Source organism: Protopterus annectens, chromosome 5.part0, assembly GCF_019279795.1.
Source record: "Protopterus annectens isolate FY-2018-M chromosome 5.part0, PAN1.0, whole genome shotgun sequence".
NCBI lineage: Eukaryota > Metazoa > Chordata > Ceratodontiformes > Protopteridae > Protopterus > Protopterus annectens.
Window position 1 is genome coordinate 1,888,530,625 of NC_056735.1, and position 144,179 is coordinate 1,888,674,803.

The window sequence follows — 144,179 nt, forward strand, 5'->3', positions numbered from 1 at the left end:
AGTTCAATAATTCTGAAATTCATATCTCAAAACTACAAATTAATAAAAACAAAAATGTAAACATTGTCTGTGTCTACATTCCCCCAGGGAGGCACACAGAAACCCTGGAAGACTTCTTATATTGGTTATCCAACAACTACCCCCAAGAAACAATTGTTCTTGGGGATTTCAACATTGACTGGAACATTTGCTCTTGTGAAACCCCCACATAAACCTCTATGGATTTACTCATATCATAAAATCATAACCTTCCCCACTAGGACAGGAAAACCCAATAGCAAGGAAAGTACCCTAGACTGGATACTTGTCAATACCCATCTTCAATCCTATAAATTAGGCACTTTGCCTGATGACCTAAGTGACCACAGTCTCACCTATGTAATCAAGCTCAAAGTAGACTGCTCCTACCAACCCATCTATAGAACATTACGAAACAACAAGAATTTTATTCTCACCCAGTTTTAAAATTAACTTAAGGCATGCAACTGATTAGTACTAAAAGGTCTCCCCCTAGATGAAGCAGTAGCATACTTTAAGATCAAATTCCTTGCTATTCCTAACTCCCATGCTCCCAGCCGCTCTATTAGAACCAAAGTTAATATTGCACCATGGCTTTTTAAAGATACCAAGACCAACATTTCACTCAGAAACAAAGCATGTGCCACCTACCAAAAAACAAAAGCCCCACTTGATCAACTAAGATTCAGACAGCTAAGGAATGACACCAAAAAATCCATAACCTTAGACAAAAAGAACTACTACTACCATCTACTGCAAAAACACCAAAACAAGCCTCAAAAGTTCTGGGCAGGAATAAACAAACTACTCCACCCTGGTCAAACCACCACTCTAACCCCTCATCTTCCCAACAAAAATCCCCAGTAGACATTGCTAATAATTTCAACAGCTTCTTCACAGAGACTATCCAGTCTCTAGCCAGTCAACTCTCTCCCAATGGCTCTAGTTCTAATACAGCCACACGCAGTACCCAAACATACTTTACCTTCCAACCTGTTCCTACTCAACTTAATCATGCCTTACTTAAGAAACTAAGACCCCCCCACCCTGGCTGCCGACCTCCTCCCAGCAAACTATATACAAAAGGCTGCTGACACCATAGCATACCCTATCTCAATCTTGATCACTAGAGCTATATTTGAAGCTACTGTACCCACTATATAGAAAATCTCCCCGTGTCATACCTCTCCATAATGGAGGCAGTTCCACTGAATTCTCAAACTTTAGACCCATAGCTATTCTGTCACATCTAGCTAAAATTATGGAGAAGTGTGTACACATACAGCTTAACACTACCTCAGAACAAGCTGTTGTCCAACTTCTGCCCTCCTCTCTTTCTCTAACATCATTAACCACAACCTCAATACTAACAAACTATCCTCAGCACTCTTTCTAAGTCTATCCAAGACATTTGACATGGTTGACCACAAAATGCTTATAAATACCTTGAAGGCCTTCTCATGTGCTCCAATGGTTTCAATCCTACCTGCAGGACAGGCAACAGACAGTCCTATGGCAGGACAAGCTATCATCTCGCCTGCCCATCACATTAGGAGTCCCCCAGGGCTCAATACTAGGACCCCTTCTTTTCTCCATCTTTATCAGCAACCTTCATTCAGTCATCCCAGATGCTACCTGCATTCAATATGCGGATGACTCCACCTTGATTTGTTCTGACGCCTCACCAGCTATTTTATTCACGTTAACCCAAAATACCTTTAATACAGTGGAAAATGGCTCTCCAATCAACATCTAATCCTAAACCCCAACAAAACTAAGCTGCTCCTCTTCTCCCCCACATGCAGGACCCCCCTGCCATCCTTCGACATAACCGCTAACAATGGCACTATCATCTCCCCAGAAACCCAAACTAAACTACTGGGTGTCATAGTTGATAACAACCTGTAGTTTGATGTGCATATCAATCAAACTATCAAAACCATTAATAAAAAACTTGTCTCTCTTTACAGAATCAAACCTTTCCTTACCCCACTTGCTAGAACTGCAATTGCCCATTCCCATCTACTATCAACTCTTCTCTATGCCTCACCTCTATTCTCCAACTTAAACAAAACAGATCTTAATAAACTATCATCCTGGTATAACCACATTGCCAGATTTGCTACTGGCACAGCCTACCACACACACCACTGTCACAACCTAAATCGCCTAGGATCGCTTGAACTGCCTAGCCTACTGCAGTTCAACCAGCTAATAGTGGCACATAAAGTCCTTTACCAACCAGAAAATACACCTGGACTAAAAAGTATTATCAGCCCCTACACCAGCACCCGGCCACTGCACTCATCCACTAAACTCCTAGTTCAAACATACAAATCCAACTACACAGCTGCGGACTCTGCCAACTCTGTTGGAAAAACATGGAACAGACTCTCAGCTGACTTGACCCTTGAACCCTGACTAACTCAATTCAAAAACAAACTCAAGAAATACTTCAAAACTCACTGGTTATGTCCTTGCACTAACCCCGACTAGTGACCTCTCTATTACTTAGGTGCCTTACCTTCAACTACTTCTAACTTTTTTCTACTACACCATTTCAGGAATGGTCAATTGTATAACTGCTGCTCAATGTGTCTTAAACCTGAATGTAATGTTATGTATCTATAACTTTGAAAATAATGTTATGCTTTGTAAAGTGTTTTATAATAAGTTAGTACTATATGTGCTAAATGCTGGTATTGCATATGACTGTAATCTGCTTGAAACTAGCATTTACTAAATGTTCAATGTGTATTATTATCTTGGAGCTTTTCTCCCTAGGCCTCTGCTGAAAATGGACATATATCCAGTCGGACTGTCCCAGTCAACAAATGTAAAATAAATAATAAATAAATAAATTAGCATGCTATTATCTATAGCACAAGGACTGAATTAAGAATACAGTTTGTTATGTGTAAAGGCAGGATATCTGTGTAACACATGCTTAAAAGGTATGGAGATATGAACAACACCCTGGAAAACTTATTCTGTCTTATTTGATTGCCTTGAAAGAGATGTCAGTTTGCAATGATGAGAAATCTTGTGCCAAACTCTAGTAGAGACTGCAGACATAAGCTGTATGACAGCAAGATATTTGTAGAAGACTGCAGGAGCATTGAAGGGCTAAGCAATTTTCAAACACACTAAAATTAACATTTTCATGCATCTTATAAAGATATCGGGTATGGTTAATCTAGGTTTGTGTGTTCAAACTCTGTTTTCCTTGGGCTTCACTGCAAGTCTTGTTGCATGTTTCGCTGATTACTGTGATAAAAGGCTTTCTAAAGTAAAAATAGACTACTCTTTTTATTGCACACATGGTTACTTATTGACAATACAACACTAGAACACAAAATATTGAAAAATAAGGTTGATTCTGAGAAATCTTTCACAAATACAATTAAAAGCTCCTTTCTACCACCACCTACCCCCACCACCCGACTTCTTTATATTTACTCACTCCAGAGTCATGCAGCCATGAAATCAATTAGAAGACTTCATTATCCCCACAGTACTATGGCCTCAAAAAAAAAAAAAAAAAGCTGCAGTATTCAAAAAACTCAGATTCATCTAGTTACTTTCCCAATGTAGTCTAAAATATAAAAAATTAGCAACCAATGAAACCCTTTCCACTTCCTTTCAGTCCTGGTGTACCACATTTTTTCTTTTTTTACTGGACCATTTTTCCATCTTTGTTAATTCCATTGACTAGGGTTTCTCTGGTTTACATCATCAGGTCTGTGCAGATAATTTGGTGGTTTACCAAGTTCCATCCCAGATAAACAATAGTAACCTCCTGAAATATGTGATCTGATGTTGCCTTTTTCATTCCAATTCAACCTTTGGGTTACCTTATCTGACCAGATCCAACCTTGGCAGATTTAAAAGCCGTGGATCCAGGGCTCTAACTCATATACTTATTTTTGACATATAGTTTACTAGTGTTAGTGCTTTTTGAATTTTGAATTTGACAGAACCATTTTGCATTGTCAATACTTTGCCATCTCCTTGGCAAACAATTCTCAGGAGTTCAAAAAATGCATGGCCCGTGGTCATAAAATCCCACCACAGGAACTGCACTCTCTTTGTGTATATTCCCTGGGGGCAGCTCATCTTGACACCGAATACAAAGTTTGTTCCTCTAGCCATTCAGGGTCATAGAGACAAATTAGTCTTGTAAAGTTTCATCCTTCAGCAAGTAGGACAATCCACCCAGGCTTCAACTTCTGCTCCTCCTTCGATATCCCCAGCTAAGACTGGGGAAAAATCAAGGCAAAAAGACAAAGACAAGTCCAAGGAGAAAGAAAGGGAGATATGATAAAAATGAAATATTTAAGAGTATGGGTTAAAATATCACTATTATGAAAGCTAAGGATATGTGGGAAGAGACTTAACAAACGATAATATAAAAACCGAGAAACCGGAAGATCTTGCCTATGGATATGGATAACAAGATACAAGAAGTAAAATATTTTTAGTCCCTTTAGTTTTATACACAGTTCAGGCATAGTTTTATCACTCAGAGGAGAAATTGTGGATGGTAATTAATAGAGTTAAAGGATTTTAACTGGGAGGGAAAGAGTGCAAGAGCAAGTAGGATAAGCTGATCCTTACAACAGAACATGGAGATTTAGGATTACTGATTTGAAAGGATATTTTAGAGCTACACAGTTAAGGCTGTTATACATAGCACAAGCAGAAAGCTACAATTCAAAGTGGAAAGGGATAATGATGAAGCTGGGAGGAAATTTAAGAAATGAAAGAGTGGGATTTTGGATGCAGATCATTAAGTAGAATAACAACAGATCTGAAGTAGGCAGACTTCATTCGTCTGCAACCTGTGGGTATCGGATCCGACCTCGGATCCGAGCCGGCAATTCAAAAGCTTAGGCTCCGAGCTCCTAGCTCCTCCCTCTTACCCATAACCCCTTGCCAAGCCCTGACTGACCTCAGATTTCGTTTGCCGCTTTTCAAGTAGCTACGGATTCCAGAGCTCCTGGCATTTGTTGAAGATAAGATAAGAATTTTTGACAGAAAAAGTTTTAAAAATCTCTATTTTTGTTGTTGATATAGTTAGTGTTGAGTGTGTTTAGGCTTTCCTCTCTCTTTTATTTAATAATTCTCGGGTTTTGCGTAGTTTGTGTGTGTGTTGTGTTAGGCCTTAGGGTTGTGATGTCTGAAGCCCATAAGGCTGTTTTCTCGAAATGCAGTGTGGCCATAAGCTGTCCCCAGCGGATGGCCACACTCGGTGCGTTAAATGCTTGGGGGTTGAACACCTGTCATCTGGTTGTACCATTTGTGCAGGGTTCAACCCCCGGGCTTTGAGGGAGCGGAGGTCGAAGCTGGTGCTGGCGGGTCTTTTACCTCCAGATACCGCTTCGGCCTCTGCCCCTTCCACTCAGCAACCTGTTGCTGTGGGTTCTCCCTCCGGCTGGGACTCAACCTCCCTCTAAGTTGCCGGAGGGGAAGGAATCCTCTAGGGAGAGAGAGAAGGAGAGGCACAGGGAGAGGCACCACAAGCGGAGAGCCGAAACTTCCAGTTCGGCTCCTCCATCTAAGCGGGCCTCCCCTGTGCCTTCTAGCTTTCCTCCTCCTCGGCTCCACTCCCCTCGGTTCTCTCCTGGACCCGAGGAGGAGGAGGCTAGCCCTTCTAGGAGGTCTCCGAGGCGGCTCTCTAGGTCCGCTTCGGTGGCCTCCACCAGGTCAACTTTTTCAATGAGTGAAGCTGATATGGACCGGATGAAGAGGAAATTCATCCAGGCCCAAATGCAAATGGGAGTGCTCCTAGCCCCCCCCCATCCGGGAGGGGCTTCGACCCCTTTTTCGCCCCCTTGGCTCCTTCTCCGACCCATACCACGGGTTCGGAGCTGTCGGCGCCGGGCAGATTTGGATCCGGGGGTGGGTCGGATCCGATGGTTCGGCGCACCTCGGATCCGTCCCATCCCTTGAGTGCTTCGGTGCCGGACCCGACCTCTCGGAGCCGAGGGCCGAGCCTCGGATCCAAGGGAGCTGGTGTGTCTTTGGCTCCGTCCAGGTTAGAGCGCACCGGTCTCTCGGATCCGACGGTTTCGGCTCCGACTCCGATCCGCAAGGCCGGATCCGAGTGGGGTCGGCTCGGGGCATAGAGAAGCTGGCTCCCCCTCGGCTTTCGACGTAGTGGAAAGGGCACTGTTGAGGACATCCGGACCCCCGGTCCCTGCCACGGCTCCATCCCGCACTCCCTTGCAGTTGGGCCAGGCCCCCACCAGCCGGTCCCAGGGACAGCCCGCCTCGATGTCCCAAGTGGTTCCCTTGGAACATCCAACTGCTGAAGAGTACTCCTCGGACAGCCCCCCCGATGAAGTACCTCGGAAGCGTAAGTGCAAAAGGAGGCACATGGACTCCCCCGAGTCCGTCACTGAAGACACAGACTTGGATGAAGGGGAAGGCTCCCCTAGGTCACCCCCTGAGGACGTCTCATTTGGAGACATCATGGAGATGTTAAGGATCAGGGGGGGGTGGTCTGCCCCCAAGGCTTCCTCGGACGAGTCTGTGTTCTTGGAGGCATTCGAGGTGGGCCCTTCTACCTCTTGGGTGTCCCCTCCTGCTGACCCCCTGGTGGATCTTATTTCCATCAGGGCGTGGAAGGATCCGGACACCATTGAGCCTATCCCTAAGCGCCCGGACCGCATTCTTTCCCCTCCGTCGGACCGCACCCACTGGAGTAAGGGCCCCCCAGTAGATGCCATGATGATGGCTGCAGCCATGAAGAGGGAATTGGCACAGGAGAGTCCCTCCATGCATCCTCCGGGCAAGGAGTCCCGCTCGATGGATCGCATTGGGAAGCAAGTTTTTAGTTCAGCAACCTTCTCCTTGAGAGCGCTGAACTACATGGCACATGTCATTAGGATGCAGCGGGATCTGATTAAAGAATACGCTGCATCTCCCCCGGAGTCCATGTCGAGTGAGGATAAACAGGTATACTCCACCCGAATGGCCACTCTCAGATCAGTTTCCAATACATCTATGCGGCTGCTTTCTCATGCTACTGAGGGAGCTAGAGCCAGCGGAGCAGGCCTAGTCATGAGGCGACAGGCCTGGCTCCGCCATTGTGATTTTGCAGAGCCCTTCAAGGCGACCTTCGCGAATGCCCCCTTCGATGGTTCTGCCTTGTTTGGCAAGACTGTTCGCGAGACATTAGTCCAGAGCGAAAAGGACGGGAAGACGCTGTCTGCCGTCGGAGTCCGCTTCTCAGCTCCCCAGAGGTCCTTCTCTAAGAACCAAAAGGAACAGAAGAAGATGTGGTTCCGGAAGTCGCAGCAGTCCCAACCTGCTCCGGATAACCAGTCCTTCCGTGGCAGAGGAGGACGGGGAGGTCGTCGTGCTAGAGGCAGGGGGGCTCCTGGCAACTTTGGGTCCAGAGAACCTTTCTCTGATAGACCCACGCAGCAGCCCTGAAGGGTTGCCCGGCTGTCCGTCTCTGGAGGCAGTCGGGGGGCGGTTTTCGAGGCACCTGACTTCTTGGGAGTCCATAACAACAGACAGTTGGGTGCTTCGTGTCATATCCAGAGGATATTCAATTCCCCTTTTCAAGGTTCCCAAATCTCGCAGCCTCCCAGATGTTCCACCCGACCAAAGGGAGGCGGCAGCTGTCGAAATCGAACAGCTGCTAGAAAAAAGAGCTATCCAGCTCGTCCCCCGAGATCAAACCGGATTAGGGTTTTACTCCAGGTTCTTTTTGGTGCCAAAGAAGACGGGGGACCTAAGACCAATCTTAGACCTTTCCCAGCTGAACCTGTCAGTAACCAAGCAAAAGTTCCGGATGGTCACCCTGCAATCTATACTTCCCTCTTGAGGGAGAACGACTGTATGTGCTCCATCGACCTCAAGGACGCCAGACTACCACATTCGGATGGACAGACGATCCAGGAGGTTTCTTCGCTTCGGCTGGGAGCCAGTCATTATCAGTTCAGGGTCCTCCCTTTGGTCTCACCTCAGCCCCCAGGGTGTTTACCAAGGTGCTAGCGGTGGTAGCGGCCCACCTGAGGCTCCAGGGATTACAGGTCTTTCCGCACCTGGACGCCTGGCTCCTGACGGCATCATCAAGGCATCTTCTGTGCTCAGCCAGGGATTACTTTCTTCAACTAGCACCAAGGCTGGGCATCACGATCAACTGGGAGAAATCTTTACTGAACCCCACACAAGTTATAGATTTCATAGGAGGAAGACTAAACACCAGATCAATGCGAGCCTTCCTCACCCCAGACCGTGTGCCAACCTGAAGTGTCATGTGACAGCGATCCTGCAACCATCTCCAACTGCAGCTTCGGTCCTGAGGGCCCTAGGTTCTATGGCGGCAGCTATTCCGCTTCTCATTCATGCTCGCACGCATGCGGGTTCTTCAATGGACCCTTCAGGTTCAGTGGTCCCCTCTTTGTTCCTCTCTAAACGCTCCGATTGCGGTCAGCAGGGCGTGCAGGGACTCCCTTCTTTGGTGGCTTCTTTCTCCGGAGCCCCTGGCAGGGAGACCTTTTTGCGCTGCATTTCCCGAGCCACAGTGACCACGGACGCTTCTTGCCTCGGGTGGGGGGGGCATTCTGCGGGAAAGATTGTCCAAGGCACGTGGAATCCCACAGAGACGTCATTGCATATAAATGTCCTGGAAATGAGGGCGGTGCTCCTAGCGTTGCAAGCACTTCACCACGTTCTTCCTTCAGGGACTATTGCGATTCAGACAGACAACATGTCGGTAGTCTGGTATATCAACAAACAGGGAGGAACCAGGTCTTACCCCCTTTGTCGAGAGGCCATGAGAGTCTGGGAATGGGCAATTTCCACCAAACACTTTCTGGTAGCAACGCACATTCTGGGAAAGTCCAACATTCTTGCGGACAAGCTCAGTCGCACCATCCTTTCTCCACACGAGTGGTCTCTCAATCCTCAAGTAGCGAAGAAGATTTTTGCCGTCTGGGGGCAACCCTGTTGCGATCTTTTTGCCTCTCCCTCAAACGCCAAATGCGACAATTTCTTCGCTCTGCTTCCCCCACCAGGGGAGTTCCCGAGAGATGCTCTGGTGCATGCTTGGCCTCCCGGTCTCCTTTATGCCTACCCTCCACTTCCTCTGATGCAGAGGCTTCTGCAGAAAGCCAACAGTTTGGGGAGCAGAATGATTCTCATTGCCCTGTTCTGGCCTCGACAACCTTGGTTCCCCTTCGTATGGTCTCACAAAATCAATCCACCCTGGATTCTGGATCCAATTTCGGATCTCATCTCCCACCCTCTGGGAATGTCGGTTCCCAATCTGCGGACCCTGAAGTTGACAGCTTGGCTGCTCCAGTTCCATCCTTAATTAGGACTCCCGGTATCTCATCACCGGTCAAGGCCATTTTAGTGGCAGCTCATAAACCTTCCACCAGGCAGGTTTATCGGAGTAAATGGAAGAGATTCTCTATTTGGGCAGTACAGAGAACTTTGGATCCTTTCTCGGCACCTATGTCAGCGGTGCTGGATTTTCTAACAGACCTCTTTCATCAAGGGGCTAGTTCTTCCACGATTAAGGTACAATTGGCAGCTATCTCGCATTATCACATTGGTCATGACACAGCTCCTTATGACGGCGAAATTATGCAAAACATTTCTCAAAGGAGTTTTTGTTGAGGCCTCCAGTCAAGGAGGTTGTACCACCTTGGGACTTGTCTTTAGTTCTGCAAGCCCTTACTGCTCCTCCCTTCGAGCCTGCAGCTTCTACTGATTTAAAGTACCTTTCCTGGAAGACTGCCTTCCTGGTAGCTATCACTTCAGCCAGAAGAGTGTCTGAGCTTCAGGCTCTATGCGTCAAGCCGCCTTACCTTTCTTTCTTCCCTGATAGGGTGTGCCTCAGGACCAATCCTTCTTTTCTTCCGAAGGTCTCTTCTGAATCCAATATTAACCAGTCAATTAATTTACCTGTGTTTTTTCCCAAGTACTCAAACAAAGGAGAATACAAATTGCATTCCTTGGATGTTCATAGACAATTACATTTTTATATTAACAGAACATCTGGTCACAGGAAATCAGATCAGCTGTTCGTCTCCTTTGCTAAATTTGCTCTGGGTAAAGCAGTATCTAAAGTCACACTATCTAAGTGGATTGCTAATTGTATTTTGCAGGCATATGACACTTCAGGTAGACCTGCTCCTCAGAGGGTTACGGCTCATTCTACTAGGGCAGTTTCCACGTCAGCCGCCTTTAAGTCCCGTGTATCATTGGATGATATCTGCTGCAGCTACTTGGGCCTCGCGTCATACTTTTATTTCTCATTATAAGGTGGATGTTGTTTCTAGAGGAACTGCATCCTTTGGCTCAGCGGTGCTCAAACATCCTTCCATGACGGCCCAAGATTCAGGTAGCTAGGGACTCTGTCCCACAGGTTGCAGACAATGAAGTCTGCCTACTTCAGATTTAGAAGTTATGTACTCACCATAACGTTCCATCTGAGTAGGTGACTTCATTCGGATGCAACCATCCCCCCCTCCATCCCCCTGACCTTTATAGAGCGAGTATTTATGCTGTTTTAGTGTACTGTTGTCAGTATTTTGAGGCAAACTCAATCTGAGGTCAGTCAGGGCTTGGCAAGGGGTTATGGATAAGAGGGAGGAGCTAGGAGCTCGGAGCCTAAGCTTTTGAATTGCCGGCTCGGATCCGAGGTCGGATCCGATACCCACAGGTTGCATCCGAATGAAGTCACCTACTCAGATGGAACGTTATGGTGAGTACATAACTTCTAATTATACAAAATATTATATTCATAAGACAACAGAAAGTATACTAATAACTAACCCAACACGGGAACGGAAAAAGGAGATTCTGCACATAGGGATGACTGCAATTAGGGGTGCAGAGAATAGGCAAGAGCGGGATGGAATTTACTGAAGGAAGCTGTCAAAGGAACCAAGGTATTGGGAACAAATGATTAGAGAGGGAAAACCATAGAATGGGAAGAGGCCAAGAAGACATTTGGACTGCAGGCTAGAGATTGCTTTCCCTATCAAGGACTGATATCAGAGTATCGACAAAAGGTGAATCTTAAGTGAAAGACCTGCACTGGTTGAATATTTAGTTGAATCTAGAATAGAATCTGCTGTTAAAAAAATGGATAATTAGTAGGGCATATAAAACATTAAGAGATAACTATAGGAATCAGAAGAGTTCAGAAAATATTGGAAGAGAGATTAGATAAGTAATTCACAAAGAAACAATGGGAGGACATGTGCATGGCTCTCAAAATACAACATAGTCTAGACAATTTAGGAATTTTGCTTGGAAGTGTTTACATAGGTACTTTTATACCCCAAGCAGACTCCAAAGAATTTTTCTTTGGGTAGATGTCAAATGTTGTAGATGTAATGGGGAAGAAAAAGGTATCTGGGAGCATATGTTTCTGGAGTGCAATCAGTTGGCAGACTTTAAAAATTTCCTGCAGAGTACTCTGTCAGGAGTACTGCATGAGCAAATTGGTGGTAACTAAGGGAATTATTTTTTTGAGCTGGGATATAGGATCTGAATTGTCTAGGCATAGTAAAGTCTTATTAAGATTAATTCTGGTGGCTTACAAAAAAGCAATTAATAGAAAATGGAAATCAGAATCTAAACAAACCATACTATACTTGAAGCAGAGAAATTGCAACTGAGGTAAAAGAAGAGGAAGTGAGATCTTTAGAAAAGAGTAGGGGTAAATTACAGAGAAAAATAGATGTTGTGGGAACAATACATGCAGAAAAATGTTTTAGAGGAGAAATTACATTTTAGAGAAGGCAGGAACTGAACAAGTTATGTAATGCATTGCTGTATAATGTACAGAAGATTTGATGTGATGTATAATGTTTGTAAATGTACTATTACTTTTATATAAATGTAAATTTGCCTTTGTCACAAGTAATAATTTTTCCAAAAAAAAAGAAAGAAAAAGGAGAAAGAAAAGGAGGAAGAAAAATCTTAAGAAAAGCTGTGATAATTCTAGGAAATGGTCTTTGGTCCCATCAGAACCCTTGGATCTGGCACAGAGAATTCCTAAACCAATGGATATGACTCCTCCTTGGATCCAGTCACTGACAACACATCCTCATTTTTTACTGGAGCCAGTGAGTCTTTGGCCCCATTCACCTTTTTTGCAGGAGAGGCAGTCATTAAGACCACCATCAGTGTCTTCATATTTCAGGTCCATTCGGTCATTGAGGAGCTTTACCAAACCTGATGTCAACAATATGATTCTGAGGTTCCTTTGAACACAAATTCACCTAGGGGTTCTTCTGGCTGCATCCACACAAGACATTCTGAAAATGGCTCCAACAACCCCTCCACTAATTTCTTCTGATCTATCCTTTTGATCCAAGACCCATGGATCCAACCGAAGCATTGGTGGCAGGGTTTGTGGTGTGGATTTGATACTGAAACTTTCAGAACCATCTAATTTGCTCTAGATAGCTCTGCTCTAATGTCAACTCCAAATCTGGGGCAGGTTAGATTGAGGAGACTCTTCCTTCATCTCACCCCAATGGTGTAGGAGTCTCTGCAGCCCCTTTCTCTGCCTTGGAATACAAGGCTTTTGAAAGGGTTTTAACAAGGCTAAGAGAACAGGTACTCTTGACATGCTCAGCTCCATCTTTACACCTTATGGACATTGTGTCTGACTGATCACATATATATCAAGTCTCTGAGCTGCTCACCATATGAGCTCCCTGCCTGACTCTGAACCATCTCTAGAAGTCCCATCAAGGCAGGATCCTAGGAAACAGACATGTAAGAAAAGACATTTAGATTCCTTTCTGGAATCAGTCACTGAAGACACAGACTTGAATGATGGGGATGGGTCCCCAAGATCCCTTGTAGAGGACATCCCCTTTGGTGACAATTTGGAACTGATGAAACAATGAGGGGGTTGGTCCTCTGATATGCCTTCCCCTGAGGAATCTATGTTCCTTGACTTTTGGAGTTGGCTCTTCTATCTCCTGAATGGTACCACCTACTGGTGCACTAATATAAGTGGTAGCAGATCTAATTCCTAAGAAGCCATATAAAAGTTTGGTTGCAGTTAAGGACAGAGCACACTGATGCAAGGGTTCCCCAATAGATGCCATGATTGTGGCAGTAGCCACTGAAAAAGAACTTTCTGAGGACAGTATGTCTGTCCAGCCTCTTAACAGGAAGTCAAGGGCATTGGACAGATTTGGGAAATGGATATATGTTTCAGTGAGGTTTCACACTTAGACCACTGAACTACCTGGCCCAAGTAAGGAGCTCACAAAGTCCCACTCAAGTAACCTACCAACGGACATCCAGAAAATAGTGGAGTCCCAGTTCTCTACTTTACAATGTCCAATGTATCAATGCATTTGATTTTTAACACAGCTGATGGTATGGCTAAAGCAGGTACCAGCATAGCCATCCACTGGCACACCTGGAAGAGATTGTGTGACTTTGTGGAAGGCTTCAAGACATCCTTCCTTAATGCCCCCTTTGGTGGACCTATGCTTTTTGGGCTAAAGGTTAAGGAAACTTTCACCAAGAGCAGGCTGGATGGTATGACCCTTTCTGCCACTGGAATCTGCTTCTCCACCCCTCAAACAAACTTTCCAGAAATCAAAGAGGTGGCAAGAAGATGTGGTTCGGGAAACCTCAAGGGTTCAACCAGGATGCTCCTCTAGACATGTCTTCCTGAGGCAGAGGAGTGTGAAATTTCAACAGATGTCACCATAGAGGCAATGGCAAACTGCAGAGTTAGGGATGTTGTGATCCCTTTTCTGAGAAATCCTTCCAGCACTCCTGAAGGATATGCCTGGCAGGCCATTACATCAGATACTTGTGTGCTGAGGATAGTCACCAAGGCTATATAATTCCCTTTGTTTACCTTCTCTTAAAGAAAAGAAGGACTCCCACAGTACCTCCCGATCAGATGGAATCTGCAATAGCAGAAAATTTAAAGCTGTTGGAAAAATAAGTCATCCAACACGTCCACCAAGACGAGTTAGAATCTGGAGTCTATTCCAGGTTCTTTTTTGTTCCAAAAAGACAGTGGACCTAGGGTCAGTTTTGGACCTCAGTCATCTTAATCAGTTTGTAAATGGACAAAGTTCCACATTGTCATGATTTAGTCCATTCTACCTCTTTTGAGGAAGGACAATTGGATGTGCTCTAAAGATCTTCAGGATGCCTACTACTATATCAAGGCAATCAAGGGGATATCTTCAGTTCCACTTGGGAGCCAATCACTTCCAAGTCAGGACACTACCCTTTGTTCTCACCACAGTCCCACAGATGTTCACCAATGCATGTCAGTTTTTGCAGCATATCTCAGACTGCTAGGGTTTTGGGTGTTCCCATTCTTAGACAACTGACTCCTCATCTCCCCAACCAGAAATTTCCTACTCCATTAATGGAACTTACAACTTCTCCAACATTTGCAGATCACAGTCAATCACACCAAAAGCAAATTGACACCCACACAACCAATTGAGTTTGTCAGGTACCACCAGAACAGAAGCAATTAGATTGCTACTATCCTAGAGTCCAGGAATGTATGTCTGTGTTAGACAGCCTTGCAAGTTCTTCAACACCACTCACCTCCTGCAAGACTTGAGAGTTCTGTAATGGGCCCTTTCTGTACAATGGTCCCAACTCTTTCATCTTTTTCATAATTGGATTTGTCTAATGCCCATTTGCAAGTCTCACATTACATGGTGGTTGACCTCTACAGCTCTTCTAGAAGGTTGCCCCTTTTCTCCACATCCCTGCATGCCATAGAAACCCCTTATGCTTCTGTCCTGGGGTGGGGGCATTTCAAATGGAAGACAGTTCAAGGTTCATCACTGAATATGGAGGCCAGTCTCCACATCAGTGTCCTGGAGATGAGGGTAGACACTCTCCACAGGGGTGTAATCTCCAGTTAGACAAGTTACATAGCAGCAGTCTGGTATATCAAAAAGCAGGGTAGAACCCATTCATAAACTTTATGCAGGGAGGCCTTGAAAGTGTGGCAATGGTCATTGTATTGCCATCTCTTTCTCATTGCAATGCATATTCTGGGGGCTTCTAATGTGTTAGAGGACAAACTGAGCAGCTCCATCCTCCTGCCTCATGAGTGGTCACTTAGTCAAGAAGTGGCAAATCAAATCTTCAGCCACTGAAGTCAACCATACTCAACCATTTTGCTTCATACCTAAACTACAAGTGCAGCAATTACTTACCCTAATCCCTCCACAGGTACCGTCAATGAGAGACAGTGTAGTCCACGGTTGACACCTGGGCCTCCTATATGCATTCCCTCCTTCTTCTAATAACAAAGTTAATTCAGAAAGCAAGAAGATGCAAGGCCAAAGTAATCTGCATTGCTCCTTTCTGGCCATGTCAGGTGTGGTTCCTCTTCATCTGGTCTCATCTACTATGTCCTCCGTGGACATTGGACTACCATCCAGATCTTCTGGCTCACCCATCCAGGCAACCTCACCTGGACCCAGAGACACTGATGCTAACTGCATGGTTCCTTCAATTTTAATGGTGGCCAGAGATGCCAAGCTTTCCACTCAAGTGAACCATATTTTGTTAGCATGTCAAAACTTGAGTACCAGAAAGGTTTACCTTAGAAAATGGAAGAGGCTTTATATCTGGGCAGTCTCTTAAGGGAGTGATCCATTTTTAGCTCTTCTTCCTTCCTTTCTAGACATATTGTCAGGTCTTTTCCAAAAAGGGTCTAGCTTTTCAACAATTGAAGTGTAATTAGCTGCTATTTCCAATTTCCATAATGGACACACTCAGATGGCTATAGCTTATTTAAAGTTTTCAAAGGGTTTTCTAAAGCAAATTTTCTTATTGAGACCTCCCATAAGGGATCCTACCCCCTCCCCCCTTAGAACCAGAAGCTTCAATAGACAAATTATTTTTCTTGAATGACCATTTTTCTTGTGGCCATCGCTTTGACTAAAAGGATTTCTAAGTTGCAAACACTTTCTTGTAAACCTCTTTATCTCATTTTCCATAAGGATAGGGCTTCTTTGAGAACAAATCTCATGTTCATCTCAAGGGTGACATCCAAAATGAACATTAATTAAACCATTAATATACCAATATTCTTGACAAAATTCTCTAATGAGTATATACTCTGCATCTATTAGATGCCTACAGACAGCTAAGATTTTATCTTAACAGAACTAAAGATTTTAGGAAATCTGATCAGCTGTTTATAGCCTTTTCTAGAGCCAAGTTACGGCAGAGTGTTTCTAAAGAAACACTTTCAAGGTGGCTGTCAGACTGTATAGCTTTTGTCTACAAAAAATTGGAACTGTCTTTAACCAAGATCAAGAACTCACTCAACAAGGTCTATTGTTACTTCAACTGCTTTTATGTGTAGAGTTCCTGCTGATGAAGTATGTGCTGCAGCAACTTGGTCAATAGTTCATACATTCATTTCCCATTACAAGCTGGATGTACAAGCAAGATACTTCTTTTGGCCCCTCCATTCTCAGGAGTATCCTTCCTTGATACCACCCATGTTTGTGCCAGCTACGTCTGTCCCAAAGGCTGATCTGAATGAAAAAAGACAACATTAGATATAAAAGATATGTACTTCATCATAACAATAGATCTGTGTTGTTTTCTTTTTGTCTGATTCAACATCCCTTTCTCCTTCCTCATTCCAAATTTCTCAACTGGTGCTTCTCTTTGATTATATTGACCTAACCAGGAACCTTGTTATTACATGACTTCACTTGGTTGGGTCTCTCCAAGTTATATTCTGGTATAGATTTTTAGGTGTTACTAAAATAACAGGAGGTGGAAAAAGATCGTAAAGCCAAAACCACAAATCCAAGAAAAACGATCATGTCAGCACACAAGGTTGAAAGTCCATAAGAAGTTTATTAAATAAATTCCACAAGCGCTTTCACCCTAACTCAATTGTAGGGCTTTTTCAAGTGTAAAAACAATGTAACTGTTCAGTCAACCATCTTTAAATAACTTCATTTGAAAAAAGGCACCAAAAGAAGCCATTCTGACTTAATTTAAAGTAAAAACACACATTTAAAACTGTCAAATTAAAAAACACAAATAATTCCACTTTATCACCACAAAAAAACAAAACTCAAACTAAATAAATGTCCGGACAAAATTCTAAAACAAAATGGTACACAATAACAGTTCCAACTAGAACCTACCAAATTTATGAACATTTATATAATATTAAAAAAAGGAAATATTAACAATGCATTAAGTAAGCATTTACAAACTGAGCCTAAACATACAGGCTTTTGTTTTGGGATTCTTGAAGAAGTACCTATTGATCCTAAAGGGGGAGACTGGGAGAATTGGCTATGCTGTAGGGAGATCTATTGGCAAATAAGACTGAATGCCACCCACCCCCCAGGATTAAACGAACATATTTCTATCAAGCCTTACTTAATCAAAAAAGTGGAAGATTTTTTTTAAAATAAACATTGAGAGATTTAGTAATACTACTGTCCTTGTTGTTTTTGTTGATCTTTTGAATAATTTAAAAGTATTTTAAGCCCATGACATCTTTTTCTAGTTGGAACTGTTATTGTGTACCATTTCGTTTTAGATTTTTTTCCGGACATTTATTTAGTTTGAATTTTGTTTGTTTGTGGTGATAAAGTGGAATTATTTGTGTTTTTTAATTTGACAGATTTAAATGTGTGTTTTTACTTTAAATTAAGTCAGAATGGCTTTTTTCAAATGAAGTTATTTAAAGATGGTTGACTGAACAGTTACATTGTTGTTACACTTGAAAAAGCCCTACAACTGAGTTAGGGTGAAAGCGCTTGTGGAATTTATTTAATAAACTTCTTATGGACTTTCAACCTTGTGTGCTGACACGATCGTTTTTCTTGGATTTGTGGTTTTAGGTGTTACTGTTTATGAGCTAATAAGAACTTTAGTTAACTGATAATGAGGCAAACTCAATCTGAGATATTTTGGAGGCAGGGAGGAATTTATAGGTAGTAGAGGAGTCAGAGCCCTGGATCCACAGCTTCAAAAGCCACTGACATTGGATCCAATAACCTAAAGGTTGAATGGATGAGAAAAAGGCAACACAGAGTTATCATTACAGTGAGTACAGCCCTTTCACTTAAACCATAAGAGTTGATCTGAGGGGAGGTAGCTGCTGCTGCATATGAAATACACCAGATTTATCTTGCCTGGCAATTGGCATACAAATGAGACTAGGATGATATGGTTTGAAGCTTCACCCATAGCAATGAAGTATCATTAAAACATGCTCAGAGTTTTAATACATGGATGCTTGGCCTGATCCTTTACTGATTATGGTAGTAAAGACTGATATGACAAAATGTCAAATTAATTAACTATCAGTTGTAATGTGATTGGTTGTTCTCGAAAGATATATATATATATATATATATATATATATATATATATATATATATATATATATATATATATATATATATATATATATATATGCACACATGGGTCCATTTCTTAAACTTGAAATACTGAAATTTAGAATTTCAGTATTTCGAGCCGAGAATGTCGAAAGTGCAATTTTTCGAAACTGCATTTTCTCATATCTCATTTTAATGAATTTTTAGTAGTTGTTATGTGGTGTGTGTTATGTAGTGTGCTGTCCCTTTAATCCTTTGTTGTTTCCAGGTTCTATGCGTGTCAGCCAATTTGTGTTTATTAAAGGAGATTCAGGTAAGTTTGTATGTTGTTAGGGTTTTGGATAGGATTTTGGTTTGATTTACTTTTTGGGTAAGTTTTAGGAGTTGGTTAGGGTAGGTAGGTTAGAGTGTGTGTGTGTGTGTGTGTGTGTGTGTGTGTGTGTGTGTGTGTGTGTGTGTGTGTGTGTGTTATCCGTGTTAGTGCGATCTCAGAGTTGGTATATATATATATATATATATATATATATATATAAGTAATGTGTGTGTGGGGGATGCAGGGGGGCTTGCCCCCCTTCTTAAATATAAGGTAGTGTTATGTAGGGGGAAATGTAAGGTAGTGTTATGTAGGGGGAGGTTTGGATGTTTGTTTCTTTTCTGGTTATTTTGGGTTTAGGTATTATGTGTTTTTGTGGGCTTTCGACATTCTGGAGTTGAAATACTGAAATTCGAGATTTCAGTACTTCGAGTTTAAGAAATGGACTTATATATATATATATATATATATATATATATATATATATATATATATATATGTATATGTGTGTCTGTGTGTCTGTGTCTTGAAGCCTGTGGTGCTATATTTAAGAGCTTCTCATGTTGTAATGTGAATACAACCCTCCTATTACTTATTATGTTTCAGGAAGAAGCATATATAACTTCCAGTAGGATTTACGGATTTATTTTGCCGATACTAAACAAGAGCATCATTGTGAGTCTCATAAAAGGGCAGACTGGCTTATGTTGAAAACAAAAGGTTGAGCACTTGCCTGTTCGTCCTATTTAAACTCCAGTTTCTGAGCCATTGCTCTCTTTTGGTTTGCTGGGTGGAAGATAGGGGGATCTTAATAGTGTTAGGAGCAGTTAATAAAAGCTTGTAAAGTATCTTTTTAACATCAGAAAGGTATTTAACAAGCTCATGTTTTTTTCCATTTTTGGAGTATAATCATGGCTCTTCATGTACCACATAAAAATTATTTCAGTATCACCACTGCACTAAAATAGGTTATTAGCACATATAGCTGTTACCATCAGTGCATCAGGTAGCAACAGCTTCTTGGATATTAATGCTATTTCTCAAAATAGTACAAATGATTACCTCGATGGTATATGATATGTAAAAAATAAACTAGTATCTGCAGACATGACACATATAATCCAGACTGACTACAATCATTATAAAAATGTCAACAAATCTGTCATTATAATATTCCCCAAAAACATACTACTGCTTTGAGTAACTCAAATAAGTATACTTATTTCTTGAATTAGAAGGGCACCCTTTCTGATTGAAGCCTGTGTGACACATAAAACTAAAGGCACGTTATAGATAAATATAATCTATGAAACATCACACTTGTATACCCAAGTCAATTAGTACAATACTGTCATAGTGCAGTAATGTCAAAATCCATGGTTTGGTGCAATATCTTTAACAATACTGTAGCATAAAAGCATCAAACAAAATGTGCATAATAATGAGGAAATAGACTTTGACAGGAACCAGGAAAAACAAGCTCAGCAAGATTGAAGTGGGCACCATGGATGTAAGAAGTTACAGGAAAGTAGGTAAAAGGGACATGTGAATATGATTTTTATTTACTGTCACTATAACTGTTAGGTATAGTTCAAAAACAATGCAAACAACTGTAAACCAGTACGTATCCCACCTCTCCACCTTCATAATCCTGTACCTTGCCATGAATTAAAGGTGACTGCTTTTCTAAGACAAAAATTACCAAAACTATCAATCTGCAGCTTAGCAGCAGAAGGCTACTGGCTAGTGATATCTTTGTGAAATAAATGCCTTGGATTTATACCATTTATTAAACAATCCATGCAAGCCGAAAGACAAACAACAACAACAATTAAACAATCCATGCAAGATATAGGCTATCTGACGTACAAATAAGAAAAAAAGTAAATAAAATGGTGCATCATAGGCACAGTGATAGTAACAGCCAAGTGACTGAGTCAATGAAAGGGATCATACTACTATTGTACCAATTCAGACACACTTCTTTCTTCCTAAAGTATTTATGATATTGTCTGCTGAGAAATAAGCAGAGGAAAAAAGGATAACACATAGGATGGGGCTGAGCTGACTATGTGCACAGAGGACTACATGGACAGTGTGATACAGTGCAGTGTAGTACAATACAGATGCAGGTCGACAGAGTTCAAGTCACCTGCAAAACAGTAACATTTACTTCTGTAATAAACATCTAAACCTTCTTAAAGGCAGATAGATTTTTACATTCTTTGGAATTCTTCAGTAAGGAATTCCCAGCTAGAGACAGCCCTTTTTGAAAACCAATTGATTGCTATATCTGGATCTTAATAACGTGAGTGATAATCTATCTTTCCTTTTTTTTGGAATCTCAGACACACAAAGTGCATGCCCTCCTATGTGTATAACTGATAATAGACATAGTAAAGGTAAATATTTTTCATAGTTGTTTCCATCAAATTCTTTTATCAGTTTTGTGATTTTTTTCTGGACATTCTCAAGTTTTGCTGATGTTCTTTAGTGAAGGTTGTTCTAAAGCAATTACCATATTCAAGTTTAAGTCTAATTACACTGCAAAAAAATCTCTTCAAAACTGCATGTTTTCTGGACCTTTTGTTTTCTGTAATGACATTAATGATGTGAGCTTTAAAGTTTAACTTTTAGTCTATAATTATACCAAAATGTTTATGTGTCTTTACATCTTCGGTTTCATAGTCTATATCGCAGTAGTTCACATTAACTGTGATTTTCACAAAAATATTTTCCTTGCTTAATAAGCATATTGTTTGATTCAGGCCAGTTCCTTTAGTTATCCAAATAGCTCTGCAGAATGTAATGACCCTATACACTAGTGACTACTTTTTCTGATTTTCAGTCATTGGCATACTGGGCAATATTTATATTCCTCAGGCACCGGCTAAAAATGTAGAGGGCAGGATTTATGAAGGCTTGCACAGAGTGTAAGAGACGTGCAACACTCCATGCAAGCCTTGCGATCCTGGAACAGCCCTAAGCTAAAATGTCTCTTACACGGACTGGGCGTGGACATGCTAAATACCTCACTTGCATCCGAAAGGTATGCAAATGAGGTATATTAGCGATCCACGAAGCAGAAACCAGTCCGTGTAGGAGACGTTTTAGCTGCAGAAATGTACTCAGCTGACAACTGAGTACATTCCTGCAAATTCCACAATGCAGCGATGTCAGCTGCAAAAAAAGGTTGCATATGACTCAGGCAGCATGCCACTGGCCAAATATGTGGCCATTGGCAAGATAACCTGATGCAAAAATATTAAAAATATAATTTTTTTTCGGCGAGCCCCGCGCAAACGGGCTGCGCTGTATAAAACCATAAAAAAGAAGGTTATAAACCCACAAATGTGGGTTTCATGCAATACATGGAATGACAATGCAGGGACCAGCAGACCAAAACCAACATGGCCACCGTGTAGTGGTTGCTAAGGGGGGGAGCTGAGTCTAAGACATGTAACTAAGCATTAGTAGGCAATCTCATGTAAATGAGGGTTCGGATACTGAATCTCACAGTCACATACCAAATGAGCACAGTCTGAGTAGTGTAAGAGATACAAAAGAGGGAGGAATAGAGTAGGAGATAGGTGGCATCACAGGGGGGAATGGTAGAAAGAAATGCAGTTCATTGGTGGCCAGTGTAACATGACAGATGACAGGCACAGATCATGGAAAGAGGTGTGCCACTAGATAAGTCATGGAAAGTCAAGAAATGGAAGGTGTACACTGTTACCTACACCAAAGTTTCTTGCTGGCCATGTATGCGCACGTGTGCGCGCCATGAAGCGCGAGTAGGACAGTGTGCGCGCATGTAAGGCAGTGTGAGCATGTGGGAGTGTGTTGGGAGATGTTTAACACTGTTTGCATGGGTGTGCGCGCGAGTAAGGCAGGCTGAGTATGTTGGAGGCTGTTGGCAGATGTGTAACAGTGTTTGCGTGGGTGTACGCATGTTTAAACCCGAATAAGTAGATTCTGAACCGTGTAAGCACGTGTGCGCGCGTGTAAGCCACTGTGAGCGTGTTTCAGATAGTATGCACATTGCTCCCCCCTGAGGAAACAGAGAGGAAAAAGGAAGCAACAGAATTAATAGGAAGCTAGCAGGGATAACTGCTGAAGCTAGCAGGTGAAAATAATTAAAAGCAGGCAATTACACAGGCAGAATAGTAGCCCAGCCCAGCACTTAAAACTCTGCAAACAGTAGTGCAGGATGTTTCCATTAAGAGACACTGCAAGACAGGAGTAAGCTAATAGAAGGGAAAACTGAAAAAGCTTCACTCAAAGCAGAAATGTTAGGGGCTGCCATAGCTGTTATAATGAGACATAGGCGACTTGCTGAGGGTGGTGACAATGCAGATGGTGCCAGACAACCCACAGTGAGGAGACGGAGAAGAGTGTACAGGCCCAGGGTCACCTACCACGGGTTACATGAGCTGGAGATAGTAGAGCGCAATAGAGTGGACAGAGAGCTCCTGCAGCAAATTGTTGAGCTGTGCAGGCCACGCCTCACACACAGAACCAGAGGGGAACCCATCCCAGTGGAAACCAAGGTATGTGTTGGCCTAAGAATACTAGCAACAGGTACCTTCCAGAGACCAACTGGTGATATGATGGGGATATCACAGGCATCAGCCTCCAGGGTACTGCACCAGTTCCTGGATGCCATGTCAGCACATGTCGGTGATCATGTATATTTCCCCAATGCCCGTGAGGTATTGGCCAGCAATATGCATCTCTTCCAGCAAATAGCGGAATACCCTGAGGTACTGGGTGCAATAGACTGCACGCACATACGCATCAAAGCACCAGCCGGTGAGCGAGGTAGGGCCTACATTAACCGCAAGGGCTTCCCCTCCATCAACTGCCAGGTCATGTGTGATGCCCAGGGCATAATAATGAATGTGTGTGCTGGCTGCCCTGGGAGTTACCATGATTCCCACATCTGGCATTTGACGCAGCTGTACCAGACATTTGCCAATGGGGACATCCCACACGGACACCTAGTGTGGGGTGCAGGTTATGCACTGGAGCCGTGGCTGATAACACCCATCAGAAACGCACACACACCTGAACAGGAACGCCATAATGAGGCACACGCACAAACACATAATGTAATAGAGTGTGTGTTTGGGCTGCTCAAGTCACGGTTCTGGTGTCTGGACACATCTGGTGGAGCCTTGCAGTACACACCAACTACATGTACCCAAATTGTCATGGTATGTGCTATGCTACATAATATGATCTTGCAAAAACAGCTGCTGCAGGACCAGCATAGGGCCGGGCCAAACAGCCCCCCACCATTGCCAAGGCCATCACAGGCAGAGCGTGACTCGGAGGAGGAGGAACCTGAGCCTGCCCCAGTAGGCAGAAGGAGGCATGCCCAGTATGCCCTGGCCTTGGCAAAGAGGCAACGCATAGCACATACACTGGCTCAGTAGGAACCCTGGGAATGATACCCCCTCTGACTCACTCAAATAATAACATGGATGCCTAAAATGACATGACCTGCTCACAAACATGTACAGGGAAGTGTAATATGTGCATCCGACAGAGGCAGCCCTGCAGCACCACCTGAGGCATGAATGCTATGTGTTAAGTAATGTAACACCATGTACTATATGCACACCTGAGCATCCTGACTAACATCCACCCTCACCAAGCATGAAGCCACAAAATGACGATGGGATGATCAAGTGCAATAACTGGCTGAAGTAATGCAGTCAGTCAAAGGGGAGCCAATGTGTTTCAGGCTGGGAAGACATGCGGAGCTTGATATGATGCACCACCTGCTAGGGGTGGCGTGCACCTATCATGCCATGCCCCATGGATACCGGCAAAGGCTGTCAGTACCCACAGCATGCCCTGAATAGGTAAGTCTCAAAACACAAAAACACCTTCATAGGTTCTACAAGGGATAGGAACCTAGATGTAATGCTACCCAATGACAGATGTATAAACAGCAAGATGTGTGCAGTGTAAACGCACACAGTATGGAGAATGTAGATACCAGTCCTGTAATAGAGAACTGGGCAAGACTCACATCAGCACCCTAACACTACCAGGTCACACCTCATACTGTGCTGTACAGCCTCAAAACATGGAACAAGCTACAAAAGGAGGGTGACTTGCAAGAAATGGCAAGGATAACCACACCCCCATGTTGGTACCACAACAAGAAGCAGCATGGAATAGCCATGGTCAAATACCAATGGCTAAAACTGCCTCGCAGTATATAGCCTGCTGCAGACTACTGTCCTAATACCAGGAACAGCACCTGGCCTATGTCGGAGTGCATGAATATATCAAGCCCCCCAAACCACATTATATTGCTTGACTGAAAATACCCAGACATACACCGGTAGCATTGTACTAGCACCAACACAGTAGGAGAAAATTACCCAGATTCCATAAACCAAAATGCCCAGGAACAATGTACCACTCCCACAAGAGGGGTAAGCATACTGGATGTGATAATCAGCAACATGTGTACTGGATGGCAAGATGAGAAGTGTACCCCTCACTGGTAAGACCAGACCATAGAGTAATCACACTGGATATACACATCCTGACCCCAGTCCCTGGCCAGAATACAACAGTAAAAAACGTGTGTAAAGTATAGGTTGCAGCCCTCAAAACCGATGTTGAATCCACAAAAGGCCCTGTGCAAGTGCAGAATATGGGACACACCACAGAACATGTTATACAGGCATTCCATGAACACAGCCAGGAATGCTTGGAGTATGCAATCACAAATAACAACAACACACAATGCCATACACGCAGGCATCTGGCATGCTGGCCTCCAGCCATTACCAAACCATGCAAGAGAATGAGGAAGCTACCACATGATAGAGCAAACATAAAAAGGGAAGTAATCACTGACCAGTAGTATGGCAACAACATATGTCCACACATACAATCCACTAAGTCCAGCCACAACAAGTAGAATCTGTGAATCCAGAGGCAATGTGACGCCAGTACCAAGTACACAGACAACCACAACACCCCCCAATAAATACAAATATATGTGATAGATGCATCCATGTATCCAAACCAGAGGTTGAGCTCCAACAACTCAGTACTGTCAAAACTAGTCAGGAGGAGAAGGTAACCACATACACCACAAACCCAGTCCCACATAGACCTACCACAACTGTAAACCAAACACATAAACACAGACAAATATTCCCGGAGGCCTTAATTACAAACACACCACACCAACAGAAGCCTCCAAAGTAGATCACAAGCAACCACAACCTTCAAACATAGCACATGCAATGAATAGTACACAAAGCTGGTGTGCCAAACAGTCACAGGCCAGAAGGAGAAACAACATGCCTGATACAGTCGTAATAGGTGTCTGTATGGGCAGACACACTGCTGTCCCACTCACCAGACTGAACAAGGGAAAGGGTAGAGTAAGCTGCTTGTAGGCTGCCACAAAATGCCACATAACACAAGTATGCAGGTCACCCCAAAGCAAGCAGAAACATGATGCACTCAATGTCCATGCTGGTGTGAATTACCTGAGATGTACCTCCCTGGTCAACATCAAAAGAGACATGGATGGTCCCTCTGAGTATGTACCCCAGGCGGGATGACACTGGCTGTGTGCAGCATCCAACCCTCACCAAGAATGATGCCACAGTACAAACACAGAATGCTCATGTTTAACAGCTGGCACAGTTACAGCTGTCAGTCCAAGAGGGTCTAATGTGTGTGCTTGAGATGTCAAGCATGACAAGCCATGCTGCTGTTCCAGGGATGGCTGTCAGCTGTTACCCATGTGCGTCTGGATACTGGATAAGGCCTTTGCCGCCTCCATAGAGCCGTATGTAGGCAAGGCCAAAAAGACTACCCACCACCCTAGAAAACATAAGTGGTAGGAAACATAAGGGTAATGCTGACCAATGCCAGATGTGTAAACTGCAATATGCATGCCCCTGAGGCACTTCCCATTATGGAGAACATTGATGTCTGTGCAGTGACAGAAGCCTGCTGCAAGCCTAGTGATAGCACACCAGCAGTACTAGGTTATACCACATATCAAGTGTTATGGCCCCAACACCTGCACCAAAACATCAAAGGAGGGGGAGTATCCATATGCAGCACAGACACCCATATTGCCAGGTAACTGACAATGCACAAAGCAGCGGACACCACCCATGTGCACATAACTGTAGTCAAAACTGCTGTACAGTCTGTAGCATGCGACAGACCACACTCTCACACACGAGAACTCCACCCAGACATCCGAAGACACTGGACAGTATGAATGTCCCACCAAATACCAGACAAGGTACACACAAATTACCACATAGGTGTCAAACCATTATGTATGCAAGGAGTAATCAGGGACCTAGGGACACAAGTCGACATTAATCTGTCATGTGACAGCCACAATGCCAATGTGGCTATGAAGACTGTTGATACTGGACACCGTATCATGAAAGGATTCACATCAACATCAACAGAGGTCACTGTGCCGCTGTACTGTTCCCTTATCAGACCCATAATCTAGTACAATGACTCATATGGGATGTACTGTATGTGACACCTGCAGCGGTTCGGAAGACCTCATAGTTACCCCACCAACAGGATAAAGGGTGTGAAATATATGTCATATGCTGCCTGGCTGTAGACACCCCAGCTGACTGCAGTCACACACTGCCTACAAAGAGGCATTGTATGTCTGTTGTACAAGGCCATGTCCAACACAGGAGTAATGGACATGTTCCATCACAGGAAATCAAAGCCATTAGAGCTGTGAGAGTCACAGATGTCAGTCTCAACACATAATGAAATAAGATGTGCTGGAGGGACAGATGCATAACCCATAGGCTCCCCACACCCAGAAACAGGATCCCAATCCATGGTAGGCAGAGCCCCTCACTGACACCCCTCAACAGGAATATTGCCAAGTGGATGGATGACCATACATGTATACTGGGGGTCCCCACTGTGTCACGACCAGACAGAGGCACAGTGAAGAACCTCATACATGGCCATAATTGAACATAGCAAGGGGTGGCGAAAGACACACACACTCTGGCTAGGCTTACTAATGGCCTAGGGTGTCATGCCTAGTATGAACCCATGAACCTATGAAGATACAAAACGTACAGGACGCTAAGGATAATCACAAGGCTTACCCAACTGATGGTAGGAACCATGTTGGGCATCCACAGATATGCTCCGAATCACACAGATATTACAAACAACATACTAAACACACACACACATATTGCTAACATACAACCTGTGAGGTGTAGTGCAAACACCCCCCCCCCGAGTGCAAAATACCTATCCCAGCAGACTGATGGTCCCCTGACATTGCAGATGCTGAGGTAACAGCCATCATCTGCAAAGCAGAACACACAGCAGCAAAGGTATTTGATGGTGTCCTGTACTGAGGCCAACATGGACTCCAAGAATAATGGAATGCCAAATCACACTACTGCCCAATGTCAGCCTTACCACAGGATATGTACCCAAAGAGCAGTGTACAACAACAGTGGTCCATCACAACAAAGGTGTTGCCTGAATGGATACTCCAAACTACCACCCCAGGATCCTGACAAGCTTGTTCTGCACAGCTATGGAAAGGATCAGTATGTACCGCAGACAGAAGGCTATTGTGGACCCTACACAGTGTGGCTGTCGTAACTGCAGAACCTGCCCCTAAACATGTCTGACCCATTTGAAGCAGTCATTAAGGTCATTGATGAGGGCAATGTGGTCCACACAGCGTAGCTGGACTGTGCACATGCTTCTAGACAATACCATACGAGTTCAGTATGGATATGTTCAGCAGCTTAAATATATACCCCTATGTCAGTAGAGGGGTTGCAAACCAGACCAAGGACAGAACTGACATGGTCAGACATGCCACATCCATGTCAGACTACAAAGCGGATATGAGTGGCATCCCACAAGGCCTGGTCTTGGCCCCCCCCACCCCTGGTCTGTATATATGTCCCATAGGTATATGCCAACATGGAAGGACTGTGACTGAACATGTATGCAGAGCAGTACAAACAGCCCACCATATCCGACCCCCAGCTGACACAAGCAACCCACAAAAGGGCCACCTACAAGCAGACAACTGTAGCCATAGCCATGTCAGCAAGCTAATTGCAGAACTGTGTATAGACAACCACCGTGGATATACAGTAAGTGCCCACAAATTACCACACAGGTGTTAACCCATGAGGTACCTAACATGTAATGTGAGATCTGGGTACAAAAGGTGATAGATATCCTGAACTAGACAAACATGTGGCTGTAGTGTTCGCAGAAACATGTACCATATACCCACCCAAACATGAAGGTTGGCAGATGTAGATAAGGGGAACTCACTGTGGCTCTGCAGCCATCCTCCATCAGCGTCACAACTGACTACAATAGCCCCTGTGGGATATACCACAGCAGACACCTCCATCAACTGTAAAGTCCACAACAGTACCCCACCAGGGGTAGCAAAGAGCATGAACAGATGCCATGTGTTGCGTGAGTAAACAAACTGCAGCCCCACACACCGCCATCCTTCCCAGCTACAGGAAAGCTGTGCCTGATGTATGAAGCCATGTCCAACCTGGAATGAATGAACATGTTGCACCTTGTACAATCTGAATGGCAGTGAGCTATGCACATGAGAGACCTGAACCCCAGCACTGACATACAAGCTGTACAGAATGATCCATAACACAGAAGGCACCCCCACTCTTCAGTAAACTCCTGGTACAGGTCAGCCAGAGAGTCACATATCGACACCCCTCAAGAGGAATCCTGATGAGTGTATGGGAGATGGTACGCTAACCCTGGGTATCACTGTTATGTCAGAGGTATACGGAGGCACAGTATACTAACCATGACATATGTCATGGCAAACTCCAGTTACAATGTGTGTCGAAGGACAAACACACCCTGTGACTAGCATCAGAAATGGCCTAGGGAACATCGCTAGTGCTTGCCAACGTCCACCCATGTTGTGGAATACACTAGCAATGTTGGACGAGCCTGGTGTAGGTAGTCCATATCTGAACATATTGCAACATGGTCATATGTGCACAACTGGCCCCTACACAGTCTGTTGTGCTCACTATGAAGATGTCAAGCAGTCATAGGACTAAAGCCCAGGATACTGTCCACCACAGTGAAAGTACTGAACCAGTACACTATATGGTACTACAGTGTTAGGTCATTATGAAAGTATGTTGAGAACTGTCTGCAAAGTATCCCATGCAATCCCTGCAGGCACAGTATAATCCCTGTTGTAGCAGACATGAAGCAGTTGGCCAGTTAGTACACAACATGACACCCAACACACAACCATAAACGTGAGATATTGTTGAAGTTCACACACACCCAAATATGTGGTGGACTTCAGAGTGCAGCATATGGAAAGCTCACACTGGGCATGCTCGCACACTTTGATAAATGAGGCATATGTCATACAACATGCCATGGAAAGGCTGAACTGGGCATGCTCGCACACTTAGGCCATATCTCCGTTTAGCAGTTGGCCACACATATCTGGTATTTGTACGTGTCATTCCAGGAACCAACCACAACACAGCAATCAGCCCAGTGCACACAGTAAATGACTGCAGAGACATAAGTGATATAGTGGATCGCCGTCATATGCAAACATCTTCCACAGATATACAAGTTGGTCATAGGAACAGGGAATGCTATGGCAATAAAGACCTGCAAACAGTAGAACAGCACAACAAATATTGTGCATCCGACAATTGAACATATGGGTGTAGAGGTCAATACTAGGCTTGTTGCCCTAGGGAATGACAGCTCAGCCAGAGTGTGCTTGGCATCTGCATCCCCAGGATAGTAGGCTACTGTGCCACTTTAAAGTAGGTCACAGAAGGCAACATGTGAGGCTAGTGAGCTGTGCCTCTGTCAAGCAGGGGCACTGTGGAGGTCCCAGGGATTGAATGTGCTAAGCCACAGCCATGTTATCGGTGTGTGCTGTGAGAGGGTTGCTGAGGATCTCTGACAGTAGGTGTCTGTCAATAACAGACTGAGGGGAGCCCTATCTGCATTCTCTGGACGATTCCACTGTCAACACTGTGTTGTAATGAGTATGTGTGAATGAAGTGCCGTGCCGGAACTGTTCACAGATGTCCTCCCTCTGTGGGCTACAGCTCTGCAATGTATTAGGTCACTCTGTCTGTTGTACGGCACATATATGGCTGGTGTACAGCTGACAGGTGTCTTGTTGTGGAGCAGTCATGGGTATATGTGGGATAGCATGACCAATGCAAACCATACACATGCTCATAGAATGCAATTGTCAAGGATTATGCTGAGTGGCCATTATAGTCCTCTGGCATGGGTCCTCTGAAGTCGTCCACCCCAGTCTACACAAGTGTAGAGTCTGCTTTTGCTAAATACAGTTTGTGTGCAGTGACAACCTTGCCTGGGGGTGGAGATGGGATATGGATGTCCAGGGAAAGGTGGGTATGGTCAGATATCAACAATGGTGGTCTACCTCTAGTGTGGAACAGTGAGTACCCACATTGCAGATGGACAGGTGCAGTATGTATCCCCCATGTGGCTGTGGTGTGTGGTTCTGCCATAGCACATGGACCCACAAATTGTAGTGGCTGTAGGGTAAAGTGGTAGAGGCCTGAGTAGTTCTCACACACAATATGCCTGTACCTGGTGTTAACAACTGGAATGGTGTATGTGAACACCTGCATATCCTGGCACTGTTCCCAGGGAATCTAAGTGTGTATCCTGGATGTGGGTGTGGTGTTCTGGACTGGTTGTGTTGTGTTACAGGTCCTGTAGTCCCAAAGCATGGTATAGAACATAACCTGCCAGTGCGATGTGCATATCTGACCCTGATGTAGGTGGCTGCAAATGCATATATATGCTATCCCCCACCTGACAGGTAGTACTACATGTACATACCTCTGTAGAAATAAAGATGTCAGCACCCTATAAATACTACAGGTGCAGAACAGATGCCCAGTAATTCGGATAGTGTGCTCTACTAATGCGTCTCCCTCAAGTGTCATAATATAATTAGGTAGGGGTTCGAATCCTGCAAATGCTCAGTGTGTGTGTGTGGGTGAGTGGGGTTTGTGTGTGTGAAAGGCTGTGAGAGGGAAATGTCCATTTTGGCAACTGGGAAAACACACTACAGGATGCACATTCCCCTTTCTAAACACTGATGATGTCAGCACCCTATAAGTACAGCAGGAGAAGGGAAACCTCCCAATAATGCGAATAGCGTACTTCGCTAATGCGACTGTCTCGAGTGTCATAACATAGTTAGGTAGGGGGTTGAATCCTGTACATGCTCAGTGGGTGTGGAGGGGGTTAGTGTATGTTCAACACTGTTTGAAAGAAGTATCCCTTTTGCCAACTAGGAGAATACACTACAGGATGCACATTCACCTTTGTAAACACTGATGATGTCAGCACCCTATAAGTACAGCAGGAGAAGAGAAACCACCCAGTAATGCGAATAGCATGCACCGCTAATGCGTCTGTCTTGAGTGTCATAGCATAGTTAGGTAGGGGTTTGAATCCTGTACATGCTCAGTGTGTGTGGAGGGGGTTAGTGTGTATTTAAGACTGTTTGAAAGAAGTATCCCTTTTGCCAAAAAGGAGAAAAAACTACAGGATGCACATTCCCCTTTCTAAACACTGATGATGTCAGCACCCTATAAGTACAGCAGGAGAAGAGAAGCCTCCCAGTAATGTGAATAGTGCGCTCCGCTAATGCGTCCATCTCAATTGTCATAACATAGGTAGGGGTTTGAATCCTGTACATGCTCAGTGTGTGTGGAGGGGGTTAGTGTGTATTTAAGACTGTTTGAAAGAAGTATCCCTTTTGCCAAAAAGGAGAAAAAACTACAGGATGCACATTCCCCTTTCTAAACACTGATGATGTCAGCACCCTATAAGTACAGCAGGAGAAGGGAAGCCTCCCAGTAATGCGAATAGCGCGCTCTGCTAATGCATCCGTCTCGTGTGTCATAACATAATTAGGTAGTGGTTTGAATCCTGCAAGTGTGTGTGTTTGGATGAGGGGGGTTAGTGTGTATGCAATTTTGTGTGAGGGAAATGTCCCTTTTGGCAACTGGGAGAACACACTACAGGATGCACACTCCCCTTTCTAAACACAGATGATGTCAGCACCCTATAAGTACAGCAGGAGAAGACAAGCTTCCCAGTAATGTGAATAGTGCGCTCTGCTAATGCGTCCGTCTCGAGTGTCATAACATAATTAGGTAGTGGTTTGAATCCTGCAAATGGCAAGTGTGTGTGTTTGGATGAGGGGGGTTAGTCTGTATGCGATTTTGTGTAAGGGAAATGTCCCTTTTGGCAACTGGGAGAGCACTACAGGATGCACACTCCCCTTTCTAAACACAGATGATGTCAGCACCCTATAAGTAGAGCAGGGGAAGGCAAGCCTCCCAATAATGCGAATAGCGCGCTCTGCTAATGCGTCCGTCTCGAGTGTCATAACATAATTAGGTAGTGGTGTGAATCCTGCAAATGACAAGTGTGTGTGTTTGGATGAGGGGGGTTAGTGTATATGCAATTTTGTGTGAGGGAAATGTCCGTTTTGGCAACTGGGAGAACACACTACAGGATGCACATTCCCCTTTCTAAACACAGATGATGTCAGCACCCTATAAGTACAGCAGGAGAAGAGAAGCCTCCCAGTAATGCGAATAGCGCACTCTGCTAATGCGTCTCTCCCGAGTGTCATAATGTAGTTAGGTAGGAGTTTAAAACCTGTAAATGGCATGTGTGTGTGTTTGGATGTGGGGAGTTTGTTTGTGTACATTTCCGTATGAAAAACATGTTAGTTTTGGCAATCAGGAGATCACACTACCTGATGCACATTACCCTTTCAAAATACTGATGTTGTCAGCACCCTATAAGTACAGCCAGAGAAGAGGAACTATCTAGTAATCCGAATAGTGCGCTTTGCTAATGCATCACTCTCACGTGTCGTGACTTAGTTAGATAGGGGAATGAATCCTGCAAATGGCAAGTGTGCGTGTGTGGGGGGGGTAGTAGGGTGTGTGTAAATGCAAGTGTGAGAGAACAGATCCTTTTGGCAAATACTACAATACACCAGATGCTGCATATTCCCCCAGTAAACACAGGGGATGTCACCACACTATCAGCACAGCCAAATAGGGCTAGTTGGCTAGTAATGCCAATAGTGCGCTCTGCTACTGTGTCTATTACCATTGTCAGAGTACAGATAGGTATGTTTTGGTAACCCACAACTGCCACGTGTGGTTGTGTCACACAGTATAACCTTGTGTGGGTCTTTGTACATAACAATGCATGCCATTGCCTAAACCAGCAATGACATTGCACACATGATGTATGTGTGTGACACATACACATAAATACCTGTGACCTGCAGTAGCTACCATGTCTGACACATGCCTCGAGTGGAGAAATGGTATTTGCAATGTATACCAATATGACTGTGTCTTACTGTGCAGGGTCCGCTCGTGGTATGTCTCTATACAGTGTGAGTGTATATGGTAAAATATCTACAGCAGGGGATACACATCTGGTCTGGGCCATATAGTGTACATGTAGTCGATGTACAGGTGCTGCATGTTCCCACCTGTTGTGGTAGTGGTAACATGTCATTCCACTGCAATTCAGTGACCACATGCTGTGAACCCTTCAACTAGTGTGTTGTAGCTACAGTAATGCTCACGCACAATGTTTGGCTGGATGCAGTCCAGCCATATAAACACAGTTCTTGAGACTGTCATATTGCCAGTGTTGTTATGGAGGATAGGTGGTCTTCCTGTGTATGGGAGGGTTGTGTGTGCCAGGCTATGAACCAGATGGCAGTCCGACACACTGTTAGATGCACATGATTAGGCCCTGATGCTTTCTGCTGTGCCAACAACCTGGAGGTCTGTGTATCTGTGGTACCTTGGGATACCACCCCCCTATCCATGTGTGTTACATGTGTAGGGGACGACAGGCGTGGTATGGGACATAACCTGTCAGTGATGGGTAACACCTGTGAGCCATAATTCAGGAATCTGGTACTGCACAGACATTGCAGTTCACCGTGCTGAGGACAGTGTCTGGTGCATGCATTTTCCGGTGTACACTGCTGTTGTTGTGTAGCAGCACTGTTAGTGTCCTAACCTGTGTGATACCCACGGAGGTGGCTATGTAAACCATGTCCTGCTGCATAAGGCAGTATGTGTGTACCAAGTAGCTTTGCCATTATACATCGGGCCATGGGTGTCACGTGCAAGATGACCCTTGCACATCATTGTGGCTTCCCTAGCATGTAAGCACACGTTGACAGCCAGCGGATACCCTATGAATGACAGTGGAGACTGAGCATAATGTAGACATACAACACCCTTCCCACATATAGTGGTAGCATACCTGGTGAGGGTATGTTGGCAACCAAGATCAGGCTCATACTGGCCTGTGCCACATGCTGAGAGATCCATTCTATGTTCCCTATCATGTAGTCCAGGGAGGTATGTCTCAGGCCAGCCATACTGGCATGGTCAATGAGTGAGTCATATGTGTCCATGCCTCTGACTGACCTTTATGCATGTGTTCTGTGGTGGACCATAGTGCCGCTGAGGCATATCACTGTGACCTTCACCAGATACAGCCTGTTGAGCGGGACCCCAGTGCAGCACCCAAGACAGGTACCTGACACGTCTGTAGCAGGTGTGTTGTGTAGCCCTACAGGCTGTGAGTGTGTGGCACAGGGGATGTGTGTGCCATGTGTGGCATGTGCTCTGTTCCGATGGAACATGTGCCTGTATGCCAGCTGCGGAGGTGTGTGATGCTCAGGCAGGATGCTATTCTGAGTCCCCACGTATGCCCCAGTGTGTTCAGCATGCTGTCAGTGCGTGTCAATGTCTGACTTGTATTGTAGTCACTGTAATATATTTTATTTATTTATTTATTTATCCTACATTTGTTGATCAGGATAGTCCGACTGGATGCATGTCCATTTCCAGGGGATGCCCGGGGAGAAAAGCTACAAGGGTAAGCAGATACAGCATTACATAATACCAGCGTTACATATTACAAACAGATTATTTACAGAGATTACATAAGTAAGCAAGTTAAACATGTTCCACAGGTTAATGTTAGTCCTGAGCACAAGTCAGGATTAAATTAAATTACACAGTAAACTGGTTCACAGATTTTACACATTCGAGTTAGCCAGGTTTGATACATTGACATAGCCAGTTAAGTGACAAATGTTGTTTGAGTCTAGTGTTAAATTGACCTAAGGTGTCTAAGGTGGAAAGTAAGGTAATATCAGCTGGAAGTGAGTTCCAGGATCTACTTACAGAGTTTGCAAAGAGAGAATCACCGGCTGTGTTATTAAATTTGCTAGTCTGAATTAGTAGTTTGTTAGAGGATCGAAGCGGTCTAGGATTGTTATAGGGGGTGATAATATTTGAAGTGCAGGAGTATTGTCTGGATTATAGAGGATTTTATAGGCCATAATCAGTTGGTTATACTGTATTAGGCTGGGTATTGCAAGCCAACCAAGCTGATTTAGATTGATGCAATGATGTGTCCTAAAAGGCAGCCCAGTGGCAAACCTGGCAATGTGGTTGTAGCAAATTGAGTGTTTGTTAAGGACAGTCTTGTTCATATTCGAGAGTAGAGGGGATGCATACAGAAGGGTTGAAAGAAGGTGTGAGCGAGCTATGGCACCTTTAGCTGGAGGGGCTAGGAAAGCTTTTATTCTGTAAAGTGACCCTAGATTTTTATTGATGGCTTTGATAATTTGGTTAACATGTAGGTCACATTTGAGATTATTGTCTATGATGACACCTAATAGTTTAGTAGATGGGTCAGGGGAGATTATTGTGCCATCAGTTGATGTCATGGTAAAGGTGAAAGCGGTAGACCTACGTGTTGGTGAAATAACAGCAGTTTAGTTTATTTGGGATTTAGGATCAGACGATGTTCAGAAAGCCAGTTTTCTATTGTATTAAAGGTGGTCTGGGTAGCTGACCATAACTCTACTGGAGATGTGGCTGAGCAGATCAGAGTAGAGTCTTCAGCATATTGGATACAGCTGACTTTTGGGATGACAGTATAAAGGTCGTTAATGAAGATGGAGAACAGCAAGGGCCCTAATATAGAGCCTTGTGGTACTCTGAGGGTGTTAGGTAGAAGGTTAGAGAGTTTGTTCTGCCAGAGGCCAGCCTGCTGTCGACCATGCAGGTAGGATTGAAACCATTGGAAGGCTCCAGTATCTAGACAGAATGTTTGCAGGGTGTGGATTACAAGTTGGTGATCAACCATATCGTATGCCTTGGAAAGATCCAAAAAGAGGGCTGAGGATATATAATTAGTGTTGCAAGTATGGTTTATGGTGTTAGTAAAGGCTAGGAGGCCTGAAGTAGTGCTGTGATGAGGACGGAAGCCATGCTTAGTGTCTGCCATAAGGCGAGTTTGGATTAGGTGGTGCATGAATTGTCTATGAATACATTTTTCCATAATCTTTGCAAGTGGAGAGAGTATAGCTATTAGCCTATAATTGGAGAATTCAGTAGAGCTGCCTCCTTTGTGAAGTGGGATTACATATGATATTTTCCAGATGGTGGGAAATTTAGATTCTACCATGGTTCGTTTGATTACTTTTGAGACGGGGTAAGCAAAGCATCATCTGATTTTGATAGGTACTCGGCAGGGAGTTGATCAGCAGAAAGTGTAGTGGGTTTCACTGTTTCAATCAAGGTACGGAGAAGTGAAGTGGTGACTGGTTGGCAGCTGAACGCAAGTAGGTTTCTAGGGGTGCTACTTTCAGGACCAGAGGAGCTAGGAGGTAGATGGCTAGCTAGGGCCTGAAATGTCTCAGTAAAGAATTGGTCAAAACTATCAGAAACATCTTCAGGGGCTTTATCAATAGTAGCAGCAGGGATTGGGGTTGAAGTTTGACCAGGATGTAGTATATATGACATGCCACCTGACAGGGTATGGCATTACTGTGTTCAGAGAGCCCAGTCCCCAGATTGGCTGTGTGGTGGCATCCCACACATGTGTTGTACATTCCTGGCCAAGGGTGATGGCTGACTGCATACATGTGGCAGCTTTGACATTACCACAATACTCACATAAACCACAACTGGACCATAGAGGTGATTCACAGGTTACCTTTGCACATGCTACCCTAGTAGTGTGATTGCCATGGTGAGTACCAATACATAGGGCCAGTGGGGAACAACATACTGAAGGTGTGTATGTGTGGGTGTACCGCTACTGTTTCATAGCACTGGCATATATGACTGCACACGTGGGTAAATGCCAGGTAAGACATGTGCAATGTGTCACAGGCAATGTACATGCGTACAGGACAGACAGTGACATTCTGTCATGTGTAAAGTTGACATACGTATCATACGCTATGCAGATGTCACTAGGAGTCTACAGAAGCACTGTAACTCTGCATTGCAGGTGTAAGCAGTGTTCCAGGGAACCCCAAGCGAACATGCATGCAAACAAAGCTACAGTAAACAGGGCTGGAAGTAGTGCATTGTACAACAAAGAAGGGGTAACAATAACAGTAAGTAACAATGCAAATATGTAGGCACTATCAACATGTACCCAGGAATACACAGCGCAGATGCCCATGGTAGAACTGATATTATGTCATAGTTATTTGTGATTTGGGTTACATTGGTACTGCACACATATCTACATGTGAACATCCACATTGCATAGTCGTTGTGGGCAACTTGACACCATTACTGTACATGTCCACCATTGCATATCACTACTTGCGTTAGCTTTCCCCCTGTGCTACCCATGTATGCGGCTATCTGTTGACAACCTTACCACCGGCATGCAATTATGTGCAGCTGTTACACTTTGGTATGTACTATGGGTGCAAATAACAATTCAGGACATTCATACAGTTACTGCAGCAGGCATGCTGGGATATACACACAGTCATAGCAGCACACTGTACTGTTACCAACATGATACTACTAATACACTTCTATGTAGTCACCCTGTGCATCAGCAACGTGTTTACCTGTTCCCGCAATGATGTTGGAGATTGCAGGAGGTGGCACAGTGTCATCATATGCACAGGGTGTGGATTAGGTATGCCTGAGTCAGCCACTGATACCACCAATTGACATGTGTGTGTATGTGTGTTGGTGAGGGGCAGCAGTACAGGGTGGGGCAGTGTTGGTGCAGTGTGTGTGTGTATGTGGTTGCCCTAGGTGTTAACATTTCGCATGTGTGTATGCACGCACACAGTTCCACCTCATGGCTGCCATATACAGGCATTTGTGGACAGCCACAGACTGCACCTGGCAGGCCATACAGATCAGTGTCTGTGTGCACGGACACGGTACCTGTGCCTGGCAGGGGTGCTACGGACCATATCCAGTACAAAGCCAGACTGGGTACTGTCATCAGAAGCGGGAGTTTGTTGACTGGACACAAGTCCCTGTTGGGACTGTCCAGAGCCACGTGCACGTGGTCTCCTGGGGTGTTCCGATGACAGCACAGACCCAGCATTGCTGGGGCTGCTGCTGGCACTATGGGGGCGTACGCGAGCCTATTGTCATCCGCGCCGACTGCCAGCTGCTGCTGCTGCTGGCATACGGCCACGTCGACGCCGCAAATGCCCACCATTGCCCTGGCTCATGGACATCTGGTTGTGGAACTGCTGTAATATGTCCCCACAATGTCTGTCTATGACATCGGTGAAGTTACGGATAGCATCCGCAATGTCACGCATACTGTCTGTCATGGCTGTGCGACATGCTCTCAGCTCCCTCAGACCCTGTCTGGTGTACCTTTCCATACGTGACTGTGCCTGCATGACAGTCCGAAACATAGCTGAGGTTGACAGACCTCTTTGGGCACGTCGGCCAGAGGCAGTACGCCCAAGGATGCTCCCACGAGAACCCATGGGCAATTGTCTGTGTGTTACCATCAGAGGACCCTGCCCATGGCTGCTGTGTGGGGACGCATGTGCCAAAAGGTACCACATTACTCTGGTCTATGCCCACTGTATCCTGTCCATCACCTAGGGACAATGGTAACAAAGGATGTACAGGCAGGATGACTGTGCGCAATGATGGGGTTGACAGCTGTGTACTGTCAATTGGCTGACCAATGGCAGACCCTGACACACCTTACTGTACCATTACACAAATATCATCATTACCAGTAGCCGTGGCACAGGATTCAGGTTCCCTGCTGCAGGTCACCAGAGCAGCCCCAGAACCTGTGGGAGGAAGACAGGAAACACAGTTTACAGTCTCCAGACATTGTTACCAGTGATGCACTTATACACACATGCACACATGGACACATGCACACATGCACACGTGGACACATGCACACAGGCACACATGCACACATGCAGACATGCACACGTGGACACATGCACACGTGGACAAATGCACACATGGACACATACACACATGCACACGTGGACACAGGCACACATGCACAGATGCACACGTGGACACAGGCACACCTGCACACACGCATACATGCACACATGGGCACAGGCACACCTGCACACATGCACACCCCGCAGTATACACACAGAGCACTACTGAGTTACACTACTGTTACTAGCATTATCAGGACTATTATAGGTTATGTTAAACACACTCACCAGCATGGATGGCCTGTCTTGCTGTAACCCTGGAGGGACCTGCAGAAATGATGAGATTAATGTCAGTGGGCACAACTGTGCCATTGATATTGCATATGATACAGTGTACAGAACAGTCAAGTGTACATATGGCATATTACCTGCACGCTCCATGTCGTGCTGCTGTGTGGAACCAGCCTCCATCATAATGCAGGTGTACTGCTGTTGGTGTTCCGGGGCTGGAGCCACAACACTTAGGAGTATCCCCTCCAGTCTGGTGAAGGGGGGAAGTGTGGCCACCCCACCTCTTGTGGCGACCTGTTGCCTGTGGATATCTGATGCATGCTGCCGGACACTTCGGAGTAAATCACTGCAGTGATGTCGTACCTGCTCATATGTCCTGTTATGCGTGCCAATATCATTTACCCTACGGACAAGGTCTTGCCACAGTGCGGCCCTCTCCTGCTGATTCTGACTGGTGCGGGAAAACAGGATGTCATACTCCCGCACCAGGCTCTGGTGGATCTCCTCATCTTCCGCCACAGAGTAGGCGGGGTTACGCTGTTGCGCCATCTCCCTGGAAGAGAACACAAACAGGATATCAGCAGACCATGTCAGCAATATATGGCACACATACTATACATGATACTCATGTGTAGTGATATACTACTACTCCAATATGTTGCATGTGTGTGTGTCGTGGTGGATACAGAGGTACATGGCCAGATATCAGTGCTCAGCCAACACCTGTGCAGCAATACCTGCCACATTCCACACAACATAGTAGCATGCCCCATCGGTCAGCACACACTGACAGGTGCAATGCACAACCCCACTCTTGGGGTTCATCCCAAGGTACTGTATGTGGGACACCATCCACTACTGTGATGTGGACAGAAGTTACTCGGCCTGGATATACATATCCCACCACCACCACCAGCACAGTAGACTACTTTGATATGTATGTGATTAGACAGTTATTCACTTGCTGGGACTGAGATGGTATCCATGCAGCACACTGGGCCAGTGGAAGCCACAAGCCACACTGCTGACCCCTTTGTAAATGCTTACCATGGACATGCCACAGATTGCATGGAACTTGCACACACATTTCTAACCCAGACCCTATGCACAAAGGTTAGGTATCCTGTCCGGTGGACCCTAGACAGAGGCAGATTGTATAACAATAGCAGGAGGCTACTGCAGGGCAGAGCACATTCACATTAAGGGAAGGCATCTGTGGTCAGCACTGGTACTACGCTACGGTCCGTCATAACAACGGCCACGGCCTACTCTGGGAGGGAAATGGACACAAACACTATGGATGACCACAAGGCCTTCTTCAATTATGTTACACATATGGACCACATGCCTTAGATATGCTCTGTGTTAATACACACCTATAACCACAGAAAAAAAGTACTATCTGTTCCTATGGACCCGCAAAAAACACCAGCACTCGAATGATGAATAAAAGGAACTTTAATTTCCAAGCATAAAAAAGTCCAGTTAAGCGCTTTCATCCAAAGACTTCATCAGAACTAACTCCCATTCATACTGTGCCTCATTTATACCAAATTCTTACATCACATGACATTCATTCATACTGTTAAAGTGCTAGTGCCATTACATTTAACTTCATTGTTCAAACAATTTTTAAAAAAATCAAATGACATAAAAAATCTTGCAACATGAAAAAACATACATATTTGCATAACCTACTTGTAAAATTGTTGTTAAACCATTTCAGTAATCCTATAACCTACATTCAGGTAGAAAAAATTAGTGAAAAAATACAGTGAACAAATTAATGTGTTATATGCCCACAACTTTACACATTATCAAATGTAGATAAAGTTCTGTCAAAAAAGCTTTAGAGTAAAAGAGCGGGCGGATTACAACATTTTTATGGAAGGGCAATTTGACTTTAATAGCAACAACAAGGTCAATGGTGGTCATACTATGAATAAAGAAGGGGCCCGGATAAATGACTGTACGCTAAAAGACATTATTGTGTCATTTGGGAAGAAGTTGAAGGTATTGAAAACGTTGCAGTTGGACAATAACTACTTGAAAAAATGTTTGGATAGTGGGGTTGTCCCCATGGGTTTACGTTTCTTTAAAATTCCCATGGGGATAGAATTAAATGATGAAAATAAATGTAAATGTAACAAAATGTTTGATGGATTCGGTTTTACATTCATGGAGTTTATTATTGAGTGCAATGACAACAGAATCTGTATGTTAATAGCAGAATTGGATGATTTAAACAATATTATAACGCATGATGTATTGTTTGATGATTTTGAAACACTTTATGAAAGTCAATTTAACTGGGTATCGAATATCACTAGCAAGCAATTTGAAAGAAAATGCAAAAAGTTGAACAGAGATACAGATCAGTATAAAAATAATGAGGCATACAGATGGGTTAAGGATACCAACAGGAAGGGGTACCAGGTTAATACTGGTCAGAAGATTAGGCAACATGAAAGGGGTAAAGGTAGAGAGGAATATTCCTACAATACCAAGAATGAATACTATGGATACAAAAGAGGGGGGGGTAGGTACAATAATCGTGCTTTTAACAATCATTATCAATACAAACAATACTATCAACATAATCAGCATCACAACAATTATGATTTTTTAGGGGGGGATGGATGGGAAGACCACAAATTCAGACAAAGCAGAGGTGGGGGGGACTATCACATAAGGGGAAGGGCCACGAAATAAATAAATGTGTAGGAAACAATGAAGGTGGACAAACTAACAATAGAAATGAGATAGTAAAGGTGAATGATGTTATAAGCACCTATGACAACTTTTTTATCTACAACTACACGGACGTGCCCTTAAGGAAAGAACATTTTACTCTACTCTCAAAGGGAATGAAGTACATCCCACATACCAAATGTAATTTGGTGGAAAGTATTATAGATGTTAAGAAATTTATTAGAAAATTGAACCTGAAAGTTAAATTTGAGGGGGTGGAAGAGAAGGATAAAAAAGAATTCCATATCCCAAGTGCTTATACACCACCTTTAAACCATCTATTAGGGACCTTCGAAAAATTGATTGTAGAAGATATCTACAAGTATAATAAAAAGAACAAAATGGGGGGATACAACTTAACTAAGGACGAAGTAGGTGCATTGAATGAATTACAACGAAATGTGGATACACGGGTGATGAAACCCGACAAAGGAGGGGGTGTGGTGCTCTACCCCTCACAGGATTATAGGAATAAGATTAATGCAATCCTACTTCAGACTGGAAAGTATAGTGTGTCCTCAGTGAATGAGGTCAACATAGGGCACCATAAAATAGATTTATTTTTAGAAGATCTACTCATGGATGGAAGGATAGACAATAACTTATATCAGTATTTAAAGGTGAAAAATCCTATTTTGGGTACCATTGTGGGTATCCCAAAAATTCATAAGGATCTTAGGGACCCACCATTTAGGCCCATTATATCCGGGAGTCAGTCTAAGACCTTTCCTTTTGGAAAGGTCATAGATAAGTGGCTGAAACCATTGGTTAAGATAGTCCCACACTTAGTGGTGGATTCTTGGGACTTTCTCGGAAGGTTGAAACCAGGAATGGCTCAAGGGGTAAAATGGATGGTGACCATGGACGTTATTGACCTCTTTTCTAATATACCTAAGGAAGAAGGTCTGGATAGACTACAGGACAGTATCATGTGGTCCAAGGTATTATCTTGGGAGAAAACATTATTGATAATGGGCTTTATGGAAGTGGTATTAACCCACAATTATATATGGTATGAAGGTGAATACTACAAACAGGAGAAGGGTGTGGCAATGGGGGCAGCTTGTGCCCCCATTTACACCAACCTTGTAGTATTCAATTGGGAGATGGAATATGTATTTAATACACATTGGAGGCAATACATTTCGTGTTATTTTCGCTTTTTAGATGATATATTTATTTTATGGAAGGGTGACCTAGAGATTTTGGACCAATTTTATGAGTATTTGAACTCATGTAGTGAACATTTTAAGTTCACTATGAATAAACAACAAGAAACTATACCATACTTGGATGTGGAAATCACATTAAGGGATGGTAAATTCAAGTCCAACATTTACAGAAAGAATACATTTAGTAATTCTTATCTTCATTTTACAAGTAAGCACCCCTGGACCCAGAAAAAGAGCATCATTAAGGGTCAGTGCATAAGGGCGGTAAGGATGACCTCCGAAAGGGAAGATGTAGACGTTGAATTGGACAAAATAGCTGAATTTTTTATAGAAAGGGGTTACCCGATTAACATGATAAATGAAGTTACAGGATATGTTAGTGACCAATGGGGCAAACTATACAAACCACTATTGGGAGTGGGATTGGAAAAACCAACAGGGGAAGATGAGGGTAGTAATGATGAAGGAAATACAAACAAATATGGAATGGCATGTGTACTGCAATATAATAGCTTTTGTGGAGATGTTATGAAAATCATTCGTAATAATTGGAATACACTAAGGGTAGATGATAGGATGTTTAAAATTGTGGGGAACGGGCCATTATTTGTTACAAGGAAAGGAAATAATATGAAGGCACTGTTGGAAAAGAAGGTTGTAAATGATGTGGACAAAGGTAGGCGATGTGGTACCACCAGGTGTGGTACTTGCAAACAATGCAAGTTCATTGTTGAAACTGAGGAAACAGTGCTATCTAATTACAACAGCACCAGAATTAAATACCAAAAGGGGAATTGTAGGACATCTAATTTAGTTTATTTGGCCACCTGTAAAAGCTGCCCATGTTTTTATGTGGGTATGACTACTCGGTGTTTAAGGAACAGGATATACGACCATACTTACAGTATTAGAAATGGGGATTATAACAACGCATTATGGAAACATTTAAAAGATAATACTGGTTGTAAGGAATTTAGGTTTGGAATTTTAGAAGTAATCAAAATGAATTCAAGGGGAGGAGATATTAAAAACAAATTAGGTGAAAAGGAGGTAAGGTGGCAAATTAAACTGAATGCGTCCACATACCCTGGTTTGAACGAGCACATATCTATTAAGCCTATTTTAGCAGGCAGACAAAGGTAGAAAAAATTAGTGAAAAAATACAGTGAACAAATTAATGTGTTACATGCCCACAACTTTACACATTATCAAATGTAGATAAAGTTCTGTCAGAATGTAGGTTATAGGATTACTGAAATGGTTTAACAACAATTTTACAAGTAGGTTATGCAAATATGTATGTTTTTTCATGTTGCAAGATTTTTTATGTCATTTGATTTTTTTAAAAATTGTTTGAACAATGAAGTTAAATGTAATGGCACTAGCACTTTAACAGTATGAATGAATGTCATGTGATGTAAGAATTAGGTATAAATGAGGCACAGTATGAATGGGAGTTAGTTCTGATGAAGTCTTTGGATGAAAGCGCTTAACTGGACTTTTTTATGCTTGGAAATTAAAGTTCCTTTTATTCATCATTCGAGTGCTGGTGTTTTTTGCGGGTCCATAGGAACAGATAGTACTTTTTTTCTGTGGTTATTGGTTGGTCGCTGTTCCAGTTTCTTGTTAATACACACCTACTTAACATTCACCAAACACACGGATATTGGCAACAATCTTGCAGACATGTTCGGTGCACGTATCCCCCCACCAGTTGAAATATTTATCACAGCTGGATGTAACCTCCCTATCATCTCACATGTCCAGGTGAGGGCCGCCCTCAGCAGAGAAGAACACACAGCATCACTGTGACCTCGTGGTATCCCTGGATGTGTGCTACCGGCACTCCGAGAGGACATACAACCGCATATAACACTGATAGTTTATCTTGGCCGTACTACAGGATATGTACCTGGACAGTGGCATACAGCAACAGTGGTCCCACACCACTAAGGGGGCACCTCGACTGACCCTGGGAATTACCACATCATATGCATAACGGGCCTGGTCTGCTAAGCTATGGAATTATGCAGTATGGGATGCATATGCAGTGACATCGGGTACCTGCAGACACTTGTTCCCAGCCAGTGTGCCTTTGGGATGGGTTGATCCTGACTTTTGAATCTGGCTGACCTTTCAAAGCAGTCACTACAGCCATTGCTGGGCCAACGCACAGACAACTGCTGCCAGGATCATGGCCTAAGACTGATTGACATGTAATGTATGGTCATCCCCTTTTGGTGGAACTACGTACACACAACATATCACATGGACATACCTATGGATACAGACCTATGACACATTTGGAGGGTTCACAGTATGCACACTATTAACCTGCTACTTTGCATTACCTGTGTTTGTCACAGCTGGTTGTGTTACCACAGCTTCTGCTTGCTGCTGCTACTGTCAGTGCTGACAGCTTCGGGTGACAGAGTCACAGCGTCTAATTTTATTTATTTATTTTTTTTGCTCTCTCTCTCTCTCTCACTTCTCGCTCTCCCTCTGTCTGCTTACAGACAATGCAATGAATGTGGGGAGTGTTAGCACTGGATGCTTTTGTAGGTATCTGCATAGGTCCATGTGATGGCCACTGCACCAATTGTAAGCCAGCATTTGCTAATTGCATACAGCCAGTTGTGTACTGATTGCAGTTCTCACTGTGATTTCAGGTCAGTGCTATAAAAGGGTATGTGGGATAGGCGTTGCCCTTTCAGATTGTGAGGGCGGGGACCATGCTGGTATGCTGTGGACAGTGTTCTGTGAGTGTAAAGGTTAGTATCTCTCTCATGATTCAGGCTGTGTTGTATATTCACATTTCTCCATTCCTCTCTCATGTTCCCTGTAGCAAGTGTGTATGCACATTGACTCCTACAACTATATATAGATATATATTTATATATATATATATATATATATATATATATATATATATATATATATATATTATGCACATTGACTCCTACAACTATATATAGATATATATTTATATATATATATATATATATATATATATATATATATATATATGTACATATACATACATTTATATATGTACTTTAACTGAACTTATTATCTACAAGCTGCCAACTAGCATGGCTGTTTCTGTTCACACACTACTATTATGGAAATCCAGTAGTTTTGACAGTAATTTTAAATGACATGCTTTGTGTACTACACATCCTATATTCCCTTTACATTCATCCCTACTATTACATGTTATATTTATTTTAGCACAATGTTTATGTATAAGAGTCATGGCTTAGTGGTAGGTTGTACAGACTAGTGTTTCCAAGGTCCTGGGTTCGGGACTGACAGTGGAATTTTAGTTTGCTTTTGAACTGAGTACAGGACCTTTCAATCAAAGTGACTAAGGCACTTTTAAGCAGTTGTAACCGGGTTAGTGCTGATTTGCGCGGAGCTCACGCATGCGCACTGGCGGTTAGCTCCTTGCACACAAGCGCACACCCGCTTACAACTGCTTAACGGTGCTTACTCTGGCGCACACCCGCGCTATTTTCTTTGAAAGAAAAGAAAATGGGGAGACAGGAAAGTGGTGAAAAAGGGGTCACAAAGAGGGTAAGACAGTAGGGAAACAAGTTTGGGATGTGCAGGAGGGATGTAGGTAAGGCCCATAGCTGCCCATTTCTTCATCAGCAACAGCTGTGCCTATGTATGTAATTTGGTGTGACATTTGAAACCTTCCACCCCTGAGAGAGGTGTCAGGACAACAATAATACTTGTTGTACAGCCAATTGTAATTGATAGGTTCCATGTCCAGCAGACATGTGTGCGGAATGGGCAGCTATGTATGGGGCATAATTTTTTTGTGGGTACAGAGTGCCCTTTTTTTTTTTTCAGGTGAGAGTGGTATGTCAGGTGAAGGAAGTCGGTACAGCTGGGGAGGTAGGTTGGGTAGGTAGACAAGACAAACAAGACGCATACAGGGGCGGTGTATGGCACGTGTGGGGGTTACACAATTGACGGGGACGGAGGTTTGTATATCCAGAGCCCATGAGCCCACAGATGGCAACAGTGGAACTGATATCCCCACCCATAGGCAGTTGCCACTGTTCCTTCACTACCCAGGAGGGGGCTGTGCTGGGGGCTGTGTAGGCCGGGCAACAGGCATGCCCGTTAGTTGCGCCACCCGTGCCTCGAGCTGGCGGAGGGGCTCGAGAACAGAGTCCCGAATCTCCCTATGCACCACAGTCCGGACGCTATGGAGGGTGAGTGGTGGTTCTCCTCCGGCCACACTTGCAGAGGGGGGGCGAGCCCCATCCCCTGCAGCGCTTCCACCCGCAGGTGGCACAGGGCCACCGGAGGAGGGTCCGGACTCGGCACTAGTGCCAGGTGCACTCGCCAGCTGAGGTGGGAGAGGTGGGTCCGCTGGAACCCGCCTTCCCTGTCGTCCTATGTTTTGCATTATGTCATGACAGTTTGGGTTAGTGACATATAATACCATTCACAATTAGTTGTAACAGCATGCATTAGTATTCCCATTAACCAAACACCCAGATATTCACACCATTGAACAGCGTGCATAACACATGCATAATTTGAACAGAAATACACAGTCCAACAACATGCATGGTTAATTGATGGCAACAGGCCATCAGGTGTGGATGTATGAACAGGGCAGATGCGTCAACGGACATGCAAATATATATGACCCAACAGGACAAACGTCCAGGGGTGTTAATTGTGATTGCACATACCATTTTCACGTGGAATGGGTTATATGTGGTTATAGGGTGGGGTAAAGAAAGTAATATTAACACCTTCGAATAACAATACATATGCTGTACATTTCTAATAGCTACAGTTATATACACACTACTGTTCTAACTACAGTTTCCTATATGATAACTATTTCAACTTGGTGATAGGACTGTTACTGTAACATCAATATACATTTTATTGTTCTTCATACACATTCATATCTAGCTTTGTTCCGCTGCATCATCCTGCTACATTTGCTTTATATAGCTGTAGACAAGTGTGGATGTTTGGTATATCAGACAATCATCCTATCTGCATATTGCAGACTGAGAGCAACATATCCAGATTTTGGGATACACATTCCAGATGCAGCAACACTTTGAACAGATTTTGCTGTTTGGTTTTGAATCTCACATGCATTTCATTCTGTCTTGACTGCAGTATACTTTATTCAGGGGTTATTACTACTGTATTGCTGGATTCATGACACTTTCTCACACTCTCTCACTTGCTTTCATTTTACTATTCAGGATGGTACTTACTTCTAGGCTTTATTGACATGTTTTACCTGTAGTTATTACAATCCTTTCCAGCAGTCTCACTTCTGTCATGTTTCAGTATTTCCACAGGGATATATTTCACACATGTGATTTCATCATCTTCTGCAGCTATACTTTTCAGCCTGCTGCAGGTTGTGTACTATTTTCTTACAGGTAGGGCATTTTTATTTCAGAATATATGTCAGACAGTTTCATTTTTCGGTTTAACTTACAGGCTGAAACACACTTTTGTAATCAAGCAATACTTGCAGACACTATCACACTGTTACTTGCAGATTTTATTCCTTACTGACTACACTGCACTCTTTTGCTGACTGTCATACTTTTATATTTCTTTACAGTTACTGGTAGTGGATTACTGACCTGCCTGGTGGCGCAACCGCACCAGCCTATCGCCATAGGCTCTGCGGTTCGCAGAACGGACACCTGCAGCTGTAATATAAATGAAGTGATATTGGAATACACATCTCCATAATATCAGCTAGTTTAATTTCTTACATACATAATTAAATGTTACTTACTCAATAGTGGGGCATTGGGTGTTTGCCGGGCCTCCTGGATCCAAAGATTCAGTTGGTCCTGCTTGCGTCTCTTCAGGTCCGCATGGTGGTGACGGACCTGCTCACCAGTCCTTGGAATCCCTGTGGCACTGGTGAGATCTTGAGCCACCGGTCGCACGCCTCGGCCCTGTATGCTCCCCAGAGGACCTGGCCCTGCATGAGTTGGGCCTCATGATTATGGACTAGGAGCCAGACCATGTACCTGGACTCCTCAACACCCCACCTCTGTGCTTGAAAGCAACTACCCTCTCCTACTCCTGTCATTCTGCCTGCAGGTCAGTTCTAGAATCGTTTATGTTGTGTATCCCCGCCTATGGGGCTTATATAGTCCGTTCTTCCCGCACATATCTGTGATTGGTCATTTTGGAATTGTATCAACTTCAGTAAACCTGCATTGTCATGCTCTAGTTTGTGTTCATTCCTATATATTAGCTATTATTGCATTTAAAGGTACTGCTGTCATGGCTTAGTGGTTCTGTACCTTGACTATGGTGTATAGTATCCTGGGTTCGAACCTGGCCACTGCTTTTTATTTTTCATGACTGTCTAGACATGCTGAGGGGTGTGTCTGTGTAAAGGCAGTTTTGATACGGCTTGCTCAACGTTGCCCATCGGTTAGCTTGTTTGCGCGGTGCGCAGCTCCAAGCAAACGGGGTACGCTGCTTTAAGCCTCATTTGGCTATGGGCACACATATTACGCTCAGCTCAGTTAGGGGCACATAGATGTAGCGTGTTAGACCACTGCTCAGCTACGGGCACTCATTTTGCACCAGTAAACCACTGCTGATCTACGGGCAGATGCACTCACTCTGTTAAACTGTAGCTCAGCTATGAGCACATCTGGCATTTTTTATTCTTTTGTTACCTCACATTTCTTCAATATAAATGGGATATTTCATTACATTTTACATAATTTGTGGTTTTATGTGTACATATTTGTCAGGGACTTGTTTCCTGCTTATTTTGCTAAAAAAAAAAATTGGTGTTGTGGGGGCTCGAACCATGAATGCCTGCTCTTCAGCCAACATCTCTACCGCTATGCTATTGCTTCCTGGCTTATTTTGCATATTTAGTTCTTATATGCTTTCCCACTGACTGCTAACTGTAGCTGCGCTACGGACACGCCAGCAAAGCAAGCACTCACGGTTAAACATTTTACAATTTAAAAAAATATATAAACGTGTTTATTTATATGTTTTCTGTTCATAGTCTGTGGGGGCATGTGTTGTGTTCTGTTTATTCACATTTCCGTGGACTCTGTCATGGGTGTTTACTTTGGGTACTTTTCCTCTTCTGGGGGCGTGTCCGCTTACAGGGCTCGGCCTACGGACACACCCCCTACTGTCTTACATGGACCGTGTTGGCCTTAAGTGTGATTCAGCATGCTCTCATGAATATGCAGAGCATGCTGACATCACTCCGTTTAACTGCAGCCTCCGTGTATGAGTTATAACTCTTACACGGAGGCTTCGTGAATCCTGCCCATAATCTAAAAATAGTCCCATGTAACATACTCTTTCCATACCTCACAATCATGCCCATTTGCCCATTGCATTCCACCTGCTATTTTATGTTAGGCAAGGTGGCACAGTGGCACAGCAGATAGTCTTGTCACCTCAGAGCAAGAGGTTTTTTGGTTCAATTCTCAGCTGGGGTGCCTTCTGTGCAGAGTCTGCATGCCCTCCCTGTGTTCACTTGGGTTTCCTCCATGTCCTCCTGTTTCCTCCCACATTCAAAATACAAATATTAGGTGTATTGGACACTCTAAATTGGCCATAGGTGTGAGTGTGCATGCAAGTGTGTGGTGTGGAAGAACTGTGGCAGGGCTATCCACCCGGTGGAATAAACCTTGGCTATAGATGATTGTCACTGTTGAAGTGACACCCAGACTCCATGGGCAAAAATGGGGAAAAGGGGATGTGAATGGATGGAATGGCTTGGCTGTCAATCCTACCACCTTTTTAGTGAGACCCAGTTTCACAAGTTTATTTATAAAGGTGTGCTATGCAACTTCATCAAAGGCAGAACTAAAATTGATACAAGCTATGCTGCACTCCTGAGACGTCCCATCTAGTTGAGGTGGTAGTAGCTCAGATAGATGTAAAAAATCCCAATGCATTTATCAAAAAGAGTAGAAGTTGCTTTATTTACACTTCTTTAAGTTATTTCCACAATCATATTCATAACATATATCTTGCCAGTTCTTTCTGTTTTTTTTCTAAATGAAAAGAGTAGGGCAAGTTCCCCAATGTCCTGGCCAAATTTCCCCCAGTAGTGTAAATACTACTTCAGGCCTCCCCTGAAAAGAGGCGACTAACCTAGTTGGACTATCCTGATCAACAAAGAATAAATAAAATAATAATAATAATTGATAGAATCTTTAAAGTTGGTGGAGTGACATTTATTGTAAGATTTTAGTTTTTTTCTTTTTTATACAGCTTGTTGATGGTAGTGGCTCTCACAGAGACTGGCTGATCTAAATATTTTTCCAAGTGGGAGTAAAGCTACAAAGCATTAAGCAGCAACTCCAGTGTCATTGGCGCTGTTGATATTAAAAGTAAATTTAGACAACTCATCATAGTGTTTGGTGAATTCGCTTTCTTGAAGGTCTTGTATTCAAATTTGTTCATTTGTGTTGGGTTTGTGGCTTTAAAGCATTTAAATATTTCCCTCCAGATGTTTAGGATTTTTTAATGCTAATGCAGGAATAAATCCCATTCCTAAGCCATGGAATATTTAAAGTTCATTAAATCAGTTTTGCTTCAATTTTTTGATGTTTCCCAAGAGTGTTTTCCTTGGCACAAGCAGTATACCCTTGTTTGTAAAATAATGGATTATCTTTATTTGTGGTAAATTTCAATATGCTGCTAATTTTTTTTATTATCTTACAAGATAACAGGCTTACAAGACTGTTAAGAACTACCTTGTGTCCTTGTTTCACATTACTTTGTTTTCTGTATACATACCCAAATATTTTAGAATTCTGTGCATCTCAGTAAGCTAGACATTGTGGTCAGTAGACATAATTATTTCACTGAGTAATTCTATCTTTTTCAATTTTTCTTGAGCTGTAATACTGGTTTTCTTTTTCCTACTGTCTTAAAATTGGTGATGATGGTTTCAAGTGATCATTATTACTGCATTTACAGTCAATCTTTGTGCTTCAGATTTCCAAAGCTTCACAGATATTCTATATTGTAAAGTTTATATACATTCAGTGTATCAGCCTTGCCACATTATTGTGTTGTTCACTGTGTAAACATGTGGCATTAAGTATATCACAGCCAGCCACAAGATGTACAATTGCTTCTAACTCTGTATTACAGAAGATGCATTTATCTGTGTGTGTACATACTTTTTGAACATTTTACATAGTCCATTGTCTTTTGGTGCAACTGTCAAACTGTCATCTTTTTTTTTTTTTTTTTTTTGTGGGGGAGGGGACAAATTTACCTTTCCTTAACCATGCACAGGTCCTTGACCAGTGTGTTGTTGATCCAGGGTTCTCTACATTTACTGCAATAATTGTGGGTTTTCCAGTTTTCTTTTCTTTTCACTTCAAGCCTTAAATTCCTTGTTTTGTTTTCATGCACTTCCCTTTATTACCTATTTCATCTCTACTTAAGGCTTAATCTCGATCTCTGTTCTTTTCAGAAATGGTTTTCTATTCTGAGACTGGGTGTTTGGATCATATGTGAACAAATATTTACAAAGCCCAACAACAGATGAATACACAAAATTAATTATGAAGAGCTACATGCTTACATCATGTCAGATGACACCTTACAGTATGCTGATTTAAAAATAAGTCTAATAGATATGAAACATTTTTCTTGTTTTTCTGTGCAACTGATGTAGCACTGCACTCTTTGTGACGTGTCAGTCATACCTTAATTGTATAATATGGAGAATAAGTTGATTTATAGCTTGAACTTTTTTCCTAAATGTTTCTGTTCTTCACAGTATTTTGTGCATTCACAGTTATTTAATGACTATTTTATGTCAGTATTACTTGAAATACAGTTAAGCAGTGCAATTTTATATTTAGTAGGTACCCCATGGGAAAAGTACAGCAGGCATCTTCTCTTACAAATTAAAGTGACTGCAGTCAAAACATCAGAAACAGATTGTTTTAAATAACTAAATAAAAGGTTAATTGTACTAAAAGTGAAGTATTAACAGCAGCTCTAAGCACAATGTACTGCCTCTCACATGCATAGTTCCAAATGACACTCAATGATTGTCAACTCAGTACATGAGACCTCTGGCCATTTACTACTCACCTAACATTTTCACTGATTAACTGCTGTACTCTCATCTGCTTGACTGTATAGATGGGTTGGAAATTACTGATTCTGAATTAAAGCACTGTAGTAGGCCTACAGAGTTCCATACTTGCATTAAAGAAGCAGACAAGTAATTCAAGTAATAATGTAAATGAATATAGAGCTTACACTTTACAGGCAATAGCAGGTTAGCCGCCAAATCTATCCAACCTACAGTTCTTCAGATGCAGCTAATACTCCTAGTCCTGGGGAGAGCTGGTCTGACTTTCATCTGTCTAGTTCTCCTTTTTAGTATCTTATTTTCAGTCTATGTTTCAGGAGGGACACATAATTTAAACATATACTGGAAAATTGCTAAAGTATTTTATCATGGGAACACTATATGCATTAACTTCAGTCTTTGTTCCTGTTTGTTCATGTTGCATTGATGGACATTCTACTATTCCAAGATATTTATACATCCCTCTGTTCATATTTGCTCATGTTGCTTTGTTTAACATTCTGCTATTCCAAGATATTTATACAATGTTAAGTTGTCAAACTCGCCTTCATTCTTGCTGGATGGGTTCGGAGCCGATCCTCGGCTCCGACTCGGCACTTGCTAAGCTCGAGAGCTAATTTTACCAGCTTGAGGCAACCCTATATCCCATGATGCAAGGCATGACTACCCAGATCTCGTTTGCCGCTTCGCGAAGAGGTCTTCTTTTACCAGCTCAGGTAGTGTTTTTGTGATTTAACTTTCTACAGTTAAAAATCTTCCCTTTTTCAAGCCTTTTTTCTCAGTATTAGAGTTAGTCTTTCTATAGCTATCTCCTTAACCCTATACTCCCTCAACCTATTAGGTTTAGTTATTTTCCCCTTCAGGCCTTAAGCCTCCCTTTCCTTAATTCCTGTCAGGATGTTTGAGTGTTGTACTTAGTTCCCCCCCCTTCTTCTTAAGTTAACTGTGTGGGTGAACTTTGTGTGTGTTTGCGCACTGGGCATAATTATGTCCAAAGAAGTGAAGGTCTCAGGCTTCAAGAAGTGTGACTCGTGCTGTCAGAAGATGTCTCTGACAGACGGTCACACTTCTTGCGTGTACTGCCTGGGACCTCTACACCTGCAGGACTCCTGTGCCATTTGTCATTCTTTTAGCCACAGAGTCCTGCAGGAACATAGGAATAAATTAATCCTACGAGGCTTATTGAAGCCGGAGAGCTCCCCGACCAAGACCGGGTTGGGGAAGCCTTCTAAGCCACCTAAGCCCCAGGCTTTGAGTTCGAAGCCTTCGGCTGTGGCTCCGACTCCTTCGGAGTCTAGGTCGGCTCCGGCCGGAGCCAATCTTTCTCTCTCTTAGAGGCGGAGGTATCGATGCCGGCCGGCTCCGATACACCTGCATCGAAGTCGATGTCGGCTCCGGATAAGTTATCGGCTCTGACTGGAACCGAGGGGTCTTCGGCTCCGATGGCTCCGACTAGGAAGAGATCTCGGTCTCCTTCCCTGGAGTCGATTCGCTCGGCTCCGGGATCTCTGCATTCGGAGTGGAGCCATCGGAGCCGATCTTCTAGGTCTTCCAGGCTCTCTGACCACAACTTGGAGAGAGTGGTAAGCAGATTGCTGAAATCACAGGCACTGGCCCAGATGCTCCATAGCCCGTCTCAGCAGATGACTGCTATTACTCATCCCCCTGAATTTCCTCCTTCGACTCTCCTCCAGAGTTCGGAGCCGGAGCTTCTCGAAACCTTGACTGTTGGTGCGTTGGAGCTGATGTCACCCCTTTCGGCTCCTTCGTCTTCGACTCCGATTTCCTCCATGATACCTTCCATGGAGGGATCCGGTCGTCGTGACTCCCGCGTCGGCTCCGAGGAGGCGAGTGGCATCGGACCCTTGTCTGGCCCCGTTCTCCCTCTCGGAGCTTCGGCGTTGGTGAGTTCAGCACCGACATCGGCCTCGGAGCCTTCTCTTTCGGCGGGGCCGGGAGTTTCTGTTTCTTCGGAGTGGGAGCTCTCTGGCCTCCCTGGAAAGGGAGCCTTTGAGGTGATGAGGAGTGTTCTAGCCCCTCAGCTGAGTCAACAGTCGGTTCCATTAACTCCCCCCTCCTCGGTGCCTGCTGATATCTCTTCCCACTCTCTTGCTCCCGGACCCAGAGATCCATCGCCCCAGGTTTCCCCACTGGGAAGAACTTCCTCTTCCGAGGTTTCTCCTGATCCTTCGGGGGAACCCCCGCGTAAGAGGACGTGCAAGAAGAAGCACATAGACTCCCCTGAGTCTACAACATCTGATACTGACTTAGATGAGTCGGAGGGATCCCCAAGGTCCCCCTCTGAGGATGTCTCCTTTTCAGACATCTTGGAACTCCTTAAACAGAGGGGGAACCTGGCCTTCCTTTAACCCCTCCGAGGATGAGTCAGTATACCTGGAGGCTTTTGGATCTCGACCCTCCACCTCCTGGGTGTCTCCGCCTTTCGACCCTCTCATGGAAGTGGTGGCTCGAAGGGCGTGGGCGGCCCCGGATTCTGTGGAACCAGTCCCTAGGAGGCCATCTAAATTTATCACGGCCCCGGTAGACAAGCAGTTTCTCACCAAGGGTGTCCCTGTTGATGCCATGGTGGTGGCAGCTGCCACCAAGAAGGAACTTGCCAATCCTTCTGTACCTGTCCATCCTCCTAACAAGGAGTCTAGGACCATGGATAGGTATGGTAAGTGGATTTTTTCCTCAGCGACCTTCACTATGCGCTCGCTGAATTATCTCTGTCACTTTACCCGGCTTCAGAGAGATATTCTCAAGGAACTAGGTGAGGTAGTACAGGATCCGTCAGCTGCCGGGGCTCAAGAAAAAATTACCTCGCAGCTGGGAATCCTAAATTCCTTAACAAACTCCTCCATGCGGCTCATTTCTTATGCGGCCGATGGAGCGAGTAGAGCCGCAGGCACAGGAGTGGCCCTTAGGCGTCAGTCCTGGATGCGGCTTTGCAACTTTGCAGTTCCCTTTAAGGCGTCCTTCACAAATACTCCCTTCGACGGTTCGGCTTTGTTTGGACCTCAGGTGAAGGAAACATTGACCAGATGCGAGCAGGACGGCAAGACTCTTTCTGCCGTAGGAGTCCATTTCTCCACCCCTTCAAGACCTTATCCTAAAGGTCAGAAGGGAGGGAAGATGTGGTTCCATAAATCTCAGGGAGTCACGCCGGACGCACGTGGTCAGTTTACCCCCAGAGGCAGAGGGGGTAATAACAATAGACGCCACCCTAGGGGCAGAGGGGGTCCGCAGAATCAGGGTAGCAGAGAGCCTCTCCCTGACAAACCCTTCCAGCATCCCTGAGGTGTTGCCCGACTGTCCACCCTTGGAGGCAGTCGGGGGAAGATTGTCGCTGTACCCAACAGCCTGGCTTTCCCTTTCTCAAGACATTTGGGTACAGTCGATCATATCCAAGAGTTACAAGATTCCCTTCGAAAACTATCCTGTTCCTCAGAAGGTATCCCTCCCAGACGTTGCACCCGGTCTAAGGGAGTTCTCAAAGCTGGAGGTATCAAAACTTCTAGCAAAAAGAGCCATCCAGCCATTTCCAGCAGACCAAATAGGATCCTGGATCTACTCAAGATTCTTTTTGGTCCCCAAAAAAACGGGAGATTGGAGACCAATTCTAGACCTCAGCAGACTAAACAAGTTTGTCAAGAAGGCAAGATTCCGGATGGTCACGCTTCAGTCCATTTTACCCTTTTTGGGCAAGGACAACTGGATGTGCTCGGTAGACCTTCAGGATGCGTACTATCACATAAAAATTCACAGGCGCTCCAGAAGGTTTCTCCGCTTTCGGCTGGGGACCAGTCATTTTCAATTCAGAGCCCTGCCCTTTGGTCTCACTACAGCCCCCAGAGTGTTCACCAAATGCATGGCAGCGGTCACGGCTCACCTGAGATGTCAAGGATTCCAGGTGTTTCCGTATCTAGACGAGTGGCTCCTCACGGCCACCACCAGGCATCAACTTCTCCAGGCCAGGGACTACACTCTTCATATGTGCAACCAGTTAGGAATTTCCATAAACTTCGAAAAGTCCTCCTTGTTACCTTGCCAGTCTATTACCTTTATAGGTGCATAACTAGACACTGTTGGGATGTCAGCAAGACTCACAGATCAAAGACTTCTGTACATCCAAAAATATGTTCAGATCATCCTACTCAGCAAAAAGATCAGGGCCAGGTTTGTCCTGAAGGTGCTAGGACTTATGGCGGCTGCCATCATACTTCTTCCTTTGGCTCGCTTCCATATGCGGCTACTGCAATGGATGTTATTCAACCAGTGGTCCTTCCAGCAGCTTCCCATGCGCCACGAGATCATCATGACACAATCTTGCAAGAGTCACCTGACCTGGTGGATTTCTTCCCCTCAAGTCCTCCAGAGCAGACCGTTTGTTCCCCCGGCCCCGGTTGCCACAGTCACATCGGATGCCTCCCTGATCGGGTGGGGGGGGCATTATCAGGGCAGGATGGTCCATGGCACTTGGCAACCCTTCCAATACCATCTGCACATAAATATCCTAGGGATGAGAGCAGTGCTTTTAACGTTGCAAGCCCTCAACGACTTTCTTCCTTTAGGAACTATTGCAGTTCAGACGGACAACATGTCCGTAGTATGGTACATCAACAAACAGGGCGGGACCAAGTCCTATCCACTGTGTCGAGAAGCTGTCAGACTTTGGCAGTGGGCAATCTCCTCTCATCGGTTTCTGATAGCAACGCACATCCCTGGGAAATCCAACTTCAATGCGGACAGATTGAGCAGAGCTATTCTCATGCCTCACGAGTGGTCTCTCAAAAAATCAGTAGTGGAGGAGATTTTTCAGAAGTGGGGCTTCCCTTGCTGCGACCTTTTTGCTACACCCCAAAACAGCAAATGCCCAGACTTCTTCTCCCTCTTTCCACTCCCAGGCCAACCCCCCAGAGACGCTCTAACCCAGGTTTGGCCCCGGGGACTTCATTATGCTTTTCCTCCATTCCCCTTGATACCTCAAGTCATTCAGAAAACTACCGTTTTGAGAGCCAAGTTGATTCTCATTGCCCCTTACTGGCCTCGACAAATTTGGTTCCCGTTCCTTCATCGCCATCTATTGGTACAGCCTTGGCGTCTGGACCTAGTTCCAGATCTTTTGACCCACCAGTCGGGTCATCTGCACCAGGCCATTCGCTCTCTCAACCTCACCGCTTGGTTGCTCCACTTCCTTCATTAGCCAGGCTTCCTATGATTTCTAATCCTGTACGGGATATCATAGTAGCTTCTCTAAAGTCCTCTACCAGAAAGATTTATGCTAGTAAGTGGCAGCGTTTTTCCTTCTGGGCAAAGTCCAGGGACATAGACCCCTTTACTGCCCCAGTTCAGTCAGTTTTGGATTTCTTAGCTGAGATTTTTCAGTCGGGTTCTTCTTCTTCGACAGTCAAAGTCCAGCTGGCAGCAATCTCAAATTTTCATGTTGGCTTAGCGGACCAGAACATAATGTCTCACAAGCTTTGTAAAGCCTTTCTCAGGGTATCTTTCTACTAAAGCCCCCAATTAAAGATCCTCCTCCGCAATGGGACCTGAATTTAGTGCTGACATCCCTAATTCTTCCCCCCTTCGAACCGGCTGCTACATGCTCTTTAAAATTTCTCTCTTGGAAGACAATTTTTCTGGTGGCTGTTACTTCAGCTAGGAGAGTGTCTGAACTTCATGCTCTCTGTGTTCGACCTCCCTACTTGGTTTTCCACAAGGATAGAGTATCTCTAAGAACAAATCCATCCTTTTGCCCAAGGTGGCTTCCCAGACGAATCTTAACCAGTCTATTGATCTTCCAGTATTTTTCCCGAATTATTCGGACAGAGCGGAACAGAAACTGCATTATTTGGATGTTCATCACCAGCTCAGATACTACTTGATAGAACTAAACAATTCAGAAAATCTGATCAGCTTTTTCTTTCTTATGCAGAAAACAGAAAAGGTCTCCCGGTCTCCAAGGTGACCTTATCGAAATGGCTCTCTTCCACTATTTCCCATGTTTATCTCCTTAGGGGCAAAGAATTACCCTCTAAACCTAAGGCACATTCTACTAGAGGCCTAGCCACATCTACAGCCTTTCAGGCTAGGCACCTATTGACACCATTTGTGCAGCAGCCACTTGGGCCACGCCTCATACCTTTGTCTCACATTACAAATTGGACTTGGCCTCCAGAGACAGAGCTAGGTTTGGTTCCACAGTTCTCAGGAGTCTGTTCCATTGAGCCACCTAGGATAGAGGTGCTAGGGACGCGGTCCCATCCAGCAAGAATGAAGGCGAGTTTGACAACTTAACATTAAGAAGTTATGTACCTACCATAACGTTCCATGTTAGTTGTCTTCTCTCGCCTTCTTTCTTGCGTCCCTCCCTCCTTTCCCCCTAGCCTGGACAGACCTTGAAGTTGTACTCTTCTCTGGGGATGAGTTTATTCTTCCTATGGACTCCAGTTGTGAGTGGTCACTAGTTTTACTAGTTCCCCTGTGTTGTGTTTACACATTTGGTTACTTTCTTCTCCTTCTGTTGGAAGAAGATAATGGGCATATTTCTATAGCTACCAAACGAGATCTGGGTAGTCACGCCTTGCATCATGGGATATAGGGTTGCCTCGAGCTGGTAAAATTAGCTCTCGAGCTTAGCAGTGCAGTCGGAGCCGAGGATCGGCTCCGAACCCATCCAGCAAGAAAGAAGGCGAGAGAAGACAACTAACATGGAACATTATGGTAGGTACATAACTTCTTATTACTTCTTCTTTTAGTTATTTCATATCACATTCTTCCCATAGGATGATATTTTTTGACGTATCTGCTTCCTGTTCTTAATGCTGTTTTTATGTACTTGTCAAAACCACATTTCATTTTTATATCATCTTAAAATAATTGAACCATTTGTCGTTGTGCTTTCAGTTGTTTGTCAGCAGTGGAATGTCAGGGCCTTGCCATTGCTAATTTCTGTAGAATCATTTCTGGTACTTTATGGGTCGACTGTGATGATTACAGTGTCAAGCATTACCTCAGCATTGGTTTTATTTATGCATTTGCTCTCAGTGCAGATAATGATTTCAGCAATGATGGTAGGAGCAATAATCTCAGTACTGATGTCAATGCCAGACATTTCATCATTCATTGTGGACCCCCCTCCTGGGTTTCTGGTGCTAGATCTATCATTGCCATTGCAGCTTTCAACTTTAAGATTAATAGCAAACCATTAAGTTCCTTTGCAGTTGTTACCATCTACATCATATGCACCAGCCTTCATTCTGGCACCTAACTCTTCTTGAGCCCTCAGCCCTGCACCTCTTTCACAACAGCAGAAAGGAGAGGCTTTAGTCTTCCTGACACTCCCTACCTTGACACTTGCACCTCAGAAGGTATCTTTCTGCTCATCATAATTCCTCGTGAAGAAGCTCGGGCCATGTGTAAGAAGTTCCTTGACTCACCTCCAGAGTTTTCCATAGCAGATACCATCTACGAGAAGAATTCTGATTACCCCATATCTTCCTTGGATGATCCCCAAGTTCACGGAGTGTTCAGAATTAATACCTTAAAGATGTCTGGCCTATTGATCCAGTACATTTCATGTAGAGGAGGCCCCAGAAGGCTTGCAAGTGTATAAAATCATCTTGCTGTGTGCTACCCATGTTGACATAACCTAAATAATGCTATCACTGTTGGGATGAAAAATCCCAGTCCTATGTTCTTTTCCCTAAGAAGACTGACCACATTCTTTGGCCCTAAGAGTGTTGGGCTTTTGGTGAGAAACACCCAAGCATTGCACCTTTGTTTCAGCAACACCCTTTAAAAAGACTGTAGCTCTCTAGAACCCTACATTCCACCCCCTACAAGGAATCCAGAGAAATGAACAGGTTAGGGATGTGGGTGTGCATATCTTCTGGTTGTACTACATGAGAACTGAGTTCTATGACTCCCACAATTTCCAAACAACTGCATCCTATGATTGAGCATCTGCTGGTTGGATCTATAAAAACCTCCTGTCCAAATCTTTAGCAGTTCATGATCAGCGTTATTATGTGGATTCTATAAAATGTTGCAAAATGTTTCTACTGTCTTGCATGACTCCATTTTGCAGTCTTTGCCAAGGACATGATGGTAACTTTTATGGACAACTCTTTTGAATGTCTGTGTAATTTTTGATCTTGTAAAAAGGCACACCTAGAACATATGGTGAAAGAGGTCAAGACCCTAACTGTAAAGTTCCAGCCAACTCAATATTCTGTTTCTAGACACAGATGAAGTAGCACCAGATATGCTTCCAGTGGGGTACACAACAGAAGAACCAACAGCAAGGTGGAAAGGAAATGATTAATCAAGGCAAAATCTAGAATAGGTGTTTGCCCAAAGGTTCTTTTCAGTTATCACAGATCAGTAGCCTATAACAGTAATTTTCAGCCCTTACCTGACTGTTCCACTAAAGATGAAGTCAGGGACCTTTGGTCCCTTCACTTAGCATAGAAATTAATCATGCCATTTAGAGTCTAGGAAGGCAGAGATATGTCAGGTAAGCAATATGTTCTCTGTTTCATTTTCACTGCATTTCCTATTGCATTTGCTTGACTGGTTTGCTTAGTGATATAGCTTCTGTGTTGCATTTGCTTGCTGATTTAAGCAATGTAGCAGTCTATTTTGAAAAGAGGAACCACCATGTAAATGCTTATCATATAAATCTGCATAACTGCTTTGCAATATATTATACTAGGTGTTACTGATTAGGGAGATGTTGTATACCTTCACCTGGTAGTATCTTGGTTACTCCTTAGGTAGGCAAAATAGATATGTTTTAGTAGTGTCTGGATTTATATTGTGAATCATTCCCTGGGATTCAGAAACATTCACCTCATTGAGGTGGGCAATTGTATGCAACAAGCAGCCACACATAGGGTGTGTGGAATTCAGAGATACACTTAGCATGAACAGGGGACGTCAAGAAACATAGATTCCTGCAGTACATGCTAATGGTGCCATAATGACATCGTAATGAGAAACATTAATTAAAGTAAGTGGCTCTGTGAATGCAAATGAGGGAAAATAACATGGTGAAGCAATTCAGATATGTATAAAGTCCATGACGTGGTACACTAGCATCAGTGATATTGACCATAATGAAATCCAAGTGTGCATGCAGGGGAGTAGTAGAATTATGCTAGGAGTTGCTACAACTTTTGCTAATGTGTATATTAAACATGATATTATTGTTACTAGTAGCCATTGTGGTGTGTGTCACCATATTCAGAGGTGCTGTGTCATCCAACCAGTCTTAGCATTTCACAGCATTCATGACACCAACTATGTAGACTTGTACTATGTGGATGAAGGCATCATATAGTAGCTGATAGACATTTGCTGGTCTCATATGTAGCCTTGTGGAAGTCATGGATTACCCATCCCAGTGGATACTAAGGTATGTGTGATTTTATGAATACTAGCTACAGGGACCTTTCAGTGACCAACATGGACATAGTGGGGGTATCCCAGGCATCAGCCTATTGAGTGTTCCATCATTTCAATGATGCCGTGCTGCAGCACAGGAGGAGTATATGCAGTTTCATTTTACCACAGAGGAGAAAAATAATACCATGTAGAACTTTTATGATATAGCCCATTTCTGTGTGGTATATGGGCCACAAACTGCACCAACATTAAAAAAAGACCTCAGCTGATGAGCTGTGAAAAAGATATGTTAACTGTAAAGGTTATTGCTCTGTCAACTGCCAGGAAGTCTGTAATGCACTGGGTAATATCAGCAATGTATGTATCTGTGTGTGTCTGTCTGTCTGCTTGCCTGCCTGCCTGTCTGTGTGTGTGCAGGCCTCTCAGTCTGTACCCATGACTCACATGTGACTAGTATCAATGGTTTGTGAGGCATGACTTTCCCCTGGGACATCTTAATGGTAATGCCAGATATGCCCTGGAGATAAGTTGTGTGTTGAAGCTTATCTTATATTGCGCAACTGTGTGGAGTGGAGTGTGGGGTCTGGAACTTCAACAGACTCATCACCTCGAGTGCTTCCTTTAATTTACTGCAGGCTTGCCTTGGCTAAGTTAGCTTGAACAGTTTGACAGTTGCTTGGACTTGTACTGTTTTCTATCAGTTTGGCACTCACTCTGAAGCTGTGACCATCGCAAAGTTGCACTGTGACTGTGCAGTTAGAGAACTGGGATTAAAGGGAAAAGGTGATCGGATTCTCATTATATACTGACTGCAAAGCAAGCAGTCCACCACTCCATAGACAGATAGACTCAATCTGGTGGCAGGATGAGAAAATTATCAATTAGTTCCACCTCAACTTCGTCCTCAAGGTAAGTGAAATTTTATTGAAGTTGAAAAATAAATCGAAAACAAAAAAATGTCAGTCACTGTGCTCACTGGCAGTGGCACTGTCCAACCTCTCTGCTTACATTATTGTTTACAAATGAAAGGAACTTAATTAAATAATACCATTATTGCCATATGGTATATCTGAAGTAAAAAAAAAACAGGGAATATAGAGCCAGTGTTTTAGGAAGATAAATCGGGGTATTCATGTATGACTGCAGAGATTTCAGTGTGCTAATATCAGACCAGGTAGCCAGTGTTTCAGACTAGATGTATTTTATGTCAATTAAGATAAAAAGAACAGAAATTAGTTTTGCATGGGGGGATATGCTGACCTGTGGCATATCTATATCTACATATGAGAAAAAATAAATCATATTCTTTACATGGTATAGATATAGCTACATAGGAGAAAAAGTAAATCACATTTCTTACGTTTAATCTGCCATTGCCTTCCAATGTAACAGACTTTTTTGGACTAGTGTCTCTGCCTGCTCTTTTGCAACAAATAGTGAACCACAAAACATGCTTTGAGATCTTATTAGTGTCACTAGTGTGTTATCCTAGTAATGGAAGAGAATAACAAAGCACCTAGATGTCTTAAGTACAGATGTTTCTAGTCATGTTTAAAAAGTATGGGCTGAATGCAAACTGAGATAACTATGAATTTTTAAAAGTTGAAGCTGCATATTATTGTGAGTATGTGAGTGACAAAAATGGTCTGTGGAATGTGCATGCGAAGACAAAGGCTATGTTTCTGGCATTCAGACATCAGAATCTATCACAGATGAGGTCATATAATCTACAGCCATAATATTTTAACTGTTGTAAGTATACTGTTTTATGTCCTGTGTTTAAATGCATCTGCAGTTCTTAGCTTTTCTTAATTTGAATATGTTTGTTACACACGCTGTTAGTACTATTGTCAGTTTCTTGCTTCTAGCTCTATCAAAAATTGTATTACTGCTTTCTTTTTTCTTTTTCTTTTCTTTTTTAATTCTGCTTATGTTTTGTGCTACTTTGTTTTTCAATTCATGCTTGAATGTTGACATCCCACAATTCAGTTGGAGTGGGCGTGGTTACATCATTATGCATACACATTTTATGTTAATAAGCATCCGGATTTTTAGCCAGTTGTACCTACTTTTCATGGGCCATTGTCCAGATTGTTGATGTCTCCAGGTTGAGAGGTATGGTGACACCTAATAAGAAATCCACAGACTATAGCAAACAATGGATACAATTATACCCTATTACAATCCTGGGTCATTGTGGAGCATGTGTTTGAGCTGTTAAAAGCAAGCTTTCACTGCCCAAATGTAGCTGGTGATGCCCTGCAGTATGACCTTGGTACATGTGCCAATATATTCTCAGTGTATGCAATGTTACACTACATGATTTTGAAGAAACAATTGCATCAGGGAGGCTGTATGCAGGTGGAACATCTCTTAGGACACCAGGCAGTGTGGGTGAATCAGATGTGGACTCAGTGGAGGACCAAGCAGCAAGGGATGTGTGAGGACAGTATGCAATCCACTAGCAAAGAGACAGTGGCTGGCACACAGCTTTGGCTCATAGTAAAGCATAAACATTACAATAAACGTGATGTATGCAGACTCTCAACCAGATTGTTTTTACCCGTGTACAGACTGGCCACACTGTGCATCACACATAGGCAACCCAAGTAATAAAATACAAGGGGTGGAGCACAGTTATCATATTTTGCTTATGTGGAAAGGGAAGACAAGTGCACAATGTCTTCAACAGGGATACATGTGAGTGCAATAGAAACTGATAATAATAGTGTGGTGTAGTTCTGAGGTGGAAATGTAGGTGGCCACTGTAAAATGCTTTGGGAAAGACTATGTAAGTGTGTGTGTCTTGAACTGTGGATTGTACTTCTGTGCCTTTGGGTGTGAAAGGACACAGCCTCAGTAGATATGGTACTGCAGTTTGGTCTCATGGTTAGCTGCAGCACACCTATGTAAGAAGTGCAGACATCTTGAACACACCCAACATCTATGGCACCTGCTTCTCCCAGGAGTTTCACAGGTAGTAACTTGTTCTTCGCTACTGTAAAAGTGTTGTGTAAAAGCTGTTGTGACTTGTACTAAGTGTGGCACTGGCATGAGCACTGTGGCCTCAGTGATGCCCTCTTCTGCCCATATGCACCTCCACACATGATGTTGTTGCAGAAGTGTCTCTGAATGGCAGTGACCTGGGCCTTCCACATCTATGCTGGGTATCTTCACTGAAACAAGAGGTAGAGCACTTTCATGACACATGCCTGACATGTGTCCCCAGAGCACAGAAGGTCTTGTGATGTGCAGTAGGTGATGGAATATGTCAGTCAGGTCACATATATGGGATATGTACTCCCTTATGACACCTTGTATACCCTGTAATACATGTACCAGCTCCGCAAAGACAGATGTGTTGCTTGCCTGCACCTCAGTGATGGCTCTGCACATTCTCTGTGTTGCAAACATGGACAAAGACAGTTATGGTGGAGGGCAGTACTCATTGCATCTATGGACACCTGTACACAAATCCACATGGTCATCCCCACACACTATGGAGTTTGGAGCAGGCATTAAAGCCTAAGCCATAAGGGAAGAATCATATATCAGGCTGTATATGTCACCATCAAGCTGCCCTATAGTTGTGGTCCATGTATCTTGGGTGGTGTCCACAGGCCCAGAGATCTCACCCATGACATGGGTAGAGTATGTGGTTTGCAAACTCCTTGAATGCAACAATGCCATCATACTCCCTGACCATGCCAACTGTTCACCACTTTCATTGTCAGCGTCATACTAATCTCTGATATCAGGCAGTGGTATATGCACAGTGGTGGAGCAAGAGAGTACATCATCTATGAAGATACCAAAACAGAATACACTGTATAAGTACCGACCATCACCATTATTTTACTCCTTGTGCAGAAGTATTAGGCAGTAATGGAAATGATAATCTTCTGCAGGTGGTCACATCCATTGTAGACCTGATATACCTAAATAACAGAATAAACATGAGTTCCTGTCTTGCACATCACTATATACTGCAGAAATTACTGTGACATGTAAATGGAACACAGTAACACACCTGGTGCATTCACAATGGACACTGTAGGGGCATGCTGCAGCTCATATCGAAGTCTGAAACATGACCATGGAAATTTGATGAATCTGAACACCGTACAAAGTAGCAAGAAACTTCTCTGTCTCCATTTGAGGTGGTTTGACTGACAGACCAGTCCACCTCCCATCACTCTATCCTCCCTTGCAAGGCAGGAAATATGTTTTTTGTGCATTGTGAATCATGTCAGTGGTCCTGCATGTGATCTGCTCATAATTTAAGTCCTGGCCACTAACAGTGCTTATCTCTGCTAGAGTATCTTGCCACTCATAGCCACTGTAGGAATTCTTCTGGCCAAATATCTGTCAGCTATGGAGAAGGAGGGTCTGCAACAACATCTCATTCTCCACAGGGAGAACGGAAAGCACAACTGCAAGTTGTCAAAACTTTTTCAGATGATATAAGAATGTCATTTGGTCTTGATAAATGTGCAAAAGCAACCTCTAAAGCAGGAAAACTGCAACACCAGGAAAACATCAGTTTGGGACAAGAATGTGATACAAAAGAAATTGAAGAAGAAGAAGTGTATAAATATTTGGGAATTGAGGAAGGATCAACCATAAAACATGAACAAATGCAAATAAAACTTAGTAAGGAATATTTCAGAAGACTTAAATTAATCCTGAAAACAGCATTGACACCTAGGAACAAAATCCAAGCTATAAACCAATTTGCTCTTCCTGTCCTAACTTATAGTTTTGGAGAGAATGACTGGCCCCAAAATGTATTGGCTAGATTAGATAGGAAAACAAGAAATATGCTTCATGCTCACCAAATGATTTATAACAATCACTAGTTATATATTCCCCATTCCGAAGGAGGAATGGTCCTCCTTGAAATTGATTATATGTACAGATCTGGAATCATGGGACTCCATACATATCCGCTGACCTTGTAAGACCCAAACGTAGTGAAAGTTTTGAAACATGAAGAGAATAAATCTAAGATGACTTCTCTGCTTAATCTAGCAGAAGCATATCGGCGTCAAGCAGGAATGGAAATCAGACCAGAAATAGATAAAAATCAGGCAGCAACTGAATATGATAAAAAACAAACAAAAAAAAAGAATATAAGGTGAAGGAAAAGATGAGAAGGCAAGAAATGTGGAAAATGCATAAATATAGTTGCAAGTATACAAAAGTTCTGGAAGAACCTCATGTTGATCAGGAACGAATGCAAGGATGGTTAAGGAGAGGTGAATTCAAACCAAGAGATGAAAGGTTAATATTGGCGCCCCAAGATAGTGGGCTATGTACATGCTGGTTTACAAAGTCCATTGAACATGTGGCAGAAACAGACAAATGTAGTTTTTGTAAAACCAAATTGGAAACAGTCGCACACCTTGTTGCTGGTTGTGACATACTAATGACAGAAGGACTGTATACTGAAAGACATAATAATGTGGTAAGACTGTTGCACTAGGGATTGTGCAAACATTATGGTACTGAAGTGGCTGGAAAGCACTGGAGATGTGAACTAGAAAGCATCATAAAAATGATGAAGTTTATATTACATGGGGTCACTCATTACCAACAGTTCAAAAGATAGATGCTAGAAGACAAGATATAGTGGTCCATGCAAAGAAGACAAAAGTAGCATTGATCACTGAAACTGCCACACACAGTGAGTACAGTGTGTTGCACAGAGAGACACAAAATCATAAAATATCTGGATCTGAGAGCAATGTGGAAGAAAGATACCCAGACAGTTCCAATAGTCTTAGGAGCAACGGGTCTTATAAAAAAGAATCTACAATTGTATTTAGATATGTTACCAATCCATGTAACCCTGTACGAATTGCAGAAGGAGTCATTACTGGGCACACTGCGGGTGCTGCGAAGAGCACTTTTGGCTGACATCAAAGAGTGAAACAATACTAATTTCATGACCTTTAATTGTACTTTGACTTAGGAATGGGGTCCATTCCCATCATGCTATTAGAAACGCAAAGGATTTGGAGAAATTAAAAAGGGACATGGTCCCTGTGCTGTAGAAGGAAGAAGCAGTCCACAAAAACTGACTGGCTAAAAAAGAGCCATAAAGATGACAACGTGGACTATTAAGGATAAGAAAAACATTATGTATTGTTACTTTTACACAAGGACCTGGAATTTCCAGATAGAAGATATTTAGAAAGATTAAGAGAGGAATTAGAGGAAAGAAAAATACTTGCATGAGAAAAATTGTCAAAGGCTTCAAAGGGAAATTTGTATTCATTAATAGAACCGATTTATGAAAAACCTTACATAGATGAAGGAACTTTGGGCTAAATCGAAAAAGAAGAGACAGAGGAATTGCGAAAACATAAGCATAAAACCCAGAGATTTTTAAAGGGTATAAATAAGGAACATGGATACAGGAAAGAAAAAGAGATCTGGTATGGTGCAATATTTATGCAAAGGAGAAAGCCAAACTAATCAACACAAAAAAAGGCAGCAACAAAGATATTTGAAGAGAAATGCAGGCAAAGGTACATGGATATGGAAGATTTCAAAATACAAAAAATAAAAAAGCAAAGTGGTAATGTAGAAAAGAGCATTAGTAAGGCAGACGTTAAACAAATAGAAACGGAAGTTATGGATTATCTGCAAAGTGAAGGATTTAGTGTTGAGAATCCAACACAGGCAATTGTCACAGCATGATGGAATAACAGGTCCCCAGATTAAGGAACAACAGGTGGAACAGGAGGCCTCTGAAGAAGATATGCAACACGATGCTCTGGAGCCTTCTGTAGGTGACTGGTGTGATGGCCCACTTGAAGTTGCACAATAAGGGGCAGGAACAGGAAACAGTGGCAACTCGACACAGGAAATGTTGTGGAGTGATGGACCAAAGGGTTCCCATATGAAGGATCAGCAGATGAAACGGTACATCTGAAGAAGATATATCACAGAAGAGTTTCTGGAACTTTCCTCATGAAACAGAGAGCAAAGAAGATGCTCTCAGTCCAGAGGAAAATTATTTAAGAGAAGACCTGCTTGATTTAATAGAGATGGATAGATATATTAAGATAAATGAAAGAGATTACAGAAAGTAAATGAAAACCAAAATGTGAGAAGACTGGTAAAATAGATGAAAATGATAATCAGGAATATTAAGATGAATGCATGCGGTATAACAGAAATAAATAGAATATATTACTGTGCATCTAAACTAATAATGGACTAAGTGTTACCACAAAAACAAAGAGTGTCAAAGAAGAGGAAGAAAATAAGTAAATGCCACTACAGAAGCATCAAACATAGAAAACTATGAAGCAATTAAGACAAGTATCACTGTTAGAAGAATCTAGAATAGGAGACAGATAATAAAAATACTTAGAAAAATAGAGGTAATAGAAACAACTCATGGTATCAAAACAGATCAAGATTTATCATATACTATTGCCAATAATAAACTAAAAATATCATCACAGGCAGAAAAACAACTTAGAGGGCATGCAGGTAAATATAAAGGAACAAAATAAAAGATCATGTAGAGTACTTCCTGCAGTCTGAATGTCCCTTTCCATGTATGTCATCCACAACTGCATACATTGCTTATCTTGAGGAGCTAGTATAGCAGAAGCATCACCACTTTGCTTCTGGACTGCATCTGCATGAGGATACACTCCAGCATTCTTTGGTCATGAATCTGCCAACATTACATTTTGGGTGTGATTGACAAGTCCCCAAAATTATTTGGATCGATTAGACACAAAAACAAGAAAAATGCTTCATGCTTATCAAATGATATATATAAAAAAAATCAATGTATACCAAGATTCTATATTCCTTGCTATGAGAGAGGTATGAGTATCCGCAAAATTGATTATATGTATAGATCTGCATTCATAGAACTACATATGTATCTGCTAACCTCATCAGATCTAAACCTAGTGAAAGTTTTAAAACATGAGGAGAAGATGTCTTAGATGACATGTTTGCTTAGTTTAACAGAAGCATTTCAGTGTCAAGAGAGAATGGAAATCAAGCCAGAAGTAGACAGAAATCAGGTAGCAAATGAATCTGCCAAAAAAAAAAAACAAAAGAAAGATTATAAGGAGAAGGAAAGAAATTCGGAAATCCAAAAATATAGTGGCAAATACAGTCATAGATTTATAGGTGTGTACTAGGTTAAGGGCCCTGGAGCCTTTACAAACCTAGCCCATAGGATTACCATGGCATCATGCCACTTGACCTTAGTTCCCAGTGCCTCTGTTGATTAGAGCCACTGGAGTGATCCCCGGGGTGGCTTTTCTATTTCCCATCCACTCATCAAGATTTCTCTTGAAGAGGGCCAGTGAGGTGCTCTGCTTGACATGTAAAGGAAGTCTATTTCATAGCATGGACAGTCTCTGGGTTATGAACCTGTCCCTCCAGCATATTCTGTTGATTGTGGTAATGAGGTTGAGGTCTGTGGAGCATGGGGTGCGGAGGGATTGGGATTTCTTTTGATGTAACATTTCTAACAGAGCTGGGTCAGACATGGCTTTGTAAGTCAAGCAGAGATTGCCTCTAAGTAGGCGATATGAGACAGAGAATTGTTGGAGTTTTTTGAGTCTGTCCATATAGGACAAGTGTTTAAGGCCTAGGATCCTCTTTGTGAGGTACTTTTGTGGCCTCTCCAGTTCTTGCAGCTATCTAGTGAGGTACATGCCAAATGGTGCACTGTACTTGATGATTGGTCTAATGAGGGAAGAGTAGAGGGAGACAATGACTGCTTCCTTCCTGGATGCAAAACCCTTAATAATGAGATGTGCCACATAGAAGGACTTTCTGACCACAGTGGCAATGTGGTGGTCAAAAGAGAGGTTGCTGTCAACCTGTGTTCCCAGATCTCTTATAACGCCTTCTGTGTTCAGTGGACTGCCATTGATGTGGTAATTCAGTGGAACTGGGTTTTTCCCAAGGGGGATGATGGCACATTTTTTGGCATTGAGCTTAAGGCCATGGTTCTGACACCAGTCATTGGTCTCAGTGAGGCCTTTCTGTAGGATGTCAACATCACTTGGGGAGTTAATAATAGCTTCCAACTTGCAATCGTCTGTGAACTTTGTCAGCCAGAGTCCCTTCCTATTGGCCTGGACTTCAGAGAAGTAGATACAAAACAGGAGAGGACCCAGGACCGAACCCTGTGGGACTCCACTCGTGAGTGGTCTGTAGTCTGACTTGGAGTCAGCTACTTTCACACTGTGGATTCTATCTGTGAGCCAGTTTGCAACCCACCTAATGATATAGGGGTTGATGCCTAGCTTAATGAGTTATTTTATGATTCCTGAGTAGGAAATGGTATCAAAGGCCTTGGCCAGATCAAGGTAGGCTGTATGAACCACCTTGCCTTCATCCACAGCTCTGGTGACTGACTCAAAGAAGTCGACCAAGTTGACCAGGCATGATCTACCCTTCACAAAACCAAACTGTTAGAGATCTCCTGGAGCAACCACATGTTTCCAACATTTTACACAGGAAACCAAATATGGAAGGTTAATAATGGCCTAGGATAGTGGACTGCATGCACATTGGTTAATAAAATTCATTGAAATTGTGGGAGAAACAGACAAATGCAGGTTCTATAAAAAATAACTGGAAACAGTCACACATCTTGTTGCCAGGTGTGATAAAATTAATGACAGAGCACAATAATGGGGTAAGACTGTATCATTGAGGATTGTGCAAACACTAAATATAGAAGTAGCTGAGAGGCATTGAAAACATGAACCACAAAGCACTACAGATAATGCTGAAATTTATATTACATAGGATCACCCATTACCAGCAGTTCAAAAAATAGACATGAGAAAACCATATATAGTATTCCATGAAAAAAGACAAAAGTAATATTGATCATTGAAATTGCTACACCCAATGATTGCAGTGCCTTATGTACAGAGAGACACAAAGTCATCAAATATCAGGATTTGTGGAAGAAAGGTATCCAAACAATTCCAATAGTAGTAGGAGCAATGGATCTAATAAACAGGAATTTACAGTTGTACTTATATTTGTTACCAATATATGTAATCCCTTATGAGTTACAGAAGGAGGCAATTTGGGCACATTGCGGTACTGAGAAAAGCACTTTGGGCTAATATCAAACACTTAAACAATATTAATTTCATGCACTCTAATAAAACCCTGACTTGGGTATAGGGTCCATTCCCACCATGGTATCAGAAATCCAAAATACTTGTAGAAATAAAATCAAGAGAACTCACATTTTCAAGTCTTGCCTTTGCTAGCCATAATGGTGTTGGAGAAAGAAGAGTTTTTGTGAATATCAGGACATAGGTACTGATGAAGGCTGAAACTGGTTTATTTGTGAGACTATGAACAAAAACTAAAATCATTTACATGTGTTTGAGTTGTGCTGGATAGTGTTCTGGTACAAAATGCATGTCAAATGACTACCAGTACTCAGTCAAACTGACTGTGCCCCTCCCTGGCAGAATAGTATCCCTAGGACATTACCACAGTTAGAAAACCATGCATATGGTATAGCCATCATTCAGCTGAGATACTAAATTGAGGCCCCACCTGCCAGAGTTAGTGGCAGCTCAGGTGGATGTGAGTAGGGGTTGATCTATATATCCATCTATAGAACGATAGATATATGTAATACATCTTAATATAGCACACCCTTTCCATTCGAATTACATTTCTACAGTATTTACAGTATTTATATTTACAATATTATGAGTATTTTACATCTTCCATTTCACAGCTTTACCATCTTTCAGTCTCACACCATTCTTTTCTCCATAATCATCTTTTTATTTCACCCAACACATCTTCATCATTCTGATTTTTATTATTTAGCAATTCATCACATTTTTCCACAACGCCCATAGAGTTACCATCAACATTTTTTTGTTTTTCATATTTTCTATACAATATTATATCCCTGTTCTTATTTTGAAAATCTTGCCGCCTATAATAATATTGGATTTTTTCCAAAAGTCTGCATTCTTTTTACAGTTGAAAAATAGTGGGCAGGATTCACAAAGGCTTGCATGGAGTCTAAGAGTAGTGTAAGACTCCATGTAGCCTTCGCGATCCAGGAACAGTCCAAAGTCCATGTAAGAGACCAGCTAAAATGTCTCTTACATGGAGTGGGCGTGGATAAGCTAATAACCTCACTTGCAGCCGAATAGCATGCAAATGAGGTTGATTAGCGATCCAGGAAGCCCAAAACAGCCCGTGTAAGAGCTGTTTTAGCTGCAGAAATGTACTCAGTTGACAACTGAGTACGTTTCTGCAAAAACCCCAATGAAGCCATGTCAGCTCCAAATAAAGGGTGCATATGTGTCAGGCAGCATGCCAATGGCCAAATATGTGGCCATTGGCAAGGTAACCTGATGCAAAAGTAATAAAAATATAATTTTTTTTTTTTGGCAATCGCCGATGTTTAAGCCCAGCGCAACCACGCGCAAACGGGCTGCGCTGTATAAAACATAAAAATGAAGGTTATAAACCCACAAATGTGGGTTTTATGCAATACATGGATTTACAATACAGGGACCAGCAGACCAAAAACAACATGGCCACCGTTTAGTGGTTGCTAAGGGGGGAAGCTGAGTCTAAGACAAGTAACTAAGCATTAGTAGGCAATCTGATGCAAATGAGTGTTAGGATACTGAATTCCACTGTCACATAGCAAATGAGCACATTCTGAGTAGTGTAAGAGTTACAGAAGGGGGATGAACAGAGTAGGAGATAGGTGACATCACAGGGGGGAATGGCAGAAAGAAATGCAGTTCATTGGAGGTCAAAGTTACATGACAGATGTCAGACACATATCATGGAAAGAGGAGTGCCACAACATAAGCATGGGAAAGTCAAGAAATGGAAGGTGTACACTGTTGCCTACACCAAAGTTTCTTGCTGAGCATGCATGCGCACGTGTGCACGCCATGAAGCGCGAGTAAGACAGTATGCGCTCGTGCAAGGCATACTGAGCAGGTTGGAGCATGTTGGCAGATGTTTAACACTGTTTGCGAGGGTGTGTGCGTGTGTAGGGCAGACTGAGCATGTGGCAGCCTGTTGGCAGACTTGTAACACTGTTTGCGTGGGTGTGCGCGCGTTTTAACCCGAATAAGCAGATTCTGAACCGTGCAAGCACATGTGCGCACGTGTAAGCCACTGTGTGCGTGTTTCTGCTGATATGCACGCTGCTCCCCCCTGAGGAAACAGAAAGGAAAAAGGAAGCAACTGAATTAGTAGGAAGCTAGCAGGGAATACTGCTGGAGTTAGCAGGTGAAAACAATTAGAAGCAGGCAATTACACAGGCAGAATAGTAGCACAGCCCAGCACTTAAAACTCTGTAAACAGCAGTGCAGGATGTTTCTCTCAAGAGACACTGCAAGACAGGAGTAAGCTATTAGGGTTACCACCTGTCCCACTTTGCGAGGGACAGTCCCTCTTTGGGCAGTTGTCTCCTGCAAAAAAATTGTAAAACTTGCAAATGTCCTGAGATTTTAGGACAAAAGTATTTCATATATTTTATGTAATAGTTGCATAAAACAGTTATTTTGTACCTGAAACACCTAAATGTTATAAGAAACAGAATAAGCAACTAAAATGATTCAAGAATAAGCTTTTATTTAGACAAAACATTGAAGTTTTGTCCTTTGTACTGGTTGTGGGTATGTTTTGCCCTGCAAAATCTGACGTTTGTACCAAAAATGTCACACTTTGGGCATTTGAAAAGGTGGCAACCCTATAAGCTATTAGAAGTGAAAACTGAAAAAGCTGAACTCAGAGCAGAAATGTTAGGGGCTGCCATAGCTGTCATAACGAGACATAGGTAACTTGCTGAGGGTGGTGACAATGCAGATGGTGTCAGACAACCCACAGTGAGGAGACGGAGAAGAGTGTACAGGCCCAGGGTCACCTACCACGGGTTACATGAGCTGGAGATAGTAGAGCGCTGTAGAGTGGACAGAGACCTCCTGCAGCAAATAGTGGAGCTGTGCAGGCCACGCCTCACACACAGAACCAACAGAGGGGAACCCATCCCAGTGGAAACCAAGGTATGTGTTGGCCTAATGAATACTAGCAATAGGTACCTTCCAGAGACCAACTGATGATATGATGGGGATATCACAGGCATCAGCCTCCAGGGTACTGCACCAGTTCCTGGATGCCATGTCAGCACATGTTGGTGATCATGTATATTTCCCCAATGCCCGTGAGGTATTGGCCAGCAATATGCGTCTCTTCCAGCAAATAGCGGAATACCCTGAGGTAGTGGGTGCAATAGACTGCACGCACATACGCATGAAAGCACCAGCCGGTGATCGGGGTAGGGCCTACATTAACCACAAGGGCTTCCCCTCCATCAACTGCCAGGTCATGTGTGATGCCCAGGGCATAATAATGAATGTGTGTGCTGGCTGCCCTGGGAGCTACCATGATTCCCACATCTGGCATTTGACGCAGCTGTACCAGACATTTGCCAATGGGGACATCCCACATGGACACCTAGTGGGGGATGCAGGTTATGCACTGGAGCCGTGGCTGATGACACCCATCAGAAACGCACACACACCTGAACAGGAACGCCATAATGAGGCACACGCACAAACACGTAATGTAATAGAGCGTGTGTTTGGCCTGCTCAAGTCACGGTTCCGGTGTCTGGACACATCTGGTGGAGCCTTGCAGTACACACCAACTACATGTACCCAAATTGTCATGGTATGTGCTATGCTACATAATATGATCTTGCGAAAACAGCTGCAGCAGGACCAGCATAGGGCTGGGCCAAACAGCCCCCCACCATTGCCAAGGCCATCACAGGCAGAGCGTGACTCGGAGGAGGAACAACCTGAGCCTGCCCCAGTAGGCAGAAGGAGGCGTGCCCAGTATGCCCTGGCCTTGGCAAAGAGGCAACAGATAGCACATACACTGGCTCAGTAGGAACCCTGGGAATGATACCCCCTCTGACTCACTCAAATAATACCAGGGATGCCTAAAATGACATGACCTGCTCACAAACATGTACAGGGAGTGTAATATGTGCATCCGACAGAGGCAGCCCTGCAGCACCACCTGAGGCATGAATGCCATGTGTTAAGTAATGTAACACCATGTACTATATGCACACCTGAGGACTGTGACTAACATCCTACCCTCACCAAGCATCATGCCACAATATGACAATGAGATGATCAAGTGCAATAATTGGCTGAAGTATCGCAGTTAGTCAAAGGGGATCCAATGTGTGCCAGCCTGGGATGACATGCTGAGCATGACATGATGCTCCACCTGCTAGGACTGGCATGCACCTATCAGTGCAGGCCATATGGATACTGGCAAAGGCTGTTGTTACCCACAGCGTGCCCTGAATAGGTAAGGCTCAAAACACAAACCTACCTCCATAGGTATCAGAAGGGATAAGAACCTAGATGTAATGCTACCCAATGCCAGAAGTCGAAACAGCAAGATGCATGCAGTCTAAACTCACCCAGTATGGAGAATGTTGATATCTGTGCTGTAACAGAAAACTGGGTCAAGGCTCACAACAGCACCCTAACACTACCAGGTTACACCTCATACTGTGCTGTACAGCCTCAAAACATGGAACAAGCTACAAAAGGAGGGTGACTAGCAATAATTGTTAAGGATAACCACACCCCCATGTTGTTACCACAACAAGAAGCAGCATAGACTAGCCATGGTCAAGTAACAGTGGCTAAAACTGCCCCCCAGTTTATAGCCTGCTACAGACTACTGTCCCAACACCAGGAACTGCACCTGGCCTATGCTGGAATACATGAATATATCAAGTCCTCCAAACCATATTATATTGGGTGACTGAAAATATCCAGACATAGACTGGGAGCATTATACTAGCCCCAACACTGTAGGACAAAAGTTCATAGAATCCATAAACCAAAATGCCCAGGAACAACGTACCACTCCCACAAGAGGGGTAAGCATACTGGATGTGATAATCAGCAACATGAGTACTGGATGGCAAGACAAGAAGTGTATTGCTCACTGGTAAAACCAGACCATAGAGTAATCACACTGGATATACAAATCCTGACCACAGTCCCTGGCCAGAAAACTACAGTGAAAAACATGTGTAAAGCAATATTTGCACTCCTCCAAACTGATGTGGAATCCATTAAAGGTCCTGTGCAGGTGCAAAATATGGGCCACACCTCAGAACCTGTAATACAGCCATTCCATGAACACTGCCAGGAATGCTTGGATTATGCACTCCTAAATTAAAACAAGACACAATGCCATACACACAGGCATCTGGCATGGTGGACACCAGCCATAACCAAACCATGCAAGAGAATGAGGAAGCTACTACATGATAGAGCAAACATAAAAAATGAAGTAATCACTGATCAGTAGTATGGCAATAAAATATGTCCACACATACAATCCACTAAGGCCAGCCACAACAAGTTGAATCTGTGAATCTTGAGGCAATGTTACACCTGCCCCAAGTACACAGACAACCCCCAACTCCCCCAAGAAATACAAATATATGTGAGAGATGCAACCATCTATCCAAACTGGAGGCTGAGCTCCCATAACTCAGTACTCCCAGAACTAGTCAGGAGGAGAAGGTAACCACACACACCACAAACCCAGTCCCACATAGACCTATCACAACTGCAAACCAAAGACATAAACACAGAAAAACATTCCCGGAGGCTCGAATTACAAACACACCACACCAACAGAGGCCTCCAAAGCAGACACCCAATCAAACAACCTCCAAACATAGCACATGCAACACATAGTACACAAAGCTGGTGTGCCAAACAGTCACAGGCCAGAAGGAGAAACAACATGCCTGATACAGTTGTAATAGGTGACTCCATAGCGAGACACACTGCTGTCCCACACCAGACTGAAAAAGGGAAAGGGTACAGTAAGCTGCCTGTAGGCTGCCACAATGCCACATAACACAAGTATGCAGGTCACCCCAAAGCAAGTAGAAATATGATGCAGTCATAGTCCATGCTGGTGTGAATGACCTGAGATGTACCTCCCGGACTACATGAAAAGAGACATAGATGAGCTCTCTGATTATGTAGTCCAGGCCGGTATGACACTGACCGTTTGCAGCATCCTACCCTCACCAAGAATGATGCCACAGTACAAACACGGAATGATCAGTTATAACAAGTGGCACAATTACTGGTGTCATTCCAAGGGGATCCAATGTCTGTCTGCTTGGGATGTCATGCTTGACAAGCCACGCAGCTGTTCCAGGGATGGCTTGCACCTGTTACCCCTGGGCGTCTGGATATTGGATAAGACTTTTGCCACCTCCATAGAGCCTTTCGTAGGCAAGGCTGAAAAGACTAACCCACCACCCTACAAAACATAAGTGGAAAGAAACATAAGGGTAATGCTGACCAATGCCAGATGTGTAAACCCCAATATGCATGCTCCCGAGGTCATCCCCAGTATGGAGAACATCAATGTCTGTGCAGTGACAGAAACCTGCTGCAAGCCTCCTGACAGCACACCAGCACTACCAGGTTATACCACATATCATGCGTCATGGCCCCAAAACCTGGAACAAAACATACACCCATACGTCCAGGTAACTGACAATGCACAAGGCATTGGAGTCCACCCATGTGCAACTAACCATAGGCAAGACTGCTGTACAGTCTGTAGCATGCTACAGACCACACTCTCACACACAGGAACCCCACCCAGCCATCCTGAAGACACTGGACAGTATGAATGTCCCACCAAATACCAAACAAGGTACTCACAAATTACCACATAGGTGGTAAACCATTATGTATGGAAGGAGTAATCAGGGACCTAGGGACACAAGTGGACAGTAACCTGTTATGTGACACTCACATTGCCAATGTGGCTAGGAAGACTGTCTACATTGGACACCGTATCATGAAAGGATTCACATCTACGTCAACAGAGGTCATTGTGCCCCTATACTGTTCTCTTATCACACCCATAATCTAGTACAATGCCTCATATGGGATGTACCTTACCTGACACCTGCAGCAGTTAGAAAGACCTCAAAGGTACCTCACCAAGAGGATAAAGGGTCTGAAATATATGTCATATGCTGCCTGGCTGTAGACACCCCAGCTGAATGCAGTCACATACTGCCTACACAGAGGCATTGCATGCCTGTTGTACAAGGCCATGTCCAACACAGGAGTAATGGACATGCTCCACCCCAGAAAACTCAAAGCCATCGGAGCTGTGAGAGTGAGAGATGTCAACCTCAACACATAATGAAATAGGATGTGCTGGAGGGACAGATACATAACCCAGAGGCTCCCCACACCCTGGAACAGAATCCCACTCCATGTTAGGCAGAGCCCCTCACTGACACTCTTCAACAGGAATCTTGCCAAGTGGATGGATGATCATAGAGTTACACTGGGGGTCTTCACTGTGTCATGTCCAGACAGAGGCACAGCAAAGCAAATCATAAATGGTCATAATATTCACATAGCAAGGGGTGGCGAAAGCCACACACACTCTGGCTAGGCTAACAAATGCCCTAGGGTGGATAGCCTAGTATGAACCTATGAAGATACAAATTGTACAGGACACTAAGGATAATCCCAAGGCCTCCACAACTGATGGTAGGAACCGTGTTGGGAATTCACAGATATGCTCTGAATCACACAAATATCACAAACAACATACCAAACACACACACACATATTGCCAACATACATCCTGACAGGTGCAGTGCAAACCCCCCCCCCCAGAATGCAAAATATCTATCCCAGCAGACTGCTGGCCCCCTGACATTGCAGATGCTGAGGTAACAGCCAGCATCTACAAAGCAAAACACACAGCAGCAATGGTATGAGATGGTGTCCTGGGCTGAGTCCAACATGGACTCCAAGACGAATGGAATGCCAAATCACACTACTGCTCAATGTCAGCCTTACCACAGGATATGAACCCAAAGAGCAGTGTACAACAACAGTGGTCCTTCTCAACAAAGGTGTTGCCTGAATGGATACTGAAAACTACCACCCCAGAATCCTGAGAAGCTCGGTCTGCACAGCTATGGAAAGGATCAGCATGTACTGCAGACATAAAGATATTGGGGACCTACTGACACCGGACCCTACCCAGTGTGGCTTTCTTAAGTGCAGATCCTGTCCCTAAACATGTTTGACTCATTTAAAACAGTCATTAAGGTCATTGATGAGGGCAATGTGGTCCACACAGCGTAGCTGGACCTTGCAAAGGCTTCTATACTATACCCTACGTGTTCATTATAGATTTGCTCACCAGCTTAAATATAAACCCCTATGTCAGTAGAGGGGTTGCAAACCAGACCAAGGACAGAACAGACATGGTCAGACATGCTGCAGCCATGTCAGACTGCAAACCAGATATAACTGGCATCCCACAAGGCTTGGTCCTGGGATCTCCCTCGTCTGGTATATATGTCCCATCGGTACAGGCCAACATGGAAGGACTGTGTCTGAACATTTTTGCAGAGGACTACAAACTGCTCACCATATATGACCCTCCAGCTGACACAAGCATCCCACAAAAGGGCCACATAGAAACAGACAACTGGTGCCATAGCCATGTCAGCAAGCTAATTGCAAAAAACTGTATAGTCAACCCCCGTGGATATACAGTAAGTGCCCACCAATTACCACATAGGTGTTAACCCATTACGTACTTAACATGTAATGAGAGACCTGGGGACACAAGGTGATAGATATCCTGCATTGGACAAACATGTGGCTGTAGTGTTCACAGAAACATACCATATACCCACCTAATCATGAAGGTTGTCAGATCTAGATAAGGGGAAGTCATTGTGGCTCTGCAATCATCCTTCATCAGTGTTACAATTGACTACAATAGCCCCTGTGGGATGTACCTCAGCAGACACCTCCATCAACTGTAAAGTCCCCAACAGTACCTCACCAGGAGTATCAAAGAGCTTGCACAGATGCCATGTGTTGCCTGATTAAACAAACTGCAGCTACACACACTGCCATACTGCCCACCCAGAGGCAAGCTGTGCCTGATGTATAAAGCATTGTCCAAGCTGGTATCAATAAACATGCTGCACCTTGTACAATCTGAATGGCAGTGAGCAATGCACATGAGAGACCTGAACCCCAGCACTGACTTACATAGGACAAGCTGTACTGCATGATCCATAACACAGAAGCCACCCCCACCCATGAGTAAACTCCCAGTACAGGCTATCCATAGAGTCACTCATTGATTCTCCTCAAGAGGAATCTTGATGAGTGGATGGGAGATGGTAGCTTTACCCTGGGTATCACTGTTATGTCACAGGTAGACAGAGGAACAGTATACTAACCATGACATATGTCATGGCAAACTCCACTTACAATGTGTGTCGAAGGACAAACACACTCTCCGACTAGCATTAGAAATGGCCTAGGGCACATCGCTAGTGTCTGCAAATGTACACCTATGTTGTGGAATACACTACCAATGTTGGACAAGCCTGGTTTAAGTAGTTCATATCTGAACATAATGCAACATGGTCAGATGTGCACAACTGGCCCCTAGCCAGGCTGTTGTGCGGCTCACTATGGAAATGTAAAGCAGTGATAGGACTAAAGCCTAGGATACTGTCCACCACAGTCAAAGTACTGAACCAGTACACTATACGGTACTACAGTGTTAGGTCAGTATGAAAGGATGTTGACAAATGTATGCAAAGTATCCCATGCAAACCCTGCAGGCACAGTATAATCCCTGTTGTGTTCACACACAAAGCAGTCGGACAGTAACTACACAACATGACACACAACCATAAACGGGAGATATTTGTTGAAGTTCACACTCATCCACAAATGTGGTGGGCTGCAGAGTTCAACATATGGAAAGCTCACACTGGGCATGCTCACACACTTTGATAAATGAGACATATGTCAGACAACATGCCATGGGAAGGCTGAACTGGGCATGCTCACACACTTAGGCCAAATCTCAGTTTAGCAGTTGGCCACACATATCTGGTATTTGTACGTGTTATTCCAGGAACCAACCACATTACAGCAATCTGCCCAGTGCACACAGTTAAATGACTACAGAGACATAAGTGATATAGTGGATCCCTCCCATATGCAAACATCTTCCACAGATACACAAGTTGTTCATACAAACAGGGAATGCTATGGCAATAAAGACCTGCAAACAGTCTATCAGCAACAAATAATGTGCATTTGACAATTAAACATATGGGTGTAGAGGTCAACACTAGGCTGTTTGCCCTAGGGAATGACAGCTTAGCCAGAGTGTGCTTGGCATCTGCCTCCCCACAGGATGCACATTCCCCTTTCTAAACACTGATGATGTCAGCACCCTATAAGTACAGCAGGAGAAGGGAAACCTCCCAGTAATGCGAATAGTGCGCTCTGCTAATGCGTCCATCTCAAATGTCATAACATAGTTAGAGAGGGGTTTGAATCCTGCAAATGCTCAGTGTGTGTGTGGGTATGAGTGGGGTTGGTGTGTGTGGAAGGGAAATGTCCCTTTTGGCAACTGGGAAAACACACTACAGGATGCACATTCCCCTTTCTAAACACTGATGATGTCAGCACCCTATAAGTACAGCAGGAGAAGGAAAACCACCCAGTAATGCGAATAGCGCGCTCCGCTAATGCGTCTGTCTCAAGTGTCATAACATAGTTAGGTAGGGGTTTGAATCCTGCAAATGCTCAGTGTATGTGTGAAGGGGTTGGTGTTTGTGCAAGTCTGTGTGAAGGAAATGTCCCTTTTGACAACTAGGAGAACAGACTACAGGATGCACATTACCCTTTCTAAACACTGATGATGCCAGCACCCTATAAGTAAAGCAGGAGAAGGAAAACCTCCCAGTAATGCAAATAGCGCGCTCCGCTAATGCGTCCGTCTCGAGTGTCATAACATAGTTAAGTAGGGGTTTGAATCTTGCAAATGCTCAGTGTGTGTGAGTGGGGTTGGTGTGTGTGAGGGAAATGTCCCTTTTGGCAACTGGGAAAACACAATACAGGATGCACATTCCCCTTTCTAAACACTAATGATGTCAGCACCCTACAAGTACAGCAGGAGAAGGTATGTGGCATGGACAATGACTGAGTCATATGTGTCCATGCCTCTGACTGACCTGTATGCTTGTGTTATGTGGTGGACCATAGTGCCCCACAGGCATATCGCTGTGACCTTCACCTTGTCCAGCCTGGTGAGCGTGACCACACTGTACCGAACAATAAAGGTAGCTAACACAACTGTGGCAGGTGTGTTGTCTAGCCGTACAGACTGACTGTTTGGCACACAGGATTTGTGTGCTATGTGTTATGTGTGATGTGTTCAGGCATAACGTATGCCTGTGTGCCAGCTGCAGAGGTGTGTGCCGCTCAGGCAGGATGCTATTCTAAGGCTCCACGAATGGCCCAGTGTGTGTACACATGCTTGTATTGCTGTCAGTGTAGGTCTACATCAGACTGGTATTGTCACTGTAGTATTGCATGCCACCTGACAGGTTATGCCAGTACTGGGTTCAGAGTGCTTAGTCCCCAGTTTGGCTATGTGGTTCCATCTCATACATGTGTTGTACATCCATGTGTAGGGGAGAGGGTTGACTGTGTACATGTGGCAGCTGTGACATTGCCACATGACCCACATATTCCACAACTGTACCATAGAGGTGACTGACAACTGACCTTTGCACATGCTACCATAGTATTGTGATTGCCATGGTGATTAACAGCACATAGGGCCAATGGGGAACAAGGTACATAGGTTCATAGCTTCATACTAGGCTATCTGCCCTAGGGCATTTAAGAACCTAGCCAGAATGTGTTTGGCTGTCGCCATCCATTGTAAATATATCTTGCCATGCCCTTTTCCGAGGTTAGTATACTGTGCCTCTGTCTAACAGTGACACAGAAGTGATACCCGGGGTAAACCGACAATGTCCCATCCACTCATCAAGATTCCTCTTGAAGAGAGTCAGTGAGGGACTCTGCCTAACCTGGACTGGGATTTTATTCCAGAGTGAAGTGAGCCTCTGGGTTATGAATCTGTCCCTCCAGCATGTCCTATTTATTTCAGTGCTGAGGTTCAGGTCTCTCAAGCGTGTAGCCCAATGGGATTTGGATATTCTCAGGTGCAGCATGCCCATTAATTCCGGGTTTGACATGGCGTTATACATTAGGCACAGATCGCCTCTGAACAGGTGGTATGCCACTGAGTAGAGCTGGGGTTTCTTTAACCGGTCAGCATATGGCATCTGTTTGAGCCCTTTGATCCTCTTGGTGAGGTACTTGTGGGGTCTTTCCAGTTGCTGCAGGTGTCTGGTAAGGTACATCTCAACAGGGGGATTGTACTCAATTATGGGCCTGATGAGGGATGAGTAAAGAGGCATGATGTCCTCCCCTGATGTAGATGTGAATCCCTTCATGATGGGGTGGGCTATATACAATGCCTTTCTAACCACTTTGGCAACGTGGTTGTCAAATGAGAGATTGCTATCAACTTGGGTCCCCAGGTCCCTAATTACTTCTTCTGTACGTAATAGAGTACCACCTATGTGGTACTTTGTGGGCACTTTGTTTTTGCCAAAGGGGATGACTATACACATTTTTGCATTCAGCTGGAGGCCATGGCTCTGGCACAAGTTGTCTGTTTCTATGAGGCCCCTTTGGAAGATGCTTGTGTCAGCTGGAGAGTTGATTATGGCGGCCAGTTTGCAGTCATCTGCATATTTGGTCAGCCACAGTCCTTCCATGTTGGCCTGTACCTCCGATAAATATATACCAAACAAGAGAGGTCCCAGGACTGAGCCTTGTGGGACACCACTTGTAACTGGTTTGGAGTCTGGCATGGCTCCAGCAGTTCTAACCATGTGGGTTATGTCCTTGAGCCAGTGTGCAATCCATCTAGTGACATAGGGGCTCATATTTAAGCTGGTGAGCTTCTCTAGAATGCCCAAGTGGGGTATTGTTTTGAAGGCTTTTGCGAGGTCCAGGTAGGCTGTGTGGACCACCTTCCCCTCATCAATGGCCTTGTTGACTGTTTCAAAGAAATCAACCAGGTTTGAGAGGCAGGATCTGCCCTTAACAAAGCCAAACTGGGTATGAACCAGTGTCTGTAGGTCCCCAATATCTATATTTATGTGGTCCATGATGATCCTTTCCGTAGCTCTGCAGACCAAGCTAATGTGGCTTATGGGGCGATAGTGTCCAGGATCCATTGAGTCACCACCTTTCTGTAGAGGGACCACTGTTGCTGTACGCCACACTTTGGACACATATCCTGTAGTAAGGCTAGGATTGAACAGTAGTTTTATGTTTGGTTGTAGCACGTCTTGGAGGTCATGTAGGACACAGCCCGGGACACTGTCTGGTCCCATTGATGCAGTGTGTATTGCTTTGGAGAGGGTGGCTCTTACCTGAGCATCTGAGATGTCAGGGGGGCAGCACTCTGCTGAGATACATATTTGCCCTTTCGGTGTGGAGGGGGGTGAGAAGTTTGCACTGAGCCTGTCAGCTAGAATGTTGGCAATGTCTGTCGGTTTGGTGTTTCTATTGACATTTTGGACTACCTCTGAGCATATCTGGGAATTACCACCCAGGTTCCTAACATAACTAAAGAAAGCCTTGTGATTATCCTTAGTGTCCTGTGCAATTTCTCTCGAAGCTGGCCTTAGACAATCTTATGAGTGCCTGTAGTTATTTGCTAATACTGATCAGTGATGCCTTCCCTTTTTGGGATTTTGCTGTATCATTTAGTAGCTTCCTCCTTCTATTGTGTAGTTTGTTTATGGCTGGGGTCCACCAGACAGGACGTCTGCCTTTGGAGGATTGGGTCTTGGTTTTATTCGGGATCACATGACCCATGCATTCCTGAAGGTGTCCATAGAATGCGTTTATAGAGGAATCTGCGGTCTGGTCTGTAGTTTCCACAGGCCCAGGGGTTTTGAAGGTTTCCACCTCAGTTTTGAGGAGTGTGAATTTGCTTTAGAGAAGTTGTTCACTGTGGTGTTTTGGGCAGGGGGTGGGGTCGGGATGTGAATATCCAGTGAGATTAGTTCATGGTCCGATCTTACCAGTGAGGGATACACTTCTGGTCTGGAGCATAGAGTCCCCATGTTGGTGATGATCAGGTCCAGAATGTTTCACCTTCTTGTGGGAGTGGTAACAAGTTGTTCCATAGCATTTGAGCTCATATATTCTAGGAATCTTTGGCCTAGGGTGTTGGAGCTAGAGTCATGCTCCCAGTCCATGTTTGGGTAGTTGACGTCACCCAATATAGTGGTGTTTGGAGAGACCTTCATATTTCCACTGTTCACAGGATGGCCGAGTGCAGTTCTTGGGTTTGGGAGGCTGGTCTGTAGCAGGCTATAACCTGGAAGGCAGTTTCACCCATTGTTAGTTGCACATGGATAGTCTCTGATGCTTGGTGCTTTGCCACCAACCTGGAGGTGTGGGTATCTTTGATGAATATCAATACTCCCCCTCCATTTGTGGTTCTTCCAAGTTTTGGGGCTGAAAAGCATAGCATGAGGTATAACCTGGTAGTGCTGGGGTGCTCTCGGTAGCCCTGAACCAGGCATCTGCCAAGGAGAGTTTTGGGTGCATGCATCTTGAGGTGTAGACTTCTGGCGTTGGGTAGCATTACTCTTAGTTTCTTATCCCTTGTGATACCTATGAAGGTGGGTTTGTCATTTGAGCCTTGCCTAACATATGCACTATGGGGGTAGCAAGAGCCTTTGCCAATATCTGAAAGCCCAGGGGTGACAGGTGCAAGCCGTCCCTAGCGAAGCAGGTGGTTCAACAGAAGATGAATATGTGAGGGTGTAGTGCCTGTGATTAGTTAGCAGTAGCATATATGACTGCTCACGTGGACAAATGCCAGGTAAGTCATATGCAATGTGTCACAGGCAACGTACATGTGAACAGGACAAACAGTGACATTCTGTCAAGTGAGACATGGACATACATATAGTAAGCTATGCAGATGTCACTAGGAGTCCACAGAAGCTCTGTAACTATGCATTGCAGGTGGGATCAGTATTCCAGGGTAATTGCAAGCAAACATGCATGCAAACAAAGCTACAGTAAGCAGGGCTGCATGTAGTCCATTGTACAACAAACAAGCTGTACCACTTCCAGTAGGTAACACTGCAAATATGCAGGCACTATGCACATGTACATGGAAATACACAGGTCAGATGGCTAGGGTCCAGTCTCAGCGCACACAAGTGTACAGACCATGTACTGTCAGGATGTACAATAACTGGATGGAAACCCATGTGCTCATACCTGCAGTAATACACATGTCAAATAACAGATACTGAGCCTTCACTCAGTGGTTCCATACGTAGTAGGATGTGTGCTACCTGGCCTGCCACCACAGTATCCCTGACATGTATGGGGACTCTCCCTCCTGTGACCGTTAGTTTTGTGTGTTGGGGCTGTCTAGCATGGTATGAGATGTGAGCTTGCAGTGCTAGGGTGCTCCTGTGTGTCCTGTACCAGTCGTGTAGTACTGCACACATATCAACATCCTCAAACATCCGCATTGCAGAATCCAGTGTGGGCAACATGCCACTTGCAGTTTACATGTCCATCATTGCATATTAATACATTCATTACCTTATCCCCTGTGCTACCTATGTATGTAGCCTTCTGTTGACATCCTTACCATCAGTATGCCAACATGTGCAGATGATACACTATGGTACTTACCATGGGTGTAGACAACAGTACATGACAATCACACTCTTACTGCATCAGGCATGCTGTGATATACCCACAATTAATTCAGCACACAGTACTGTTAACAACATGATACTATTACTACACGTCTATGTAGTCACCCTGTGCATCAGCAACATGTTAACCTGTACCTGCACTGATGTTACAGATTGCAGGAGGTGGCACAGTTTCATCATATGCACAGGGTGTGAACTTGGTATGCCTGAGTCAGCCACCGATACCACCGATTGACATGTATGTGTATGTGTGTTGGTGAGGGACAGCAGTACAAGGTGGGGCAATGTTGATGCAGTGTGTGCGTGTATGCGGTAGCCCTAGGTGTTGTCAATTCGCTTGTGTGTATGGATGCACACAGTTCCACCTCATGGCTGCCATATACTGGTGTTTGTGGACAGCCACAGACTGTACCTGCCAGGTCATACAGATCAGTGTCTCTGGCCACGGACACGGTACCTGTGCCTTGCAGGGGTGCTACAGACCGTATCTGGTACCAACCCAGACTGGGTACTGTCATCAGAAGCAGGTGTTCATTGACTGGACACAGATCCCTGTCGGGCCTGGCCAGAGCCACGTGCACGTGGTCTCCTGGGGCGGTCTGATGACAGCACAGACCGAGCATTGTTGGGGCTGCTGCTGGCACTATGGGGGTGGCCGCGGCCCTTTTGTCATCTGCAACGACTGCAAGCTGCTGCTGTTGCTGGCATACGCCCATGTCGATGCCTCAACCGTCCACCATCGCCCTGGCTCATGGACATGTAGTTGTGGAACCGGTCTAATATGTCCCCACAACGTCTGTCTATGACATCGGTGAAATTACGGATGGCAGCCGCAATGTCACGCATACTGTCAGTCATGGCTGTGCGACATGCTGTCAGCTCCCTCAGACCCTGTCTGGTGTACCATTTCATACGTGACTGTGCCTGCATGACAGCCCGAAACATAGCTGAGGTTGTAAGACCTCTGTGGGCACGTCTGACAGGGGCAGTACGCCCACGGATGCTCCCACGAGAACCCCTGGACATCTGTCTGTGTGGTACCATCTCTGGGCCATGCCCATGGCTGCTGTGTGGGGAGGCATATGCCACAGATACCACATTACCCTGGTCAATGCCTACTGTATGCTGTCCATCACCTAGGGACATTGGTGACAAAGGGTGTATTGGCAGGATAACTGTGCGCATTGATGGGGTCGACAGCTGTGTACTGTCAATCAGCTGACCAATGGCAGACCCTGGCATACCTTCCTGTGCCATTACACAGATGTCATCATTATCAGTACCCATGGCACCTGATTCAGGTTCCCTGCTACATGAAACCAGAGCAGCACCAGAACCTGTGGGAGGGAAACAGGAAACACAGTTTACAATGTCTACACATTACCAGTGATGCACAAATCCACACATGCACAGGTCCAGACATGCACACGTGCACACATGCACACATGCACAGGTGCACACATGCACACGTGCACACATGCACAGGTGCACACATGTGCACATGCACACATGCACAGGTGCACACATGCACACGTACACACACACACAGTTGCACACAATTGTACACTATTCAGTATGCGTGATTTCAACACACAGACACAGACACACCTACATGCATACAAAGAGCACTACTAAGTGAGCCTAATATTACTTTTACTATCAAGACTATTACAGGTATTGTTAATACACACTCACCAGCATGGATAGGCTGCATTGCTGTTACACCGGAGGGACCTGCAGACGTGAAGAAACTAATGTCAGTGGGCACAACTGTGCCATTGTTACTGAGTATGATACAGGTCAGTAGTACAACAGTCGCCTTTCACAGGTCAGCTGCTAATATTGAGGATATCACACTTGCACATTAAATACTATGGTGACAGCTACAAACCAAGGACACACCTCACACATGCATTAACTACCAGTGTACACAACAGTCAACTATACATATGGCATATTACCTGCACGCTCAATGTCTTGCTGCTGCGTGGCTCCAACCTCCATCATAATGCATGACTGCTGCTGTTGTTGTTGCTGGCGGACTGGAGCCACTACACTCATGAGTAGTCCCTCCAGTCTAGTGAGTGGGGCGTGTGTAGCCACCCCACCACCTGTGGCAACCTGTTGCCTGTGGATATCCGATGCACGCTGATGGACATTTCTGATTAAATCACTACAGTGATGTTGTACCTGCTCATATGTCCTATTATGCGTGCCTATGTCATTTACCTGACAGACCAGGTCTTGCTACAGTGCAGCCCTCTCCTGCTGATTCTGGCTGGTGTGGGAAAAGAGTATTGCATAATCCCGCACCAGGCTCTGGTGTATCTCCTCATCCTCAGCAGTGGAGTAAGCGGGATTCCGCGGGTGAGCCATGTACCTGAAAAAGAAAATAACCTAATATCAGCAATATATGTCAGCAGAATTTGGCACACATACTAAACATGCTACTCGACTGTTATGATACAACATATCTCACATATATAGCATCTGTCTGTCTATTGGTGAATACACATGTAAATGGCCAGGTATCAGTGCTCAGCCAGCAACTGTGCAACAGTACCTGGCACACTCCATACAACATACTACTAAACCCCAGCAGTCAGAACACTGATTCAGGTCCAGAGCACCTCCTCACTCTGGGGGTTTGTATCTAGGTACTGTATGGCCTACATCATCAACTACTGTGAGCTGACCACACACTAATTGCCCTGGATATACATATCCCACCTCCACCACCAGCACAAACGACTATAGTGAATAACATTGCAGATGCAAACTTTACACTTTGTAACAGTGACATAGTATCCTTTCAGCCCACTGGGCCAGTGGCAGATACAACCCACAATGCTGACCCCTACACAAATGCTTTCTACAGACATCTCCGAGAATGTATGGATCATGCAATCCCATATATGACCAAGACACTCTCCACAAAGAGACAGCATCCTGTCTGGTGGACCCCAGACATAGACAGATTGTATTACAAAAGATGGAAGCTACTGCAAGACAGAGCATAATTCCATAAAGGGAAGGCATGTCTGAGCAGCACTAGTAAGGGTCTACTTTCCATCATACAAACATCCATGGGCAACTTTGAGAGGGAAATCAAGAGGAACACTACAGATAACCAGAAGACCTTCTTCAGTTATGTTAGCAACCTGGTCAGAATCCATCCTCTATGCCCATAGTTAGTACACAACAACAAATATTTCATTGACACCACAGATATTGACAACATTGTGGCAGACAGGTTCAGTGCAGGTGTCACACCACCCTCTCCCCCAAAATAAGACATAGTTATCCCAGCTGACTGTAACCTCCCTGTCATCACAGATGTCCAGGTGAGAGCCGCCCTCATGAAAGCAGAATACACAACATGACTGGGACCTGATGGTATCCCCAGTTGCATGCTACATAAACTCTGACAGGAGCTAAACACACATATAGAAGTGCCATGTAACACTAGCCTGACTACAGGATATGTACCTGTACACTGGTGCACAGCAGCAGTGGTTCCACTCCACGAAGGAGGCACCTCAACATACCAATACAATACAACACAATACATTACATTACAATACAATACTATACAATATGCTATTGCCCCTGGGACTACAGCAGCATACTGTTCTGGCACCCGGACCATTGTGCACATGTGGTGTGATGGTACCTGCTGCTGTCACACAGTTACACAGGGTGACTCATATGGCATATTACCTATCTGACTAACATTCAGCAGGGGTATGTGTGACATGTACTCATGGGGAGTCTTGCTTCTTAACACTGTGTGGTTTATTGCAGGGTATGTCTTATCTGTGGGTAGGAACTTTTACCTACACATGTGCTCTCTATTGCAGTGGCATGGATGACACACAGCAGTCATTTAGGTTATGGATGGTGTGAGGTGTTACTATGGTTGTTGGACATCTGTCATGGGTGTGACTTACGTATGTAAATCCGGGAGTGGTAACCTCTATGTGGGTATGTGTGTACTCTGTGGTGTTGTCAGTCACTGTGCATTGGTAATGTGTTTGAGTGCATTGTCACAGTGTTGTACATGTCACTGTGTCCTTCTCCATATCTGTAGCTGTCATGTGAGGTCCATACCATGGCATCCATTATGTGGTGTGGAGGGGTACACTGACCTACATGTCCATAGCTGACACACCATGTCTGCTGACACATACCATGTGCAGGTATTCCAGGAATAATGTGCCACTGTGAATATCATTGGGGGCACTATTGTACACATTTATGACCCTGTTCACCCCTGACACATGCAGTGGTGGGCAGCCAATCACATATCTGGTGGTTACTGGTGTAGGTGATTTGAAATGGGGTATGGTACTCCGGTTTTGACACTGGTGTTCACTCCATGCCTTTGTCACCAGGCACCTGTTGCAATACATCTGTACACATGTGCCTCACTCAGAATATATATACATCTCTCTCTCTCTCTCTCTCTCTATATATATATATATGTATATAGATATATCTATATATATATATATATATATATATATATATATATATATATATATATGTCTGTATACATATACACATATATATATTGATGTACATATATTGCTATAGATATGGAGGGGGACACAGAGGGGTGAGAGTGACAGAGGGGTGGGGTAGGGGATTGTTGAGGTCATCATATACAGTCATACCTGTAGATAGTCAGATCAGTCTGTCTATGTATATGTATCTACATATATCTATATCTGTATGTGTGCATTACATATATATGTTTGTACATATTCTATCTATCTACATCTGTCTATATATTCCTACATCTCTCTCTATGTATGTATACATATATGCATATTATATATATATATATATATATATATATGTACACATACAGACATATTTTGACATACATACGTATCCATATGATAGACAGGTATATCAACATGTTTGTCTACCATACTGTATACACACACTAACATACTGCTAAACATACATAACTGTGAAACCTACTTTGTACATTGCACTACAACCTACAGTCAACCTACATTGATATGTGCACATAGATGCTCTCACATACAGATGTATGTACAGCCTTCACTGATAGTTGCTGTATGTCCCCTGCCCTTTACACATCTTCATATACATATGGATTCAGACCAATGACACATATGGAGGGTTCACATTGTGTAGACCTTTATAGTATTACTTTATATTACCTGTGTTTGTCACAGCTGCTTGTGTTGCCGTCTGTTTTTTTGTCCTGCTGCTCCACTTGCCAGTTGTCAGCTTTCAGGTGGCTGTTGCTGAACAGTTTTGTTTGTGTCTGCTTAATTTCAATTTTCTCTGTCTCTGTCTCTGTCTCTCTCTCTCTGTCTGTCTGTCTCTCACATCCTCCTCAGGGTGCAATGAAAGTATTGCATGTGTGGACTGGGAGTACAGCATACTTTTGTAGATATCTGCATATGTCCATGTGATGGCCTCTGCACCAATTATTAGCCAGCATTTGCTAATTGCATGCAGCCAGTTGTGTACTGATTGCAGTTCTCACTGTGATTTCAGAACAGTGCTATAAAAAGGTATGTGAGATAGGCGTAGCCCTTTCAGATTTTAAGGGCAGGGACCATGCTGGTATGCTGTGGACAATGTTCTGTGAGTGTGAAGGTTGGTATCTCTCTCATTTTTCCAGCTGTGTTGTAGATTAACATTCCTCCATTCATTTCTCCAGTTTCCTGTACTGACTGTGTATGTACACTGACACCTACAACTACTACTACTGTTAATGTGTGTGTGTGTGCTTTCCTTTCACTTTTGCTTGCACTTTGTTGCTAAGGCTTCAATATTTGCCCTTTACAGTCACTACTTGTATGCCTGCTAGGTGTCCTGACTGTATTGTGCTGCTGTGGCTTTCCTATTTTCCATGTACATTCACACCTTGGAATGCTTGCTATATCTGCTAGGGTGTTACAGCATGCAGTGTGGTCTGGCCATGGTGTGGGCCTTGACATCTATTAGGGTATTTGAGTATGCTGCTGAGCAGGCCCCAGAGACTCTCAGGTTCATCTGTTATCTGCCTCATGGAATGGTACATATCAGTGGGGTACACCCATTAAGTTGTCTGGTATGCTGCAGTTATGACTGTGGGTTAGCATGATCATATGTATTACTACACTTATTCTGCCATGCAAGTGGTGAATACTTTCAGGACTCCATAGTTATCATTGCATGTGTTGTTACACCTTTCTGCCTACTGTTTGTACATTTCACATGGAGTCTGTGGGGCATCCCTGTAAGTCATTCACTGTTGCTATGTCTAGGCTCTTAACTATTCAAATATGGTGGTGTCAGACCTCTCATGTGTACAAATATTTGCAGGTTGTCCACATTTCCGCCTCATATTTTGGTCAATATCTCATGCACAGCTTTTTCTGGCAAATCACTCTGGGCTCAAGTCAGAATATAGTGACAAACATTTAAGTTTCAGACTTCATACCCTTCCAAACATCCCACAAAATGCAGACCCTGTTACTCTCTGAACTGTCTGCGTTTGTTGTAACATTATTTGTAATGTGTCCCTGGTTTTGGGACTTTGCTCCACATATTTTATTACTTGGTCCAGATGTGTTCCTGTAAGAGGTTGTGGGGTATGGGCAGTGATTATCCTGCTGTGAGTATGTGTGTGGCTTGCAAGGTGCTACAGTGACATTATTACCTACTAGCTAACAAATAGCATGGCTGTTTCTGTTCACACACTACTATTATGGAAATCCACTAGTTTTGACAGTAATTCTAAATGACATGCTTTGTGTACTACACATCCTATATTCCCTTTACATTCATTCATACTATTACATGATATATTTATTTTAGCACACTGTTCTTGTATAACAGTCATAGCTTAGTGGTAAGTCATGCAGACTACGGTTTCCAAGGTCCTGGGTTCGGGTCTGACAGTGGGATTTTATTTTGCTTCTGAACTGACTACAGGACCTGTCAATCAAAGTGACTAAGGCACTTTTAAGCAGTTGTAACCGGGTTAGCGCTGGTTTGCACGGAGCTCACACATGCGCACTGGCGTTTAGCTCCGCGCACACAAGCACACACCCGCTTACAACCGCTTAAACGTGCTTACTCTTGCGCACACCCGCGCTATTTTCTTTGAAAGAAATGAAAATGGGGATACAGGAAAGTGGTGAAAAAGGGGTCACAAAGAGGGTAAGACAGTAAGTAAACAAGCTTGGGTTTTGCAGGAGGGATGTAGGTAAGGCCCATAGCTGCCCGTTTCTTCATCAGCAACAGCTGTGCATATGTTTGTAATTTGGTGTGACATTTGATACCTTCCACCCCTGAGAGAGGTGTAAGGACAACAATAATACTTGTTGTACAGCCAGTTGTAATTGATAGTGTCCATGTCCAGCAGACATGTGTGCGGAATGGGCAGCTATGTATGGGGCGTAATTTTTTTGTGGGTACAGAGTGCCCTTTTTTTTTTTTTCAGGTGAGAGTGGTATGTCAGGTGAAGGAAGTCAGTATAGCTGGGGAGGTAGTTTGGGTAGGTCAACAGACAAGACAAACAAGATGCATACAGGGGCGGTGTATGACACGTGTAGGGGGTTACACAATTGACGGGGATGGAGGTTTGGATATCCAGAGCCCATGAGCCCACAGATGGCAACAGTAGAACTGATATCCCCACCCATGGGCAGTTGCCACTGTTTCTTCACTGACCAGGATGGGGCTGTGCTGGGGGCTGTGTAGGCCGGGCAACAGGCATGCCCGTAAGTTGTGCCACCTGTGCCTCAAGCTGGCGTAGGGGCTCAAGAACAGAGTCCCGGATCTCCCTACGCACCACAGTCCGGACGCTATGGAGGGTGAGTGGTGGTTCTCCTCCAGCCACGCTTGCAGAGTGGGGATGGGCCTCATCCCCTGCAGCGCTTCCACCTGCACGTGGCACAGGGCCACCGGAGGAGGGTCCAGACTGGACACTAGTGCCAGGTGCACTCGCCAGCTGAGGTGGGAGAGGTGGGTCCACTGGAACCCGCCTTCCCTGTCATCCTATGTTTTGCATTATGTCATGACAGTTTGGGTTAGTAACATACAATACCATTCGCAATTAGTTGTAACAGCATGCATTAGTATTCCCATTAACCAAACACCCAGATATTCACACCATTGAACAGCAAGCATAACATATGCATAATTTGAACAGCAATACACAGTCCAACAACGTGCAGGGTTGATTGATGGCAACAGGCCATCAGGTTTGGATGTATGAACAGGGCAGATGCATCAACGGACATGCAAATATTTATGACCCATCAGGACAAATGTGCAGGGGTGTTAATTGTGATTGCACATACCATTTTCACGTGGAATGGATTATATGTGGTTATAGGGTGGGGTGAAGAAAATATTATTAACACCTTCGAATACCAATACATATGCTGTACATTTCTAATAGCTACAGATATATACACACTACTGTTCTAACTACAGTTTCCTATATGATAACTACTTCAATTTGGTGATGGGACTGTTACTGCTACATCAATATACATTTTATTGTTATTAATACACGTTCATATCTGGCTTTGTTCAGCTACATCATCCTGCTACATTTGCTTTATATAGCTATAGACAACTGTGGATGTTTGATATTTCCGACAATCATACTATCTGCATATTGCAGACTGGGAGCAACATATCCAGATTTTGGGATACACATTCCAGCTGCAGCAACACTTTGGACACATTTCACAGTTTGGTTCTACTTGTCACATTCATTTCATTCAGTACTGACTGCAGTATAGTTAATACAGGGGTTATTACTACTTTATTGGTGGATTCATAACTCTTTCTCACACCCTCTCACTTGTTTTCATTTTACTATTCAGGATGGTACTTACTTCTAGGTTTTATTGACATGTTTTACATGTAGTTATTACAATCCTTTCCAGCAGTCTCACTTCTGTCATGTTTCATTATTTCAACAGGGATATATTTCACACATGTGAGTTGCTCATCTTCTGCAGCTGTACTTTTCAGCCTGCTGCAGGTTGTGCACTATGATATTATAGGTGGGGCATCTTTATTTCAGACTTTATTTCAGACATTTTCATTTTTTTGTTTGGATTTCAGACTGCAACACACTTTTGTAATCAAGCAATACTTGCAAACACTTTTACACTGTTACTTGCACATTTTATTACTTAGTGACTACACTGCACTCTTTTGCTAACTGTCATACTTTTATATTTCTTTACAGTTACTGGGAGTGGATTACTGACCTGCCTGGTGGCGCAACTGCACCAGCCTATCACCATAGGCTCTGTGGTTCGCAGAATGGACACCTGCAGCTGTAATATAAATGAAGTAATATTGGAATACACATCTCCATAATATCAGCTAATTTAATTTCTTACATACATAATTAAATGTAACTTACTCAGTAGTGGGGCGTTGGGCATTTGCCGGGCCTCCTGGATCCAAAAGTTCAATTGGTCCTGCTTGCGTCTCTTCAGGTCCGCATGGTGGTGACGGACCTGCTCACCAGTCCTTGGAATCCCTGTGGCACTGGTAAGATCATGAGCCAACCGGTCCCACGCCTCAGCCCTATATGCTCCCCACATGACCTGGCCCTGCATGAGTTGGGCCTCCATGATTGTGGACTAGGAGCCAGACCATGTATCTGGACTCCTCAATGCCCCACCTCTGTGCTCGAAAGCAACTACCCTCACCTACACCTGACATTCTGGCTGCAAGTCAGTTCTACAATTGTTTATGCTGTGTATTCCCACCTATGGGGCTTATATATGCCGTTTTTCCCGCACTTATCTGTGATTGGCCATTTTGGAATTGTATCCACTTCACAAAACCTGCTTTGTCATGCTCCACTTTCTATTCATTCTTATATATTTGCTATTATTGCATTTCTGAGTATAGCTGTCATAGCTTAGTGGTTCAGTACCTTGACTATGGTGCATGGTATCCTGGGTTCAAACCTGGCCACTGCTTTTTATATTTTATGACTGTCTAGACAGGCTAGGGGGTGTATCTGTGTAAAGGCAGTTTTGTTACAGCCTGCTCAACGTTGCCCGTCGGTTAGCTTGTTAGCGTGGTGCGCAGCTCCGCGCAAACGGGGTGCGCTGGCTTACGCCTCATTTGGCTGTTAGCACGCATAGTACGCTCAGCTCAGCTAGGGGCACACAGTTTCAGCGTGTTAAACCACTGCTCACCTACGGGCACTCATTTTGCACCTGTTAAACCACTGCTCACCTACGAGCAGATGCACTCACCTTGTTAAACTGTAGCTCAGCTATAGGCACATCTGGCATTTTTTTATTGTTTTGTTACCTCACATTTCTTCAAAATAAATGGACTAGTTCATTACATTTTACATAAAATGTGATTTTATATGTGTACATGTTTGTCAGGGACTTGTTTCGTGCTTATTTTTCTAAAAATAAAAGTTGGTGTTGTGGGGGCTCAAACCATGAGTGCCTGCTCTTCAGCTGACGTCTCTACTGCTACGCTATTGCTTCTTGGCTTACTTTGCATATTTAGTTCTTATATGCTTTCCCACTGACTGCTAACTGTAGCTGCGCTACGTGCACGCCCGCGCAAATGAGCACACTCACGGGCAAACATCTTTACAATTTAAAAAAAATATATAACGTGTTCATTTATATATTTTCGGTTCATAGTCTGTGGGGGCATGTGTTGTGTTGTGTTTATTCACATTTCCGTGGACTCTGTCGTGGGTGTTTACTTTGGGCACTTTTACTCTTCTGGGGGCGTGTCCGCTTGCAGGGCTCGGCCTACAGACACGCCCCCTACTGTCTTACACGGACCGTGTTAGCCTTAGGTGTGATTCAGCATGCTCTGATGAATATGCAGAGCATGTTGACATCACTCCGTTTAACTGCAGCCTCTGTGTAAGAGTTATAACTCTTACACGGAGGCTTCGTGAATCCTGCCCAGTGCCTTGTCATGTCTTCTTTATTACAGTCTTTGCATTGTTCTCTTCCTCACTGCTTAATATTTCATATCACTTTCTACAGGCAACTTATCTAATAATTGTTATAAAACAAACTAGGCTCATAAAAATCTTCAAATCTTTCCCTTCTATTTTTATTTATTTTTTTTTTACTCATAGCTTTATGATCTTTCCACAGATAAATTAAATAATATTTCTACAATGTCATGTTATATCATTCCTTTTTATTTTTTTAACTTTATCAATCTTAGTTTTCCATAACTTCATCGTATAACCAGATTCATTTTTATCGTCTCTACTTCTTTTTACTTTTCTTTCCCTGTTCATTTATTAATCTCTCTATTTTTCCCATACAATATTTTACCTATCAAATTACCTTTCTTCTCTTTCATATTTTAATACTCAAAAATATATATAGATACCAAATATACAAATGGATTTTTTTTGCATTCAAACCTCTTTCTTCTTTGTTATTCTATACAATTCCCTAACTGGCTGGAGTTTTGATCTCCAAATAAAACTGAAAAATATCTCTTAATAATTCTTTTCCCATTTTGCCAGGAAACAGAAATACTCCAACCCCCCCAAAAAAAAATGTTTTATATATAGTATATATAAAGAGAGAGATGATTTAACAGTTCCAGTATGAATGGACGTAACTGAATAGCACCATGGATCAGAATCACCAAACTGCATTTGCCAAAAAATACTTTTTTTATGTTTTTTGCAGGGGGAAAGCCACCCTCCCCTGCATCCTTCGATATGTGTGTGTGTGTGGTGGGGGGGGGGCAAATCCCACACACCTCAAACATATATACCAACCCCACAGTTGCACCAATTCAAAAAAGTGGTACATTTCCCCAAAAAGGAATGACTTCTGGCACAACTCATTGACAGTGATTTCCTATGGAAGAACTCTGATCATCAGTGAGTTGAACCTCAGAAAGCTGAAGCTTGAACTTTCAATCTATATCCTCTAGTAGGTTAACAATATTTAACATATATAACTTCTTCCTAAATGATAAATAAAAAATATTCCACCAACCAACAAACTTCTTTATTTCTTCCAGAATTTTTTCCATCTCCCTCCAGCTGCTCTCATCACAAACACATTTGTATTATCACAGTCATTACTAGCACAAATAAACACATACTTTTCAGGCACGCAATTCACACCTTTTTCAGTTTTTATTTTCTTTCTTAACCAACCGTTTACCATAACTTTCACCCAAGATGTCTCATAACACTTCTTCAATACTTTTATTATTTTTCCTGAACCCATAATCCCCTAAAATAAACTACATTGCCTCATGAGTTAGTGAATCAAATGCTTTTGCTCCATCACATGCAAGTAACCTTATCTTTATTCTCCTATAAAAAATAACATCTATTACTTATTTTATTATTACTAACATTTCATTTTACTCCATGTACCCCTTCCCCATCACTTTGTCCAAAACTAACCACATTCTTTTTTGTATTATCTTTATAAAGATTTGCCTGTAATTCTTATTTTGTTTGCTTTTTTGTCATCTTTCTTTCACATGAATTTAATCATTCCCAGCAAGTATGTATGTATGTATGTATATTTATTATTTATTTATTTATTTATTTGGCATTTGTTAACTGGGTTAGTCCAACTGGGCATGAGCCCATTTTCAGTACAGACCCAAGGAGAAAAACCTCAGAACATGACAGTTATTTTAACACAGACAAAATAAGATATATAAAGCTTGAAACATTTCAACATTATATAATGCTTGAAACATTTTAAAATATACAAAGGTTGACATATACATCGGATAAGGTTTGAGACGTGTTATTAAATAGCTTGCAAGCAGACAATAGAAACATAATATGAAGCAAAGCTGATACGTAATTAGATAATAAACTGGAGCAGGAAATTAAAATATAAGTTCATACCTTGCATTGTTGATAGAGGCAGAATAACGTACTAGGGAAATACTGCAGTTCGTTAGAGTTTAGAACTTATTATTATTAAGGGTATGGAAGGTGTAGTTGATTTATGTTGAGTCCTGGCAAGAGCAAATCCAGGTGTTTGAAAGGGTGTCTTTTAGCACCTTTTTGAAGCTATATGTGTGGGTAATACTTCTTACAGTGAGTGGAAGTTTGTTCCAGTCTTGGGATACAGAGTATTTGTAGAGAATTTTGCCGATGGTTTTATTGGGCCTGTATATATATATCCAGGAGATATCGATCAGAGCTTTGGAGAGGATGTTTTAAGCTGTAGTAGGATACAAGGGAAGAGAGGGACAGGCAGGTAGTGGGTTTGTTGAAGATGGAGTGTATTATGTGAAGTTGTGATAGAAGGAGTTGATGGGGGAATTCTAGCTACTGTAATTTCTTTAGAAAAAGGCAGTGGTGAGAGGTATAGGATTGGTTTGTGGCAAATCTTGCAATTTTGGTATAAGTTTGTTCAAGCTTGGAGATTAAAGTGGATTGTAAGTTTGTTAGGATTGGAGAGGTATGAAGGAGACTAGGAAGAAAGTATGCCTGTGCTAGAGAAAGTTTGGTGTCTGCAGTGAGGAATTTTCTGTTCCTGTAAAGCAGATCCATTTTTGGTGTTTTGTTTGATACATTGATGAATGTGGAGGTCGAATTTTAATTGATCGTTTATTTTAATACCAAAGAGGGGTGGGAGGTTGCCATAATGGTTAGGGTATTTACCTTACAGACACAAAGTGCAGGGTTTGATTCTCACATGAGATTATTAGCTAGGGTTAAAATGGCCCACAAGGCAGTTAGCTTACTACTAATCTATGAACCTATGAAGAGCTTTGTGTGAGATTCTATTTTAATGGTTGTGTTATTAAGTGATGTGATAGTAAAGGTAGATGTGTGATTAGATAGAGATTTAGGAAGGAAAAGAAGGAGTTTAATTTTATTGGGATTTAGTATGAGTTGGTTTTCTGTAAGCCATCCTTCAGCAGAATGAAATGAGTATGGGTAAGTGTGTGAAGTTGAGAGATATTGTCAGAAGAGGAGATTAGCATAGAGTCATCTGCATATTGAATAAGAGAGGAGTGACTGCATGCTGTATGGAGGTTATTAGTAAATATGTTGAATAATAGTGGACCAAGAATGGAACCCTGGGAACACCTGTTTCGATGGGTAGGAAAGGGGAGAGGGAGGTTTGCCAATGGACAGACTGTTACCTGTTGGAGAGGTAGCTGGAGAGCCATTCAAGGGTGGCAGTAGAGAGACTGAGGTCAGCTAATTTTGATAGAAGTTTATAATGAGAAACTGTATCAAAGGCTTTTGAGAGGTCAAGGAACAGGCAAGAACTTAGTTTGTTGTCTCTAGCTTCAGCTACAGTATGTGTGAAAGATAAAAGGGCAGTAGCAGTACTATGTTTGGGCCGAAAACCATGTTGGGTTGATGTCAGAAGGTTTTCTTGAATGAAGTAGTTAAGAAGCTGTGTGTGTATGCATTTTTTGAGGAGTTTAGTGAGTGTGGACAGTATAGCAATGGGCCTGAAGTTGGAAGGGTCAGCGAAGTTTCCTCCTTTATTTAATGGAATGGTGTAAAATGGTTTCCAGATATCTGGGACTATAGATTCTTGAATTGACCTATTGATTAGTATAGAGACAGGGTAAACTATTGAGTCAGCAGTGAGCTTTACAAAGATGGGGAGTAGGTTATCAGAAGAAGGAGAACATGGCTTCAGTTTGCGGACGGGTGATTTTATGTAAGCAATGGGAACTGGCTTAAGTAAAAAGGGAATTTTGTGAGTTGGTGGAGGGGGGGGGAGAAGTGGGGTTGATGCTAGGGTCTATATTGGTTCATAAGATCATAGGAAGTTACTAGGCTATTGGCCCTAAGGCCCTTACAAGCCTAGCCAAGAATTTAGCCCATATTCTGACAAGTCAGCACCCGATGCCCCTGTCCAGCAGAGACACAGGTGGAATCCCATGGGTGTATTTTCTGTTCCCCATCCAGTTATCCAGGTTGCGCTTAAAAAGTGTTAATGAGGTACTCTGCTTGATGTGTAGAGGGAGTCTATTCCACAGAAGGGTGAGTCTCTGGAACACAAATCTGTCCTGCCAACAAGTCCTATTGATGTCAGAGACCAAATTGAGGTCACCAGTGTGAGTTACTCGAGTGGAACTTGACTTGCGGATATGCAGCAGTCCCATCAAGATTGCTTTGTATTCCAGACAGAGGTCACCTCTGAGGAGTCTGCATGAGACTGAGTAGAGGGATAGGGATTTTAGGCTATCTGTGTAGGGTAAATGTTTGAGGTCCTGGATTCTCCTGGTGAAGAACCTCTGTGGTCTGTTCAGCTGCTGCATGTGCTTTGTGAGGTACATGCCAAAAGTGGCATTGTGCTCAATAATGGGTTGTATCTGGGAAGAATGCAGGGATGTTATGACCTCCTTTTCCCTGGATGAGATACTCTTACTAATGAGGTGGGCCATGTAAAAAGCTTTCTGTACAACGAAGGCAATATGATCATCAAAAGTCAATTTGCTATCAACCTGGGTGCCCAAGTCTCTCATGACTGATTGCGTGCTTTAGACTTTGTTTTTAATGTGATAATTTTTGGGGACATCACTTTCCCCAAGGGATATGATGATGCATTTTTTGGCATTCAGTTTGAGGCCATGTTTCTGGCACCAGTCATTTGTTTGGATAGGACCCTCTTGGAGGATGTCCACATCACTAGTGGAATTGATGACTGCACCCAGCTGACAGTTCACTGCAAACTTGGTCAGCCATAGCCCACTGGTTTTGGCTTGCACCTCAGAAAAGTATATCCCAAACAACAGAGGCCCAAAGATTGATCCCTTGGGTACACCACTCGTTACAGGTCTACTGCTTGAGGTGGCTTCCCCTATTTTGACTAGGTGGGTTCCATCAATGAGCCAGTTTGCTACTCATCTAGTAACATATGGATTGATGCCTGGTTGAGAGAGTTTATCTATTATAACTGAGTGAAGAATAGTATTGAAGGCTTTGGCCAGGTCAAGGTAGGCAGTGTGTACTGTCTTGCTCTCATCCATGGCTTTGGTGACTGTCTCAAAGAAGTTGACCAAATTTAACAGGCATGATCTCCCCTTGACAAAACCAAACTGTGTGGGATTGGTGTTTGGAGGTTGTCAATGTCCTTCTTAATGAGGTCCATGATAATCCATTCTTTGGCCTTGCAGGTCAGCCTAGACAGGATGATGGTTCTATAATTTCCTGGATCATCGGTGGATGCTCCACCTTTGTGCAAGGGGACGACAGTGGCTGTCCTCCACTCGGTTGGGACCAAGCTGGTACTTAGGCTTTGGTTAAATAGGATGCCTAATGGTGCTGCAAGTTCCTGCCTGAGTTCATGTAGGATGCAGTCTGGGATGTTATTGGCCTTTGAGAGGGCATTGATGACTTGCTCCCTAGAGATAATGGGAGGGGGCAGGTACTGGGGATGTCCTGATTTACTGATGGGGGGACAGAGGGGTGAAGTTTTCATTGAACCTGTCTGCCAGCAGGTTGGCTATAGCTACAGTCTTTGTATATGTGGTGCCCTTGATCCCCAGTTCTGAGCAGATTTGAGTGGTTCCTTTGAGATTACAGACATATGTGAAGAAGTCCTTATGACTGTCTTTATTAGATGTGTCCAGTTTGGACTCAAAGTTTGCTTTGGAGGATTTCACTAGTGCTCTTATTTGCTTGTTCAAGCAAAGGAGAGATTGCTTCCAATTAGGCACCTACTCCTTCTTGGTCCTGGACAGCAACTTTTTCCTTTTATTATAGAGTTTATTTATTACAGATGTCCACCAGACAGGTCTACTGTTCCTTGAGGAGGAGGATTTTGTCCTGTCTGATATTCCTGATTCCATGCAACTATATAGATGCTTGTATAGTACTTTGGTGTAGATTTGGGCATATGTGCCAGTTCTTATGGATGGGGAGGGGGCTGTGAAGCTGTTTATATATTCCCTTAGGAGGTTGCAATCAGCTTTGGAGAAGTTTTTTTGTTTGACTCTAGGTGGTGGTGGTGGGGGGGTATTGGGTGAGATAGTAACTTTGAAAGTGACCCCTTTGTGGTCGGATTCTACCAGGGAGGATGACACTGTAGGAATGCTGCAGTGATTACTAATGTTGGTTAATACTAAGTCCAAGATATTATCACCTGTTGTGGGGTTGTGTTGTGTACTGCAATATAGCATTAGGTTCTTTCTCCACAACTATGCTATAATAAGCTGAAAGTGTATGAATCCGGGATTGATGCTATATGGAATTTCTTTCTTTTTACTTAAATCCTCTGTTAACCATTTTATGCCATTTTCTTTTATTATCTCTTCATTATTGCCTAATACAGCCCATACTGAACTATGGTCTAAAAATTCTTCTTCTACCCCACCTACCACTTTCTTCATATCACATGAATAAATAACATAATCTCACTCTATTTTAAAAATCACCCTTTGAATATCCACTCTTTACTTTCTCTACACTCAAGTTTCTACATTACATCACTTCTTTTATCACGTTTACATCTTGTGTTATTTTCATTTTTTCTTTTCTTACTTGACAGTTATTATTACTGACATGTTTACGATTGCATATATATTTTTAATGTTTCAAACATGTTTTTTCTTTCTGACATATTTATATTTGCTTATATTACTATTAGCCTCACACAATTTCTGTTTTTCCTCAAGTCAGATATCATCACCTTCCTAGTATCACAATTGTTGCATCTAATAATTTCCTTTCATCTTCATTTATTCACACCCCTAGGCCAGAACATATTTCATATCCTGCTGACCATTATTTTCCCCTTACAGCTTAAATGTTTTTTTTTTTACTTAATACATCTTGTATCCAGCAAACATAATACAGCTGTCTTTTTCTTTATGCACCATTCATCAAAACTCTCACTTCATTTCTTATACTGTTCATATTTATTCCCAAAATATACATAAATGATCCGTTTTTACATATTTTCTCCTCCTGTTCTTGATTTTTTTTCTTTTTCTATTTCCATAGATTGGATTTCTTTCTGTTCTTGATTTTTCTCTGTTTATGGGTCACCATCCTCCTCTTCTTCACTCTGTCATACTTATTTTCTGTTTGTATCTAAATCTCTCCTACCATTAGTCCTTCCACTTGCTCATTTTCTTCGCCTTGAGTTGTTTTTTTCCCCTTTTCTTCACTTACATCAGCCATTTCACTTTCTTCGTTATTTTCTACATATTACCTTTCCTCCCTCTCAGTTACATTTTCATGTATCTGTTCATTTTCTAGCACATATCACTCAAACCAAAAATGGCCAGACTCATTGCATTCCTTACAAAATGGTCTACAATTTCTAGCAGTATGGTCTTGCTCCTCACATTGCCAATTATCTTCTTTTTGTACATACATTTCTGTTATCATGCATTTTTATGTCATGAGTTTTATTACATGCTGTGAGAAAAAAAGTTTTAAGTTCAAATTTCTCTATGTCTGAAGTTCTAGAAACGTTTTAAGTTCAAATTCCTCTATGTCTGAAGTTCTGAATTGCACAATCAGTTTTCTTTTTAACTGCAAGCCAAAGTTCTGAAATAATAGTTTTTCAAAGGGAATGTTTTTTTCAACAATAATTTTTTTCTGCACTTTTGAAAAAGCCTGAAAAGTTACTTCACAAAAGTCTTCTGACCCAAAATATATCAAAACTCTTATATTTTTTCTAAAGCAAATCCTAAAGGCACTTACATATTTTTCCTATACATCCTTTCTGTTATCCACAGTACCAAGTTGCAGATGCATATTCTTAAAACTGATTACTCCATTAGTCAAACATGCCTCTGTATTTTCAGGTTCTGTAATCTACTTCTCTGCCACAGTGTCAGCTTCATTATCAGACTGTTCCTGCAACACTGACTCTATCACAACACTCCAGCTTGTCTCCTCACCTTCATTTGGTTCTCCTTCCTTCATTAAGTTCTCTTGTATCTCTGTATCCAAATCTCCTCTCTCCAACTTTATAACTAGGATGTTTTACTATGATTCTCTCTTTCCAGAATGTCTCCAGCATCAGTGCTTACTCCTTCCCCCATCTTGGAATTTTCCAAGCATTAGTGACAGCCATCTGGTTCCATCATCAGTATAGCCTGACATGTTACAGCAAGAGGTTCTCCAGTTTGATTCTCATCTGGAGTACCTTCTGTGTGGAGTCTGCATCTGAAGCATTTCTCCCCGGGCCTCCTCTGAAAATTGGCTTTGTTCCAAGTCAGACTTTCCCAGTAAACAAATGTTAAATAAATAAATATATAAATGTTGTAGTCTGTCAGTATTATGTCTGCAGTCCTGTCATTCTGTGTGCCTCCACAACACTCAGACCAGTACAGGAAAGTGCAGCATAGTGTTGTGTAGATACTTGTTCATACACTGCAGTTATGCATTCCCTCCCCCCTTTTGTCTAACAGTCACATGAATGCTACAACTTAAACAAAAACAACATTAGGCCCACTCATGACACTGTGGTAAGGTACTGCTCTACACACTTGACTGCCCCCGTGCAACAAACATATTTGCATGGAGTTCTATCTTTAACTGCTCCTTGTAAGCAGTCTTGTGGAGTGTACCCCTGCTAACCTTTTTCAGCCCTGTAACTATTCCTTTCTAGCTTTCCCTTAGTACTTCAGTGTTGTACAATGTTTATATGCACACTAATAACCTAGCTCCACACAGTAGTTTATCAAAGAACACTTTAAGAAAACAGAGCAGCAAAGGAAATGTGAGTAAAATGAATTACCTGTCTTTAACAGTTAGTACTACTACTTTTCCCCTTTCCAATCTATTTTGTACAGGTGTTCAGGGTTTGTCATCAGTGCTCTCTGTCTTCTTCTGTAGCGCATTGAGGGTCTAGGTATCCACCAGGGCTTATACCACATATATTTGGGCCTTGCAGCATGACATATTATATTCATTATGGTGTAAACAGAACATTTGTAGATGATAATGTGAATATGAGGTCTATCACCCATACATGCACATCAAAGTGATAGTAGATGTGGAAATAAGTTGCATACAATATAACCTGTATGGTAGATTATTAATTGATATACAAATGTATATTTCATTGCATTGTGGGTAAAGTGACTCCCACTACCATACTGCATTTCCATTTTTCAGTAAAATGTAGTGTTGTGACATTTTCAAGTTGGTAATATACACAATAAACTAAATATGTGCATCACAGTATCTGCATAACATGGTAATATATATGTGACAAAGCACAGAACTGGATAATAATTATGCATCAGACATAATCAGAGCATAACAGACGTCACTGCAAACTTCACTCTGGAAAAAAAACACAAAAGTTTAATATATATTTTAAATAGTATATGCCACTAAATGGAAAACACATCACTGACTATATAATACTATAAAGGAAAATGACAACCCAAAATATATATCTTTAAAACTGTGTAAATTACTTGCAATAAACAAACGCAAGCTGTGTGACAGTTATACACCTGCACTACCATATTCCAAAAAAATATTTGATGACAACCTATACAGCACATGACCAAATAAGAAATAACCACTGCAGAAGACACCACCCGTATCTACTTTTATAAATATTTGCTGCCCAGCTAATAGTGCGAATGTCTAAAAATTTGTGACATAACTAAAATCTGAGATTACTGTATCAAGTAACAAGCATCAAGCTACCACCAGCAACCTACAAGTGAACATTTACAATGCAAACACATTGCTTCCCCCAGAAGCACTACATAACAAATAATCACCTTTTAGATTGTGGCAGCAAAGTGTAAAGGAACATAGGGTTGCCAGTACAAATAGGTTTATTACATTATGTACAATAAAAGATGCCTGCATCAGTTTATTATGTCTGTTAAAATTTACAAGTATAACATAGACAAACCTAATTAGTATTGCATGATGGGAAAACAAACATCACCATTTGCATATGGCTATCAGCTCAGGATACAGCGACTGATATGACAAAAATGAAATCTCTGCTGGAGATATCCACCAGTGACATCAACAGAACACACATGCAACCCATATCTCTCTCTCTCTCTCCTGATGTTGATCCTGTAGATAATGCATCTGTTAGATAAATATCACCCTGGCAATCTTATTGTCTACCTGTTAGGAGATACAAAATACAAGGTAAATGTTAATACATACCACAGACATATGACTTATGCAGTAGTAAATCTAATTTAGCAATACAATCAGTTATGTACTGCAATATATCATTAGGTTCTTTCTCCACAACTATGCTATAATAAATTGAAAGTGTATGAATCCGGGACTGATGCTATAGGGAATCCAACATGCTTAGTTTGCAGACTGTCAGATGTGTCTGTTTAGTAATAGGCAAGCATAAACATGTAGTCAGCTTCTATACTGTGGAACCATCCTAAATTATATTGACACTCCAGCACACAGGGATATGTGACACTAACTTAGAAGATACTAGATGCATACCAATGCACACATCATATTCTGACACCAAAGTATGAAATATTGCCTGTTGAGTTCCGCATACTGTGCTACACCCATCTGGATATGTTAATATTGTAATGCTTGTGTAAGATTTTAGTAATTGTTTTACAACCAGTAAAGATAAACGTTTTGGTCTTGCAGTCATAGTTCTCACATATGTACAATATACAGACATGTTAAAATATATATGGACCTAATTTACAGCATCGATGTTTGAGAACATCAAACTTCATATGGTCAAGACTCTATGACTGACATTCCTAAATGTCAGAAATTACAGAAACACCAAAAACTGTTTTTTTTTTTTTTTTGCATTGGGCAAGCCCCCTACACCCCCACACCACTTATTAATTATATATACACCAACTCTGCGATGATAGTACAGTGGGGAAAACGGCAAATTCCCCGATCCCCACTGTACTGCAATCTCAGTACAAACAGTTTGACATTTTGGAACATTGATCATATGGTCTCGACCACATGCAATTTGATGTTTTGAAACATTGCTAAATTGAAGTGGACTCATATATGTGTATATATGTGTGTGTGCGTGTGTGTGTGTGTGTGTGTGTGTGTGTGTTTGTATATATATATATATATATATATATATATATATATATATATATACCCAAACATCTCTATTGATGGAGGGAAAGACAGCTAAATATGTGTAATAACACTATAAATATAAATATGCAATAATAAAGTGTACTGTCTTCTTGTAGTCTACATTTTTCCATTTGGCAAGTATCAGGACACACAGATGTCTGTGTCTAAGTAGTGCTATGTCTGTGCGCTAGAAATATCATACAGGAAAAAATATGTTATACACTTCATTTGCACTGCTACCACTATTGTATGAGGTATTCAAAACATGAGTATATATAAATATGCATACATATATATATATATATATATATATATATATATATATATATATATATATATATATACACACACACACACACACACACACACACATATATATATATATATATATATATATTTTTTTTTTTTTTTTTTTGCTTTCTTTGATTAACTTGTAAAAGATATACATATATATAAGAATGCATTAACTTATATATACACACATACACACATGAGTGCGCGTGCACGCACACACACACACATACACACACATAACTGATCCAACACATATTTTGCATTATTTATTTTGTGAGCTATACATGCTGTACTTCACAGTGTTGTTCCTTCTGTAACTTTCATACAAATACAAAACGTATATATCTGTCTTAACAATATATAGATACAAATACATAAATAAATATAGATATATATGTCTAAATATGTGTAGTTATTTATGTATGTATAAAAACACAGATATATATCTGTACATAGGAATATGAAATATTTATATATATATATATATATATATATATATATATATATATATATATATATATATTTATATAGTCCCGCCTCATGTCAAAACATAGACAGTCAACAGGTACAGGGTCTTCTTGTCAGCCCAGTTGGGTGCCCAGATGGGCCTCAGCCTCTGCTCAGTTGACATCTCTCTTGAAAGTTATAGATGGGTTTTGTAAGTGCTGTCAGAAAATTGCTCACTGATGCACCACTATAAACAGGTAGCAAAATAATGATCTGGAATTGTGGCATTGCCACATTTTAAATTTGGCAGAATGAGACTGACATAGACTTCCTTTACACATGCACAGACATTGGCTAATATTGGACATCTGCACTGAACTCTGAACATTTATGACAAACTATTGGACAGTGCACCAAAATGCAAGAGTTTTCTTGTACATATGCAAATAAGACTCAGAAACATCCTGTGCTAATGTAGCTCATTAATTATGTATGGTGCAAATGATATTTAAGTGAGGCATGCGTTTATGTCCTTAAATCTCCAAGTATCTCTTATTACATTCGGAAATAGTAAGCTAATAGAAAACTCCACTACTTGTGTGCCTATATTCTTATATTTTTTACACATGAAGTCGAAAGTCAACAGGTGACTGTTTCCACAGGATTCTTCGGATTGATGTGATTCCTCTTTTAAATCCTTTAGCTGATGCATCGGAGTCAGTGACTGCCAGTAATACAGAGATGCAGGTACTGTTTCTGACACAGTTCAAAGAATAGTGAATAAGCTTTATAAGTTTAAGTGACTCCACTTGGAGGTGGCTCTATACCATGAAATCATTCCTAGCTGTCTGAGAGTGTTAAAAATGCTGACCTACGGTAACACTTTCCCAAACCTCTTGAAACAATGGCAGGCTCCTACATGAAATAATTAATAGAGTTTTTCCTCCCAATGAGAATGCCCTTTTTGAAGAGGTGAGGGATTTACAAAATGAGATTTTATTGAAGTTTTTTACAGACTTTATCAGGGACAGTCTTGAAGTCTTGTATAAGAACACTACCTGCTATGAAAAGAGACTGCAATCCATGAAAATGAAGAAACGGCAACGTGATGCTGCAGATTGTAAGATGGGTACGGTCTTTTCATGGCCAAAGAGAACCACATGTGTGAGTTGCCTAGAGCAGCTGATATGGAGGAAGACATAGACTTAGTTGATAGAACTGTCAATCCTAAAAGTGGTATTGAGTCCCCTGGTTAGGCTGAGGCTAAACAAGGAGTGAATAATTGTGTTGTGCAAACTAATACTTCTAACTCACAAGTTTTTACTACCAACTTGACTTCATTTCCTTTTCCCTTGCGCAAACCTCTAACTATCACCATGGATCACAGGAAGAGCAGATCCAAGAGTCTGGTGCGAAGGGGTCATATTCGCCAAGCCCATGTGTCAGTGAACAGACAAACAAGAATGAAAACACGGAACAGACCATGAATGAATTAGTTGTGAATTTATCTTCCATTGTGTTGACACTTGACCAGCGAGCCCTTTTGAACAAAGGGCTGTCATTTATTCCTGCCAAGAGATCATGTTTGCTTGATATACTTATGGATTTGAGGATGTTTGCTAGGAATGTTTCTGTTTCTGTTATTTTTCCACAGCAATTGGCTGATGCTAACATCTTTAAGAAACCTAGGGTTTTTGTTCCTAAACTGCATCCTTCTGTCAAGATTTTTCTTTTATGTGTACAAGAGATTAGATATGCTTTTGCTGAAGGACACATTACTTCCTTTTTTAACTTTACTGCACCTGAGTACAATGCATTACAGGAGCTTAAGGGTTTGTCTTCCATAGAAACACAACCTGCTGACAAAGGGGACTGGGTTGTTGTCATGGATAACGATTTTTAGTTTGAATGTATGAATGAATTATTGAGTGATACATCTACTTATTTCTAAACAGCAGGTCATACATATTATTGAGAAAATTGCTTTTTTGATATTTGATCGGTTGATGACAGGTATGATATCTGAAGATCTTTTTAAGTGTTTTACAGTTGAATAACCACTCATACCAATCCTGTATGGACTACTGAAGATTCAGAAAAACCCTATTTGCCCACCCATGCACCCAGCTGTTTTGAGCAAGGGTTGGGATATGGAACCTTTATCCATTTTTGTGGAGAAGAATTTGCTAAATATAGTTTTGAAGGACACTAAGTCATTTCTAAAAATTTATATGATAAGGTTTCTAAATTTCAGCTAACAAGAGATTTAATTTTGTGACAATGGACATAGCATCCCTAGTTACAGTTATTCCAAATATATGGGGGATTGATAATATAAAGACATTTCTTAATCGCACATAGTGTTTTACCCATAATAAGATGGAAGTTTTGTGCACTCTCCTCCTTGAGATAATTTTGAAGAATAATGTTTTTGTCTTTAGGGAAGATTTTTACCCACAAAAAGCTAGCATGTGCCAATAGTTACTCCAGCCTTGTATTAGCACAATGGGAATCCAGTCAAGTGCTGAATAATAATAACTTTTGTCGACATGTGTTTTATTATAAGCAATTCGTGGATGACATAATTTTGTTATGGGATGGCTCTCTTGAGCTTCTGGTAGAGTTCATTGGATTTTTACATACTACCACTTCTTTTCTAGAATTTATGCACAAGTATACTCGTGAATGTATAGAGTTTCTGGATGTGACCATTAGTAGGTCTGAGTTAGGGTTAATAAAGACAGGTTTATATGAGAAAGCGTGCAAGAAGAATTCATTACTACATAAAACAAGTATGCATCCTCGACATATATTGAGAAATATACTTAGGGGTTAATTTCTTAGGTTGATGAGGTTGCATAATGATTATTTGTCTTTAGATAAAAGCATTTGACAGTTTGAAATCAGATTTTTCTAGTAGGGGTTACACAGAAAGTGAGATAGATGCATGCAAAGTCCAGGTACGCTCTGAAAGGGACGGGAGAGGAAGAGCTTATTTTGTAGATCGAGAACTTGAGAACAACAGTTTACATGATTGGATAACTTGTAGACAAGTAAGGGTTCTCTTGACTTATTCAAGTGACAGTAATTTTTTTGTGATATTATAAAGAACAACTGGAATATCTTGCATGCATCTGATGATTTGAGATAGGGTATTTCTGAAGTACCACAGTTTTCATTTAGGAATAATCTGTCTTTGAAAAGACAGTTACGTTATAGAAAACATACAGACAATTATATACTAATGTCACAACGTCAAGAGACACATCCATGTAGGAAATGTAATGCGTGCAGTTCTATCCATTCTTTGATGACTTTTGGTCATCCTGTACTTCGTTTCTCTATATTATGTGCATTTTATGCAGATTGTACCACTAAGAATTTAGTTTACTATTCATATTGTACTGTGTGGAATGCATTTTATGTAGGTAAAACAAACTGTTCCCTTAAAGAGCGGATACTTGAACATATGACAGATATAAGGAATGTGAAGACCACTAATGCATTAGCTCAATATACTGAGCAGGAAGCCACCATAAATTTAAGTTCTTTGTGCTTGAAGTTATTTATAAGGATATTGGAGGAGGGGATGTGAAGAAGAAGACTGAGCTAAGAGAGCAAACCTGGATTTTGAGTTTAAGTGCAGATACATTTCCCGGTATTAATGAGTCTGTCTCTTTAAAACCAACTTTGAGGGCATGTACACCCCCATTGATGTAGTTAATTGAATGCTTGAGATTTTATGATTATTTTGATTTTAAAGGTGTTTTTGATGCTTGATATTGAAGTAATAAGCTATTTATTTATTTGAATGGCTTTTTATTTTAATAATTTCATATTTATTGTAGCTCTGCATTACATGTACATGTTGGTGTGACCAACCTAAGATGTACCTCTTTGGACTCATGAAAAGAGACCTAGAGGAGCTCTCTGATCTTGTAGCCCAGGTAGGTATGACCTTAGCCTTGAGTAGCATCCTTCTGTCACCCAAAATGACATCACAGTACAATTGACTTCAACAATTGGCTACATTTCTGGTGTCATCCAAAGGGGATCCAGTATCTGTCTGCCTGGGATGACATGATCGACAGTCCTCGATGCTTTGCCAGAGATGGCCTGCATCTGTCACCTCTGGGATTCCAAAATACTGGCCAAGACTCTTGCCACCCCTATAGTGCCTTTTGTAGGCAATGCCCTGAAGATAATTTACCACCGTAACTTCTGCAAGCAAACGCATCCTAAGGGTTATGCTATTCAACACCAGAAGTCTAAGTCTCAAAATGCACTTGCTCAAGTCACTCCTTAAACTGGAGAACATCAACATCTGGGCAATAACAGAGACCTGGTTCAAGGCTCCTGAGAACACCCCTGCGCTACCAGGTTACAATGCATATCACACCTTTCAACCCCTAAATCTGGACCAAAGCTCTAAAGGTTCTGTTGACCAAAGCCCCAAAGGCGGAGGTGTATCTATCTTCATAAAAGATAATGCACACCTCCAGACTAGTTGCCCAACATAATGCATCAGAGATACTTCAGCAGCAGCTAACACTGGATAAAACTGCAATCTATGTTGTAGCCTGCTATAGATCCCCCACGATGTCCCAAGACTCCCACTCTGGATTCCTGAACACTGTGGAAAACATCAAGGTTCATTCTAATACTCTTGTACTGGGAGAATTTAATTACTCCTCCATTAGCTTGGACAACTACTTCTGTTCAAACTCATTTGCCCAACATTTTCTGGAATTCATAAATTCCAATGCCCTGGACCAACTCATCCTCACCCCCACCATAGGTAAAAACATTCTCGACCTGATCATTACAGACATGGGAAACTGCTGCTCTACACCAATAATCAACCCCTCCCTGGTTAGATCTGACCATAGGTTAATCACCATTGATATCCAAATCCCACCCCCACCCCCAAAAAGGAAACCACAGTGAAGAACATCTCCAAAGCTAATTTTGAGCTTCTAAAGACAGAAGTGGCAAGCTTCACACATCCACCCTCCCTATTGATGTCTTGTTCTTATACTTGGTGGCTTTGCAGTTGCCTGCCCATACTGTATATTTGATCTGGGACACTCCTACCAGTCTAGTGTCATTAGCTCATTCTACCTAACACAGAGAAAACATTTCAGAAGACCAACCCACTTAGGTTCTTAACATTGAATTATCTTCTGTTCCTGCTTTCTCCTTTTCCACTGTACTAAAAAAAAATGTTAAGGCTGTTTCCTGCCTTTCCTGTAACTAGTCTAGTCCAGATAATGATTTGCTGTATCCAGGACTGTTTGGAAGCTCCTGAGCCCCCCAAGCCTTTCTGTGTTGGAGGGAAGCCTTCTAGCTTATCAGTGGGAGTGGTAAGCACTAGGTAGTCTATCTACCACATAAGAAGTGGTTTCTGACCCAGAAATTGTAGTTGTTGGCTGTTTGGGCAGTTTTTACATCTCTCTCAACTTTCTGATTTAAAAGCCCACATTTGCACTTGTTTCCCTCCTTTCCTGTAACTAGTCTAGTCCAGATACAGATTTGCTATATTCAGGACTGTTTGTAAACTTCTGAGCCCCTCAAGCCTTTCTGTGTTGGAGGGAAGCCTTCTAGTTTATCAGTGGGAGTGGTAAGCACTAAGTAGCCCATGTACCACAAGAGGAGTGGTTTCTGGCCAAGAAATTGTGGTTTATTGGCCATTTGGGCAGTTTTTTCCATCTCTTTCAACTTTCTGGTTTAAAAGTCTGCGTTTGCACTTGTTTCTCCCCTTTCCTGTAACTAGTCTAGTCCAGATACAGATGTGCTGTATCCAGGACTGTTTGTAAGCTCCTGAGCGGTGCCAAAGTCTGCTCTTCAATTTGTCCCTTAGATCTACTAGTTCTCTCCTCTCCTGCACTTATACAACTTATTAGTCTAGCACTTTACCAGACTTCTTGTAGCAGTTATTGTAGCACACAAAAGTGCTACCAGCACTAAATGTTCTACAAGGAAACAGATCCAGTACTTATTATCAATTCCCACCCCTCCAGGTATGTCTAAAGGTCAGTTCCCTGTGCTTTCTCCTATTAACATGGTGAACTTAGGCATACTGAGACAATGTAGCAACTGCCTCATGTACACCAACAACCCTCTCCTCTTACCTCCCAACACTCAGACTTGCGAGACATGCACTTATATCTTCAAATTGGAAGCCACACACTTTCCAGCCAAGATTGGAATAGCTGGTCAAGAGGAGAAGGTCAACACTTGCACATGGAACACATAGCCCTCCAGAACACACACTAGCACTGCCTTCACATAAAAACACAAACCACACACCCACCTTCGCAGAGTCTCTCAATAAAAATCTACCCAAGCAGCAGATACCTCCAAGGCAGAAGTGCACTCAGCCACCACAACACAGCACTAATCATGAGACACATAACTCTCCTAAACAGTGTGCCACTCAACAAAGCCCCTAAGGCAAAACAGCATGCACAACACACTAGTCATAGGTGACTCGATAGTGAGGCACACTGATGTCTCACTCACTAGGTTGAATAAGGAGAAAGTAACAGTCAGCTGCCTGTCAGATGCCAGGATCTGTCACATAACGCATGCACTCAGGTCCCTCAACAACAGGTACAAATATGAATCTGTTATTGTACATGTGGGTGTGAATGATCTGAGACTTACCTCCCTGGACTACATGAAAAGAGACATGGCAGAGCTCTTGGATTATGTGGCCCAGGCAGGTATGACCCTAGCCTTGAGCAGCATCCTACCATCACCCAGAATGATACCATAGTACAAGCAGGCAATAATTGATTTCAACAATTGGCTAAGTTTCTGGTGTCATTCTAAGGGGATCCAGTATCTGTCTGCCTGGGATGAGATGTTTGACAGACCTCGATGCTTTGCCAGAGATGGCTTGCATCTGTCACCCTTGGGATTCTGGATACTGGCCAAGGCTCTTGCCACCCCTATAGTGCCTTTTTTAGGTGATGTTCCAAAGACCAAATTATCACCATAACAGCTACAGACAAATGCAATCTGAGGGTCATGCTGCTCAGCGCTAGAAGTCTAAATCTCAAAATGCACTCGCTCAAAGCACTCCTTAAAATGGAGAACATCAATATTTGTGCTATAACAGAGAACTGGTTCAAGGCAGCAGAAAGCACCCCTGCACTACCAGGCTATAACTCATTCCACACCTTTCAGCCCCCGAACTTGGACCGAAGTTCCAAAGGTGGTGGTGTTTCCATATTCATAAAGGATGCACACATCTCCAGACTGGTAGCCCAACATAACGCATCAGAAATACTTCAGGTGCAGCTAACACTGGGTAAGACAGAGAATCAGGTTGTAGCTTGCTATAGGTGCCCAACTATGTCCCAAGACTCACACTCCATGTTTCTAAGCACCCTGGAGAATATTAGGGTCCAACCTAACACTCTCTTAATAGGCTACTTCAACTACCCCTCCATTAACTGGGAAAACTACTCACGTACCGATACACTTGCCCAACGTTTCCTGGAGTTCATTAATTCCAATGCCCTGGACCAGCTCTTTCTTATCCTCACTAGAGGTAGCAACATCCTTGACCTGGTCATTACTAACATGGGCGACTGCTGCTCTACACCAGTAGTCAGCTCCACCCTGGTTAGATCCAACCACAAACTAATCACCTTGGAAATCCATACCCCCCCCCCACACACACACACACACACACACACACACACACACACACACACACACACACAAAGGAAACCACCATGAAAAACTTCTGCAAAGCTAACTTTGGGCTCCTAAAAACAGAGATGGCTAACTTCACGGCACTCATGCAAATGGAGAATAATTGTATGACCGCCGAATCGTACACCAATGCACTGTACGAACACGTAAACAAATGCATGGATCTTGCCATACCCAATAGAATCAAGACACTCTCCTCCAAATAAAGGAAGCCAATCTGGTGGTCCTCTGCCATAAACAAACTCTACAACAGAAGGAGGAAACTGATGCAGAATAAGGTGAAGTCCCAAGACTGGAAAAACTCCCTTATCAGCCTCAACAAAAAGTTAAGATCCCTCCTCAAATCCTCTAAAGCTAGCTATGAAAACAGAATTGCAGAAGATAGTAAAGACAACCACAAGGCCTTCTACAGTTATGTAGAGAATCTCCATGGCAATACCCAGATTTGATTTGAGCTACTGCACAATGGTACCTCCTATACCGAGCCAACAGATATTACCAGTATACTGGCTGACAGATTCAGTGCCAGCTTTACCTCCCCCCTAAAGGTTCAATCACGATACAGTAGATTGCCACACACCCAGTATTACTGCTGCATAGGTTAAAACAGCACTGTACAAGGCCAAGAATACAGCTTCTATGGGACCTGACAATATCCCTGGCTGTTTTCTACATGAACTACAGAGTGAACTGGCACCTCACCTGTGTGCCCTGCTCAATCACAGCCTCACCTCAGGCTTTGTCCCTACCGAATGGTGCACTGCTACAGTCATCCCTCTCCACAAAGGAGGAGCGACTACAGACCCTGGGAACTATCACCCCATTAGCCTGACAAGCCTGATATGCAAAGCTATGGAACACATCATCATGGACCTAATAAACAAGGATATAGGGAATCTCCAAACTCTGGATCCCACACAGTCTGATTTTATGAAGGGTAGATCATGCCTGCTCAACTTGGCTGACTTCTTTGAGTCAGTCAACAGAGCTGTGGATGAAGGCAAGGTGGTTCATACAGCCTACCTTAATCTGGCCAAGGCTTTTGTTACTATTCCCCACTCAGGAATCATAGAAAAACTCACCTACTAGGCATCAACCCTTATATCACTAGGTGGGTTGCAAACTGGCTCACAAGTAGAACCCACAGTGTGAAATTAGCTGACTCCAAGTCAGATTGCCAACTAGTCACGAGTAGAGTCCCACAGGGTTCGGTCCTGGGTCCTCTTCTGTTTGGTATCTACTTCTCTGAAGTCCAGGCCAACATGAAGGGACTCTGGCTGACAAAGTTTGCAGCAGAAGATTGCAAGTTGGGAGCTATTATTACCTCAAAAACAACACTTCCAGCACCAAAGGGTGATAGAAACATTCCAATTTAATGTGGCAGCTCCAGCAAATGGTATAAAATTAAACCATGTAAGCAGACTGGTTTCGGCAAAACATACCCTTCCTCAGTGCAATGACAATACAAAGCACACACAATGCATTTAAATAGTCATCCTAATCACAAAACAACCATTTCATTGGATGATCAAGTTAAATCATTAAGGCCAGGTTTAAACAAAGCCCACAACCTAACAATCCAACTAGATTCTTTTTTATTTAACATAGTATGCCAACCTGTCTTAAACATTCTATTCCCTGTGACATTATCAATAATAACAAATTTAAACTGAGCAGTGACATGGGTCATTGAATGTTTAAATAATGAACTAGACATTATCAGGAGGCAGCCATCATAACACATATTATTATTACCTATAGTCATGGTATTTTGACATTTTGGGGGAATATTGTCTCAACACAATGTGATTCTGTTTTACACAGTATTAGGGTTTGTCATGTTAAATCATGATTTGGTGCTGAATAAGCATCATTCACTACTGATTGTACTTATGATATCTATATAATCTGTGTGAACAGTGTTATCATATATTAAGATTCTGGTTTATATCACATTTGAGTCTTTTTGTATTGTTCAGTTTACCCTCTTTTTGCTGTTGAAAGGGGGTTACTGGATTATATAATTAATATCTTTGAGTCTGTTTTTCAGACATCATGGACCTTATTAAATTTTTGGAAGGTCTCTCTGCAGATAGGGATGACCTGAATGTGTTTGGATTGGGACATACCTCCTCGGACAATTCTATACTGGGCCAAAATGATCCTGCAAATATATGTTCATCATCCTTTTTTAAATTAACTAAAAGCATGAAGTCTCTCAGAACTAATGTTTGGCATCTCAAACTCTTTAAGACATACATGGCACGGGTAATTTCTCCCCATGGCCTTAGGGTTCGCATTCAGCCTTTGATCAGTTTAGCCGATGACTTGTTACTTGAGGAGTGGGCTCAAGCCCAGCATAAAGCATCCATGGCCTTTGTTGAAGTCCTCATTCCATATTATGAGCGCACAATTGATAAACTCATTCTTGAGGTGAAAGCCATACGTGAGGAGGTTAGCTGATTTGAAGGGGAACCTTTTTTTGCTAAGTATCTTAACCAATTAGCTAAAGATCTACTTACTTTAGAGCAATAACTCAAAGCTAAAAAGACCCACAAATTTAACTGTGACCTCATGAACTATGAGAGAGGCAAACTTTTTGGCTTACAAAAAAATGTTAGATTTGTTGAGCAGGAAAAGATTAAACCAGCTTTTAAGAGGAAGAGACCCCACTCCATACTCAAAAAAGGCCCTAGTGGCCGCAGTGGTACTTCAAGGGATGATTCATCCTCCGCCACTGATATTGAAATTACCCCTACTTCTGATTCACCTGTAGCCAATAAATGCTTGAGTACTGACCCTTTACGGGGGTAGGGGGGTAGGCATAGAGGAGGCAGGAAACATTGGACCTGTAAACAACATTCAACATCTTTTAGACTTGATTCTACCACATTAAGGGACACTAATAATGTGCATAACATCTCCACCTATCCACTTTCTGATACTGAAATAGACTTACTGAATAAGGGTCTCAATTTTGCCCCTGGTTTCTTTGTCAATGAAGATACATTTGCTAATGATGTTTCGAACTTTTCTTGTTTGTTGAATCTAAGATTGTTTTTTGGTGATGGTACCCAAGCTCAAAGGTCTACTGATTTTCATTTCTGTAAATCTTCTTTTATGCCACCCATGGATAAACACATTGCCATTGTTAAAGATTGTGTGCTTAAGGACTTACACTTCAATAAATTTCTTTTCACTAATATGAGGCATAACTTTACACACGAGCAACAGCAGATGTTAACTAGGCTTAGGGATAACCATGACTTGGTTATTTTACCGGCAGACAAAGGTGATGCGGTCATGGTCATGGATTGGCCAATGTACTTGGCAGAGGCCGAGAGACAATTGTCTAATGGTCAATTCTACATGCATATGCCGTTAGATCCAACATTAAAATTCAAAGAAGAAATAGATAGATTTCTGAACCTTGCCCTTGAGGAAGGCATTATTAATTAAAAAAGTTGTGCCACCCGACTGTTTCTGATCCCCAATCTCAATATCTCTATCTATTGCCTAAAATTCATAAAGATTTATCTAAACCACTGGGCAGGCCCATAGTATCGGCAGGGGGTCACTTACAGAACCATTAGCTGCTTTTCTTACTAAATATTTACAAACATTATTGCCAATGGTCAGGGCTGGGATTCAGGACACTACCCAATTTTTACAGATTGTGATGGATACACAGTTGGATCCTAGTTGGCTAATGTGCACATTGGATGTGACCGCCCTTTACACTAATATCCCCCATTGGGCTGGGTTAAAGGCCATCCAATTCTGGCTGGATAGGGCCAATATATATTCACCAGGCTTTAATACTCTACTTGTCTGTCTGACCGAACATGTGTTAACCAAGAATGTGTTTTATTTCCACGGTATATGTTACTGGCAGGTGAAAGGCACCGCCATGGGGGCATCTTTTGCCCCCATTTATACTGACCTTTTTAATGGGTTATATCAAGGGAATAAATCATTTATGACGCTGGCCATAATTTGTATCTTGATGAGACTGACATTTGGCGACGTTATCTGGATGATTGCTGGATGGTGTGGAGGGGGGATGACACATATGTACACGAATTTGTCCATTACCTTAATGAGAATAAGTGGGGTATCCAGTTTACATTAAATTTTCATATCAATCAGATTACATTCTTGGATGTCACTATTACTAGAGAGTTAGATCATACCCTTAGGACTGAGGTTTTTTTATAAACATCCAACACCTTACTTCATGCCAACAGTCATCACCCATGACACATCATCTGCAACATCCCCAAATCCCAATTTCTTAGGATAAGGCGTATATGTTCCTCAGATAACTCATATTATTATTATCAACAGGATCTAAAAAACAGGTTTCTCAACAGAGGATATGACATTGACAATATTAGGGAGGCTAGTCATTTTGCCTCACAGCAAACTAAATTTTCCCTGTTGCAATATCAGCATACTTCCAGGGATGATAATCGAGGTGAGCCAGTCCGTTTTGTCACCACTTTTGGGCAAAATATTAATACCTTAAGGCAAGTTATTGACCATCGTTGGAACATTCTTATGGCTAATGATAAACTTTCTGAGCTTCTTTCTTTGAAATGCCTTTTTTCTTATCGACAGGGTCCCACTTTGGGGTCCTACTTTAATCATTATAAACATAAGATGCCCTCTAATACACAGCAGATCACATTATTTGGGGACAAATTGGTGGGGTGCATACCCTGAGGTCACTGTTCAGCATGCATTCACATACTTAAGAGTAAACAATTTACAAGCAGCAATACATCTAAGGTATATGATGTTTTGTGTTTTGGCAACTGTAGCTCTGACTGGGTCATATACTTAGCCACTTGTTCCTGTTCTGCCTTTTACGTGGGGCAAACATCTAGGTCACTGAGGGTTCATATTTCCGAGCATCTCAGTGACATAAGAAATAAAAGAGCATCTAGTTCATTATTTAAACATACAATGACCCATGTCACTGCCCAGTTTAAATTTATTATTATTGATAAGGTCACAGGGAATAGAATGTTTACGACAGGTTGGCATACTATATTAAATAAAAAAGAATCTAGTTGGATTGTTAGGTTGTGGGCTTTGTTTAAACCTGGCCTTAATGAGTTAAGTTGATCATCCAATGAGATGCTTGTTTTGTGATTAGGATGACTATTTAAATGCATTGTGTGTGCTTTCTATTGTCATTGCTCTGAGGAAGGGTATGTTTTGCTGAAACTGGTCTGATTACATGGTTTAATTTTATACCATTTGCTGGAGCTGCCACATTAAATTGGAATGCTTCTATCACCCTTTGGTGCTGGACATGTTGTTTTTGTGCTACATTTACTTGGTTTAGTCCATGCACTGGCTGTACCTGCAGATTTCCTTGTGTGGAACTAGCTATTATTAACTCCCCAAGTGATGTTGACATTCTACAGAATGGCCTCACTGAGACCAACGACTAGTGTCAGAACCATGGCCTTAAGCTCAATGCCAAAAAAAAGTGTCGTCATCCCCTTTGGAAAAAACCCGGTTCCCATGAATTACCACATTGATGGTAGTCCACTGAACACAGAAGGCATTATTAAGCGATCTGGGAACACAGGATGACAGCAACCTCTCTTTTGAACACCACATTGCCACTGTGGTCAGAAAGCCCTTCTATGTGGCACATCTCATTACTAAAGGTTTTACATCCAGGAAGAAAGAGGTCATTGTCTCCCTCTACTCTCCCTCATTAGGCCAATCATATAGTACAATGCTCCATTTGGCATGTACCTCACTAGACACCTGCAACAACTGGAGAGGCCGGAAAAGTACCTCACAAAGAGGATCCTAGGCCTTAAACACTTGTCCTATATGGACAGACTCAAAAAAACTCCAACTATTCTCTGTCTCATATCGCCTACTTAGAGGCGATCTCTGCTTGACTTACAAAGCCATGTCTGACCCAGCTCTGTTAAAAATGCTACATCTAAAGAAATCCCAATTCATGCACACCACATGCTCCAGAGACCTCAATCTCATTACCACAATTAACAGAACATGCTGGAGGGACAGATTCATAATCCAGAGACTGCCCATGCTATGGAATAGACTTCCCATACATGTCGAGCAGAGCACCTCGCTGACCCTCTTCAAGAGAAATCTTGATGAGTGGATGGGAAACAAAAAATTCACCCCGGGGATAACTCCAGTGGCTCTACTCGACAGAGGCACTGGGAACTAAGGTCAGGTGGCACTATGCCAGGGTAATCCTATGGCTAGGCTTGTAAAGGCCCCAGGACTATTAGCCTAGTACACATCTATGAACCTATGAACCATGGATCTGGGGAATGGGAGTATGGCTGCTGAATCATACAGCAAGGCACTGTATGAGCATTTACACAAGTGCATAGATTGGGCCATACCAAACAGAACCAAGAAGCTGTCCTCCAAAAAAAGGAAGCCAAACTGGTGGACCCCTGATATCAACAAACTCTACAACAGAAGGAAAAAAACTGTTGCAGAAAGGGGTAAAGTCCCAAGACTGGAAAAATTCCCTTGTAAATCTCAGCAAAAAACTGAAATCCCTCATCAAATCCACCAAAGCTAGTTACAAAAACAAAATTGCTACAGATACTAAGGACAACCACAAGGCAGTCTTTAGTTATGTCAAGAATCTACATAACAATACACAGATTTGCTTGGAGCTACTGCACAATGGCACCACTTACACTGAACCAACTGATATTGCCAGTATATCTTGGCAGACAGGTCTAGTGCAAATTTTACCCCCCTTCACCCCCTAAATTGTCCATCCCAATACCCAAGGAATGCAAAATCCCTATTATTATGACTGCACAAGTAGAAACTGCAGTGACCAAAGCCAAGAATATAGCTTCCATGAGGCCAGATAATATACTGAGATGTGTCCTACACGATTTACAAAAGGAACTGGCACCACACCAGTGCCCTGTTCAACTACAGCCTTACTTCAGGCTTTGTTCCCACTGAATGGAGCACCACTACAGTTATCCCACTCCACAAAGGGGGAGCGACTACTGACCCTGGTAAGTACCTCCCCATCAGCCTGATGAGCCTGATCTGTAAGGCTATGAAGCGCATCTTTACAGATCTTATAAATAGAGATATAGGAAACCTTCAAACCCTGGACCCCACACAGTTTGGGTTTATGAAGGGCAGATCATGTCTGCTTAATCTGACAGACTTCTTTGAATCTGTCACCAGAGTGGTGGATGAAGGGAAGGCTGTCCGCACAGCCTACCTCAGTCTAACCAAAGCCTTCGACACCATCCCCCATTCTGGAATCATTAATAGATTCACTAATCTGGGCATTAACCCCTATGTCACAAGATGGGTCGCCAACTGGCTCACTGACAGAACCCACATGGTGAAAGTAGTAAACTCCAAATCTGACTACCGGGCAGATACAAGTGGCGTCCCACAGGGATCAGTTCTGGGTCCTCTCCTGTTTGGCATCTACTTCTCTGAAGTCCAAGCCAACACAAAGGGACTCTGGTTAACCAAACTGGTGTATGACTGCAGACTGGGAGCTATTATAGACATCCTACAAAAAGGCCTCAAGGAGACCAATGACTAGTGCCAAAACCATGGCCTTATGCTCAATGTTAAAAAGTGCATCGTCATTCCCTTTGGGAAAAACACGGTGCCCACAAACTACCATATCAACGGTAACCCACTTAACTCAGAAGGTATGATAAGAGATCTAGGGACACAGGTAGATTGCAACCTCTCCTTTGACAACCATGTTGCCACTGTCATTAGAAAGTCATTCTATGTGGCACATCCCATTACAAAAGGTTCCTCATCCAGGAAGAAAGAAGTCATAATCCCACTCTAGTCGTCCCTCATTAGACCCATTAAAGAGTACAATGTCCCATTTGGCAAGTACCTCACTAGACACCTCCAACAGCTGAAGAGGCGACAAAATTTCCTCACAAAGAGGATCTTAGGACTCAAACACATGCCTTATACAGAAAGATTAAAAAAAACAGCTTTACTCCATCTCATATCGCCTACTTACAGGCGATCTCTGCTTGACATACAAAGCCATGCCTGACTCAGTATTGCTAGACATGTCTCATCTGAAAAAGTCACAATCCCTCCTCGCCACACACTCCAAAGACCTCAACCTCATCACCACATTAAACAGAACCTGCTGGAGGGACAGGTTCCTAACCCAGAGACTTCCCATACTCTGGAATAAACTCCCCATTCACATCAAGCAGAGCACCTCACTAGCCCTCTTCAAGAAAAATCTTGATGAGTGGATGGGTAGTAGGAAATTCACCCCGGGAATTACTTCAATAGCCTTGCTCTATAGGGGCTCAAGGAACTAACATATGGCAGCCAGATGACTGGGAATAATCTTGGGCTAGGCTTGCACTGGCTCCAGGGCCATTAGCCTAGTACTAACGTATGAACCTATGAGAGGCATGGGGTGGATGTTATGTTTCTGATTGGTTTATAGATGATTTAAATGTGTGGAATTGATTCGTTTTACTTTGTCTGAAGAAGTTATCAGTGAATCATGAAAGCGCTTACATTTTTTATGTTTTATTTTTATTGATTAAAGTGCTTTTTAGTTCAGCCATGTTGGTCTTGCACTTTATATTTTTTGACATTTTAATACCTGAATTATATATAAAGTAGTTCTACTTGGGTCAAGTGTACACATTTTCAATTGCAGGGTTTATTAATAAATATTTATGTTTAAAATGTAGATTTTTGTAGTATTTCTCTGTGTGCCTGTAGATTTAGCAACATTGCATATCTCATTGGTGAAATTTACAGTCGCAGATTCCATCAGTTTCACGTGCATTTCTATTGTTGTGAGTAACAACTTGGGAATTCCATAACTGTCAACTGTATTAATTGGATTTATTTAACATGTGCCAGTAACTCGATGAGTGTAGAGCAGCTGCTTTGTACATTGAGTTGCATAGACATGTTGAGGAGCGCTCCCCCTTGAATTTAATATTTTGTAGCCCAGTTTAGTCCCTAGCCCCAAAAGCATTGTTAATCAACCTACTATTAACTCCTTGTACACTACAGCCTAGAAGCTCACCCAGTAAAGGACCTGACATCATGGATATCACTTTCCCAGTTTCTCCACAGCCAGTTTGGTCGATATGGGAATATTGAGATAATGTAACAATAGTGTAATGTGCACTGACAAAGAGTTAATCCTCAAAGAAGCAAATTCAGTATGTGAGAGATGTATATATACAATGTCATTGGGGGAAAATTATCACATACAAACACTCATAATAACAATTTGGCTGTCAGAGACACACACGCTTTACACCTATCACATATAGTATGCACCCCGCACATAGACCGACTTATGCTGAGGCACTTAACTGCAATCTTCCAAAACCCCAAAGACCTCACAGAGATTCCACCTGAAAAAAAATATCCTCAGCAGGCCTGAAAACACTCAACAGAAACAACACCTAACATTGTAGATACAGCCACACTCAGTGGAACCTCAACTACCAAGCCCATAAGGCAAGCCAGCAGACTGCACAGAAATCTAGTCATAAGGAACACCATTGTAGGATATACTGATACCTCACTCACCAGACTGAACAAGGAGCCAGTAATGGTCAGTTGCCTATCAGGGATCAGGATCTGCCAAGTTAAGCAAGCATGCACTCAAATCATTGCACCATAAATACCAGTATGTTTCAGTCAAAGTCCATGTAGGTGTAAATGACCTGAAACATACTTCCCTAGACTGTATGAAGAAAGGTATTATGGAGTTCTCAGACGTGTCACAGGGTGGTATATGCTTAGTATTGAGCAGCATTCTACCTTTACCAAGGATGATACCATAGCACAAACAAAAGATGACTGACTAATAATCAGCTTGGTTTTTGGTATCATTTAAGGGGGATACAGTTGTTGTTAGTGTGAGAGGATATGGTTAACAGACCATATTGCTTTGCCAACGATGGCTTGCTTCTGTTCCCTCTAGGCTTTTGAATATCAGTTGAAGCATTGTCCTTCCCCGTAGAAACGTTTTTAGGCAATACAAAATTGATAAACCTTCCAATACAGCAAAACCTACCCAAGGAAGTCTAAAGGTGTTACTGCTCAATGCTGGGAGTCTGAACAAGAAGCACTGCCTGCAAGCTCTCCTTGGTGAATGCAGGTGTCTGTGCAGTTACAGAGACATGGTTTAAAGTGACAAAGAGTACCCTAGCATTGCAAGACTTCAATGCCTTCCACACATTTAGACCAGCAACTGCACATACAGGAGTACAGGTAGAGATGTCCCGGTCTACATCAACAGCAAGCATATCTCCAGGATGGCTAAACAGGATGACTCACTGGAGTTCGTCCACCTCCAGATTACCATAGACAAAGTCCCATACCATATCTTAGCAGGCTGTAGGTCACTCTGTATCCCCCCATGAAACCCATCGTTCATGTTTATATCTAGTGGAGACACTCACCATTCAACCAAATAAAATACTAATTTGGGACTTTAATTTTTCCGCTATAAACTGGGAATCCTACATGACCCCAAATTTGCAGGTGCAGAGATGCCTAGACTTAGTAAACACAAACACTCTGGACCAGTTACTGCATACATCTACTAGAGGTGCAAAAATATTGGACCTGGTACTCACAAATATGAGAGAATTCTGCACTCTCCCCTGAGTGTTGTGTCCTCTCTGGTAAGGTCAAACCACAAAGCAGTCTCCTTCGAAATAAAAATCAATTCTGTAACCCCAGCAAACCTGCAACAGTTAGAAACTACTCCAAAAGCAAACACCCTTTTATTAAGCGATAACCTGTCAAAATTTTAAACCCCTCCAAACCCAGAATACACATCAGCCTATGCAGAATTATTCACATAAGCTCTGTACAGCCATGTCAATGATTTCATAGAGGCTGCTGTGCCTACCAAAAGTTGGCCTAGAAATAACTCAAAAAACAAACCACCCTGGTGGAATCTAAGATAAAACATGTATAATAAAAATAATATAGTCATAGCTAAAATTAGAAAGTGTAACACCAAAAAAAGGTAAAAACTCTCTCATCTAACTGAATAGATAGCTAAAAGGACTAATTAAGTCCAACAAAGCAAAATTTTAGGTAAAAATAGCATCCCAGACCAAGGAAAACCATGAGGTCTTCTTTAGCACTATCCAAAATGTCATATTATACAACAGTGTACTGAACTGTTGTTAAATGGAGCCACACTCACAGAACCAGGAGATATCTCAAATCGTCTGGCTGATAAATTCAGCTTCAACATTACCACTCTCTCAGCCCCAGCCCCTGCCAGGAAATATCACTTAACATAACCCCTCCAACTACCAGTAGGGAGCAGGTCTTAGATATGGTATACAAGGCTAAGAATACTGCTTCACTGGGACCTAATAATATCCCAGGATGCCTACTAAATAGCCTGAAATATGACCTGTCAGGGCCACTGGAGTCACTGTTCAACCATCTGCATAGGCTTCATGCCACGTGAATGGAGGACTGCAACGGTCATCCCTCTGCACAAGGGTGAACCATAAACCAAACCGAGGAACTATAGACCCATTAGTCTGACTAGTCTCATATGCAAAGCCATGGAAAGAATTATCATGGAAATGATTAACAATGACAGCAAACCTTCAGACATCAGACCTAACCCAGTTTGGTTTTGTCAAAGAGAGGTCATGCCCACTGAACTTAGACTTCTTTGAGAAGGTCAATAAAGCTATGGGTGAGGGCATAATCATGTATACTCCCTACCTGGACCTTGACATTTGATACAGTACCCCGCTCAAGCATTGTAAACAAACTCATGGTATTAGGCATATACCCTTCTGCATCTTGCTGGATAGACAGCTGGCATACAGACAGTGCCATGAAGCTAGGAATGGAGGGACCACCTCCACCAAGAGGCCGGCCACCAATAGAGTCCCTCAGGACTCAGTGCTGGATCCACCCCTCTTTGGCATCAATTTTTCAGAAGTCAAGGCCAATGTCAAAGGCCTCTGGCTGACCTAGTTTGCAGATGAGTGCAAGCTAGGGACAATCATAGAACCCCCCAAAGATACTAGGAGGGTCTAACACAGACAAATTATTGCTGCCAAAGCCACAGCTAAAAACTCAATGCTAAGAAATTCATAATAGTACCCTTTGGGAAGTCAGCCACCCAGGGGAAACTACCACATTGATAAAACACCCTTCAAAGTAGACACAGTAGTCAGGGATTTCAAGACTCACTTAGATAGTAACCTGGCTTTTGACCATCATGTGTCTAACGTGGAAAGAAAATGATTATATGTCACTCAACTTATAACTAAGAGCATGGCATTTACATCCATAGAAGTCATTGTGCCACTATACCCATCTATTAACAGACCCATCATTGAGTATAATGCCACCTTCAGTATATACCTGACCAGGCACATGCAACAACTGGGATGTCCACAGAGGTTCCTCACAAAAAGAATACAGCACATAAGTACAATATCCTACGCTGGTCACCTCAAAGCCCTTTCTCTATACTCTGTTTCCTACAGACTGCTGAAAGACAATTTATGCCTGAATTACAAGGCATCCATGGATCCCCCTGTAATGGAACTTTTGCATATCCACAAAATGAACAGCAACAGAACTACTACATTTAAAGATTTAAACTTTGCTTGTGACTTAAATAAGACATGTTGGAGAGACAGGTAGGTATCTCTCAGAATCCACATTTTCTAGAATAGGTTACCATCCATGTGATACACAACCCTTCCTTAACCATATTCAAATGTAACCTGGACCAGTGGATGGGAAATTGGAAATTTAGACCTGGTATTACACCTATATCTCTGGACAGAAGTAGCCATTAAATCCTGGGCTAACTAACTGCCACCCCTTAAAACAACCCCTGAGGCATAATAACTTGTGGGATACATTTCGGTTGCATGGTTAAGCTTATAAAGGCCCAGGTGGTCACTAGCCTAGTATGCACCTATGAGCCTATGAATGTCAGTCTGCATTTTTTACACTTCAATAAGTCTATCTAAAGCTGTCTGCAAATATGCCCTTCTTGTTATCCCTACAGCTGGTTTCTTATAAGTTTCAGATCTTAAATCCTTTTGCTGCTTCCTTGTATGTTGCATATTCTATGATGAACTGCGATGGAATCCACAGTCACTGATAAGTGAACTGAAGTACTCCTTGTTTGTGGATTCTGATGGATTACAACTGAAACCACAGACAGTGCTCAGCAAACTGTAGTATTCAATTGAATTTGCACAAATATAACAATGTGCATCTTTTAACTTGTAAATAATGTTGGTTAGCTACTTTATAAGCGTAGTTAAGTGTAAGATTTTTGCACGTTTTACAGATGTGTTACTTTAACTTGCAAATATGACATACTTTGCAGCCCATCCACTTCCCACTTCCTCCCAAGCTTGTCTACTGAACTTGATACAGGATGTAATGTGATGCATTTAGAAATAAAACAGGCAGTGATGCAGAGGACACTGCAATGGAATTAACTTTGTCAAGCCCAGGTAGAGCAGTCCTTTAGCTCAGGGCATAACCTCATATAGAGGGGAGAGTTCCCCCTGCCAATCTGCAGGTGGTGGAGCATCAGATATTGGCCAAGAAGATGATCTTGAACAGCTCTCCCCAGGTGATTATGAGAGTAGTAGTGACACGGCCCCACAACAGACAGGTAATGTCGATAACCCAGCACATGGGCAAGTTGCACAAATGTATGAAGTTATGTGAGAAGGTGTAAGCTTCCTCTTACAAACACATGACCATTCTCAGCACTGTTATACCAATAAACTGTGTACACTTGCTGATGCAACTGACCATGTAACACACCAGATCCATGTGTTACAAGGGTCAGAAGCAAAGGCATGGAGAAGTCATGACAGCACTGGCTGCACAAGAAGATAGTGTGCCATCTGTTTTATGCTGCATCTTGTGATATCAGTGCTTGAGCAGTGCCACAATACAAATCAGGCAATATATACCCTGATCTGTTTAATCAGAATGCCACCATTTGGGAGGGGAAGACCACCTCTTACACACCGCACTCTTGACCATCGTACATCACTAAGTCTGTGTTGCAGCATGCATGTGACAGCTGTTGTAGGTAGCCATGATTAGATCACCACTGGCCCTTCCTGTTTTTCCACAGCTGCCACTGCACAGACTGATTTTGTGTCCCAACACGCTCCAGGGATCTAAACCTTGTCATCACAATAAACAAAACATGCTGGAGGGATAGGTTCCTGACCCAGAGACTCCCCAGACTCTGGAATAGATTGCCCATACATGTCAAGCAGAGTGCCTCTTTGGACCTCTTCAAGAGGAACCTTGACGATTGGATGGGAGAAAGGAAATTCACCCCAGGGATCACGTCAGTCACCCTGCTAGACAGGGGTCCAGGAAAGTAAATAATGTGGGAAGAAATAGCCAGGGAATTGTTATGGCTAGGCTTGTATAGGCCCTAGGGCTGATAGCCTAGTACCAACCTATGAACCTATGAACCTATGAACATGCAAATGGCACCAACACCAGATCAATGGTACAGCACCATGAATCGATGGTCTCCTCACATGGCAGGGGCAGCCAGGACTGTAGTGTGAGCCATCAGCATGGGCATCCTCATCTATGTTAGTGCTACTGAACCAGTTATCCCAGTGTGTGTCTTGTTGTGTCACCTCAACCCTGTGGCAATGATAGTGGTGTTTGACACATCTGATGCCACAGGATATTTATATTAATATATGTTTTACATGACAAAACGTAAATCCTATTTGCAGTTAAGGTATATCTGTTAACATGTTTACTGAGTTAATATTACCATGTTTACTGAGTTAATATAAGCTTATGTGTTGATGGATGGCACTTGTATTGTACAGCTGTTTTATGTGTGTCTTTTTGTGTCACCCTGAACCTGGGGCAGTAATGACCATTGTGCTGTCCCTATTAGTGGATTTGATGTGTCTCATGGCACAGGATTTATATTAATATCTGATATACAAAACAGAATGTAAAAATATTATGCAGTTAATGTACATTTGTTAATATCTTTATTGAGTTGTTTTAGACTGCAGTGCTGATGGATGTCAGTTGTGCTGTACAGCTTCTTTAATGCATCATACAAGTTAACAATTGAATTACACCAGCAGTTTTGTATATATGCAACCTATATACTTTGGTATGCAATGTATTATTACAACTATTATAAAATGTTCCTGCTGTAGGCCAGAATTGTCTGCACAGGTGTACATGGAATGGCATGCCTGTTTTACTTCTGGCACATTATTCTGGTAACTGTCAATGCATAAACTGTATCACACCATGTACATGCAATTTCCATTCACTCATTCCATTTGCATGCACTTTACAGTTCAAGTTATTCATGATATCACATAGGCTGAAAGTGCTTACAGGAGATTTTATATATATATATATATATATATATATATATATATATATATATATATATATATATATATATATATCAAAAAATAATCCCTTGTAGGAAGACAGCAGAAACTTTCCAATATTGCAAAATTAATGAAATAAGCGACACTTGTAGAAATATAAAAAACAAATTTAATAAAACAAAATAATACGTAAGCGCTTTCACGGAATCAACAGCCTGCTTCATCAGACGTTAACATTTTTTGAATCACACTGTGGCTTATATACTAAACATCTATTAAGTTAATCCATACACCTTTAAATATTTTAAGGTTTTTAATTGATTAATTGTTATAATTGATGGATTAACTTAATAGATTAATTTTGCAATATTGGAAGATTTCTGCTGTCTCCCTACAAGGGATTATTTTTTGATATTTATTGGGCTTTTGTTTCGCTTGGTTCTTTATATATATATATATATATATATATATATATATATATATATATATATATATATATATATATATATATATATATATTTTTTTTTTTTTTTGTGGAAATCCTAAGTTACAGTGTGGCTTACTATTTTTTGAAAACCTTTACCTTCTGCTACCAATACTACCAACATTTTTCTTTTCTTTTTATACTGATTTTATGTTTATCTTGTGTGTATATATATATATATATTTCTTTCATACTTATTAATCTCAGTGTATTTTTCTTGTATATTTTCTATGGGTTGTTTGATGTTTATATTCTTCCTTTACCTTTGTATATTTTATTGTGAGTGAAATTGGTCTACTGTTGTAATTTATATTCTCCGCTGAAAATGGCATCTGAAGTTGTTGTCTTCATTTGCTCTTCAACCTGTGGGACATGGATCCGGGACAGATCCAACTCGGCTGCATTTCTCCAGCATAGGATCTGAGCTCCAAGTTCCTCACCTACCCATAATGCTTCTGTCTCCTTCCTCCCCTCAGATCTCATTTGCCATGCTAGCATTTGCATCGTGGTCCAGGCTCTAAGCAACTTTTTGGGTAAGTTTGTGGCTTATTCTTGGCTATTTATCTTCCCACTTTCTTTCTCCCCCTTTCATCTTTCTGTCTTTCTGAGTTTGTGCTCAGGCATCGGTTATCTGTTTATGAAAAAAAAAAAACTTTCCTGCTTTTCCTTCCCTTCCTTTCCTGGTTAGTGTGTGTGTGTCTGAGTGTTTGGGTCTCTTTCTCCATCCACATGACAGAGACACCCAAACTGGGTTTCAGAAAGTGCACAGAGTGTGGCCATAAGCTTTCTCCAGTGGATGGCCACATTCTCTGTGTGGTTTGTTTAGGGGTGTCTCATCTCAATTCTGACTGTTCGATCTGCACAGGGTTCAGTCCCCGCATGTTGATCGACAGTTGGAGTAAACTCATTCTTAAGGTACTCCTCCCTCCCCCTCCAGCGGAGGCCCCAGCTGCTTCTTCCACCCCAGCTTCTGGGACTCAACCTCCAGCTAAGCAGACCAGGGATAGAGAGAAGCGTAAGCACAAGGACTGAGACAGATCGAGGAAGCTGTCTACCAACCACTCTGCCTCGACAGAGCCCTTGGCTAAATCCCACCTAGCTACTGTCTTGGGTTCCCCCCATCTCTGTTCCCCTTGTTTTTCCCCAGAGCTGGAGGTGTCTTGGGTCTGGTACCCACCGTCAGCTTCCCCTCACCATCTCTCTAGGCCGGTGTCCATAGCTTCTTCTTCCAGGTCCACCCACAACCTTTCTGTATCCAAGGTAGACAGGGTGATGTGGAGATTTATCCACATACACATAGTCAGATGAGAGTCTTGCCTGCCCCCTCCCCCTCTGGGGCTGGGGGCATGCAGTCTTCCTTTGTCCTGATCACTCCTTCTCTGATCCGACCTCCAGTTTCAGAGTAGTCAGATCCGAGGCCGTTTGGTATCAAGGGGTCTGTGCCAATTGTACCCTGTATCTTGATGCCGGCCATTACCCTGAGCAGCTTGGCTCTGACAAGTTTGGAGCTGACCAGCTCTTAGAGCCATGACCTCGGTGCCCGATCCAACATGGTGGTGTTGGCTCCAACTTTTTCAGAGCTGTGTAGTCGACTCAGAGTCTTGGCACCTGGAGGTTTGGCTCTGTCTCCCCCATTGGGTCAGAGGGTGATGGACCTGGTCATAGTTCTCAGTCTAAGGGGTACGTTCTCCTTCTGCGTTTGACTTGATGGAGAAGGTCCTCTCAGTTCCATTGAGACCCTTGATGCTTTTGTCCACAGAGTCTGCCCTGGCTCCCTCTGTATCTGGCCCGGATTCCTCCATCCTGGCCCCTCAGGGACAGCCTGCTGCCTCTTTGCTCTAGGGTGTTCCCCCACGGGAACAGAGTGATGCTTTGAGTCCTCCACAGAGATTCCCCAGTGGAGGTTCCTCGAAAACACCAGTGCAAAAGGGAGCACTAAGACTCCCAACCAGAGTCCCTCATGGAGGACGCCAGTTTGGAGGATGGGGAGAATTCCTCCCAGTCACACCCCGAAGAGGTTTCCTTTGGAGACATCATGGAGATCATTCATCAACAAGGGGAGTGGTCTGTCCAGAAACTCAACCTTGACAGGTTGGTGTTCCTAGAGGCGTTTGGCACAGGACCCTCTACTTTCTGGGTGTCCCCTCCTGCAGAGTCCCTGGTGGATCTTGTGACATCTTGGGTGTGGAAGGAGCCCGACATGGCAGAGTCAATCCCCAAACTCCTTGATAAGGCCCTCAGTGCCCCTTCTGATAGACCACACTGGATGAAAGGACCCCCTGTCAATGCCATGGTGGTGGCAGTGGCCACCAAGAAAGAGCTCACACAGGAAAGCTCCACAGTCCACCCTCTGGACCGAGAGACTAGGACCTTTGACTATTTTGGGAAGTAGGCCTACTCTTCAGCAATGTTCTCTGTATGTGCACTGAACTACATGGCACACATTATTAGGCTTCAGTGGGACCTAGTAAAAGAGGTCGCCAAGTCTACCCAGCATCCATGTTGGCAGAGGACAGGAAGGTTCTCTCCTCTTGAATGGCCACCCTCACCTTCATTACCAATACCTCTATGTGGCTTCTCTCTCACACTACTGAGGGCACCACCAGAGTTGCCGGAGCAGGTGTTGCCATCAGGTGTCATGCCTGGCTCTGACTTTCTACCTTCTCAGAGCCCTTCAAGGCATAATTTCCTCTTTGGAAAGATGGCAAGCTATACTTTGGTCAAGAGCGAGAAGGATGGGAAGACTCTGTCTGCCATCGGAATCCGCTTCTCAACCCCTCGACGATCCTTCTCCAGGATTCAGTGGGGGGCAAAGAAGATGTGGTTCCAGAAGTTTCAGGGTTATTCCTGGGATGCTTGGGACTCACCATATCCCAGAGGCAGAGGGAGATTTGACAGACACCGCCTTCGTGGCAGAGGGGGCCAGAGGAACCAAGGGTCTCAGGACTGGTTCTCAGACAGACCCATGCAGCGGCCCTGAATGGTTGCCTGGCTGCTCATCTCTGGAGGCAGTCAGAGTTTGACTCTTGCTCCACCCAACAGCCTGGGAGTCTATTACAGATGATCAATGGGTGTTGCAAATCATATCCAGATGATATTCAATCCCTTCCTTTAAAGGCCATTTCTGGCCAAACACCTCACGGACATTCCATCCTCACAAAGGGAGGTGGCAGCACAGGAAATTTCCAAGCTGCTAGAAAAATGAGTCATCCAGCCTGTTCCCCAAAACCAATCTGGGTTAGGCATCTATTCCAGGTTCTTTTTAGTGCCAAAGAAAACGGGGGACTTGAGGCCAATTCTAGATCTCTCTAACCTGAAACTGTCAGTTGCCAAGATGGAATTCTGCATGGTCATACTCCAATCTATTCTGCCCTTCCTGCAGCAGAATGACTGGATGTGCTCAGTAGACCTTCAAGATGTGTACTATCACATCAAAATGGACAGACCATCTCGGAGGTTTCTCCACTTCTGGCTGGGATCCAATCATTACCAATTCATAGAGCTACCCTTTGGTCTCACCACAGCTCCAAGGGTGTTCACCAAAGTGATAGCAGTGGTAGCAGCTCACCTGTGGCTGCAGGGTTTCCAGGTCTTCCCCTACCTGGATGATTGGCTTTTTTCCACCCCCCTCCAGACATTGACTCTGCCAAGCCAGTGATTTTCTTATCCAAACCACCCACCAGTTGGGCATCATCATAAATGTCAATAAATCCCTGTTAGAACCGGTTCAAGTTCTTGACTTCATTGGAACATGGCTAGACACCATTCAGACCAAGGTTTTCCTGACACCTGACAGACTTCAGTCTCTCAAACTTCATATCTTGCACATTCTTCAAGTTCTGTCTCCTCCAGCAGAGTTTGTTTTAAGGGTATTGGGGTCCATGACAGCCACAATCACTCTTGTTCCCACAGCCTGGTTACACATGAGGGTGCTCTAATGGACCCTGATGGTCCAGTGGTCTTTTCTAGATCTACCGTTGTCTCATCCTGTTCATCTATCATGAGCATGCACAGATTCTCTTCTCTGGAGTTTTCAAGCCCTGGAACTTCTTTGCAGTCGCCCGTTTATTCTTCCCTCCTCTCTGACTATGTTGGTCACGGATGCCTCCCTACTCGAGTAGGGCAGGCATTGCATGGGAAGGACAATCCAAGGTACATGGTCTTCCCTGGAGACCCATCTGCATACCAAAGGCCTGGAGATGAGGGTGGCGCTATTGGAGTTGCAAGCTCTTCATGCCCATATTCCCCTTGGGATGATTGCCATCCAGACAGAAAATATGTTGGTAGTCTGGTATATCAACAAACAGGGGGAACCAGGTCTTACCCCATTTGGCTTGAAAGCCATGAGATTGTGGGAGTGGGTGATCTCCACCAGCCATTTTCTGGTGGCAATGCACATTCCGGGGAGGTTCAGCATTCCAGCGGACCGGTTCAGCAGGTCTATCCTGATGCCTTACTTATGGTGTCTGAATCCTTCAGTAGCAAAACAGATCTTTCTAAAGTAGGGTCAGCCTTGTTGCAATCTCTTCACCTCTCCTTCCAACACTAATTGCAGTGAGTTTTTCACCCTGAACCCCCCCCTCCAGAGAGTATCCCAGAGACGGTCTAGTTCATGCTTGGCCCTCCGGTCTTCCTTACACTTATCTTCCAATTTCCCCATACCAAAATTCATTCAGAAAGCACAACGGCTGGGTAGCTCAGTCATCCTCATTGCCCCCTTCTGGCTTCACCAAGTATGGTTCCCTTCTCTGTGATGTCATGTAGTGTGTCCTCCCTGGATGTTGGATCCGGTTCCAGATCTGATTTCACATCCCTCAGGGATTCCACATCCAGATCTGGCCAGTCTGAAGCTCATCTCTTGGCTGCTCTAATTCCAGTGATAGTTAGGACTCCCAGGCTATCTTCTCCAGTTAAGAAGATTTTGGTAGCAGCTCATAGATCTTCCATGAGGAAGGTTTACTTGAGTAAGTGGAAGCGTTTTTCAATTTGGGCATCTCAACAGAATTTGGATCCCTTTACTACTCCGATTCCTGTTATCTTAGAGTTTCTGGCAGGCATTTTTCAACAAGTGACCGGCTTCTCTATCATTAAAGTTTAGCTGGTGGCTATTTCTAATTTCCACATAGGGGATAATTCAGCTTCTCTAGTCTCTTCTAAGTTGTGTAAAGCTTTTCTGAAGGGTACCTTTCTTCTTAGGCCATCAATCAAGGACCCTACACCTCCTTGAGACCTTACTTTGGTCCTTCAAGTCTTGGCTTCGCCCCACTTTGAACCTGCTGCTTCAGTGGATCTGCAGTTGCTGTCTTTGAAGACAGCCTTCCTGATTGCTATTCTTCAGCTAAAAGAGTGTCAGAGCTTCAGGCCTTATTGATTAAGCCTCCTTACATGATCTTCCATAAAGACAGGGTATCTTTGTGCACTAATCCTTCCTTTCTTCCTAAAGTGGCCTCAGAATAAAACATCAACCAGGTTATCAACCTCCCTGTCTTCTTTCTGAATTTTTAGAATAGGGGAGAGTATAAATTGCACCTGCTGGATGTTCATAGACAATTGCGTTTCTGCTTACACAGAACAAAGGCCTTCCGCAAGTCCGATCAACTTTTCGTTTCCTATTCTAAGCCCTTTTTAAGGAAACATGTATCAAAAGTCACCATTGCTTGTTGGATTTCTCAGTGTATACTTTTGGCATATTCAACCAAAGGATTGCCTCCGCCAGGTCAAATGAAGGTGCATTCTACTAGGTCTATGGCTACGTCAGCTGCTTTCTCGTCCAGAGTTTCCTTGGATGACATTTGCTTGGCGCTACCTGGGCATCTTCACATACTTTCATCTCCCATTATAAGTTGGATCTTATCTTCAGAAGTAGGGCATCTTTTGGCTTTGCTGTATTATGGAATATCCTTCCATGAGGGCCTCCCAGGTGTTTGGTAGCTGGGGACTCTGTCCTACAGGTTGAAGAGCAAATTAAGACAACAACTTCAGATAAAGAAATTATGTACTCACCATAATGTTCCATCTGAGTTGTTGTTCTTCATTTGTCTTCGACCGTCCCTCCCTCCTTCCTCCTGCCTGATATGGGCTGTGTGGTGGTCTGGCTGGAAAAGACATGGCCCTTTCTTTGGCATAAATGGTCATTCCTTATGACAATATCTGGGTTATTGTTCTTTGGGGTAAGACATTGTGTCAGGTTGGGTTGCTAGGGTGGGCTGCAAACTCGATCTGAGGGGAGGAAGGAGACAGGGGCATTGTGGGTAGGGGAGGAGCTTGGAGCTCAGATCCAATGCTGGAGAAATGTGGCCAAGTCAGATCCATCCTGGTCATGGATCCGTGTCCCATAGGTTGAAGACAAATGAAGAACAACAACTCAGATGGAACGTTATGGTGAGTACATAACTTTTTCTTGCCCAGTCAGACTTTCCTGGTAAAAAAGATAGCAATAAATAAATAATGAAATTAACTATAACAATGAAAGGGATAGACTAGTGACTGGAAAATTCCTGAAACTATAGATTGCATCAAAACAAAAGTAATGTAACTTTTTTTTTTTTTTTTTTTTTTTAAGAATCTTGACATTTGTACAGGGGAGAAGAAGTATGAAAAGGAAGTACTGATATTTAAGCATTTCAATGATCAAGTTATCCATTTATCCTTGCTTGACATATAGTCTGTAAATATCCCATGAAAGTAACTAATTCTTGTTTTCATTTTACATAATAGCTTTGGTTTAGAGACTAGACCTATTCAAGAGTTGTAGCAGGATTTGCCATTGCCTGTTTGGCTTGAAATTTTAATAAGAGTGCTCTGTTTGCAACACATCACTTCTGACTTTAGTTTAGTGATTATTTTTTCAGCTTCCGTTCCACCCTTTATATACTGCCTTGTTTTCTCTAAGAAGCAAATGCTGGATATCAGGCCACTGAGGCTGCCACATTGTGAGGTTTTGATTGTTTTGTCCTTCACATTGTCTCACCTGATTTCCCTATGAAACAAAAACTCACAAGGTACTGAGGAGCAACAATATGGAACACAAATGTCCAAAATACCAAAGGCAAAAAATTCAAACAATAAACATTTTTTGCAGGGGGGACACCTCCCATGTGGGGGACATGTCCCTACACTACCACACACTTATATCAACTCCATTGTCTACAAACAAGAAGATGGAAATCTCCTAAAATAAAAGAATCACTGCTAACAAATGCATAGAATCCACACTGGCAGTGATTTCCTATGGAAAACAGCCATCTGTGTTCCCTTTTTGCAGTGTCTTGTGATAAAGGCACTTGATGCACAGGGAATTTGATCCACCTATAGAAACATTGCCTCACTCTTCCATGGAATGCTTTATGCAATGATGTCAATGTGAGAAACACATACTTGCTTCCAGGTATAGGCCCCCACATGGATATCTGTCCATGCTTCTTGACTCTACTGGTTGTCTATTACAGGCTCCCTGGTCTCCAGAAAGAAAAACAAATCCTAGATACTGAAATAGGTAGTGCTTTTGCACTTTTGTTGCTAGGACCCATGTTCTTCTTCTGTTAGTGGGGTGCATCATTTTAATAAAAATATAATTTGCTGAGCTGTTAGATTCCAAGTATACCAAAGTAAGAGTCTTTTTAATTTAAATGGGGTGATTGGTGGCCAGACACAGCATCATTTGTGGGACTGTAGAAGGTACTCAGAGGATAGAAGGGATACTGAGAGCAAGAGGTAAAGAAAAAAATCTGGAAAGCAAGTGATAATACACATTAGCAGAAATTAACCAAATAAATTTACAATTCAGCAGGCTGTAATTTTAAAAGAAGGTCGATATACTGCAGGCAAACAGAAATTGGATCACATCATAGAATGATAAGCATGTGGTGATATTTCTATTCTGAGCTCAGAATAGGCAGTGACTGTAAAGGAATTGGGGAGTGGTGATATTTATCTAGCAAGATACAAAATGCGCTGCGGTTGCATGATGGTGAAGAGAAGGAAGGATGGACAGATTATGATTTTGTACTGGGACTGATAGTGAAGCAGGAGATTACTGCCAGATATAGGAAAGAATGATGATGCCAGGCTTTGAAGCAGGATTACTAGACGTGCAAGGAGGGACTTCACAGCCACTGGTA